The sequence below is a fragment of the Caenorhabditis elegans genome, chromosome X, assembly GCF_000002985.6.
Source record: "Caenorhabditis elegans chromosome X".
NCBI lineage: Eukaryota > Metazoa > Nematoda > Chromadorea > Rhabditida > Rhabditidae > Caenorhabditis > Caenorhabditis elegans.
The window spans coordinates 17,532,255-17,654,911 of NC_003284.9; the positions used below are offsets into that span (position 1 = coordinate 17,532,255).

General features: G+C 34.6%; 12 protein-coding genes, 12 non-coding genes and 1 pseudogene across 29 annotated transcripts; 12 read left to right on the forward strand and 13 right to left on the reverse strand.

Moving 5' to 3' along the window:
* Positions 1 to 695: 695 nt before the first annotated feature.
* On the reverse strand, positions 696 to 1,810 carry F31A3.3 (uncharacterized protein; the record flags this gene model as incomplete). Its single annotated transcript, NM_078435.5, has 4 exons — positions 696 to 1,196; positions 1,409 to 1,492; positions 1,542 to 1,670; positions 1,718 to 1,810. 4 exons carry the CDS (start codon positions 1,808 to 1,810, stop codon positions 990 to 992), a joined length of 513 nt encoding a protein of 170 aa, NP_510836.2. The 3' UTR covers positions 696 to 989.
* A 740-nt stretch (positions 1,811 to 2,550) lies between these two features.
* On the reverse strand, positions 2,551 to 2,627 carry F31A3.6. Its single transcript, NR_072964.1, has one exon. It is a non-coding gene; the product is annotated as an Unclassified non-coding RNA F31A3.6 (non-coding RNA).
* Positions 2,551 to 2,627, forward strand: F31A3.7. Its single transcript, NR_072963.1, has one exon. It is a non-coding gene; the product is annotated as an Unclassified non-coding RNA F31A3.7 (non-coding RNA).
* A 12,610-nt stretch (positions 2,628 to 15,237) lies between these two features.
* Positions 15,238 to 16,385, reverse strand: hlh-29 (BHLH domain-containing protein). The gene is made up of 3 exons (NM_078436.2): positions 16,214 to 16,385; positions 15,937 to 16,161; positions 15,238 to 15,887 (listed from the first exon to the last, which is right to left on the reverse strand). The coding sequence occupies exons 1-3, from the start codon at positions 16,381 to 16,383 to the stop codon at positions 15,563 to 15,565; spliced, it is 720 nt and encodes a 239-aa protein (NP_510837.1). The 5' UTR covers positions 16,384 to 16,385; the 3' UTR covers positions 15,238 to 15,562.
* Positions 16,386 to 18,800: 2,415 nt separating this feature from the next.
* hlh-28 (BHLH domain-containing protein) lies at positions 18,801 to 19,948 on the forward strand. Its single transcript, NM_078437.3, has 3 exons — positions 18,801 to 18,972; positions 19,025 to 19,249; positions 19,299 to 19,948. The coding sequence occupies exons 1-3, from the start codon at positions 18,803 to 18,805 to the stop codon at positions 19,621 to 19,623; spliced, it is 720 nt and encodes a 239-aa protein (NP_510838.2). The 5' UTR covers positions 18,801 to 18,802; the 3' UTR covers positions 19,624 to 19,948.
* A 1,216-nt stretch (positions 19,949 to 21,164) lies between these two features.
* Positions 21,165 to 22,195, forward strand: abu-3 (annotated as a pseudogene). The gene is made up of 2 exons: positions 21,165 to 21,218; positions 21,269 to 22,195. Coding segments are annotated over exons 1-2 (981 nt in total).
* Positions 22,196 to 22,690: 495 nt separating this feature from the next.
* Positions 22,691 to 31,356, reverse strand: F31A3.5 (Serine/arginine repetitive matrix protein 1). The gene is made up of 12 exons (NM_001375210.2): positions 31,294 to 31,356; positions 29,030 to 29,223; positions 27,858 to 28,011; positions 27,594 to 27,812; positions 27,035 to 27,186; positions 26,813 to 26,987; positions 26,019 to 26,191; positions 25,534 to 25,636; positions 24,737 to 25,055; positions 24,562 to 24,688; positions 23,906 to 24,176; positions 22,691 to 23,405 (listed from the first exon to the last, which is right to left on the reverse strand). The coding sequence occupies exons 2-12, from the start codon at positions 29,170 to 29,172 to the stop codon at positions 23,178 to 23,180; spliced, it is 2,064 nt and encodes a 687-aa protein (NP_001362015.1). The 5' UTR covers positions 29,173 to 29,223; positions 31,294 to 31,356; the 3' UTR covers positions 22,691 to 23,177.
* Positions 31,357 to 33,556: 2,200 nt separating this feature from the next.
* Positions 33,557 to 33,768, forward strand: F39B3.6. Its single transcript, NR_072965.1, has one exon. It is a non-coding gene; the product is annotated as an Unclassified non-coding RNA F39B3.6 (non-coding RNA).
* Positions 33,573 to 33,712, reverse strand: F39B3.5. Its single transcript, NR_072966.1, has one exon. It is a non-coding gene; the product is annotated as an Unclassified non-coding RNA F39B3.5 (non-coding RNA).
* A 625-nt stretch (positions 33,769 to 34,393) lies between the features above and the next one.
* Positions 34,394 to 35,224, reverse strand: F39B3.7 (Activin_recp domain-containing protein; the record flags this gene model as incomplete). Its single annotated transcript, NM_001368567.2, has 3 exons — positions 34,394 to 34,567; positions 34,731 to 34,919; positions 35,170 to 35,224. 3 exons carry the CDS (start codon positions 35,222 to 35,224, stop codon positions 34,413 to 34,415), a joined length of 399 nt encoding a protein of 132 aa, NP_001355542.1. The 3' UTR covers positions 34,394 to 34,412.
* Positions 35,225 to 35,310: 86 nt separating this feature from the next.
* On the reverse strand, positions 35,311 to 47,625 carry frpr-7 (G-protein coupled receptors family 1 profile domain-containing protein). Its single transcript, NM_078441.6, has 11 exons — positions 47,542 to 47,625; positions 39,524 to 39,687; positions 39,136 to 39,215; positions 38,353 to 38,591; positions 38,142 to 38,286; positions 37,087 to 37,189; positions 36,931 to 37,033; positions 36,776 to 36,869; positions 36,516 to 36,722; positions 36,356 to 36,468; positions 35,311 to 35,760 (listed from the first exon to the last, which is right to left on the reverse strand). Exons 2-11 carry the CDS (start codon positions 39,651 to 39,653, stop codon positions 35,730 to 35,732), a joined length of 1,245 nt encoding a protein of 414 aa, NP_510842.2. The 5' UTR covers positions 39,654 to 39,687; positions 47,542 to 47,625; the 3' UTR covers positions 35,311 to 35,729.
* Positions 39,666 to 39,805, forward strand: F39B3.4. The gene has a single exon (NR_072967.1). It is a non-coding gene; the product is annotated as an Unclassified non-coding RNA F39B3.4 (non-coding RNA).
* F39B3.3 (Serine/arginine repetitive matrix protein 2-like) lies at positions 46,438 to 46,857 on the reverse strand (the record flags this gene model as incomplete). The annotated part of the gene is made up of 1 exon (NM_078442.1): positions 46,438 to 46,857. One exon carries the CDS (start codon positions 46,855 to 46,857, stop codon positions 46,438 to 46,440), a length of 420 nt encoding a protein of 139 aa, NP_510843.1.
* An 18,885-nt stretch (positions 47,626 to 66,510) lies between the features above and the next one.
* Positions 66,511 to 66,614, reverse strand: mir-63. Its single transcript, NR_001262.2, has one exon. It is a non-coding gene; the product is annotated as a pre-microRNA mir-63 (primary transcript).
* Positions 66,615 to 68,232: 1,618 nt separating this feature from the next.
* Positions 68,233 to 69,249, forward strand: lec-9 (Galectin). The gene is made up of 4 exons (NM_078443.9): positions 68,233 to 68,292; positions 68,351 to 68,433; positions 68,482 to 68,599; positions 68,972 to 69,249. The coding sequence occupies exons 1-4, from the start codon at positions 68,269 to 68,271 to the stop codon at positions 69,167 to 69,169; spliced, it is 423 nt and encodes a 140-aa protein (NP_510844.1). The 5' UTR covers positions 68,233 to 68,268; the 3' UTR covers positions 69,170 to 69,249.
* A 107-nt stretch (positions 69,250 to 69,356) lies between these two features.
* C16H3.3 lies at positions 69,357 to 77,794 on the reverse strand. Of its 2 annotated transcripts, NM_001029238.6 has the most exons (4): positions 77,715 to 77,794; positions 77,378 to 77,643; positions 70,368 to 72,356; positions 69,357 to 69,767 (listed from the first exon to the last, which is right to left on the reverse strand). In NM_001029238.6, exons 1-4 carry the CDS (start codon positions 77,788 to 77,790, stop codon positions 69,723 to 69,725), a joined length of 2,376 nt encoding a protein of 791 aa, NP_001024409.1. In that variant the 5' UTR covers positions 77,791 to 77,794; the 3' UTR covers positions 69,357 to 69,722. The 2 variants fall into 2 exon arrangements, with proteins under 2 accessions (NP_001024409.1, NP_001370444.1); NM_001383704.2 differs by lacking the exons at positions 77,378 to 77,643; positions 77,715 to 77,794 and having other exon boundaries at positions 70,368 to 72,358.
* mir-2217.2 lies at positions 75,973 to 76,034 on the forward strand. Its single transcript, NR_131746.1, has one exon. It is a non-coding gene; the product is annotated as a pre-microRNA mir-2217.2 (primary transcript).
* Positions 77,795 to 79,034: 1,240 nt separating the features above from the next.
* C16H3.t1 lies at positions 79,035 to 79,107 on the forward strand. Its single transcript has one exon. It is a non-coding gene; the product is annotated as a tRNA-Val (tRNA).
* C16H3.7 lies at positions 79,035 to 79,107 on the reverse strand. Its single transcript, NR_072969.1, has one exon. It is a non-coding gene; the product is annotated as an Unclassified non-coding RNA C16H3.7 (non-coding RNA).
* A 139-nt stretch (positions 79,108 to 79,246) lies between these two features.
* C16H3.6 lies at positions 79,247 to 79,321 on the forward strand. Its single transcript, NR_072970.1, has one exon. It is a non-coding gene; the product is annotated as an Unclassified non-coding RNA C16H3.6 (non-coding RNA).
* C16H3.t2 lies at positions 79,249 to 79,321 on the reverse strand. The gene has a single exon. It is a non-coding gene; the product is annotated as a tRNA-Val (tRNA).
* A 2,969-nt stretch (positions 79,322 to 82,290) lies between these two features.
* Positions 82,291 to 87,368, forward strand: ncs-7 (EF-hand domain-containing protein; the record flags this gene model as incomplete). 2 transcript variants are annotated; one of them, NM_001373632.3, is made up of 6 exons in its annotated part: positions 82,291 to 82,336; positions 85,746 to 85,870; positions 86,300 to 86,440; positions 86,513 to 86,640; positions 86,696 to 86,780; positions 87,076 to 87,368. In NM_001373632.3, the coding sequence occupies 6 exons, from the start codon at positions 82,291 to 82,293 to the stop codon at positions 87,202 to 87,204; spliced, it is 654 nt and encodes a 217-aa protein (NP_001360661.1). In that variant the 3' UTR covers positions 87,205 to 87,368. The 2 variants fall into 2 exon arrangements, with proteins under 2 accessions (NP_001360661.1, NP_001360662.1); NM_001373633.4 differs by lacking the exon at positions 82,291 to 82,336 and adding an exon at positions 84,089 to 84,543 and having other exon boundaries at positions 87,076 to 87,367.
* Positions 87,369 to 90,455: 3,087 nt separating this feature from the next.
* Positions 90,456 to 108,617, reverse strand: H18N23.2 (Protein phosphatase 1 regulatory subunit; the record flags this gene model as incomplete). 3 transcript variants are annotated; one of them, NM_001373634.3, is made up of 7 exons in its annotated part: positions 90,457 to 91,664; positions 92,102 to 92,247; positions 92,296 to 92,517; positions 93,013 to 93,353; positions 94,276 to 94,381; positions 95,598 to 95,721; positions 108,467 to 108,617. In NM_001373634.3, 7 exons carry the CDS (start codon positions 108,487 to 108,489, stop codon positions 91,562 to 91,564), a joined length of 1,065 nt encoding a protein of 354 aa, NP_001359869.1. The 3 variants fall into 3 exon arrangements, with proteins under 3 accessions (NP_001359868.1, NP_001359869.1, NP_741955.2); NM_171822.6 differs by lacking the exon at positions 108,467 to 108,617 and adding an exon at positions 95,928 to 95,992 and having other exon boundaries at positions 91,562 to 91,664; NM_001373635.2 differs by lacking the exon at positions 108,467 to 108,617 and having other exon boundaries at positions 90,456 to 91,664.
* Positions 108,618 to 111,139: 2,522 nt separating this feature from the next.
* Positions 111,140 to 111,160, forward strand: 21ur-13675. The gene has a single exon (NR_072971.1).
* A 6,265-nt stretch (positions 111,161 to 117,425) lies between these two features.
* tmem-218 (uncharacterized protein) lies at positions 117,426 to 119,823 on the forward strand. Its single transcript, NM_001047826.3, has 3 exons — positions 117,426 to 117,471; positions 117,731 to 118,024; positions 119,061 to 119,823. The coding sequence occupies exons 2-3, from the start codon at positions 117,924 to 117,926 to the stop codon at positions 119,338 to 119,340; spliced, it is 381 nt and encodes a 126-aa protein (NP_001041291.1). The 5' UTR covers positions 117,426 to 117,471; positions 117,731 to 117,923; the 3' UTR covers positions 119,341 to 119,823.
* Positions 119,824 to 122,657: the final 2,834 nt, after the last annotated feature.

A 122,657-nucleotide genomic window follows, 5' to 3' on the forward strand; every position in this document is an offset into this window, starting at 1 on the left:
AACACTAAGGAGACGTGAGTGCGCCGCATTATTGAATATGCCTAAATATTTGCGAACAGGTGAAAACGTCTTCTGAAAATCTGCAAAATGTGGTAGCTTCACTTTATAATGTTGCGCGGCAACAACTTTATAAACTTCTGCAACCTAGAAATAGCATTTGCCACGCTTAAATGAATGCTCTATTTAATTTGCAAGAGTTTGAAAGAAATGCTGTTTCAAACCGTACTTGAATTTTCTATTGAGTTTGACTGTTTAAAAAAATACATTTGAAAAATTAATATAACCGACAAGAAGAAAATCCTGTAAAATAAGTAAATAAGTGAGATTAAATTACAGAAAACTGCTACAGTTTCCAAATTTCCAAATTTCCCGCTAGTACGAGAGCAAGCAAGGTCTTTGAAAAAAACCTCAGCAGCGCGTTTTTTAAAGTTATAATTACCAGTGACACATATTTTGTGCTCATATCTGTGATTTCATGCTTCTTCAACCAATTTCTTACGGAGAAGTTTCCGTCATACCACCCTGAATATATTAAAGACAATTTCAGCTGCAAGTTTTTTTTTTCATTTATGTGTAATCTCTCACAATTTACAAAGCTTGGAAATTCCAAGCAAATGAACGATGAATAGTTTTTTTTAGTTCAAAATTATTTTGCCGTTATTATATTTTGCTTACTTTTGAGACTATTTTTAAAAATTTAATTGAACTTTTTTCATTTTTGCGGGGGGAGAGAAACAAATAGTGAAGTCTTTCAAATGTACATCAAAAACAAGCAAAGTAAAATCTCAAATAAAGACACATAAAAAGCTCATAAATGAATAAGTTGGTATTCAAAATCGGACAAGAAATCAAGTTGTGGGCATTGCGACAGGAATGTTGGGTAATAGTAAATTCCCAGATATTAATAAAAGACACGGCAAAAATAATAATATGGAAAAAACACAATTTGTACAGAAAATGTTCATTTACACAGGTGACGTTCATCACGTTCAATTTCTCTTTCTACGACGCCGAGCTTCTTGCATCAAAACTGAAGGCGGTGTGCGGAAGCGGATCACTTCTTTTACGGCGTGGTCGTGAGCAGCAATCCAGACGTCCTCATCGAATTTGTAGATTGGGTAGTAGGAGAAGTGTTCGAAGAGCCGGCAGTAGATTTGAATTTCATATCGGTCGGATAGGTCAGCCTTTACGATGCCCTGCAAAGTTGATAATTTGGAGCTGATAGTGTTTTTTTTTTTTGCAAAAGCAGACAGAAAATGTTCTTTGCGGTTTGAGCTCAATGAGCTCTTTTATCAGTTCAATAGTTCAAAAGGAACAGTGAATATTTGGAACATTTGTGAAAAAAATTTCTAATGCGTGATTTCTGGCAAAAATCAGCACTAAAAATGATACAAAACTAAGAACTCACTGCAAATTTCTCTCTGGCCAAGTTTCCCAGTTCAAAGTCTTTTGGCAAACGGCTATAGTCTGGATCCATCGGTATATCAATTCCCTTTAAAATTTTTAGATTACGAAGTCAACACCATCAATTTCTAAATTACCATTGTTGAAGCTGATGGGGTTGGTTTAGGCGGAGACGGCTGCTCGACAACTACAACTTCTTTGAACTTTTTTGCGGGAACTTGCAATGGCAAGGCGGTTTTTCTCTTGATAGGTTTTTTCACTACCATCTGGAATTAAGGGTTTTATTTTTACAAAAAAAAGTTTAAAATATTACCTGATTAACAGCATTTTCCTGGTTGTTATTGCTAGATTTACGATTATTGAAATTTGCAATAGATGAATTTTCCATATTTTCCATTGAGTTCATCTGAAATTTGAAAATTTTTAAATCTTGATTACATCGGAAAGCATTAAAAAAAAAAAAAGAAAAGAAAAGAGAAAAGAAACAAAAATGATCTGAAAATGAGAATTCTTGCACGACGTGCTACTCGTCAGCTTATCAACTTCACAAAACGTGCAAACCACCATGTGCGGCTTGCAAATGTTCTTCTCTGCCGCATTTTATCTCTGAAATGGAAGAGGGTGGGGGAGAAGCCGAGAACTTGAAAGATAACAAGCGACCAACCAACAGACGGGGTGGTGGTAAACTTTGAGCAGTAGTGAGTGAGAGCAGACACAAAGCAAGTGGAAAATAGGCAAAAAATAGAAGCGGGCGAAAAAAAAAGAAATGCAATGGAGAAGGAAGAAAATGGCGAGGCTTCAAGGCGCCTGCAGCCGCAATGAGTAACAAAAGTTCACGCCCTTGCAAAAAGTGGAAGAGTGATCAGAAAACGTGGTCTCAGTACAACTAAAGAACATGACATTGCAAAGGAGAATCGAACTTTAAGAAAACAGCTGGAAAATGTTAGCTGCTCTTTATAGCGACAAGACGTTGGGGCTTTTGCAAACCAGGAACTTGGAAGTTCAGCTAAAATTTTAGCGCATAACCCTCAAAAAACAGCCTCCCACACAATGTTTAAATCAGAAACCTAAGCCTAAGTCGAAGGTTATACATATCTAGTTATAATCGCCAATATCTTAAACCTGAGCCTAAGCCAAAACATGAGCATATTATATATATAATATATATATATATATATATATATATATATATATATATATATATATATATATATATATATCCTAAGCATAAGCCTGAGCCAGCTTCCAGGTAAAAACTAAATCTTAGATAAAGTCTAACCAAAACACTAAACTGTATATCTACTACACTGTAATTATGATTTAATTGATCATTACCGATTGGCTAGCAGAAAACAGAAAACAAAACAAAATTGGTGCGAAAAAGCTGGTCACATGAGGAAGCATTTAATCTTTTTGCCGGTCTCTAGCAAAACGAAAAGATAGATGAATGAGATGAGATTATATATGTTTTCTTGTGTAAAATAAAGTGTGATCACAAAGTGTCTAGCGTGTTTCTATCAAAACAATCAGCCGAGCTTTGGGGTTCAACCTATTGGAAGTGAGTTGGAAAACAAAACAATAGACATGTTTGCAAGTTGTTTGCTCTAATGTTCCGCGTGGTGCCTTAGTAATTGATAACGTAACACGCCAATAATCAACTTTTGAGATGCTTTGGCTAGAAAACGGGGAATTTTTGTTTGTAAATTTGTCAAGGAATCTTAATCTGTGAAGTTGTCAATAGAAGTCAAGAAAAAATCGAATTGCACGAAAAAAGATAAATTCTAAATTTTCAATTTGCCTGAAAAGCTTAGTGAAACCGTTGAAGCAGCTGATTTTTTAAATATTTTTTTTCAGTTTCACAAGGTAAAATTGGTTTGCAAAAACGCTAGCTAACAATTTTTTCACAAAAAATTCTTCAAGAGCTAAGCAAACTGCATCAAAACAAGTTCTGCTAAACACCACGAATCTTTGAATCTTTTTGCTGATCAAAAGATTTGGAGCATCTTATGATGCATTTTGTTTGTTCCGCTACTAGTAGAGGATGGTCCATGGTGTGCTAAGCTATTGATGACCACGGTTAAATCCAGGGATGAATTGGTCAGGAGCTCAGCGATAAAAATTGTACCGAAGGTAAATCGAAGCACGTTGGATGGGAATTTTGAAGATATAAAAATCGAGAATTTTTAAATTTCTAGCAGAAGTTCATAAATTTTGGAATTATAACAGGACATTTTAAGCTATCTTTTAAAAACAATGTTAAGCCAAAAGCTTGAAAGTTTCCGGAATGCAAAACTGCAGACCACTTTAGTAATACGAAAATATCTGCAAGTTATTGCAAATGCAGACAGGGAAGGAAAATGCATTGATGCAAATGCAAAAAGTGGTGAAAATATGCAGCGAGCCGCGCCTTATCTTCTTGCTTTTTGCTCTCTCTCTCCCTCCTTCTCATATGTACAACTTTGTTATGATTTTTTTTTGCAGAAGCCATGTTTTTTAGTCATATGAACATAATTCTAGCGTATTAGTATTATGAAAAGGCTACAAAAACGCATGACAATTATGAGTAATCGGAGAAAAAAAAGAGCACTTGAAAAAACATACAAAAGAAAAGCACAAAAAAAAGAGAAAGAGCACGAGCTTTTTGCTCATCTACCCCTTCCAGACGACACATTCATATGTAATGCGGGTATGTTACAAGAGAATTGAGCGGAATGTGCTTTCTGCAGCCATGTCCTGAAATAGTGCAGACAGTGATGTAACGAATATGCTCTAGTTGACTTAGAGTTCAAGAAACTATCCAATGTGAAAAAAAAATATACACAGCACGGTAAATTATTAATAATAAGAAGAAGTTCCGAGAAATTAGTCAAACCTTGGTTTGTTGCATATCATTGCATATAGTTTGTAAAAATTGAAAGTGAAAAATCAGGAACAGTTAAAAAAGGATGCTCAACTTTTTTATGCTGCTTTTCATATAAACATGTTAGAATCTTAAATTGAATTGGTCAAACTCAAATGATGCTTAATATCTTTGAAATTACTTTGAAATTTAAAAGTTGAAAAAAGTAAACTTTTTGATCATAAACTAAGTTCGTTTTAATTTCAAATTTTCACACGTTTTTTTAATGAGCAATAACTTTTGCATCATTATTGAGCAAACAAAACATTTTTGATTGAAGTTTGAAATTTCTCAAGAAGAGTTTTTGACGTTGAATATAATAATTAAAAGTTTCATTGCATTTTTATGAAACGAAAACTTGCTTATCAAACTCATACAAGTAAAAAAGGCAAAAATGTTATTTCTTTGAAATGAAAGCTTGATCCAGGTGATTCGACCAACAGTGTTGGGGTTCAAACATACTTCAATGCTTTAGATTTTTCGAACTATTTCGCAAACTCAGCACCATTCTTTTACTCGAAATAACAAATTTTCATAGTTTTTTTAAAAAGTTTAACACCATATGCGAATTTATTCCTTTTATAATCAGACATTAGTGTAGTTTTTAAATGACAAATGGGTGTTTTCTACATTATAAAATAGTGCAGACAATGTAGTAACAAGTTTGCTCTAGTTTTTCGTAGTTCACAAAAACATGAAATTGTGAAAAAATTGAAATAGAAAGAAAAAAATTAGCATGTTGTTAAGCACGAATCGTTGAAATATGAATGTAAAAATTGATTTTGATATGGCTCAAATGTCAAGCTATGAGAAAAGGAGCAATACACACTACGCATTTTGTTACGCGTAGCAGGCTTTGAGAAATTATTCTATGGATATGAAGGCTGAAGTAAAAAAATTATTGGTGGCCAAATCAAGGATGGCGGTTTTTCTTGTTGAAAATCGAGCTTGGGAAAGCACACTTTCACTTTTTCCAAAAAAAAACTGTTCAAAATTGAGAAGTTTATGCTAGAGTGCAAAATCCCCCTACGATTCCCTTCTATGGCGGTCACACGCTCTCTACCTGTTCTACAAAGGACGCATTTTCTTTTCGCACCAAACAAAAAACTGTTCAAAAATTAGATCGCGTCAACTGATAGCACGTTTAGTCTCAAGAAGAGTTATCGGTGCAGAAAAAATGACTGGAAAAACGATGAAAGTTTTCAGTTTTATCAGCGAGAGAGCGAGGAAAAAGGAAGTGAGAAGAAAATGTAAACAATTGTACGTTGGCGTGCAAACCAAATGTATTGCCATGACATGGCGGCTGCAAAACGGGAAACAACAACTATGGGAAAATAGAATACAAAAGACTTACTGTGTTCCTAGACGTGTATTGAAAAGATTTAAAAGGAGGAGGAATAACTTTTAGAAACATATAATTTCAAAGACCACAAGTTTTTTAAACATTTTTATATGTAGAAAACAGTTTGGGAACGCACTCGAAAAATACTTTTATGACTGACTACAAAATGTTTAATACAGTGCGTCCAACTTCTATAGCACCCCCCTCCAATTCGGCCGTTTGGAGCTTTTCAAAATATTTTTCGGAAAAGTGTTAGTGCAGTTCGATAGCAAATGTTGAAAAACCTATGCTCCCCAATTTTTATCATGATATCTCAAAAATCACGGAAATTAGGTCAAAATATCTGAAAAATGGCCGTCCAACTTCTATAGCACCCCCTCTGATTCTTGACAAATTTCTGTAAATTCGGGGTTTTCTTCGTAGTTAATGAATTTATTTTGTAAATAACTTCACACCAAAATAATCAGGTGGTTTCATTTTCACATTTAAAAATAAATATAACACTTGAAAACACGTGGAATGCCTGGGATTGTCCTGGAACGTTCTTATTTGCTTCAGAGGCCATATCTCGGCTCTCAATGATTTTCGCAGCACCAAAATTGGTCAAAACCTTCAGCTCTGCGCCTCCGAACGCTCGTTTTCATGGTTAAATCGAACCTTTTAAAAACCACTGAAGTTGCTCCCTTTACCATTTGGTTCATATGAATAAATGCTTTCTACAACTAATTACATAGTAATGAATAGACGGAGAAGAACATTTTGACCAATTTTGGTGCTGCGAAAATCATTGAGAGCCGAGATATGGCCTCTGAAGCAAATAAGAACGTTCCAGGACAATCCCAGGCATTCCACGTGTTTTCAAGTGTTATATTTATTTTTTAAATGTAAAATTGAAACCACCTGATTATTTTGGTGTGAAGTTATTTACAAAATAAATTCATTAACTACGAAGAAAACCCCGAATTTACAGAAATTTGTCAAGAATCAGAGGGGGTGCTATAGAAGTTGGACGGCCATTTTTCAGATATTTTGACCTAATTTCCGTGATTTTTGAGATATCATGATAAAAATTGAGGAGCATAGGTTTTTCAACATTTGCTATCGAACTGCACTAACACTTTTCCGAAAAATATTTTGAAAAGCTCCAAACGGCCGAATTGGAGGGGGGTGCTATTGAAGTTGGACGCACTGTATAAAAATTCATAGGCAAAAGCAGGCAGTCGATATCTATGCGGTGATTTGTAAACTTTTAGTTTTTGATTGACTGCTGCGCAATAAAAGAGGGAAGAGACTATTTTTGTAAAAAATTTCCATGATAGTATAATATTCTTATTCTGCTAAGGAACACATGCTTTTAAATTGAATTTTTGATTTAAAATCAACTGAATAAATTTTAATACATTTTGTTGTTAGATTCACACTATACTTAATTTCAAAGACCACAGTTCTCCTCGAAATGGTTTCCTTTTTCAGTTTGATAGAACTAAGGAAACGCATCAAGTAGAAAAACGCATATTTTTGATAAAATTAAATTTAAAAAAACAAAGTAAGCTTGGATATTGGCGTAGCTGAACGGTAATTATTTCGAAAGCCATATAAAGCAGTAATGCATTTTACATAAGTTTCTTTATTTTTTTACACGAAGAATACAGTTTCAAAAAAAATCCGTGTTGTTAAAAAACCCCTATTTTTTCAACTTTTTTTTTGAAAACGGTTATACAAATCTATTCCGATCATAATAATTCTGGTGAATTATCCTCGAAAATGTTGTTGTCAAAAACTGCTTTGAGTTACTTATCGAAACGAAAATAACGTTGTTCAAAAAAATTTTAAAAACAAAACTGAACAACATTACCTTTCTGCAAAAAAAAGCAAAAACAATGCGGAACAAAATTTTGAAAACCAGGTGACGAAGTACATCATGGGGCAGGCATGTTTTGCGCACAAAATATAGTAAGATTATTTTTATTTTCATTTTCAGCAACAAGTAAGAAAAAAAAAGAAAAAAGAAGCGACGTAACAAAAAAGAAGACTAATTAGTCCAAGCCGTTATTGCCATTATTTATGACAATTTTCTTCTCTTTTTATTTCCATTTTCCTTCTCCTTAATTTTTGCAAAGGAAATGGAAGAGAATTAAAAGGAAACGGCGGGGACAAATGTGTAGGTATTCTTATTTCTTTCTCCATCTCCATCTCTCCAACATTCTCCTAGAACTGTGTCCTGCGCGTCGCTCCCTACAAAAACAGTCGACAGCAGGGCAGCAGCAAAGATGTACGGGAGGCGTCACACACACTCCGCGTGACTACTGTTTTGTCCTTTTGCAAGAGAGGCGCCCTTGTTCTTCTTGCAAGTTTTATACTTGGTCTCTCCCCTAAAACAACACGATTTAGGCAGCGCCTAGACGCGGCGTCATCAATAATTTGGAAGATATAGTGCAAAACGGTTTTGGTTCGACAAACACTAGTTTTTATAAAAAATAAAATATTGCGATATACGTTTATTTTTGCAATTTTCACTATTTGTATACAAAAGATCCTTTTATATGATCCTATAGAAGCAGTTCAACGACAAGTGTTTTAAGAATGTATGTTATGGAGATGATTCTGAATTAATATAATTAAAGATCGAAGCTATTTCAAATAGAATGTTTACAAATGATGCTCTTGTAACACTTCTTCTTGTACATAGACTTTCTCGGGTCATCATACTATTGGAAAAAAAAGTTGGGAACGGATAAGTATCAAAAGTACAGGAGCAGAGATAAACACGTTGACAGAAAATGTAATGCGTAAGGAAATGTAAGGTAATACGTGAGTGAGTGTCCTATCAGGGACCTAGATCGATGTCGGCTGCGCATTTACCAACATTTTTCTTCACATTTATTTTTTCAGAGTTCAGTGTGTTCAGAGATTCGACAAAATAAAAAAAGGAATTGATGTGACAAAACAAAAAGCATTTAAATAATCTCTTGCTTTTTGAAATTGGCTGAAAACTGCCAAGTCATGAGATTTTCACAATTCTAAAACTGGACCGTATCCGTTGTGTAACATGGTTTGAAAACGGTCTAGAACAGTTTATCTTGCAAAAAATTCATGTTATAACATTTTTCTGCGTTTTCAAACTGTATATTCTGTAATCCGGATTAAACTTTTTAGTCGCATATTTACACAAAAAAATAGTGATCTGTGAAATCGAAACGTTTAACTTTTGCAATTTTATTTTTGATCACTGGTTTGTCGCTAGAAACTTTCTGTTCTCGTTCTCCTGGTTGTCCGTTCAATGCCTGTCGAAACAAGGAAGTTATGGGTTATCATCACTAGACATTAGTTTTGTGATAAAACGACGAAAGTACAGTCTGGGCAAAAATGGAAATTGCAAAAAATGAAAAAAGGGTCGTGTAAAGGGGTTAAAACTGAATTGAATTCAGGTTAAAATTCTCTACGGTTTTCATCACAACGGGACCCCCCCCCCCCCTTTTTCATCTGGAAAATTAAAATTGCACTCTCTAATAGTCTTGAACTATTTTTTTAAACTGTAAACTGTATGTATAATTTTCAAAACTATGCAGCTTTGCAAGTGTAGAGTAATTGAGTAATTTTTAGTTGAATTTATTCAAAAGTGGACCAAGAGAATTTTATAAAGTTTTCATATTTCTGGTAGCTTACATCTACGATTAAATTGCAGTGATTTTTTTGTCCAGCTATCCAGGTTTATTAATAAAAATGTTACATGATAATTTTATTCTCATCGTCATGAAGTCAAGAAACCTTTGTTAACAAATAATTAATGACCAACACATTCAATTTTTGAATGACCAATGACATGTATAACTAGTAAACAAGGAATGAGGAAGGAATTCTCTTGCATAAAGAATCAAAGATGAATTCCTACGGATTGACAGGTGGTCGTTGTTGTTGTGGATTACTCGGGTCAAAACACATTTGCAAAAAAAATGGGACATTTCCTGAACAAGTGGTTGGTTTTTGAAATTGTGTCTCAAGTAGTGTAGAAAGGATTCGTTCAAATTACTGGGATTCTTTAAAGATACAACATACAAAATAGAAAACTTGATTTGTAGACATATTTGCATTACAAAAAATTTTGCAAAATTTAATAGAACCAAATATTTCATCTGTAAAAGAATTAATTTTTCCTAATCTTGGAATATTTTATGGAAAAATAAAACAGTGGTTAATATCTTCGTTATATTTCAAGAAGTCTTACAGCCTTGCGGACATGTAAAGAGTTTTTTAGGATCAATATCACTTTAAAATAAGGTACATAAATACAACAGTCTGACTAAGGAACCCCGTAAATATATGGTAGAAATATGGAACAAAAAGGTGACCCATCGAAAGATAATATTACTGTCTACTCAAAACCAACATAAAATTCTGACATCTATATCTCAATATCTGTCTCAATTTCTAAAAAATTGCGTCTGAAATGTTAAAGTTAAATCCTGTTGATTTTGCATTTATCGAGCCTTTTTCGACTCACTTTCCAATGCTGAACCCTCGACGATTTGCAATAGAAAACGTTGATTTGGTGGTCCAGTGGTTAGCAGTGAGCACACTGGTTAACAAGTTTTTAATTCAATCCCCCTAATCTTAATTTTTTTGTAATTTGTTAGAAGCGTAACAAACTATGTTCTAAACATTTTCTACTTACCAAAACTGATTTTTTAACTTTGAAACTGCTTCCCGAACTCACCAAAAAATCTCTTCCGAATAATGGTCAGATTTTTTTTTGCAATTTTTTTTGCAATTTTTATCTAATATTGTAGAGCATAGTGAATTTGGTACTTTCCATATTTTTTAGTATCTACTAATGAGTTTCTGGTGAGAAATTGAAGTTTTCAGAGACGGATTATTGGTAAAGAGCATTATTTTTCTGTTGTTTCAGTGTTCTATCGAGTGAACTGCTCGTAGATATACGACATAAAAATTTCTTTCAGTGATTTTTGATTTTCATTTTAAATATTTGAATTACAAAGCAGAATAGATGATTTTTGTTGTAAGACCAAAATTATACTCATCGACGATTTTAACAATTTTTTTGGCAATTTTTACAACAAAAAACCATAGCATTTTGTTTATAGAAAAATATACTAAACTTTGTGAAAATAGTTCACTTCGGACAATGTTTTATATACTTCAAAAATTGTTTTTTTTGACAAATACAGCTTTGGTTTAAACTTATGGTGAGCATTGTGAATTACACACCCTTCTTCTTATGCATACGATTTTTTTGCTGACAGGTGGGTAGAGTTTTTTTTGAAGAAGAGTATCGCCAGTGAGAGTTTTTTAAACCATTTTTATAGTCAGTACAACAGCGTGGAATAAAAAAACGGCTCCTCAAATGTTTTAGATTATTCAAAAACTGAAAGTATTATCATTAATTTCTGTAGTAAATAAAAATGTACTACAGGGTGAATCATAATTTTCCGGACTCGTTTTCAACTCTGCAACGCCGTAGGCGACCGATATTGATGAATATAAACATCCTAATCTTATTCACCATAAAAATTTGTTTATGATTCCATTTTGAAGTTTTAAAATATCTCCATCCACATTGCTTCAGACCGATCGAAGTTCCAAGAGCTGATTTGTGGCGGCGAAGTGGTAGGTGTTTTTTGGCGCTTTCCAGATTTTTTGTAGATTTTGACAGTTACCTAGGCTGTTGAGTAGTGTAAAGAATACGGTACTTGTATATTATATCCCCTCATTTTTTGAAACTAAATTTTTTAAATATAAACGTATGGAGTTTTTGTATGATTAAGCTTAGGAAATAACTATTTCTAAGCCTAACGAGGGAAAAATGGTCATCGCGTTTGATTAAAATGGATCAATAAAGGGAGTTTGATTCATTTAAAAAATTAGGGGTATAATACGCAAATACCAAGAATACTCTTTATGTTGAAATAGTCGGTTTGCAAAATTTAGTATATTGGTAATGTGGAACACATGTGGTGGTTAAAGTAAATAGAAGTTAAAATGGATAGTTCAGATTTTGTACGTTTCGCTCAACATGGTTGTTATGAAAATAAGATATGTTTTGATAATAGTGGCATTCTATTTCACCAAATGTTGCTTGAAAAAATTATGCCTTTTGCAAACATTCGTTCGGCAGAAGCTGGAGTCGAGTGGAAGAGAATATATTTTCAGCTGCTAAAATGTATAAAAACTGAGCAAATATTAAATCTGACGTCCTCCAGAATAGAAAAACCCTCAAAAATACAGTTTGCCAAAGGATTGGCTGTTAGGACTCCATAATTCAACACATATATACGTTTTTGTGTTTAAAAAAAGCAATTACTGTTAGTTATCCATTATATACAAATGTAAAGATTGAAAACGTGTCAATCGCATGAAAATAGCCAGCGAATGAGCCCAACGCTAGTCCGAACAATTGTGACTTCCACTGTATTAAAAAATAATTAAAATTAAAAAAAATAAGCATCTCTCTGGATGTTTCAAAATTACAAAGTTTAATTTCAGTTCGATATTTTCTTTATTTGAAAAGATACCTAAGTATTAGGTTCCAAAAAATTCACCCGCCTCCCTTCAAAATAGGCGAGCGGTGACTGCCCTTACCACCCTTTTTCATTTTTTATTGCGAAGGGAGAATAACAATCCTGCGCGAAGAGGGAATGTTTAGTCCAGGTGCAGTGTATCAGCACACATGGAATAGTAATTAAGAGACATGCTTGAAAACGTGGTGAAAAGAACCGCACAGTTCCTCACTGGGTTGCACTATCGAACATCAAAATTCTGGAGAGAGGAGTTTTTTTGAATATCTGAAAAAGTCAAATTTCATGTGACAGTTTTTATACTTTGACAATATTTCATATGAAAAATTGCACAATCAATTATGAGGTCGAACAAAATTTCAATTTCAATGTAAAGAAGGCACATTCCAAAATGGGAGCGGAAGTGTACATGTTTAATAGTTTTAAAGCACCGGGGAAATTGACGCAATTGGGAAAACACTGGATTATTTTAATAACTGATACGGAGGTTTTGAAACTCAAACAAAAGATTTTGAAGACAAAAAAAAACAAATCAACATTTCAATTGAAAGTTTTTTTCAAACACCGTATGTTTTGTAACAAGTTAGTAGTAAAACATGATACAAATTTTTAGAAGGGACATTTCGAAAATGGACTTTGAAGCACCAGGACCAGGGATAGCTTCACCCGTGACCCGTTTCACCGTTTCACTCGTTTTTAGTTGTTTTCACGGGTGACGGGTGGCTCGCTCACCTGTTTTTCATTTGTTTTTCATCCGTTTTTGGGAATTTTCACTGGTGACGGGTGACCCGCTCACCCGTTTTTTTTTAATTTTACGGGTGAAATCCATCCTTGACCAGGACTATATTGACAATTGGAACACAATTTTAATGACCGGAATCTTGAAATTAGTATTTATAACACACAAAATTGGAAAATAAAACGGAACATTCAAAATGGTTATTGAATATTTTTCAGATATTCAAAAAAACTCCTCTCTCCAGAGTTTTGATGTTCGATAGTGCAACCCAGTGAGGAACTGTGCGGTTCTTTTCACCACAGTGAGCAAATGCTTCCGTTCATTTTTTTTCCTTTTTTTTTAAAGTTCTTGCTCGCCATTTCTCAATATTTCTATAATGAATTGTTGTCGAAACGTCGAATTTAATCATATTTTGGTTTGCAGCCCGCCCCTGTTAAAAAGTAACAATGATGTTTTCTTCAAAGTTACACGTTTTCAAGCATGTCTCTTAATTACTATTTCATGTGTGCTGATACACTGCACCTGGACTAAACATTCCCTCTTCGCGCAGGATTGTTATTCTCCCTTCGCAATAAAAATGAAAAAGGGTGGTAAGGGCAGTCACCGCTCGCCTATTTTGAAGGGAGGCGGGTGGATTTTTTGGAACCTAATACTTAAATATCTTTTCAAATAAAGAAAATATCGAACTGAAATTAAACTTTGTAATTTTGAAACAGCCAGAGAGATGCTTATTTTTTTAATTTTAATTATTTTTAATACAGTGTCAGTCACAATTGTTCGGACTAGTGTTGGGCTCATTCGCTGGCTGTTTTCATGCGATTGACACGTTTTCAATCTTTACATTTGTATATAGTGGATAACTAACAGTAATTGCTTTTTAAACACAAAAACGTATATATGTGTTGAACTATGGAATCCTAACAGCCAATCCTTTGGCAAACTGTATTTTTGAGGGTTTTTCTATTCTGGAGGACTTCAGACTTAATATTTGCTCAGTTTTTATACATTTTAGCAGCTGAAAATATATTCTCTTCCACTCGACTCCCGCTTCTGCCGAACGAATGTTTGCCAAAGGCATAATTTTTTCAAGCAACATTTGGTGAAATAGAATGCCACTATTATCAAAACATATTTTATTTTCATAACAACCATGTTGAGCGAAACGTACACAGCGATCCAGCATTTCAGCATTATTCTTCAACCTAAATGGTTATGCCAGTTTGACTAATCTTTCCGTTGCTACCTTAGAAATGTTACTTGCCTTATGAACTTTTGGATAGAATTAATGAATAGATAGTGTGGATATCATCTTTCTATTCAAAGATCTTGCGCGAAACACAATCCAAATGCTTTTTTTAACTTTTCAAGTACGTTTGCAGTTAACTGAGTTTTAGAGTTGTTCTTCTTACAATATATCGATTTTCTTATCCAGTTGTTTTCATACTCTTGTTCCTTTGAAGTTATGTGGTATTTTTTATTTAACTAGCAAATGCACCATTTTGCGGTGTTTGCTTTAAAAATACAGAGCTCTGAGTCAAAAAAAAAGATTTCATTTCAAAACCAGACTTTGAATATCCGTTCGTTATGAGGTTATTCAAGTAGTGTCGTGAAATTAAAAAGTGTATTTCAATACACGTTTTGCCTTATTCAAGTAACATCAAAAACATGTATTTCAATACAGTTTGTGACGTAATTTCGCGACATTTCTCGACATTTCTCGTCATTATTCGACAGCCAAAAAGCGAGCAATTGAGTGGAATTTAATTTTTCAAAATTAAATTTTAAACCTATACAGAAACTCTGGTGACAATGTTGGTAATACTTTCGATAACTTTCTTATTGTTAGGTTCTATTTCTGAATCAGTAAAGTACTTTGAACTTAATTCATCCAGGGCAAAATAATCCGTCATTTGTATAACACCCATTAAATCATAATAAAAAATTACGCGAAATTACGTCACAAACTGTATTGAAATACATGTTTTTGAAGTTACTTGAATAAGGTAAAATGTGTATTGAAATACTTTTTTTAATTTCACGACACTACTTGAATAACCCCATTATCTTCTCACGATAGTCAGCAGTTTAAGTGATATCTTTGATCAAAACTCTATTGCAAACTTTCTGCTTGATGTTAGTGATTTATGAACATTGAGTGTGCAAACTTTTTTTTTCGTGCAATGTAGCCGCGATGCATTCTGATTGTTCAATTTTTAAACTATTATATGTGAAATATTTATCTTTTAACGTAATCCTTTAATCCTTAATTATGCATTTACCTAGTTTTATTTTTATAAGGAGATTAGCATTTTTGCAACTGTTTGAAATATTTTTAACATGAATTTATCTCGTGACAAAGACATTAACAATATGAAAATATAATTCAAGAAAAGAACTTCATATTTAAGATGGTGAAAAAACAATTTGATAAGAAAATACCATTTGTACGATTGGCATTGTTTGGTGAAACTCCACAAGAAGACAGATCTGAGGGAATACCGTTTCAAAAACAAAACAAAAATGTGAACATAACGAGAAAACTGGAGAAAATTGTATAGATCAGTGGGGTTAAAATTATTGCTATAATTCAAACCGGTAAAAAAAGAAATGAAATTATATTCCGTCGGTCACAGTACGCTCTGTATTCAGCCAATAATATCGATATCTTCCTCTTCATTAGTTTGCTCTTTCATGTGGGCTTCTGGTGTTTGAACTGGCGTCGGTGGGAGCATAGCTTGAAGTTTCGCGATAAAATGGAGCTGTGCAACCTGATTGAAGAATGCCAACGTGTTTGAAAGAAGGAAAGGGCTGGGAGAAGCGACGGATTGTTCTGGAGAAATACATTTAGTTGGTTCTAGATACACTTGGTACATCGGTGAGTTTTCCTTTTCTATTGCTTCTGATTGTTCTGGCATTTGACAGATGTATTCGAGAATTATTTGCAAAACTGTTACGCGTTCCAATTTGTTCCTAAAAACACGGCAGGAATGATATTTATGCAAATTAACAAAATTATTACCTTTGCTCAGTATTGCCAAGTCGGTTTTTGTGAACGAAATTTCCAAGTTCGGTGTAACAGATATCTTGCTTACTTCTTCTGATTTGTTCTCTTTTTGTCTTCACTTTCTGCTTCTCCTCTTTTGTATTTCCCTCAGCTTTAGGGATATCAACGGTTGAGTTGAATTTTGTTTCCAAATCAACTCCAGAAACCCGTTCAAACACACGGAATAGAATAGTTTCGTGTCTGAAAATCAATATTACACAACTGTTCATGTTTTTTAGAGTATGAAACTTACGAAATCTTCTCATTGCTGTCAGAAGGATTTTGCACAATTGTTTTGAGATTTTCCAGTAATTCATTGATTTCATCTCTTCTTTTCCGTTCGGAAACTGATTTTCGAGTTTGGTTGTATGGAACTGAATGGACACTGGCTTTTGGAAATGTTGCTTGATGTACTTTTGGCATCTGAAAAATTTTAAAGTAATCAAAACATACGAGGAAATAAACAAAAAACACATAGCAAAATTGTAAACTAAAAAAGAAATATTACAGAACTTTGTTTGAAAACTAATTTCAAGACAGTATTTGTAATGTAGAAACTATGAGATCTGTGAGTGTACAAAAATTAAACATTAAAAATTAATGATGACAGTGAATAGAATTGGAGTATACTTTTGAAACAAAATACCGTCCAAGTATACTAATAAGTATACTACTAACGGAGCACCACGTTTCATGTACATAAAACTAAATCTCTCGTAAAAAAGCTGGCATTGTGGTTAATTAAATATATACTTTTATTACGGAAGACATTTCTAAATTATAATTTTTTAACAGTCAAATTTAGACTCGAGTTCTATGCATTTTATAAGATTAACGGTAGATTCTTGGCATTCTACTCCAAACACAAAAAACAATCAAGATCAGGTTACTCTCGAATAAAAAGTTGTTAAAAAACGAGTGTGGCAAAAAATATAAGCATAAAAAGTTACAAAAAAGTTACTGTAACCGAAACAAGTTTAATAAATTTTGAGATTCTTTGCAGTCTAGTAGTAAATATTTTTTACAGTTTATCTGCATCTAAAAGTTTAGTGTTTTCAAACGAGTTTTTTTTAAATTTTTTTAATTTTGAACCATAATCTTAAACTTATGGAAACAGTGGCAAATTGTGGAAAAAGTTGTTTCTACTCTATAACAAAATTCCAAAATAGCACAAACGAAAGTTCTGCCAGCTAGAGTGAAAGAAGATAGCCATTAAAACTCTGGAGAACTTAAATTGAAAATCAACCTAATATTTTAAAAGTGAATAAAACTGAAAAGGGAAAGTGAAAAATTACAATTTGGGAAAAAAAACCTCAAACACAAGAAAACTCAACTATTTCTTGGAATGAATGAAAACTGAATGAATACCTTTTTGTGATCCTATGCCACGCTTAATAGGCGGAGTTAAATAGACGCGAGCCTTGTCATGGGAATCTTCATATTTTCAGGGAACCTCTAAATTCCCATGGTCCTATGCGGTTCTCAGGCGTGTACACCTCCACATTCTCCATGCGGGCCATTGCATTCTCCATGCGGGCCATGCGGGCCAAAAACAATTTTATTGATTGGGCAGACTTTGTGAGAAACTGTCTTATAACGATAAAGAAGAACCAATTATTGATTGGTGGAATAGTGACAGGTTGAATCAACATTTGATAAAGTTCTAAAACTTGAATATTGATCTGGAAAAAGTATATTGGTAAATTTTTCAATGAATATTTTAACTTGTTACGAGATTCTTAAAGTTGCTCCAAAATACGATTTTTGTACATTTCAAAGCATTTTCAAGGGTGACGTTTGCACGAAATGGACTGGAGCACTGTTTTTTGACTACCAATTTCAAAATGTGTCATTTGAAAAAAAAACACCTTTTAAATAATTGAAAATTCTGAAAAATTTGCACAACTGTTCAAAATGTTACTTACACCTTGTCACCCTTGAAAATGCTTTGAAATGTACAAAAATCGTATATTTAGGTTGATTTGCAATTTAAGTTCTATATTAGGTTATATATATTAGGTTGATTTGCAATTTAAGTTCTCCGGAGTTTTAATGGCCATCTTCTTTCACTCTAGCTGGCAGAACTTTCGTTTGTGCTATTTTGGAATTTTGTTATAGAGTAGAAACAACTTTTTCCACAATTTGCCACTGTTTCCATAAGTTTAAGATTATGGTTCAAAATTAAAAAAATTAAAAAAAAACTCGTTTGAAAACACTAAACTTTTAGATGCAGATAAACTGTAAAAAATATTTACTACTAGACTGCAAAGAATCTCAAAATTTATTAAACTTGTTTCGGTTACAGTAACTTTTTTGTAACTTTTTATGCTTATATTTTTTGCCACACTCGTTTTTTAACAACTTTTTATTCGAGAGTAACCTGATCTTGATTGTTTTTTGTGTTTGGAGTAGAATGCCAAGAATCTACCGTTAATCTTATAAAATGCATAGAACTCGAGTCTAAATTTGACTGTTAAAAAATTATAATTTAGAAATGTCTTCCGTAATAAAAGTATATATTTAATTAACCACAATGCCAGCTTTTTTACGAGAGATTTAGTTTTATGTACATGAAACGTGGTGCTCCGTTAGTAGTATACTTATTAGTATACTTGGACGGTATTTTGTTTCAAAAGTATACTCCAATTCTATTCACTGTCATCATTAATTTTTAATGTTTAATTTTTGTACACTCACAGATCTCATAGTTTCTACATTACAAATACTGTCTTAAAATTAGTTTTCAAACAAAGTTCTGTAATATTTCTTTTTTAGTTTACAATTTTGCTATGTGTTTTTTGTTTATTTCCTCATATGTTTTGATTACTTTAAAATTTTTCAGATGCCAAAAGTACATCAAGCAACATTTCCAAAAGCCAGTGTCCATTCAGTTCCATACAACCAAACTCGAAAATCAGTTTCCGAACGGAAAAGAAGAGATGAAATCAATGAATTACTGGAAAATCTCAAAACAATTGTGCAAAATCCTTCTGACAGCAATGAGAAGATTTCGTAAGTTTCATACTCTAAAAAACATGAACAGTTGTGTAATATTGATTTTCAGACACGAAACTATTCTATTCCGTGTGTTTGAACGGGTTTCTGGAGTTGATTTGGAAACAAAATTCAACTCAACCGTTGATATCCCTAAAGCTGAGGGAAATACAAAAGAGGAGAAGCAGAAAGTGAAGACAAAAAGAGAACAAATCAGAAGAAGTAAGCAAGATATCTGTTACACCGAACTTGGAAATTTCGTTCACAAAAACCGACTTGGCAATACTGAGCAAAGGTAATAATTTTGTTAATTTGCATAAATATCATTCCTGCCGTGTTTTTAGGAACAAATTGGAACGCGTAACAGTTTTGCAAATAATTCTCGAATACATCTGTCAAATGCCAGAACAATCAGAAGCAATAGAAAAGGAAAACTCACCGATGTACCCAGTGTATCTAGAACCAACTAAATGTATTTCTCCAGAACAATCCGTCGCTTCTCCCAGCCCGTTCCTTTTTTCAAACACGTTGGCATTCTTCAATCAGGTTGCACAGCTCCATTTTATCGCGAAACTTCAAGCTATGCTCCCACCGACGCCAGTTCAAACACCAGAAGCCCACATGAAAGAGCAAACTAATGAAGAGGAAGATATCGATATTATTGGCTGAATACAGAGCGTACTGTGACCGACAGAATATAATTTCATTTCTTTTTTTACCGGTTTGAATTATAGCAATAATTTTAACCCCACTGATCTATACAATTTTCTCCAGTTTTCTCGTTATGTTCACATTTTTGTTTTGTTTTTGAAACGGTATTCCCTCAGATCTGTCTTCTTGTGGAGTTTCACCAAACAATGCCAATCGTACAAATGGTATTTTCTTATCAAATTGTTTTTTCACCATCTTAAATATGAAGTTCTTTTCTTGAATTATATTTTCATATTGTTAATGTCTTTGTCACGAGATAAATTCATGTTAAAAATATTTCAAACAGTTGCAAAAATGCTAATCTCCTTATAAAAATAAAACTAGGTAAATGCATAATTAAGGATTAAAGGATTACGTTAAAAGATAAATATTTCACATATAATAGTTTAAAAATTGAACAATCAGAATGCATCGCGGCTACATTGCACGAAAAAAAAGTTTGCACACTCAATGTTCATAAATCACTAACATCAAGCAGAAAGTTTGCAATAGAGTTTTGATCAAAGATATCACTTAAACTGCTGACTATCGTGAGAAGATAATGGGGTTATTCAAGTAGTGTCGTGAAATTAAAAAAAAGTATTTCAATACACATTTTACCTTATTCAAGTAACTTCAAAAACATGTATTTCAATACAGTTTGTGACGTAATTTCGCGTAATTTTTTATTATGATTTAATGGGTGTTATACAAATGACGGATTATTTTGCCCTGGATGAATTAAGTTCAAAGTACTTTACTGATTCAGAAATAGAACCTAACAATAAGAAAGTTATCGAAAGTATTACCAACATTGTCACCAGAGTTTCTGTATAGGCTTAAAATTTAATTTTGAAAAATTAAATTTCAGGTTTCTACAAATAAAAGTTATTGTAGTGGAAAATGGATGGTTTGATGATGCAATCAAATTCGTCGTCGTTGTCGTCGGTGTTAAAATGCACAATCTTCTTGTTTGCAACCAAAGAACTAGTACATCACAAATATTTGTAAGAACGAAAATCTCAGAAAACTACACCATATTTTCAATAACGTCGTGAACAAACTATACACAAATTTGCATTTTTCATATTGAATATCGCAACTCCTTCCGGCTTACGTCTCTTTGTCAAAACTCTTATCGGAATGCGGAGGAACACGTAAAAACAAAATGATAAGCGTTCCAACAATTATAAACTTGTTTTATTGCTGAGCGGAAAACTTCAAATCCCACTACTTTTTAACATCGTTTAGAAATCAAATTGAAACGTTTCCTATACTCTCTTGAGAAATTAAAGGATTAAAGGACGATCCGTTCTTCAAGTGCTATGCACTGCGGATCTGGGATTCAGGTACACTGCCTGGTGGTGATCCCTCTGGGCTGTAATTTAAGCCACGTCCTAGCCGGGGACTGTGGCCGATAATCCAGTCGTGGATTGCTCCGCTTCCCAATAGAGGCTGGGTGAACCTAGGGGAACTTATTTGGAGACCTAATACCTAGCAGTTCTTCGAATATTTCAACCATGCGTTTCTTTGCATTTGCAGTTTTTATTGTTTCTAGCATTCTACTTGTAGAGGTATGTCTAGAATTGCTTGGATCACAATTTTAATCTCTCTTGCACATCAGGCATCATCCATTTGCCAAAAACGTCAATCATGTGGGTGTGCTCCTAGAGTTCAACCAAGCTGCTCGTGCCAACAAACCACTTATTCTCAACCACAACAGTTTAGTTGTTCCTGTCAAAACACTGCTCCAGTTCAAAAATCATGCTCATGTTCCTAACCAGCTCAGCAACAAATTTACCAAGTGCAAACTTCTCAGTGTGCTCCAGCGTGTCAGCAGTCTTGCCAAAATCAATGTAAATCTGCTCCATTTGTTAATCAATGCCAATCCTCATGCCAGCAAAATTGTCAGACTTCTTCCTGTAGTGCTTCAGCTACGTTGGCTCCAGTTCAACATGTACCACAATGCCAACAGCAGTGTGCTCCTCAATGCCAACAGCCAGCAGCTCCACAGTGCCAACAGTGTCAGAATACTTGCCAACAATCTGCTCCAGTTTGCCAGCAACAGTGCGCCCCGCAATGTCAGCAACAATTCGCCCCAGCCTGTCAACAATGCCAGAATTCGTGCCAACAAACTCAACAGTGCCAGCAGCAATGCACTCCGCAGTGCCAACAACCATCCACACCACAGTGCCAACAATGCCAATCAGCCTGCCAAGCTCCAGCCACTGCTGCTCCACAAATTGTGGAAGCTTCAGTCTCTCAATCTTGAAGCTTCAGTCTCTCAATCTTGAAGCTTCAGTCTCTCAATCTTGAAGCTTCAGTCTCTCAATCTGCTCAATGTGAGCCACAATGTCAGCAATCATGCCAACAGCAATGTGTACAGCAACAACAATCAATGCAACAATGTGCATCAGCTTGCACCAAATCGTGCTCTCAATCGTGCTCTCAGCCAGCTCAAATGCCATGCCAGACCCAAACATTAAACTCCTGCTCCTGTCAGCAAAACTATTCCCCATATGGAAATGGACAATGTTGCAAAAGAAAGTAGACATCAAATTGATAATTTTGACACTTGTTTCTGTATATATGAAACACCATTAACCCTTTTTATGTGCCAAGAAACAATAAATACATTATCAACAGAACTTGAAAAGCTTATGGGTATTTCAGAGACCATTAAAAACTAAAATACAGACAGGATTTCCAAAAATAACGTTCTGAAAACTGATAATAACCACTTGATACTTAATTCATATTCTTCCAAATTCTGAAGATTGCAATAAATAAAATCGGAAATTTATTTTTATAAAATTTCCTTTCAGTTTATCTCTTGTTCCTGACTGTTTTAGGTAAACTTTTTTAAAAATCTAAAATTAAAACAATGTTCCAATTGTTTCTTCAAATATCTATTTGCCATTGAAGCGTTCTGAGAATTTTTGAAAGTCACATTATCAAATATCACATTTTTGGGTAATTTTGGGTTTGTGAAACTAGAAAGTTGCAGGCTACTTCTCATTTAAAAATTGCATCAATGCCCATTGTATAAGTCTTTCAAAAATTCATTGTAGGATACAGTTAAAAATGAGACATTTGCAAGTACATATACATATAATAAATAACAATAATACACGGTAAGTAAAAATCTGTTGTAGAAATGAAAAGTGAACATTTTGGTATCACCGTCAATTGCTGAAAGAGTGAGGACACAGCGCATAAAATGGAAAGAATACGTATTAGTATTGTGCATAGAGGGAGTTGAAATTAGAGTATGACTAGTTGCTGATTAAAAATTAGGTGAGGGATGGGGAGGAGGTTGAAAACTGTGAAAGGGAAAAAATTACAGGAAAATAAAAAACAGGAACATAATAAAAAGTTTGAAAAATCTATTAACAGCTTAATGTAAAGCAATGGAGACAAGGTGCAAATGTACTGTACTCATTACATTTTTCAAAAAGTCCACTTGCACCAAAAAAAGCTCATAAGACAAAACCCGAAGATATAAAACTTTGAAAAAAGCATCACAAAACTATCTAATTTTTCTGTTTAGAACTATTGGAACTTCCATTCATCGGCCATGGCTTCTGGTCCGTCATGTCCATTTGGCTGACGTAGTCATTTGCAGTGTAGATGGTGCCAAGGCGCTTTATTCTCTCCTCTTCAGTTTCTTCTTTCCAGCCTTTCTTATTTCTGGACATTCGACTGGATCGACCCATCTCTGCTTCGTCTTCACTGCAGCTTTTTGTGCGATCTCGGCGTTTCTGAGAAAAATTATTATGCTTTCGCTTCCACGGTTAATTTGCGATGATCCCTCAGCAGAATGAACCCATTGCGATCGAGGAAAAATTTATTAAGATTCCAGTTAGTAACCAATATTTTATATACATATTTATTATTTATTCCAAGACAGCCCTGTGGTTGGAATTACTAAAATAAATAACTGTATCAAGACAGTGAGCACTTAACCAAAAAACACGGCATACTGGTTTACAATTTACAGGATGACCCATAATTATGGGCCACCCTGTACATAAAACATAAAATATAAAAAATATTTAAAATTATTTTTAAGGCTGGTAAAAAACAAGCAGCCCACGGCAAACTTTTCACGATTACACTATTCATGAACGATACATTTTTTATGCTATTGAGACTATTGTATTTGTGGTATTTTGGATAGCCGAACATTTTCTCATCCCCGATTTTCACACTAACGTACAACATTTGTAGAAATTTTAAACATTCAAAAACACCTGCTCACCTCAGAACTACTCTCCACACCTTCCCGGTCACTATCGGCCCTGCAATCATGCACATAGCTGGAGCTCATTGGATCTTCTGTTACTCCCTGTCCACTTCGATATCGTCTTCCAGAAATGATCACGTCTACACTTGGACCACCTCCCTCATAGTTTCGATCAACTCTCCGAATCGGTACTTCGTGGACGGCACGACTAGGTGAGGTTCCCCAAGAGTCCATGCTCCGGCTCATTGCATCAGACGCTGTGGCGTGAGGGATGGGGACCCCAGTGCTGAAAATCACAGTTTTGTGCCGTTCTTTAATATCTGCTCTGTTAGAATACTTTTAAAATTTAAATACTTTCTAAAAACTTTTGAACGAATGAAATAAGAAAATTCAGCATTTTTCGTTACAAATTTTCAAATTCAAAAGTTCACGGTAATGGACAATTTTTGATTTTAAAAAAAGTCGTAAAATTTGAATTTTGACACATTCAAGCTGAAAAAAAAATCATTCAATGTTCAACCTTCATGTTCCACTCCAAGTTCTAAGCCAAAGCTACAAACTTCTGTGAAGGATATCCAACCGTTACAATTTTTAGTTTGAGATGACCAACGTTTTTATGGCAATTTTTTAAATGCCTTAATTTTAGCATCATTTTGGAAAAAAAAACCTACGCAAAAGTCGACCTCTTTTCTACAATTGTCTCCTTTTCCTCAACAGTCCTTTTCCCTAACAGTGTCTCCATACTTCTGAACGACGATGTCGGTCGATTGGTCGTTGGCAAGGTATACGCATCATTGGCTAAAATTTTCATGTGTATTTCCTTTTCAAAATGCAATTTAAACTAACCATCAATAGAATAGGTCACTCGTTGAGGCGCCATTGAGGATGAGGAAGCATGCGAGATGGAGAACACGTGTGGCTGAAGGTCGTCTCCTGGAGGACGCGGTGGAACCGGAGAGCATCGAAGATCCGGTGGTGGCGGAATGGCAACACCGGATCCGTTAGTTTCAATGTAAGAGACAGGACGACTACGTCCAGGAATTGGAGAAGTTGGTGGTGGTGGAGCATCGTGAATTGAGCTTGTGGAAATGTTCGCAAGTGGGGCTCTCTGCGTGTCAATGGAAATTGGATTTCTAGCATTGTTGGGTAGGCTTCCGTTGGCGATCTAGAAAAATTATAAAGAGGTTTTTAAACCTGAGGTATGTTTTCATTCAGATGTTTTGAAGTTTTGAGAAAAAATGGGAGCTACTAGAATACTTGCATTGTCTTTTTGAGAATTTTAAGTTTAAACCTGTGATTTTAATGATAGATACTAAATAAAGTTATAGAATATAAAAAAACAACTCTCTGAACGGATTTCGTTCTTATAACAGGAGTGTTTCAACATGTTCTGTTTTCCAAAGGTCTACCAGTTCCTCGATTGAGATGGGCCGATTATGTTTACTGATCGCTCATCACAATGTAACAGTGTCAGTATTTTGGCAGTTTTCGATCCATTTTTAAATAGTAATATAAAAATTAATTAATAATTAAATAGTAATACCTCATAGTAATATACTGACACGATGGTTCTCGGCATGACACGGCTGATTTCTCTTCTTGTATATTATAAATTTAAAAAAAGTAAAAAAAGTATATCTCACCGTTTCATATTCATTTCCAATCGTCGAATAATAATGTTCCCTTCTCGGCTGATCAAGTTGTCCCTGTTGCCGCAAGCGTTCTCGAACCACATCGGCGTTTTCTCTACAACAAAAACCGTGTAACAGTTGTTAATTTTACTATGCGCAGCAAATGAACCATGACAAGTTTGTGAACCACAGGAAAAAGCCAACGCACAGAAGATAAATCTAAAATGTGTAAAATTCAACTCAATATTGTCAAAAACACTGTTCTTTTTTTGGAAATTGTTAGTTATCGGTCCCAAAAAAGAGGGAAAAGTTGAGTATTAAAACTGGAAAAATTGCTTTATTTTTTAATATTCATACTACTGAACTTTTGCAACATTAAGCAATATGCGCATTGTGCCAATTTCTCGATCGAGATGGGCCGACTATGTTCCCTGAAAAACACTGCCAAGTAGCAGTGTTTTTGACAGTTTTTGGGCCGTTTTTTAAACATTCCTCACCTCATGGTAATATACCGGTACGATGGTTCCCGGCTTGACACGGCTGACTGCTCATCAAATGGCACCGGCGGTGGGATTGGATCCACAATTGGGTAGGTCGGGAGAATAGGCTCTGGTCTGTTGGACGGACCAGGCTGTGAGTCATCGCCATAGTGGGAAACGTTACGGCGAATCTGAATTATAGAGTTGTGATAGATGACTGTGAGAATTGGTGAACCATCAGTTAGTTGTCCGATATCTAAGATCTGGAACAACATTTCATCAAAACAAGACTAATTTTTAAATACAATAATTTAGAACCATTTTAGTTGAAATAACAAAGTTAATTTCCCTGCTTATATTCAAGCTTCGTACTGTAAATTATTCTCAAAATCTTGTGTTGAATTCTTGATATCATTATTTTTGCAGGGTTCTTAGGGTACTTGTGTATTATTTCCCGTCATTTTTTAAAATTAATAAACTTCCATTTATTTATCCATTTTAATAAAACGTGATGTCCATTTTCCATTTTTGGGCTTAGTAATGGATATTTCCTAAGCCTAAAAATACAAAAAACTCCACACGTTTTTATTTAAAAATTTATTTTAAAAAATGAGGGGCAGTAATACACAAATACCGTTCTCAGTTTACAGTATTTTTGCATTGCATAACATCTAGCCATTATTTTCGTTGTTTGATATGACAATCAGTAAATGTTTAACTTATTCAATATGAAACAAAATTGAAATATGTTGTCAGTTTGCAAAATTATTGTTATACTTGTGATTATTGTGATTATATGTCCTGCATCTCACCTTGGAGTACAACAAATCCAGCTCTCTCTCAGTCTTCTCAATTTTTGCTTTCTTCTTATCCTCTCCTGTCTTGGGCTGCACATTCAAGTTGACTTTTGCATAACCTGGATCATACGCACTGCTGTTATCACCATCATTCTCATTTGTATTTCTTCCACGTTCCGATGTTATAGAACTGTAAATTAGTTTTTTTAATTGTAGACCGGAAATGCAAACAAAAACCTGTACGGATCTTCAGAGTTGGGTGCATAAATCTGAGAAGCACTCTGATAGACAGTCTCGTCTGGTCGAGTTCGATTTTGTGGGCGGCCAGAGAAAATTGGGTAATCGTATTTGCGATCACGGTTTGCAGAAGTTCCTTGCACTTCACCGACCTAAAAAATTGCAGAGATATACAATTAGAAGCGTGTTGTGAATATTTTTGGCTATAGAATAGAAATTTCAATGGTTCAAAAAGATGTAGTTGTTTCCTTTTTGAAATATCAATTAGGAACAAACCTCCGTGAAGTTTTTTTTTATTTCCAGTTAAACAATATCAATTAAAAAGGTTAATGAGCCAAATTTAATATGTTTCCAGAGGGGTGCCATAAGAATTGATTTCGATGTTTTACGTTAAATATTAACATCTGAAAATATATGCGACGACGTTCAAACCTTATTATTGTTCTTTTCATAAATAATATAAAATTTGTTCTAAATTCTGAATTACATAAAACGCGGAAATTTCGGGTCAATTTTTTTGTTCTATGGGTATTTCAACTGCAATCACAAAAAAACTCACTTTGGAATAAAGCGGGTCGACAAATGAATCGGTTTCAGCGTCGATGCATTCATACATGGGATTCACAGTTTCATCAACAAATCGGATATCGTCCACTTCTCCAGCGGTCACCCCTCCTTGCTTGCTTTTTTTGTCGATTGCCGTATACAAGTCAGCCGGCAATTTGGGAAGCGCTCGTCCTGGCGCCGATTGTCGATTGAAGGTCAACATATTCTGCAGCTGAAATCACGCCAATTATGATTGAGATTTATCGCATGTACTTACCATATTGGTGACCGGCTGCGAATGCCTTTCATGAGCAGCCTTGGCGGGGTTCGGTCGAAAATTGATGTTGTTGATGGCGGCTGGTTTGGATGCCGGATTTGGTGGGTTGCCCGTGACAGCCACGACGCCATAGACTGTTTCATCTTGTTTATCCCTGAAAGATATAGAAAGTTATTCAAAAGTTGAATTGAAGAAGTTGTTGAAGTTGAAGACGTTATATGCAACTTATACTCAGTGCGGCATGGTTTTGGTAACATAAGCATAAGCATAAGCATCTTCAGCATAAGCATAAGCATCTTCAGTACCACAACATACAATTTTGTTTCAGATTTCGGTAGTCAATTAAGAAAACGATTTAAAAAGAATGAAATATTAATTATTCGTGTTTTTGACCCAAAATCTGTGTATTCTACTCGTTGTAGAAACTCTAAGGTTAGTCCAAACTTTCAGGCGTTCCTCGTACAATATGATTTTTTTAACAGCTTACACCAAACTGTCTTGAACTGTAAATGTATTCCATTTTTCAATATTCTACATTGCAATTAATTTTCAAAAAATATAGAAAAAAGAGTGATTGGAAGATACATTTTGGCGTGATTAGATAGAAATTGGAAAGTATTTTTAAAAAATGCATAAAAGTTGTCAACTGTCGAAAAAACTGTTTCGAAAATATTAAAGTTGTTTAACAACTTTAATTCAATTTTCGAGCTTTTATTAAAATCGTAATCTAACATCACAAAACCAAATAAATCAGCACATTTTTTTACATTTTGATATTGAATTTCAATAAAAAATAGTGTAATTGCCAAAAATGATTGCGTTCCAAAATTTGAGCAAGCACGCTCCACTGGACTGTATTGTTTTTTTTTTGATATTTGTGATGGTTGTTGATTCGCCAACTTATTTTTGTTTTTTTGATTTAGAAATTACAAATTTGATTGGTTTTTGATATCAAACATTGATAGGAAAGATTGAAATTTGGTTTTTTTTTCGAAAAAGGCAACAAATAGTTTTGGAGATGAAGAATTAAAACAGAAAAACTCTTCACATTTTTGAACTTGAAAAATTACGTTTACATCATTTTGAATCTTATTTTAGACTTTTGATGTTTTTCAAACAATTATTTCAGAGCAAAACTTGAAAACCAAACTTTCAAAGGTAAAATACCTCACCTATTACTCTTATCATTCCCGCAACACGTACACAACGTGAACACCGAGACCATCACGACGAACACGGCAATAGTGAGCAGAAACTCGATTGGATCGATTGCAGAGACGGCCGACAGTGACGTGTTGATGTCAGCTAAAGGCATTTCTGCCACACTTTTTCTCGCTACTTTTTCGCGGCTCCAGAATTTTTGATTCTAAAGAGATAAAAATAATTTTTGTAATTTCGGAAAGAGCTGTGTGAGGAGGCGAGAAAAGTGTAAAGTCGTTAACTTGACGGAACATTTGTTGGGAGGAGATGCGGAAATAATAGCGTTGAACTCTATTTGTGGTGCACTAAACGGATTCGGGCCGGCACTTCTCGTGAAAAAAGTTTTGTAGATTTTCAAAATAGAAACTGCGATTTTAAACAAAGGGGGAGGAGTACAGTTGAAATATAGAAAAAGAGGCTATCTGAAAACATTTAGATGTCTGAGATTTTTTTTGTTGTCTTTTTGATTAAAAAACGGTCTTATTGGGTATTTATTCAGAAACCATCAGTTCATGAGAATGCCTACTTTCTGGCGCGAAACGAGCGGCAGCTTATTCAATAATACATAATGTATAAGTTCCAAAGAAAGTGCGATTATGGATTTCCAATGTTTAATTCAAATATATTTCAAAAATAGTATATATTACATGTGAAAAGTTAGCAACAAAAAAATTCCAGTTCGAAATCGGCCTATATTCAGTTAAACCAAAATTTGAAGAAAACTAAAAAAAATTGTAATGATTATTACAAATTTTTAAACTATTTTGAAATAGGTTAAAAAAGGAGTTTCTTTTCAAATTTCGTTTGTTTCAAATAGTAATAAAAATATATATATATATAAATATGTGTGCAAAAGTAAAGTTTATATTCTGAGGAATTCTCTTACAATTGATTTAAAAAGTCAAAAATACAACAAAAAAAGCCTAAAATAACCCGTGGGAAAAACGAACAGAGAAAAGCCTTAAAAAGATGAGAGGGGACAAACTTTAATGAGTGTGAACGGGAGGAAAAGAGAGAAGAAAATAAATAGAGAAAAAGAACGGCAAGACGCAGATAACGTAAGAGCGGAGAGCGGAGGCTGTACGCTGGCTGCGCACGTCAGCCCCCTAACACACTTTGAGAGGGCCGATTGTTGGCTGTTTGCCAAGTGGATGACCATTCTTTTTCTACCAAGAGAGGCCTTTGCATAATGTGACGGTTTTGGGAAGGGGATTGACCTTTATCTACGGGTTTTTGTGAATCGGCAGAAGGAAATTTGAGAAATGGTTTTGAATTGTTTTTCGTCTTTTAGTGGTTATCACAGGAAGACTAAAATTTTGATCAGAGCATGCAACTGCAAAATCTTTTAAAAAAACTTCTATGGCTTTAAAGGGAGGCGATTTTATGCGGAATGGTCTTGTCGCGCGTTTAGTCATCATTTTCAGCAGTTTCTGTGTGAAGTTCGCGTGAATCACGCGTAGATCACAGTTTATTTTTTTCTTAAATCGTATTTATGTTGCTTTTTATGGTGATCTACAAATTCATTTTGATCTACACAAGTTTTACTCAAAAAACTGCTAAAATGATGACTGAACGCGTGGCAAGACCATTCCGCATAAATGCGCATCATTTTAAAGTCGTAGAAGTGGAAAAACAGATGCACTGTAATTTCCGGTCAGTGTTTTGGCAAATTGCCAACATTTTGAAAAATATGAGCTTTTGAGGAAATCCAAAGCAATGCCGCATGTTCCGACCTTCCACATGTTTCAATACAAATAAATAAAACAAAGCTAAAGTATAAAAATGTAGAAAAACAATTTTTTGACGACTTCCAAAAATATGAGTGGCAAAAACTGAGTAATTGTCACTTTTTGAGAGTAAATAACAAATTTTCAAAAATTGTTGAAAAGTTTTATTATGATGTTTGGTCATTTTGGAATCAAAGGAGTGGTTTTTAACAACATCCCTATCGAAAATGGTGTAAAGAACAGATAAACTGAAGTACCATCTAAAACTAAAGTAGCATCCTGTTTGCAGGTTGGAAAATCATAAATCAACTAAAAGAACTTGAACATTTCATTTTATCAAACAGCATTAAGTGAGTTTGAGAATTCTGATGCAAATATACAATATGATCAGCGAAAAACATAATTCGAAATTACTTTTGTTTAATTTTAAAAAAACAACTTTAATTTACTGAAAACAACTAATCAAACCGAAAGTGAAAACAAAAGTACAGTTTTTCTACTATCCTCACCTTTCTTACCTTCCCCTCTAACAGTCTAACGACCTTCTGTCTTGTCAATGCGTCGACGGAAATGAGCACTTGGATGTATTGGTGTATGTGTCTCCGCCTGTCGTGTCACTTGTAATTGATAGATGATTCAATTGATGGGGGAAATTAGTGGGATACAAAGTGAATTGCCAAAAATAGTGTTTAGAAATCTGTAAAACTGATGAATTGGTGAAACATTTGGAAAATGTCGAATTGATTATTGACGCAAACTTTTGCAAAGTTTTAGCCCTGAAACGTGCATAAAAGGCCTTTGTTGATAGTTCACAATACTGAAAAGGAGCAATCGAAACACACATTAATTTTTAAATCTTCGACAAAAAGCCTTTCAAATAAATTGCAGTTTAGTGAAACCATGAAATAAAGTGAGATGTATTGGAAAAAAAATTGAAACTTACGGGAGATGAACATAGCTCAAAGTTTAACTTTGAAATTTTGGAGAAGCAATAAACGGACTTGGCAGGAACCAAATAAATACGATTTCAACATTGAGACTAAATAAGCTCAATATAAGCCTTTATTTAATTTTTGGAGTACCTCTACAATAAATGAGCCAAAATAGATCTTGAACCGTTGTAATACTGCATTTTCTCTATTAGTATTGCAAGTAATACAATTTTTCGGACACCTTTGCGACACAATACTTATAAAGACTGTAAGACTACTGGATACTACAATACGGATTTTTGATTGCACATTTTGAAATTGAGAGCATTACTCCTATTTTGAGATTATGAAAATTGTGAAATATTGGTACAGAAATACATTTTAACTCAACATTTTTTTGTAATTAATTGAAAAGTAATTGAAAATTGCAAAAAAAAGCAATTGTTTTCTAATTGAGTGACTTTCTAGGAAACCTAAACACTTACTCTAAGAAAGCTTCAAAAATATTAAAATTATCTGCTTTTAACTTATTTACGTTGCACATTCTCCGGCGGCACGGAACACAAGATTCGGCAGACAAAGTGTCCGGTTTTCATCATGGAGTTCACGGATAATCGTTGGTGCAAACATTAACTACCACTTACTTTTGGCGCGTCCTAGAACATGCTTATAGTCAGCGACAATTTGGCAGTACGTCATGAAAGTTTGAAAAGGAGTGTGAAGTACACAGGAAACGCTTTACAATTAGCTTCAAATGCTTTGAAAAATGGAAACGTCGATGGGAGGGGAGACAAAACGTTTGAAGTGCTCTTGGCTTATTTTTGAGATTCTTAAGACTTTTGAATAAGGACAGGAGGAAACCAAATCTTAACGCATGAAAGTTTTTGTAAGTAGTACAACTATTTAAAATAGTTTTTCCATGTAAACATTTTTTTGAAAAATATTCTTGGAAAACTCTGTAAATTTTTTCAAAGGATCATATCTGCAAAATTAGAACGTTGAACATTTTCTGTAGAAGTTTTCAATATTCAAAATAATGCAACAGAATTATACCCAGACATGTGTCGATATCTCGCGAGTCCTCTGTTGGCAATTTAATGAAACTCCTGGTAACTTTAAGAAAAACGTGTAGTCATGAAACAGTTTGCATATTTCTATTATTTTGATGTCAATTACTTTGTTTTTAAAGGTGGAGCATCGTCAGTGGGAAAATTGCTTCAAAACATGCCTATGATACCACAATGACCAAATATCATAGTATAAAAATTTGAAGTGCTCTTGGCTTATTTTTGAGATTCTTAAGACTTTTGAAAATTTTTCCTAAATTTTATATGATTTTTTGAGTTGAAAAAAATCATATACATTTTATTGGAAATTTAGTGAAAAATTCAAGATGAATGCAAATTGTTCACTAAAAATAAGTGAAAAACAGAGAACGAACGTTTTCCAACGACATTGAGCCTGAAATGTTCGATTGGACAAATTTACGCCATCATCTCCGCTTTTTAAAGAATTGACGTTTATCTTGAATTTTTCACTGAATTTCCAGAACTTTTCACTGAATTTCCAATTTTTTTTAAATGGAAAAAATGCGTAATAATTTGTTAATTCAATGTTTTTTCTAGTTTTATTGTATTTGTTTATATTGTACAATAAAAAATATAAAAAATCACTAGAAATCCTTCCGATCAAATTTTGTGTAGGTCGAAAGTAGGAAAACACAAAGCTGCAATATTTAATTTTGAAGATAATTTCGCTCTGTAATGAGCTGAGCGGAAGCGAAGACAGATCACAAGAAAACGTTAGGAAAAAAGGTAAGAAACCGAGTTGGTCAACGCGGTGACAGTTTAGTTTTGAGTGACGTGTAAACATCTCTAATAAGAAAAGTCAGGACTTTTAGAGGGGGACTGGGGATACTAAAGAAATCGCCGAACGTGTCTGTGTGCCCCTCTTTGATCTCACAAAGATGAATAGACAGAGAGTATCGTCGCGAAAAGGGTTGTTTCCTTTGACACACACACATATATACCGGCGCAAACACACAAAAATGAAACCAACTGTCATTTTTGTGAAGCGGCTAGCTCAGCTTTATGGTGTTCGAAAGGGTGTTGAACGGTTGCTCTTTTCTTATGTTTTCTTTTTTAGAATTGAATTTTATGATTGAATACTAAATTGGTAATGAGGTATACATTCACTTGCAGCACCAAACTTAAACATTAGAAAAAATTGAAGTGCATTTTTGATTGCTCATAGGATCCAATTCTAAAATATTTTTAGTTATGGAAGCCGCATTAGACTTATAGTCAGGCTTAGACTAGGGCTTATGCTTTGGATCAGGCTGAGATCTGGGCTGATGGTTTGGATCTGGCTTGGGCTCTGGATAAGTCTTCAGGCCTGAGGTCAAAGTTTCAGCCCCTGAAGCTTCTCAGTTGCATAACTGATTTCTTATCTGACTTTTAATTTGAAAATTTATCAAGGTTTCTGTAATACACATTGCTAATTGTTTGATACCAAATAGAAGAAAACCGTATTGTCAAAACCGCGCAATTTTACAAATATTTGGAAATCAACTTTTTATTTTTATTCGAGACGTTTAATTTTCCCGTAACTGTAAAATGATTTTTGTTAGCATTTTCTGTTGCACTCCAAAAGTTTTTTAAAACTAGAAAAGCACCTATTAACAGATTCACTTTGCTTTATTGTGAGAAAATGTAGAAAAAGGTCAGGATGATGAGCACAAAGATGAGTAATAGGTGACTCTCACGGGCTGCTGGTGTCTCGTTGCAAAAGTCGATGTTCTTGCAGAAGCAATTGGAGTGAGTGCCCAGGGAGTTTGTGACAACTTTGCAGGCTGAAGAAGCAAAATATTTGGAGTTTTAGTGAAATAAATAATGGAGTATCTGTCAATTTTATTAGAACTCTAGATAATATTTCTTCTAGTTTTTTAAAAATTTTTAATAAACCTCAAAGTTTCATAGCTCCCAATTTTACTTAATCTTCGAACAAAATCTTACTAGCTCCAGCTGTATCAATTGGCGGGTTGTCCATGCATCCGTGGTAGATTCCGTTTGACAAGGCGTCCGGTCCTTTGGTGCAGTACATCCCTTTGCAGTACAAGCTGGCATTACAGAACTCGGTCGCATCGTCCACTCCAAGTGGAGTCACACAGTCATAGCACTTGATTTGTACTTGTTGGTACGTACCTGTAAGGAATATCTGTTTTGATTGGTGAAATGACTGCACCACTTTGAAAAAAGTTTGTCAATTTTTTTATCGTATTTTTCAAAGTACTCTAACTTAAGTAATCATCTAAATAATCAAATAATAAATAACATGTGCCAAAATGTCAGGTTTCAAGAAATTCAATATTAGTAAGTGTGATTTATAAAAAAAATGTTCCGAATCGGTGCAGAATCGTCTATTAATTTATTTAATTCAAAAAAATAAACGTACCAATGATTGTTAAGGAGACCAGTACACTTTTCAAGAGGCCACGAAAGCGGCTCATTTCCACTAGGACTACAAAAATACGAAAAATATTTTCTGCCAAAAACTGCTTTTGGGATGCGGTTGCTATGTAGAACGTTTTATGTTTTTTATTTATTTCCTCAAATCCAGTCGTATTTCCATGGTGAATGAACGTCTTTGAGAAACGCACTTTAGAAAAAATCTTCATAAAAAAGCAGAGAATTTATGAAAAATGAAACATGTAAGCAAATCAAATCGTTGGCAATTTTGAGTTTTTCAGTGGAAAGAGTGGTTCATAGAATGGCAAAATGTGAAAATAAAGTTGTTGAATACAAATGAAAAAGTATGGAACACGTGTTGTATTTTGTGGGGAAATGCAAATCTATAAAGCAATCGTAATTACAGGTAAAAATTGGCTAGAACAATGAAATATCTAGCCCATACTACACCTTTGAAACCTTTTGTTGTGGTGAAAAACAGTTAACAGAAAAAAGAAGGCATTTGAAATATAAAAGTTATGAAAATAAAAAGATCATCATGTCATGTCAAGTTCTACTTACAGACGTTTCATCGGTTCTGAAAATATATAGCTTTAGAAATTGTTGCATTTTTTCTTATTAGTTTACTGTGCACTATTATTTTGTTTGCACCATAAGAGATTAAGAATGGATGAACATTCTGGAAGTTATTATCATAATTAAAAACAAATTAATTGAGTGTAAAATTACAGACATTCCTTCAATCAGGCGAAAATACTAGACGATTTTTAGACAATTTTACAAAGGGTACATGCGGAAATTATTTTACATTAACTGTAACTTGATGAAATTAAAAAAGTTTGTTGTATCCTAAATATTTTGAAAAAAAATTAAATTTTTTCACACAAAACATTAAATAAAATTTCAGAAAAAAGTTATCGATTTGCGATAAAATACACTTCGGATTCTTAGTAGGTAGGAAGTTATATTTTCTGTCAATTTTTTGTTGTTGATAACTCAAGTTTCTAAACAAGTCCACTTTTAATATGATTGAGAAACTGTCCCCATTTCTCCCTGAAAAATATCGTTGCACCCTGTTTCCAACTTTAAAATTCACAGTATATTCTTTTACTACATAGATTATCATTATTTTATGTTCCCCCGTCACCAATACATGCACTTTTTGCACTCACCTAGATACGATTAATTCCATGTTCCGTTTATAACGAAACGACCTTTCCGTGCTACCATAGACCTTTGTGGCATTGCCAGTTGTGAATGATGATGGTGCACAGAGGGATACTTCCTGAAAACATTTTGTTCGTTGGTTAGATGAGCCGCACATCTACATACCGAGTCATTATTCCATTGAGCCATATCATATATACATGCTCCAATTAGCGTCGACTTTATGCACTTTCGGCACGACCTTCGAAACCGCTTGCCCCACACGAAAAACACCCAAAAGTTCGATGAGCAATTGAGCACAATTAGGAAATTGGAGATGTCGACAAACAAGGAAGCCAGCGGTGATCTCATGAACGCCGACTGGCCGACAACCTGACAATTTATTAACAGGTGATGTGTCTGGGGAGTGCACTACGATCACTTACATGCTCCAAAACATCAATGACCGTGGGTAAAATGTCGGAGACCAAAAATTTTGCGATCACCAAAACCAACATTATATTCGATTTATGGTCCTTCCTGGAATATCTGATAAAAACATTTTTAGACATGAGTTGATGCGGTGCAATAAAAAACCAACCTTGAAGAATTATATCGCGATGATTTTATTGATTTACACCGTGTATCGATATCCGAGTTCGGTGCGCATAAAGATTTCCGTTTTGCGATAGCGGAACGCAGGGCTGAAAAAAGGTTACGTAGTTTACTACCGTATCGGTATTTAGGAAAAACATACCAATTGTGATTCTTAGAGTCAGTGCAAACAAAATAAGGCAAGGGAGAAGGGTCACAAAGACCATTGCAAGGATAACATGATAGATTGTCCAGTAGAGACGGTTCTGAAAAATAAACAATTACAAAACGTTTTGTTGCAGCGCAGCAAAAATTATGAGTATACTATGTATAAGTCTAATAATTTGCTTCAAAACTTTACATACTTGTACTCTTTTTTTGTGGAAAATATACATTTTGTTTTGTTTCTACTGAAAAATATAATATTATTTATAGGTGGGTCTCCCCACGGCTTTCAACATTAACGGTTCTGATCTATAGAACTTTGTAAATTCGAAAAGGTTATAGAATTTTATACACCTTGCTTAGAAAAAAACCAAGCTTATGACACCTGAGATTTTTTACTCTAACAAAGTTTAAAACCACGTTTCACTTTAAAAACATTTCGAGTAATGAAACGTAAACTGGTATCACCTTTTATTCACATTCTAAAAGCGTGAATGCCATTTTCCTATGCCCTTCTCTTCTTTAAAACGATAGGTTCGAACGTTGGAAAATTATTTTGTAAATTTAAACTTTCTAATACACATTTCTCGAATTCGAATACTTTGATTGCTTTTGCGTTATAAAAAAAATGTTTTTCTATAGTTTTGAAGCTGAACATTTTCTCAAAATTTCCTAAAAAATTTATTCGATATACGCAAAGGCAAAAAAATGAGTTTCACTGAATCAATTTTAAGATGAAATTTCTTTGTTCTTGTGCTCATTCCCGCTGCTTTCAATTTTTGTTATGATTTTCAGTTTTTGCTATGAAACCAATTAATTCCAAACTCTAGACATAATTCCTTGACCACTAATTTTGTACTTGTTATTTATTCATCAAACTTTGTGACGTTAGGACTTTCCCACCCGAAATTCGGAGAAGCTCCATTCAAAAGAATCTCCTTCCGCCTACATTATTGCCTAGGTTTGATTAATTCCGTCAATTCTCAAGACCTTTTCTAGCAAACAAAGCAAGCCGAGAACTTGGAATAAATTATGGGGCTACTTGCGACTCACGTCAAAAAGTTCAGTCCTATCAATTGTGGCGACACATGATAATTGATCTTCGTCACATATTAAGATCACGTGAACTTCGAAAAACCTTGGAATTGAGAACATCACTGCCATCGCTGACACGACTATCATCAGCCTTCGCACTCTTCTGAAAAATAGTGAAATTAGATAAATAGATTTGGGCTTGCCGAGCAAGTAACTTCATTTCACGCACCGTTTCTTGCCAATCGCCCGATGTTTGAGTGGCTGGCACAGAGCCAAGTATCGGTCGATCGTCAGTGTCAAAACAATCCAGACGGATCCGGTGTGAGTGGTGTTGGCGAAAGTGTACACATAGGGGTATAGGTACACGTAAGTGCCTTGTGAAACAAGATGACCCCACCAGAGATTGGGGAATGAATATAGTAGAAAAGCATTGGCAAGTAGTGCCGTCTGCCATAATGTTAGTGTCACCTGGAAATTAGATTGGAAATGGAGATAAAACATTTTGAATGTCGTTGGCCATACATTTTTAAGCAAAAACTGTATGGCTAAAAAATCAATAAATGTGTGGGACATTTTGGTATTACATCTTTGAAAGCTTACTAGCAAATAAATCATTGCAAAAAAATCTATAGCCAATTTTTTTCAACTTTGTTTCCAAACTTTGCTGAATTTTCAATTTTCTGTTTTCAAAAAGAATACTGCTTTGTCTCAACTTTTGATTTGCGAACATTGTTGATTGCAAAAGTTTTTTTTTCAATTTTTGTGAAGAAGTTTTTTTTTCATTTTCTGCACAATTTCCATAGACTTAAAAAAATCTCAAAAATATCCAATTAGTATAACAGCTCATATTTCTAACTTTCTGCCAAGTCATAATTTCTTCAGACGATCAGATCGAAAATTGATATGGTTTTTCGTGTGACTCAAGCCATAGTGAATGAATATGTATAAACCTAGATGCAAACACAAATTTGCACGTGAAAAACAGCAAAAAAAAATCATAAAGAAAACGTACCAAATAATATTGTATTGCAGGTGTTCCGGCTCGCTCTTTTCGCAGAAATATGGACACCGATAGCAAATTGAGAATAATTCCTAAAAAGTAAAAGATGAATAAAATGTGGGAAGAGGCAATACTATTTGTAAATAGAAAATTAACATTGCAGATTGTAAATCCCAAAACAGATAATGTTTCAAACAAAAAAAAACACCCGCAAAATGTTTTGAAAAATAAAATTTCAAAAAAAAAATGATAAAAACATGGTTTGAAATTTTTGAGATTTTTTAAAAAATCTTTAAAAAGAAGATGCACATGTTTTTTCTAGATTTTTTTTCGATTATTTTCTTAGTTAGAAAAAATAGTACATCTCTCCGAAAATGCGTAGAAGTTGTCCAAATCTTACCAGTAAATACAAAGAAAGCCGTGAAATATCCGTTCAACAAATGCGACAACATTTGGATGAAGTATAGGGCCCAGTCAAAGATGAAGGCAATGAAGGTGGTCGACGGCGAGGCGGTGGTGGCATCCGCCATTACTGGAGGCATGAGAAGACACGGAGAACAAGGACTGAAACAATTTCTTTTTTAGGAGAGCAAGTGTGTAGACGTATCATGTTTCGGCGGAGTCCGCGACATGAACAGTCCGTTTCCACCCCTACACGTATTTGATGAGTGCATAAGGAAGAAGATGTTGGGAAATGTCCGTTACAACCGGATGTGATGTAACAGGTTTGCACAGAAAATTGGAATTCATGAAGAGTTTTGTTCGGAAAATTTTAATTTGAGAGATGAATTGTGTTTTGGACTCGCAAAAATTCTCAGATTTTTGAGCAAGTCTTACGCTTTCTCGTCATTAGTGATAATTTAGAACTCGCAAAAAAAAGTAAATTTTCGAAAATGTATACTTGAGTTTTCGAAAAATTTCCGTTGCTTTTTCTACAATTTTCGACTTACTATTAGTAATAGTGTTTTTTCAAACATAGAAATGGAACTAAATTTCACTTCTCAATTCACCTCTTTTTCAAATATAAATTACATAGTAGAAAATCTATTTTAGAAAATACGATTTCTTTATTAGCACCTAAACATTATAAGAGAAAAAATTATGATTTCGCTCTAGTAATTCTAAATTCATGGGATATCATAGTGAAACTAATCAAAAAATTAGATTTTTTTACAGTCAATTAGAGGTACTAGAGGTATTGCTGGAAGTTTACATTAGAATCTAAATTAGAACTACGGAAAAAATCGAAATTTCCTGTGAACAAATTGACAAAACTTTTTGTTCACTTTTGCCTTGTATTTCCGAAGTTTTCAATGCTCGAAATTAGTTATCAAAAATATTGAAAATATTTTAAATTGAAAAGTGTAAAAAAAAAGATATCGAGTTCTTTTTTTGAAGTAATTTTTCAAAAGTTAACCTGAAATTAACTTTTTGAAAATGGGAAAAAAAACCGAAAAAATAGCACGAAAATACCCTTTAAGAAATCCAAATTGGAAAAAAGGTCGCAGCACTTTTTTTGAAATTTGGAAAAAAGTTTTGAACATTTTTTGTACAAATTTCAATGAAATTTCTAATGAACTTAACCACACATATTTCATTAACATTTTTTACGAAATCTGGAATAAGAATTCCTAAGAAAAATAAAATCAAAAATCAGATAATTCTAAGAGCAAAAGTTGATGAAACATCTTCTTAATAAAAACTGATCTTTCCTTAGAAGAGAAGCCTTGTATACTCAAAGGACAAATAATTTTTTTTGAGAAAACGCTCAGAAGAAAAATAACTCTTTCAGAATATTGAAAAGATGAGCTAAAACCTGTCAAAAACACGTGGAACTGCAGTGTTTTGCCTCCGCACCTTTTCAATGACATCGTCTTCGGATGCTTGAGACACTTTTTTTACTTTTTTCCTCCCTTTGCGTTTCAGCAATTCTTGGAAAATAGATGGACAAATGAAAAAGTGGTCAGAGCCTATATATTGGTGCAATTATTTCGAATTAGAATCTATTGAAATGTTGTTATTTGCAAGCAGAGAGGTAATTTAAATTTGAAGAGTTTGCACTCGTTCCAAGAACTTTTTCGTATGACTGGTTGTGGTCCTTAGAACAGAATAACAAATTCTTGTTATTTTGGAACATAGTTCTTCTATTATTTTGGAAAATAGTTCAAAAATAGGATGACAACCAAAAAAAAGAAAAATAAAATACATGAGCAAAACCTGATACTTGAACATAACTCGAAGCTTCATTTGGAGGAGCAGTAGCAAAAGACTAAGCCGAAGCCTAAGCCTGAGCCTAAACCTATGCCTAGGCCTAAGCCACAGCCTAAGCGAAAGCCTTCTCCCAAACCTAGGCAATAATTTTTTTTTTTTTTTTGATTTCAAATTTACGCTTACTATATGAGCAACGTGGTTGTTCTGATTTTCATTGAAGTCACGTTCTCCGTCACCAGTCTGAGTGACACTGAAAATTATTAGGCTCGTGACGGAAATCTGAGGCTTTTGCCTAACAAGAGCTAATTGCTACACTTATCAAACGGAAGTGATCATTTGAATAATTTTTAGAGATTAGAATTTGGGATATGGGGAGAAGCGGAAGTTACTGCGAGACTCTAAATTTTAGCATTTTAACATGCCGGAGAATTTTTGGAAGCTGTAAAGTCAAATTAACAAAATATATAATTGTTGAACTATCTGATGAGAGAAAAAATATTACGGACGGAAGTGGCAGTAGACACGCAAAAAATGCCATTTTGTTTTAAAAAAAAGATATTTTGAAATATTTTTGAGAGCTTAGACAAGATTAATCTCGTAACTCACTAAAATTTTGATTCTAAATGATGGTATAGGTGTGCAATTGATTTTCTAGATTTGAAACGTAGGAAGTAAGTATCAGATTTTAGCTTAAGCTTAAGTTTCAAGTTCCTGGTTCAAGTTTAGGCTTGGACTTAGGATCAGGCTTAAGATCAAGCGAAAGCCTGGGCTTAGGGTCCGGCTTAGGTTTAGGCTTTGGGTTAGATTAAGGCTTGAGTGTGAAGATTGCATTTGAAAGGAGCCTAGACTTGAACTCAAATTATACCTGAATAAAACAAACAATTCAAAAACAAGACAATTTTAAGATAACAATTACTTTCCGTCTCACCTGTAACCGAACTTATATTTTTTTTGATAAATTCAGTAATCTTTCCTGGTCAGAATGTCTACTACATATCCCTAAGAGAGTTTAAAGACTGAAAAAACATTGACTATTTACTTTTCACCTAGTACACCCACAAAGGTGCCAGCCAAACAACGCAAGGTGTCAATCAAAATGCAAAATTAAACGCCCACCAAAAAGTCCGACCAGATTTTACCAAAACACACAATTTAAATAAAGAATCAAACATTAAAATTTGAATTTAGAGTTTGGAGTTTTCTTAAACAATTAAGCAGCTGATTTCTAATTTTGAAACACTTTTTAAAAGATTGGCTGAAAAAGTAATGAAACATAGAAACCCTTGAGAACATTATTAAAGAACATATGAGGAAGCAAATGGCGAATTAGGATTTGAAATATTAATGGAATGTGCAAGTTGCTCTATGCATTTCAATCTGATTAATCTAGACACTCTCGACATGAAGAATGAGTTGTTTGGAATGCTAGCAGAAAAAATATGAGACCTACACATGAGGTTCAGGCAATTAGATATTTTGCGTAGGAGATTTTTCTTGCAAAAGGTCCTCTCAAATTCATATACCTTGCGTGAGCTTTTTGGGTATGATTTTTAGGATTTTAGCTTCTTGTTTCAAGTTTCGAGAGTTGCTGGTATAATTTTTATGTTCAAAACACATCACACTTTGCAAAATATTAAAAACACTGGCTTCGTTTTTTTGTCAAAGAAATTACTGATAATTTTTTATACATTAAAAAAAAATTCAGAGAAATTTAATGTGCCTTTATAATATCTAGTGAACGTTGTTTTTCCAGAGTCATTTTTGCATTTTTACCGATTTTTTATAAATACCGAGTTATGTTTGAATAATGACCTGAAGACTCTAAAATCCACCAAAAATCTTCTCTAAATAATGCACACACGTTGATAACAAATTCACATTTCATAAAACAGAAATCATATACACAATTGTATAGTAATGTTTGTACTGGGTGCCTCCTCCCTATACTCTTTTTTAGAAACGAAACTATTGGCAATTAAGTGGGACAGGACAAAACTGAAAAAAGACGAAAAAAAGAAAAAAAAAGAAGCTTAAATAAATATATATGAAAATATCCGAATAAATAGCACACGTCAAAAAAAGAATGCTCATTAGTTCTCCGAGCTTTGAGCATTGAAGAGTTGTTCCAACAAAGCTAATTTCTACTAATGATTCATAATTCTAATCAAGTTTCGATTGACGCTTCAATTTTTTTTTCAAAGTATTCCCAGTTGGGAGGTTTGGAAGAAAATTGATTTTCGCTTTTAGCTTTTCAAAGTGCACAAAACGGAGAGAAACGAAAATCGAAAATGGAACAGTTTTCAGCAGGAAAACAAAACTTTGAGACCACTCAATTAACTACTTGTTAATAATAAATGTGCACGAATAAGTGTAAAACAACACAGCACTTAATAAGTTATAGCGGAAGTCAACAAAAACAGATGCAGAAATTTCAGGCTCAGCTGGGCAGAGATCACCGGCGAATGTGTACTATAAATGTCTATGACGTCATCATGGTGTCAGGATGTCCCATTACGGTTTAATCTACAAAAAATGCGGGAATTTTTTCCTTCAAAAAATGTGACGTCAGTGCATTCTTAACCATGCGAAATCAGTTGGGAAGTCTGCGTCTAGATTTTCGTAAATCTACGTGGATCAAACCAATAAGGAACACTCTGACAACACGTGGAAAAGTAATGTTAGAAGAAAAATATGCAGAACCGTAAAAATGTAATATTTTGAAAACTAAAATTTTAGGCATGTTGCATTTCTATTATTATAAATAAGTAATGAAACGAACAAAATTCTCGATGTTTTTTCACGTTTCTCATTGTTTTTTCTCAAAATATAAAAATCGAAGAAATCACAGAATAACTTGTTACTAGGTTATAATTAAAGTAGCCGAAAGTAGTCGCAGACATTATTCCTAGGTTAGCAAGAAAATTGAAAAGAGTTTATGAGAAAATAAATTTCTCTGAACTTCTCGAAATGGCAGTAAACAACAGATTTTGTTCTTATTCTCACTTATTTCTAGTAACTCGTATTTAGATATAGCTAATTCGATCAAGCGGTTAAGGTGAAAAAATTGGTCTGAATGTTCAACTGTCTTAATCTTTATTTTAAAATCTTATACAATTCAACAACAAAAAGATAGGGGACCCTACTATACTAAATTCGCTTTTCGTATTTGGTCCACCAAGCAATTACTAAAGATTAATGACAGGTGTGGGTGTAATAGAATTGTTGATGATTTTTGTTGACAATTTTAAACGGAGCAGAGCAATTGAAATTATTGGAAAATTTGGACATTGGTCAGTTTGTCAAAGTTTCATCTTTAAATGAGTTTTAGTGACCAATACTATATAACTTCATATTGCAATTTTGTTGGCGAACTTCAGCATGTTGATTAAAATTTTATTTACTTGCTTTTTGAAAGTAAAATGTTTTGAACGTGAAAAACTATTGTCTAAACATAATTAAGAATCAGAACTTAAGCACAAAATTGGACCTGATTTAAAATCCGAGTGTAACTTTGATTCGAAGCTTTTGTTTACTAATCTCAGCCGAACCTTTTGCATAAGTCTAAACTGTAGTTTAGGCTTTTGACTTAAGCTCTGAATTTTAGCGTTTTTGCACAAAACACAAGCAATAAGAATACAACTAAGGAAATAGAAAATCTAGACGCGTCAAAAAGCAATAGCAGCATGCTTCCTCCCCAAAATACATTGTACATGCAAACCGCATGTGAGATGAATTATTATTATTTTCATGCTTAATGTAATTCGGTGACTTTCTGTGCAACAAAAGAAGAGATCCTAGATTTCTAGACCCCCGCGCCATTCAGATAAGGGCTTGTCACTAACAAACAACACACATAGCCGCCTGTGGCGGCTTCGTCAAAAAATAAACGACGATGTGAAAAAGAAGGAAACAGCAAAAGTGAGATGAAGGAAAAAAGATAGTTTACTAAAAGGTCTAATGACATGTGTAGAGCCCCCTCCCTCATTTCACCCTCAAGTTCACCGTGTCATTAAAAACTTAAACTCAAGCGCAACTCTATATCCGGGATGCGGAGCCCTATGGGACTTGCTAGCAAATTAAAATGACGGGGGAGCCGGCGAAAAGGGGTAAGCAAATGCTATATATTTGCTTCTGAACAACTACCTAAATATTTTCGCGTTCATGTTGATCTATGATCGTGAGAAGAGGGGTTCCATGAGTGGAGGGCAAAAATACTTGTAATAGACGGGGTCTCTGATCAAAGTCATTTGTCATGACACATTTTTCATTGACACTATTTTGCGCATTTTTTCAACAAAAACTAGTATTTTTGACGTAACGAAATGTGAATAACAAAAAAAAAAACAAAATTGAACATTAATTTCCGTTTAATTTCCAATTCATTTGCTTTTTTACTGCCCTAGAGTATAACAACAACTTTAATTTCCAGACGTTAGGCTTACCCTTAGGCTTAGGATTAGATTTAGGCTTAAGCTTAGGTTTAAGCTTAGGCTTGGTCTTAGGCTTACACTTAGGCTCAGACTCAGGTTTAGACTTAGTACTAGATTTAGGCGTAGGCTTAGGCTCATGCTCAGGCTCAGGCTCAGGCTTAGGCTGAGGCATAAGCTTAGGCTTTGACTCAACTCAAGCCAAAGCAAAAATACCTGTTCAATTCAATTTTTGAATAATTTCTCTCAAATAACGAAAAAGTGCAATGAAATTTTTCAGACAGACCCTTTTTGGTTTCTATAAATTACTAAATTTTTGCCTCAAAATTATTTTTAAAAACCTGGTCATGAGATTTTTATTAGGTGACATAGGTTGAATTTGAACAACCAGTAGTGAGCTCAGTCATTTTTCTTTTAATGCATAAGTTTCCAAGAATTAAAGCTTGCTCGAAGAAGGAATATGTTATATATCCAATTTGTAATAATAATAGAAGAGCTTTATTAGAAAGCAGAAGAGTGCAGTATGATAGAGTAGTGAGGAATGATCGAATATGATAGATTCGATCAAGGAATGTACATGTGGATAATACATGAAATAATGATAAGAGAGTTCGAGAGTTCACGTGCTTCTTATTGTCGAGTTGTTATCGCCAAGTAGTGCGAACACGTTCACGTCTCACCGTAACACCTTCCCCCTTATTGACGAATAGCGATTCCCTTGGCAAGAGGGGTTTCGACCAGAAGCTGTATATCGATTTCCGTTGCGAGTGGAGGCTTGACCGAGCTGTGTGGATGTCGATCCTCGCGGAGTTCCGGTGGAGGTTGAAAGGTGCTCCACAGATGAACCATATCTGTCCGGTACTCGTCGAATTCGCGAACTTCGTCTTACGGAATGGCTTGGGTCGGTGGTCGGGTGAGAACGTGAGGCGTATCCGGGCGCCGAAACGTCGTTGTTGGTTGGAGAACAGGATCCACGTGGCTGTCCTCTGACTGCATTGCTTTCTTTCATCTTTAGTTCACTTGTGATTCGGCTTCCACGATTGACATCAGTACTGGAACCATTCGAAGTAACAACTGGATCATCATTGCGGGACATCTCATCCTGATCGCCAATGTTATATATCCAATTTGTAATAATAATAGAAGAGCTTTATTAGAAAGCAGAAGAGTGCAGTATGATAGAATAGTGAGGAATGATCGAATATGATAGATTCGATCAAGGAATGTACATGTGGATAATACGTGAAATAATAATAAGAGAGTTCGAGAGTTCACGTGCTTCTTATTGTCGAGTTGTTATCGCCAAGTAGTGCGAACACGTTCACGTCTCGCCGTAACAGAATAGTAATAGTATTCATAATTAGAAAAAAGTAGCATAACTTAGGGGATGCATCTCTTTAACGAAAAATCAAGACTCTAGTCTTCTTCTGAACACACTCTTGAATTAACAAGAGATACTGTTTAAAAAAATGGGGAAAGTTTAACGGAAATTGAGAGTTTCTCACACGATAGGCCTGTTGTAAGTATTCTAAAAAAATTAATTTGTATCCAGAATACCTAAAAATGAAACAAAAAAATGCTTTCAATGAGATAAATGGAACAGACGCCACAAAAAGACATATTGACGACAGCTTCATCTTTGCACTTTGCTTACTAAATGTACCCACTTATATTTAATTTCTAATACTTATTTACCATATTCTAGAATACGGGGAAAAACTCTATTTTCGCGCTCTTTGTTGGAAAGAACATTGAAGCAAAAATCAATTCAAACACGTACTTCCATCATTGCACTTGTGTAGCGCCTCAAAGGGCGGAGAGTATTACAGTAGTAGTTGAAGTCTTCGGAGAATTGGAGTGATCTGTAAGTCATAAAGTGTTACGAAAATGGAGTAAGCAATATGAGAATGAAAAATTTGAAGGAAAACACAGACAATATCATTTGAGAATGAGCTATTACTCAGACATTTCTAGATCAGATTTCTCAAACTGAAAAGTAGGTTTTTCTGACACGTCATCTGATGAAGTCGAGAAAAATTGATAATTTTGCTGAATGTATGAGTTTCAAATATATATATATATATATATATATATATATATATATATATATATATATATATATATATATATATATATATGTGTGTGGCTATACAATTCAAAATGAGGAACTACATTTTTAACAGAGGTATTATCAGGTAAAAGCGGTTGATTTCAAGATTTTCTAGAAAAGGTAGTACGCAGTTTCCCGCTTCATTTTTGCATAGTGAAATTGAACAACTATTTGAAAAGTAGTTGTTTTTAAATTTTTTTTTGTATTTGTATATTGTATTTATATTTGAAAGAAATATCACATCATGATTTTGTAGGCTTAAAAGTTTTGAGATCCGGCCACTGCCACTTTTATTTAAAAAACAAACTCAACCCTAGAATAAAAAATAAACATCACACGACTCTGAAAAGTTTGTTCAAAAAGTATTAAAAAACTTAATAACTTGTTTCTGAATCCCGGAAAAGTGCGTGTCTAGAGTTTTCGAAAATTATAATATTTTCAAACTTTTTTTACAAAGATCACTTCTGGGAAATTTATAAATGTTTTGATTGATTTTTTGAACTAAATTATTGAATTTTCTTGTTACTTTCTTGTTAGGTGTCCAATACTTGCAATTTTTATTCAAATTCGACATATTTTCTAAAGAGTTTTTTATTTTGTCTGTACTGCTTGCAAATTCCTAGAAATACTAAAATTTGATATAGTAATGTTTTTGGCCCGCACGATCAAAAGAAATTTCCAGTTGTTAGTGGAAACATTGTCTGCAAAACAGACTACGCCCATGTTTTCTGTGATGGCTCCTCTGTGATGTGAAATTGAAATTTCTTACACATTCCTACATATAATACTGTCACTAGTATGACTGAACAAAATAAAAATACTAACACTAAAATCTTCAAATGTGAAAATTGCAACATAATCCGCCGTCGATAAATTCGCAGAAAGCTAGAGAAAATTCCTTTTCCAAATTTGCTCTTTTGGTCCGGAAGTCTAGAACCAGGAAAAGTGTCATCCGATTAACTTTGCACTTGTTGCTTATTTCTACGTGATATAAGCTTACGTAAAACTGCATTTTAGTTTACTTCATAAATCGTCTCATTCATATTGTAGTTGACAGAATCCAAAGATAGCGTGGGAGTTTCGGGCGTGTGACGTTGCCACTCTAGAAGAAACAAATTGCTGGCGAGCTTTGTGTTTCGTGTTCTTTTCAATTTAGTTTTTACATGTACGGAAATTTAAAATCATGGGAAAATAAAAACTAATAAGGTTCAAGGAGGAAACTTTTAGTTTTTAGCCGATTTTATACACTAGGGAAAACGTCCGTGAGAATGGGTAAAAATAATGAGCAAACAAATTTCTAAGATCAAAACTTCATCTACGTGCGGTTCCTCTGGTCCAATAAATTTTATTTGAAGGTTTAGGAGGGAACTATTTCAAACTGAGTGGAAAAAAACGAGTTTGTGTTCTGTAGTTGAAGAATTCGCACATTTGAAATATTCATCGCACACTCATGTTCATTTTTTTTCCGAAGATAAAAAAAAACGTTTTTTTCAATTTTTTTGGAGATAAAATAATAAGATACATACTACTAATGAAAAATAATCAGAAAAAGTTGGCATTCAAGCCAAAATATAAGCGGAACTAAAATCTTGCAAACTAATTTTGAAAAGTGAAACAATGGAAAATGTATATATGAATATAAAATCAACTAAATCGAGATCAACCTCACTTTTTGCTCCTTTTTATTAAACACATTATGAAAACTATCAAGTGAGCAGTTAGTGTTGTCAATTCCCGCTAAAATTGTAAAAATAAATCAGACATTGATATTTTAAAATTAAACAGTTTCTCAGATTGTAAATAAATTTCTTGAGTGTTCAATTCAAAAAATACTCACTATTTCCACCGTGTTTTTACGGGATTCCCTAGTCAGAAAAAGAAGAAAACTGGTGTTTACCCAATTTTCCCATCAGAAAACCATCAAGGAAGAAGGTGACGGAAACGAGAAGATGTGAGGAACTATTTGATTCCAATTTCAGATATCTCCACGCCAATCTTTTGTCTCGCCGTTTCTCTGTTTTTTATGGTTTTCATTCAAAAAAATTTAACTCAACTTCTTAAAAGTTTACGAGTGAGAAACTAAAAAAACTAGTGGGGGGGGGGCGCATGCAAAATATATTTTTCTAAAATTTTTGTAGTAAAACAGACGATTTTGAAATTGGAGAACGGCGCACAATAAAAAGTTGAGATGAAAAAAAAAAGAAATGAATGTTGCAAGGGAGACAAGGATAAATCGGAAGTTTCGGATGAATATGTTAGAAAAATAGGAGAGAAGAAAAAAATCCCCTCATCTTTTCGGATAACGTGCATTTGGCTTTCCAACCAAATTTAGAAATAAATTATGAGGGATAAAATATAATCTGCTTAAAAATCTTTGGAAGTTAATCTCAAAGTTACTCGTCACTTCTAGGTCCATACTAAGTATGTATGTTTGAGGATTTGAATTATCGAGATAAGGAAGTGGAGCTTCCCACGAAAACAAACGCTCGATGAGGTGTGAACGCATGAATAACATGTCTACAAATATTATTGAAGCCTAGTATTTCTACGAGTTTTGGAACGCTGTTGAGTACTTAGAAAAGCTACATAGAAAGTTCATAAACTTGCAAGTTTCTAGGAAGTGTGATGGAAAATGTCGATGACCACAAATAACTCAGAGTTGAACATTGGAATGCCATTGTTTCACCTTTCATGCTACATGTGAAATTGGTAGTTTGAAGTCAAAAAAAAAAGTGCGGCGGACATCGAATTAGGTCCATGAGAAAACTATCCGTGATTTTAAAAATGAGTACTGAGACAGTGATTTCTGATGTCCTCATAATGGCTCAGTCAGCACAACGGGCTCATCGCGGTCGAGAAATTTGCAACTTAACGATACTGTAGATGACTGGAAAGCGACGTGCAGGCAGTAAACCTTAAAGCTTGATAAAATGATAATATAATTCAATCCGTCTGATCACTGCAAAAAGCGTAAATCTACAAAAACTGCTGATTTCAAAAGCTATGTTTTACTATCTTACAAATTTTGCAGTTTTCATTAAAAGTAGTGGCAAATTCAAAATTTTTGTGGAATTTAAAGAATTTTTGTGAGTCTGTAGTTATAAACTAAGATTAAAAATATTTCAAACATAGTTAAAATTTACTTTTGTGATAGTCAGCAACGAATGAAACGGGTTAAAAAATACGATAACTCTTACGATATACGCTTTTAGAACAGTTATTTTCTCGTGGCGGATTACATTTTTGAAAAATGTTTATTTGTAACTTTTGTGAAAATGTATGTGTGTGTTTTTTGTTATTTAATGTCACATTATCAGTGATTAGAGAAACATTAAAAAAAATGTTTTTGAAAAGTGTTCATTCATTCAAAAAAGTACATCACTTTTTTCATTCATGATTTTCTAATCAACTGATCATTAGACGAGTAGACGTTTTAGTGATCATGTGACAACAAGTATCACTTTCAAAAATAAAATGCGGATATTCGAAATAGTAGTCTGACATTAGCGGTCATAGATTTTTTGCTCAACTTCTTTGATTGAAAATAAACAGGTAAAATATATGTATATTTTGTAGTACTGAAAATAATCTGTAAATGACGATTTTTAAGTAAAAAATGATGATAGAATTTGAAAATAGTCCCAGTGGGAGCCACAATCGAGTTGGAAAATCTTCAAATTGATTCTCGGCTTTATTTTCTGTTTCTCGGACTTTGATTTTTCTTTTTATTTGAAAAATGAAAATTTCACAGGTTTTATTCGGAAGTCATTGTTAATCTGATTATATATGAGTGTTCATTTTTTTGTAATTTAAATAACGAAATAAATAAACTAGTGCTTTGTTTTAAAATGCGGCCTACAGTTTGAATTGCAAACTTTCATTGTAACTCTCAGTTGCTTTTACGTAAGAAATTACCAGGTTCTTTTTAGGAAATAGTAACTAATTCAAAAATTCAAATGTTTGGGCTGAATTTTTTTTTGAAGCAGACAGCATTTAACACGCACGAAGTCAGATAATGTTTGTCAAGCAAGTATCTTAACACATATAGGTTATGATGCGTATTATGACCAGCTAATTATTTCATAGAATTCCACATTGTCGTTATAATCCGTCTAGTTGAGATCTAAATAAAATTGGTGATGACAAATGCATCAGGTACAAGGTTTTCAACACATTTTTATTTCTATTATTAACATGGTACATCTTAAAATGTGATATGAAATTTATGTTGTAGATCCGAATCAAAAGTTTTTGAAAACTGATATTTACAACAATGTAAGGAATACTATAAGTGTACCGGGATACTGCTGTGATTATTTTGTGGTCTCATCAAATAGACCAAAGGGTGTAAAATTATCTAGTTAAATTTACACTTGAAAAACTGATTTGTTTTTTTTAGAAAAAAAAAACTTGCAGAGGAAATTAAGTAATCATCTATGGTATGCTGAATGCGGGTATTTTTTCGTTTGCCAGTAAAAATAATAAATAATTTTGAAATGGATGACAGGGTGGTAACAAAAGTACAGTGCAAAAATGCCAATATTAAGGCGGTGTTTTTTAGTCTCTGCTCATTTTTCTGCTGAAATGATAATATGTTCCCTCAAGTTATAATTTTTTTAAAGACGATGACGGAATAAGATTAGGAAAAATAATATTATTTATATTTGTTATTAAGGAAAACATTTGATAAAGTTTTGCCCAAGATTTTGATATCGGAGCTGAAAATTTAAAAAAAAAATTACAAAATATACAGGATTTTTTTATCCCAATTCATAATGGTATTCATGGTATTTTCACGAGCAAGTTTTGGAATAAGGGAAAATTTTTAAACAATATAAAGAAAAAAACTGAAACAATTATATTTTAGTGAGCACACGTTCAGAATCGAATTAGAAAAAAAAAATTACAATTGAATGAATTGTGGGCAAATTTAATATAACCCAAGTTTCTCATGAAAGTTTTCTAAAACTTTTGATAACTGAACAACAATGCTTTCTAAAACCAAGGCTCCGATTTTTTAATATTTTCGTGCGAACACACCCAAGTTGTGAGAAAGTCAAGATTTTCCTCTGACGCATTTTTCATCACATCATTCGACGCGCACGCTAAAAGGGTTGAGAGTTTTGCACGAAAAGAGGATTATAACGACCACCAACTTTATTTCATCCGAGCTTGATTTTACAATTTTTTTGATCACTATTCTGAATTCTGTGCACAGATTAAAAATGCGGATTGAGTATAGGTTTTGTGTAGTAATGAATTTTGCATGCTTCTCAGAACAAAAGTGCAGAGAAAATCTAGCTTAATGGGATATAACAAAGCATAAATTTGGAATTTTATTTTTGTACCGACAAGCCGACAGTGAAAAATCAACTAGAGCCATTTCTATAATTCCAAAACGACCATTGGAATTTTTTCGAAACAAAGGGGACGATAACTCAGTTTTAGCGGATATCCTCCCTTTTGACGGTAAACTAGAAAATTCTCAGAAAAAATAGCAACAAATTTCTCCAACTGTTTTTAACAATTAAAGTTCCAATTTTTGCAAAATTACGGTATTAATAAATTTGTTCAATTCTAAACTAGATACAATCTAAAAAATACCCAGCACAATTAGCAATATTACAACAGAAGGAAAGAAACGTGATGCTACTAACATATTCTAACTTCTTCTTGCTCAGTAGGGCCAAATGAGATGGGGAAGACGAACACATCGTCAAATTTCCTCATCACCTTTTTTCACGAGTGTCACATAAAAAGCATAAGTATGAATCAGAAAGAGCCTTCGGCGGATGGGAGTAGAATTATCGGGGGGAGCAGAAAACTTCTCAAGTGTCATCTTTTAACCTTTCTCGGAAATTTTCCGCACCATTGAAGTTTCATCTTATTGATGAACTTCTTTATTGTTGAGATTCTCCAAGTTTCCATTACTTAAAATGTATTGGAAAGTTTAAGTTTTAGTTGAGTTCAAAAAGAAAGAGGAAGAGTGAAAGTTCTGGTTGCAAACAACTGATGAAAGCTAGTGCTTCTCGATATTAATTTTTGAGGTACGCCAATTTTGCAAGTACAATTTAGTAGGAAATCATAATTCCTCAAATATACAATTGTATAAAAACTTTTCAAAAAATACTTTTGTAGTGACCTCTCAAAAAGCAATCATGGAACCAGCAAACCAATCTATTTGAATTTCCGAAAACCAATGGTAGACAGATTAACAATAAAAAGAAGTTGCGAATAAAACATATTATAAGAATTGGCATGTGAATTTTCGCAAAAACACCCCAACCTTTTCACCGGAGAGTTCAGATAGTGTCGGTTTAATTTTTCTTATGAATTTAAATATGAACATTAATCTTTCAATCACTGCCTCAGAAATTTTGATTGTGAGAAATACCATTCTGCAGGATGAGTTGAACAATATTATCCATACACTTTTGTTAAAACTTCTCACCTTTAGATAGTTATACAAAACCATTGATTTGATTAAACATTGTGGAAAATAAGCTGCGCCAATATCTTGGATGCGAGTTTTCCGACATTTGAAATTTTAAAATGCAAAAAATATTTTCCTACTTTAAACATTATAGACTGATATACGTTTCCAAGACAGGGCAGTAGGAGAGAAAATAACTCAGAAGTCTACATTTACGTTGTGTGAAAATGTGCCGTGTCAGAGAAATGAAAGAGCAAAAAATAAATCTTTTCGCTTCTGAATAAGGTGGTTTCGGAGAATTATGAAGTCACTTGAAAGAAGGAGGGGGAGCAAGTTTTCTATTCTTTGTTTGACAAGAACGCCCCAGCGATTTTTAGAAGAAAAAAGAAAACGAAAAAAAAAACTTTCAAGGGTCATGTAGTCGAAAAACATTGGAGCACGGGGCGGGTAGGTTGTTTCCAACCAGAGACGGAGGAACGACATTTAAGAAAAATGAAGAGAAAAAACTTCATATGTGACATTTTTGTCTTCTGGGGAAGAGGAGGAAAACACATGGAATCTCTTTGGGAGGAGCGGAAGTCAAGCATGCAAAAGTGATTTAGACGAGGAGGCATTCACAGACACACTAACTTTCGGCAACAGGACCCCCTTGTCTGCCGCCCAGAAACCTTGTTTTAGAAACACATTTATCTTTCTGGAAGCGACTTTCATTTTTTGCTACACTGATTCGGGATCAACTTTTAAAGATGTTCTTCCGAAGTTGTTCTGTTCAGCCAAAAAAAAAAATTAAAAATGCAACGTGGCAAGACATGGGTGGAGCCTGGCATTTTTTTGAAGAGTGTTAGACTTTTGGGTAAGAGTTCGCATGAGAGATTTACGAATCATGTATCTGAAAATGCGCCGCATATATTTTTTGCGCATTTTCTGTATCACATGCCGGCTAAATTCTGCAACGTTCAGGTCATTTTCAAACTATTAAACCTACCATCAACATTACTAAAAACGCAAATAAAAAATCCATTTAGGTATCTATCTATAGAGGTATCTATTTTTTATTTTGTCTAACCGATTTTAAGTTTGATTTATTTTCAAAAATATAATTCTAGGAAATGAGGGTTTTAAAAAAGTCGTTCCAAACTGTATTCAAAGTTAATCTTAAATTTTAGAACATGACAAAATAAATAAATAGGCTCCGCCCACAGATAAGCTTTATGAAAATCTTCATCGAATTTTCATGGGCATCAAATTTTTACGGTAAATTACGGTCGAAAGTGATATAAAATCTAAAAATGTTTAGAAGTAAATGAACAGAACTATGCCTAAATTGTTAATTTTATAATCAAATTTTATTATAACAATTGAAAAAAATAACTATATTTTTTATTCCGGTTAATTTGACAATTTTAAACGTTGTTGAGATTTTTCTTGAATGCAAAAATTATTGCTCTATCAATTTAGTAAAAACATGTTCCTCAAATTTAGAAAATTTGAAAAATATATTTACGGAACTAGAGAACAAGGAATGTTTGTTAAATTATTCAACAAAACAAACCTCAGATAAGATGAAGTTTCTAGCAAAATGCACAAAAATATCTCATTTCAGAAACACATTTCCAATGGTGTCTTGCTCTACTGATGCAGAAAACAAGGCAATTCTTAATCTTAGAATTCAGAACATGATGCACTCGGTAACAGTTGCACTGGAAAGCTGTAGTGAGTAAGTGACGAGTTGCGAGTAAACTAGATGATGAAGTAGAAAAAAAAGGAGAAGTATCGTTTCGCAGAAAAATGAGACAATTAATGGCGGTCGATTATAAAACGTGCACGTTTGAAAGATGAGTTGATGCATAGTTTAGTCTGTGCCGAGTATTACTCAAAGTTCGAAGCATTGAAATTATTATGATGGCGTAACGTTTCAGTTAGACATAAAGTAACATTTCAGAGAGTGACAAAAACAAAAAATCTTTGGAACTTATTTTTTCGTTGTTTAAAAATGCGGAAACATTGTATTAACACTTTTCTTCAAAAATGTAGCTTTCTCATCCAAAATATTCTAGTGTGGATAGAACCGATATGCCCCGCTTTTTGCAATTCCATGTATTTAAATATTATAGAAAAATACGTTGCAAACCTCCCGATGTTCCGAAGTTAAATTGTCGCTGGCGCGCTAGTGCCTAGCAGTGTGGGTGCTTTAGTTTCTAATGATGTCTTTAGCGACTCCTACCAGTTTAAAAAGTTTACTATTACTTTTTTAAAATGATATTGATTGTAGAATACGTTTTTTAGAAAAATTCGTCAGTTTTATGATTTGATGTGTACGTGGCTACTGATTGAAGGAAGATACAGCGAAAATCTCAAAAAGCGCACATTCGACTCGGTTTGAAAGTCAGACGAAGGCGGATTTTTGTCATAATAATATAATTATGTTCTATGTTACTCTCACGACGCTGCCAAACTCCCGTTGTTCGACTAATCGAAAAGTTTTTTATGTTAGTTAATAGAAAAACATGGTAGTTATCAATAAATAAATCCTTATTTTTTTAGTTTTTGAGACGTGAGATTTTCGTGCGAAACTAGAGTCCTCAGGATTATGGGCAGCCCTGTATATATAAATGTTTCTCTTTTACAACCTAACGTTCCTAAATCTTATAAAACATTTAAGAATGCGTAAAGTGAATTAATATTGCGAAATGAACACTTTGTTGAGAACATGACAAAAGTTTCTCCCAAAAAACTTTTAATTTAAATAATTTGCATTATATAAATCTAGAATTCATCGAACAAATGTTTAAAACTTGTTTACTGCCAAAAAAAATGGAAATCAAAAAATAAGTAAAGTAATCTTTTTTATGTTCTGATCCAAAAATTTTTAAAAAATTCACGGAATGAATGTCACATATAAGTTTAAGAAGCCCTCACTCCAACCGCCTTTACTCTTTAAAATACATCAAATAAAAATAAAAAAATGCTGATGAATGATTTAACAGCTCTATGAATATGGATCACGTGGTGTGAATAACAAGCATAGGTACAATTTTAACAAAGATTATTCTTTTATTGTCTAGGTGGGTTGGCTGGGACACTAAAAAGAACAAAAATAAGCTGACATAAAAGAAAAGTTCAAAGGCAATATTGAATTTTGGAACTATGGAAGCACAACACCGTCGAAAAATGGTTTGGTTTTTAATTCAGCGTATAGAAGTAATAACAAAATGTTTTGAAAAACCGTGAAATGGGCGAGACTATGTATAAATTCCAAATTTCTAGGACAGTGAAAATGAAGTGTTCTAAAAATTTCTTAATAGGAACTGCCGTAACTTCGATTTTATTGTATTTTTGCATAAAATTGTCGTGTATAATCTTATCAGATTAAAAAGTTACTACTTAAATACCGTACATATTGAGAAACTTTTAAACTTTAAGTACTCTATGATACTAACTTTGTAGTTTTTCGTAGTTTTTTGAAGAAGCTTTTTGATGACAATGTGGTTGATTTGATTATGAAAATTGCTTTATTCAGCAATACATTTATATCAGGGGTGGGCGGCAAACCGGCAAATTGCCGGTTTGCCGCCTTGCCGGAAATTTTCAATTCCGGCAAATTACCGGTTTGCCGATTTGCCGGAAAAGTTTAGAGGGATATTTTATAAGACGGAAGCACTTAAAACAGTACATTTTTGAATTTTTTCCCTTTTTCTACATATTTTCATAGAATGCTCACTTTTCAAAATAGATGTAGGAACATTCATAGGATGCGTTTAATTTTTCTATTTGAAATTGAAATTCTGAAATTTCCAAAAAATAAGTGCAAAACCACACAATTTACGGCAAATTGCCGGAAAAATTGTTTGCCGCCCACCCCGATTTATATTACATGAAATGTGAAAAAAAATCCGTAAAATTAAAACAACAACAGTGCTAAAAAGGCAAAAAGTGGCGGAGTGTGACATTTATTTTTTCATACATATGATTAGAGGCATGATTAATTTTTATTAATTCAATTTTAATTTGTTTTTAACTCCCATTTTTCCGGCAAACTGAAATTTCCTAAATCCCGCTGAAGTTACCGAACTTTGAAGCTTTTCGGCATCCGGAAACAACTCGGCATTCAAAGGCAACTTCCTGCCACACTTTGGCAACTTATTTAGTGCCACTAAAATAAGTTGCCGAATTGCTGGCAGGAAGTTACCGAGTTGTTGGCAGGAAGTTGCCACGTAGTGGCAGCAAGTGGGAAAAAACGCTCAGCAGCATCTAAATGTTGGCAGGAATGTGCAAAAGTTTGGCAGGAAGTTGCAAGTAAGCAAAGTTTGGCAGAAAGTTGCCATAAAATGGCAGGAAGTTGCCTCTGAATGCCGTGGAGTGTTTTTTCCCACTTGCTGTCACTACGCGACAACTTCCTGCCAACAACTCGGCAACTTCCTGCCAGCAATTCGGCAACTTATTTTAGTGGCACTAAATAAGTTGCCAAAGTGTGGCAGGAAATTGCCTCTGAATGCCGAGAAGTTGCTTTGTTGTCATATTTTGTCCGGTACATTTTTCATTGGAAATTTTAGTTCATAGCAACATTTGTTAACAACTCTCATTTTTACACGTGTTTTTCGACAACAAAATAATTTTTTTAAAGTTTTTGACAATTTTAATTTTGAAAAAAATGGGTCGGGGACGCGACCCCGACCCAAAAAAAGGTAGGGGTTGGGGCCGTGACCCCAACCTGGTCGACCCACACTACCAAACCCCGTATAAGTGAAGTTTTTTTTATGAGGTAAAGGCATGTTCTGAAAAAAATGAACCAAAAGTTCTGAGCATTAGAAATGTTGTAATTTTTCAAATAACAAGATCACAGGTAAAAATAAGAGAAATTTTAATAGTCGATGTGTGTGTGCCAGTCAAAGCTTAAGGCTGACGACGTCTATTATTGGATGATGGCGGAACCAAGAAAAGAAGAAAAAAAATCATTTTTTTTGCAAGGAGGAGGAGATTGAATGAGACAAGAAAAAACTGATATGTCTGGAGGAAGTAGAGCACTGAGCACATTGCGACAAGGCGACTTCAATCAAAAATGTCAATGTTCGGAATGTCTTGTCACTAAGACATACACCACCGATCTTTTTTCTGTGGTTTGTTTCTTCTTGTGTTACCGCTAAAAAGCAAGCCTAGACAATTGATGTCACAAGGATCATGTGGTGCCCTAGAACAACCGTAGGTCGGAAAGCATTGAGGGCAGAGTATGAAAATATAATTGGCTGTAGTGTAGTTAAGAGAGCGTTATAGAAAAATTATTGGGTCATTCAAAGTTCGATTATTGTGCTCAAAAAGTGAAAAAAATAGATGGCGAAGGTAGTTTCGTATAGACTCAAAAATGGTTCAGCAAGTCTTTTGGAAAAGTCTGAGAATTCATTTCAGGAGTTAATCAGAGTTTTATATTCCACATCACATTATGAAACGACCGTAGACAGGTAATAAGCCTAAATCTAAGCTGAGTCCAACCCTTTGTCTAAGTCTGAGCCTAAGCCAATGTTTATGCCTAATTGTAAGCCTGAAGATAAATCTAATCTTGGTCCGAAGCTTGAAAAATATAGCCTGAGAATAAACCTAACCATAAAATTTTCTATGAAAGAACGTTACAAAAAATACATTGTGTACCTTTAAAAAAGTGATTTTGTTGTTTATGATTAATTCGCACTTACCCTCATCAAAAATATGGATGTCTTTTTAAAAAACAAGACAATAATTTTGACCATAAACTATCGTTCTTTTTTTTTTGAATCAGCTTTTCGAATGTTTTTGTTGTTAAAAACAGAATTTCTAGAGCACTATCAAATCTTAATCCTTTTTAGAGTTTGGCGTTTTTGCAAGGACATCGGATTAGATTTAGTAACAGACGAATAACAGATATTAAAAATTTTAGATCAAAATTGTTGTTCGTCTCTGAACTAATCTTGTCTGCAAACAGACATACTATAAACTTTTTTCATCATAGGTCAATTACTATTGACATTTTCTAAATAAGGAAAAACCTTTTTTGAATATAATTGCAGGGTATAAAAACTTGAAATTAGATAATATGCAAGATGAAGTCTTGTGACATTTAAAAATTATTATGAGCTTTCATTTTTTGTCGAGAATGAGATCTTAATGAGTTTTCATTCTGTTTTCATACTCTTTTGAGTACTGGTCTGAAAGCAAACATTTGAAAATTTCACATCATCGCACAAATTGTCTGAAAAATGGGCAAAAACTGAGAATCAAGAGATGAGGTTTTCCGTGAAAATTCAAGAAGTACATACGTTGAATGTTTCGATTTTTCTGGACAAACTACTGGTCTGGGAATGTTTTTATATTATGCGTGAGCACCGAGTTTTGGTTATTTTCAGTTTGACTCGAAACAGTTTGTGTTTCTTGAGGCGTTTATGCGTGACTGGTGCCGATCGAGATCAGCATGTAATAAATTTTTATACTTTTTTTTTTGAAATTCGGAAAATAATATTATTTCGGTGCTTGTATATTTTAACCCCACAGAAACTTGAAGTTTAAAAATGTGAGATTTATCAGAAATTTTCAAGTGTGCGGTTAGGCTTCACAAGGGTTTGTTAATTATGAAATAGTTGCCCCAAAAGTTATGTTTTTGAATTTTTCAAGAACCAACTGAATCGGCACATTGCTCTTTTCTAAAAAAAATTAAATGATTTGAGCCTTGTCATTGAAATTTTTTTCAATTACACATTTATTATAATTAGAATGAAACTAATCTTTATGTTAGAACACTCCAAAAATTGCCCAATTTTCGGATTTTGGCCGAGTTTCCGAGAAACGTTGAACTTTTAAAAAATTAATCCAAAATTGAATCCTCGAAATGTAGCTACAAATATTTGTAACAAAACTAAATTATAAAGGTAGTTTTAGCACTTACTAGTGCTACTTCAAGTCTGAGGAGTGTTTACAAACGCAATGAAAGTAACAAGTTGGCATTTCATTGAATTCCAATTCCAAGTAAAAAGAAAGCAATCAAATAGAAAAAGCAACACTACGAATCACAAACTTCAATGAACCGAGACGTCTGAAAAAATTAGCTTACTGGTATAACCTGCCAAGCATTGAGTTGATGCAGAAAAAAGAGCAATTGGAAAACTGGCTTCTTTTGATAAGGACACTCTTTTCTCATTTCATTTTTCTCCTATGTTCTCCCATTTTTCCATTCTTTTCGAAATGCTCAAAGATCCATGATGGAAGATGATTGATCAGACTAATGCTCTTTTAGGGTCTCTTTAGAAGAGAAAATTTAAACAAAAAAAATTAAAATGAACTTCAAACATCAAACATTGAGAGAAACCGAGTGAGACGTTGGTCGCACTAATAAATTATTGCATTTGGAACAAGAAGCTTACGCATAAGTATCCGGAGTTTCAAATGATGGTTCCCTAGAGAAACAACGTTGAGTCAATGATGAAAAGAAACAGAAGAAGTGGAGAATATAATAAAGAAATGAATGTAGCTTGATGTATTTGGAACAGATTTTGGTATCTGTTTGATAAGAATAGCCTTAAACAAAAAAAACGGGAGCTTCAAGATTGAAAATCCTAGTTCTCAAAAACTTGATCAAAGTTTAATTTTATTCGAAGGTTGTTTTTCATTACATTACAGACGGAAAAGCGGTAGTGGGAAATTTTCTAAAATGATTGAGTAACCAGAAATTCCAAGTCAAGGAAAAAAATTACATTTTGAATTTTAGAATATGCTGTTACTGATACTGACCTTTCCTAATACGATTTAACACGAAAATAAAAATTCTAGAAGTTTTTCTCTCAAAATTTTGTGTAATTTTGCGTTTCACAGCTTCCATTAAAAACTTTAAAAATTCTAAAACTTGGCTTAAGCAGTGTTTATGAATGTTTGCTAAATCATTGAGCGGTTTAGTCGAAAAACCATATATCACACTACTGTATAGCATTTACATATCTAATTAACCAATTATGATTCTTGTATCCACAGAGTCGCTTCAAATATTATTAATGCATTACTTTTTCATATTCAATTAATCTGCAACAAACACGAAATTCGAGAAAATGCGCTATTTGAGACTTTTGAAAACATGTGAAAACGTTCAAAGATCTACGATAGGAAAGGTGTCATTAGGCCTTGTTTTGATATTTTATTTCAATTCGGAGAAACATGGGGAAACGCATATATATAAGATATTTAAATCTGAAAATAGAATTGAATGAAACGAAAGTGATGAATTGAAGTTTTGAGTGTTTCAAGATAACAAAAAGAAAACCTTGGCTTGTTAGTCATAGATAAAAAACGTTGTTTTTAAAAATGACTTACAATTCATTTCCTAGATACCTAGAGATTGCTAAGTTTGAGTGCCCCATCGCTAACCTTATTTCATGGCGGCTGCGCTCATTGTGCTATCAAATACTTTTTGAACAGTAATAATAGTTAATTTACATAGTCGTGCATTATGGCTTCTGTGTCTGTGGCAAATCAACTGTGGTTTTAAAAATTCAAAGAATTGATATCTGAACACTACTATGCCACCATAATAACTCACGACAAGCTGCACAAACTGCAAATTCAGCGTGATATGTATATGAAACATTGTGAAAAACATATAAAACGAATGATCAAAATTTAGTCTGGCTAGCTTTGTCATCACTTTTCTGACTTCTCAACTAGCTAATTATATTTATGGTGACAGGCGAGGCGTCATTTTCCAAATAAACCAAAAAAGTTGAAATAAAAGATATTCAAAAAAATTGTTTTCTGTGCTCACACTGAAAATATATGAAAAGTTAAAGGTGGAGTAGCGCCAGTGGGAATTTTGTCTGAATGCACTTATAATGATCCAGAACAATTGAATATACAACATTCCAAAAATTTCAGATTTGTCATAATTTCCGGTCAACGTTTTGGCAAATTGTCAAAATTTTGAAAAATACGAGCTTTTGAGGAAATTTAAACAAATGTCGCATGTTTCGACCCCTACAATGTTTGAATACAATTAATTCAAACAAAACTAAAACATTAAAAAGGCGAAAAAACAATTTTTTTTTTGATCGACTTTCAAAATTATGAGTGGCAAAATTGAGTAATTACCACTTTTTGACAGTAAATAAAAAATTTTCAAAAAATGTTTGAAAAGTTTTATCATGATATTTGGTCATTTTGGGACCAAAGGGGTGGTTTTCAACAATTTCACCACTGGCGCTACTCCACTTTTAAGTTATTTCAAAAAGTGTACCTGAAACTTTTTCGCAATGACTTTTTTCCGGTCGCCAAAATAAACAAATCAAGTGATTAAAAAGATTGAAAAAATGAAGCTCAATAACGTCTGAAGTGAGGAGGCAGGCAGGTTATAAGCATAAACAAAGGAATTTGAGTCATTTAAACAGAATGATGAATTCAAGGGGAAAAAATAGACTTTGAGTGGTATCAAGAGAGGGAACTGGATGTAACTTTTTTAATGGATGGTGATTCTCGAGAGCAACAATCATCTTTCTGCTCAACTTTCAACAAAAAAAGTTTTATTTAAAGAAACCTAACAATTACAGTTCTTTAGTTTTTGATAATTTTGAATTTGTAATAATTTTTTTAAAAGCACGTTTTAAAAGTCTCTAATTTTGATAAATTAAAAAAATAAATACTTCACTACGGTTTGATAAGTTTGGTTTTTTTTTAATTTTAAGAACTTTATAAAAGCTCAGATCGTTATTGATTTTTATTTTTCAAACCTTTAAGGAATATTTCTGAGTTTTCACTTCTAGAAATCACAACCAACTGAACATTTGTAATTTATAAAATTGTCGTTCGGAATTACCCTATACACCAGCCTCCTCCCCCTTCTCAAATACACAAAAAAAATCGAAAACAAAAATGAGGTCACCTCTTCAATTACCAAAAAAAGGCTCCAGTTTTTCTTTTTCTTTTTTTTCTTTTTCCTCCATTTTTTCTAGAAGTGATTGATATAGGCACCTCTTTGATTGATTTAAAGACTAAGCCTGGAACGATTGGAAACTAGAACCAAAACCAGTATTCAAAATGAAAAATGAGGAGGAATTATAGGAATGAGAAAGGGGGTGGGACTCCCTGGAACCACCAGTTCATTTCGGAACCACTCCGCCTCATTGGGGTCGAAATGAGTAAAAACAGAAAAATGAAAAAAAAAATAGTGAAAAACAAACATCGTAGCTAGGGGCTATAGACAAAAGAGCAAACTTAATAAGTATTCTGCGTAAGGGATGGAAAAGATGTTCAACAACTTATTTAGTCCTATGAAATTAGCATTAGAAGGGACCGCTGAAAAAATATTGAACAGCGTTGATTTTAAAACCGTTTTTCGAGAAAAATTCGAAATACTTGCAGAAAAATCAATGTTTAATTGCAAAACAGTTAACAGGATAATTTTTAATTGACGTAACATTTTTGCAATTTTTGCGCAGTCAAACTGTTTGGATATTGGTTATTACAAAACGTTGCCAAAGTCAAAATTTTTATCTGATTTGGAATTTATGCAATTGTAAAGTTTTTTACTGTTGATTTAAAATTTCGAAGTTTTTTTAATAGAAACATTGAGAAATGTTCAAAATTTCCCCTTGACATAATTTTTTAGTATTCCGTAGGTCTGTTGAAATTCCGATAACCAAAACAAATTTGTAGACATCTTATTCTAAAGTTAAGTCTTTTGTTACAATCGTGTACAAAAAAACTGGATGGAAAAATTTCATATTATCTTTCTCATAGTTCTCTTCCACAGCTTATTTTTTTAAGGTTTTAAAATAAAAAAATATCATTCAAAATCATAATTCTCCTGTCCAGACGTCGGGTCCGTTATAAACAACTTTAAGTACGTCTTATCCGAAAAACATAGATGCCATTAAAACACAACGTGTATGCTGTGCGACAACACTTATTTTTGGAAATTTGAGATTTTAGAACTATATAAGTACATCGGAACAGTTTGAAAATACGTTTTCCGATTTGAAAATTGTCCATTTTTCTCTAAACCAAACACATGCCTCAGTTTTCTCAGAACTTGCATTAACAAACATTTTCTGAACCTTAGACAAAAAACAAAGAGTTTGAAATAATGTACCAAAAAATGAAGACGGGGAGACACTGAGATAATCGGTTTCTTTGTTGTCTACTGGGACCTAGTTTATCAAAGTCTAGGTATATAATTACACTTTTTGGGAGTTGGCGGTTAACTCAAAATGTTTTTTGCATGTGTGTCTTTTTCTATTCATATGAAATCTTTTCGAAAACTAGTTTTTCTTTTGACAAACCAACACACATGTTCAGAAAAAGAAATGGAGCAAAAAAGGGCCCCACGGATGGCATACAATCGTCTTATTTCCTGAGTTTTGCATACTGCCAACTTGCGAATAAATCATTTTGTAGTTTAATTAATAATCTGAAAGTTCGAATCAAAACATGGACATTTTTGTTGGCATAAAAAAGCGTAGTGAGCCTTGCAGGCAACCGGTTTGACCTCATGTTAATACTGCTCAAAAAATCAGAAAGTGGACCTGCTTACAGAAAAAAATCATGCCACTTGAACTTGCAATTCAGAAAATGCTTTTTAGGACAACTACCTGCAATGAAAATATTTCCAATTGCCCTCCTCTCGCCTCAATATCTCGATTGGCAATCCAATATTGCGAATTGAGAAAACAACTTTTATTGTGTGCTTTATAAGTTTTATTAGATTTTCGTGTGAAATAAGAAATTGGTGGAGACTGGAAAATGAGATACTTGTATGAAATGGGAAAAGGGGGATGAAAATGATTTCGTTAAATTTTTTGCTCCCGGAGAAAAAAAGATGCGATTTTTTTCTTCGGCTCAGCTAGGTTGATTGAACACATTTATTTTTACAATACAGTACTTGTACTGTAATCAGAAATACCAGGAAAACACATTTTTTTGCGCTCTGTGTCATGTTTTAGATCTGAAAATTTAGTTTTTCTTTTAGATGAAGTAGCGTTAGTAAAATGAGAAAATATCACACAAATTTTCAATTTTTCTTTTAAATTAATTCAATTACGGTAAGACTTTGAAGTTTTTGCAGTGTTACTTGCTCATATTGAACGAAATGAAGCGTAATTAACAAAATTCAAACTGGCCCTACTTCTTCTTCAAGTTCAGTGGACCCTGTGACTTGAAGCAGTGTAAAACTTAGTTATAATCTCTGTAATCCAATTTCAACAGTTTTGCTCAAGTAGAACCACTATTTCCAACTCGCTTCAGTGTCATAGTGTCCTTTTCAGCTAGAACGATGACTACCGACGAGTTAGAAATTGTGTCTGCTTGTTGAATGAATAAAGTTGCTCCAGGAGCATGGTTGGGAATGAATGATAAGAACTGATGGCTATCAGGAATTGTGTAGCATTAAACCTTGTGGCACGCCCTACACAATGATGACGTCATTGAGGTGAAGAGTGGGAGGGGACCATTGGAATGCATTGTGCCAACAAGAATAAGTTTAAGCCTGCTCGACACGATGAAAATTATTTTAATGTTCTCAGAAAACCCGAAAAAAACTGTGAAAATAATCATAACTATTGAAAAATCTTACAATTTTTCACAAAACGGAAGTTAAGAGTTTCCACCGATTTAAATTAAAATAAAATATCGCGACTGGAACTCATTATAGTTAGTCGATTGCTCTACATTTAGGCAAGCAGAAAGAAAACTAGACATGGCGTGCAACAAGGAAACAGAAAAAGGTACTTAATTCTTTCAATGTTGCAGTGCCTTCGATTACAACTTAATTGAATTCGAGAAACTTGCAAGATAGCGAGGAAATTGAAATTTTGGAGTTTACTTGCTGACACTATGTCCGTGGAAAAACTGGCACAACAAATGAAATTTTTTAAAAATTTGATATAGGGTTTCTGTAATACAGGTATGTAAAAACAGTGTTTGAGAAAACTTGATGTGGTGCTTATTATTCAGTTTACTACTTCCTACAATTTTTTTTAATTTTACAGCGGCAGACTTTTTATGGGAAAATTTTTATAAGCCAATCTGGGATTTCAACAGATTTGTTTGAGAGAACTAAGAGCCGACAGAAATCGATGACAGCCATTGGCTACTGATGAGCATCATTGGATAAGAATAATTGTTTTTTTTTTAATTTTGTTTGAAAGATACATTTTTACGACTGCAAAACCAGCGGATTCATGGCATTTAATCCTAATCAGAATAATTTCATCTGAGAATCACAAATCAACAAATGCCAATGTTCAAGTTTTGTCTTCGGGAAAATTTCAGCTTTTAGCTTTAATTTCTGTACCGTTTCCGAAACTCTAAAAAACAAACATTTTGTTGTCACGTGAAGTTTTCGTTTTTCCTGTTTTGAAAAATCTTAATTGTTCAAATTTTCAGGACAGTTTTTAAAGAATAATTTCTGATCATTAGGTATTAAAAAAATTTATTTTTCTCAATAAAACCAACCCCTTATTATTATTTTTAAAATTCTAGATTTTTTCATATGTCCATTTTTCTCAAATAACACTGAAAAAACCAATAATTTTCCTGATATCTACAATTTAGTTGAATCAGAAGTTAGACGATTGTCTTCTCGGCTTGTAAACTGTCACTTAAAATAATCGTCCTAATTCCCGTTTTACGCTATCAAAAAGTATTTTAAATGTCAACTAACACATCATGCACTTTGCGACAATCAAACAAACTCTTCATAGTACTCCCCAGGAAAACGATGACTATTTGGCAGAGAAACGCATAAAATTCCATTTTCAATCCATATTGTAAACATTTTTGTATTAGGCAGGCAAAACGTGACACGTCATTCCAGTGATATCGAAAGTTTACACGGCCAAACTTCATCGCAGCTGAGAGGAAGAAGGCATAGATAAGAAAGTGAGAATAAATAGGCCACAACCGAGAATCGAAACACTTGAAATTCATATCTTGAAGTTTCATTTCATTTCATTTTTTTTCTGAAAATGGCCGCTCCAATTCTCAATCCAGTAAGTCAACCCTCCCCTCCTCTTTCCAAAACAAAACTAATTCAAAAAGCGTTTTCAGTCAGTCCCAGGAACCTTTGCTCTCCCCTTCGGAGTTCGCAGCGGACTTCAAATTGCTGTCAATGGATTGGTTAAGCACAAAAAGTGGGTTTTAAAAGATATCAACATAAAAATGATGACATCGGTTTTCAGGGACTTTGTCGTCAACCTGATCTCCGGTGGAAACATCGCTCTTCACGTCAACTTCCGATTCGAGAAGCAGAAGATTGTGGCAATCAACGCTAAAATTGATAATGCATGGGGAAACGAGGTACGTTGTTTTGAAATCAGACTGTTTAGCGGGAAGAGTTGGATTGAATTTGTATGCATAAGTTCATAAAAAATCGTGTGTGGGAAACTCTGAATGTTTTGAGTCGCTCGGTAGTTAGGTTGTTTTCCAACATAGGTTGCACTGTTAGTGAAACTAAATTATAAACATACAATGAATTCCTGTAAGCTATGTAGTTTGCAGATAGCATGGCAACCTAGGCCAAAAAGCTACATTACGCTTCAGTCACAGAGTGCCATTGGCGAACACTTGCATGCTCTTAACAACCTGTAACAGAAGGGTGGGCACCATTAAAAACAAAATTCCCTCCAAATTTCCAGTCCCATTTTCGTGGACCAAAATTGAAAATTTCAGATCTCCCACGCCAACCCACTTCACCACGACCAGGCCTTCGACCTGCAAATCCGTGTCTACCCAGGATACTTCCACATCACCACCAACGGAGTTCTTCTCGGAGACTTCCCACATCGTCTTCCCTTTGAAAGCATTCAGGCTATCAATCTCGAAGGAAAAGTTCACATTAACAATGTTCAATATTCTCAATTCCATTAAATTAGTCGTTACCACATTTTTTCAATTTCTTTTTTATTGGACACTTTTGTAATAAACATGTGCAAAACTGCCGTCTTTTGACTGCTCTTATCAGTTTAGCATTGCTGGCAAATAGCTATAATTTCGAGAAACACTGGACAGTTTCGAAACTTGAGTGTTTGAATTCTTGGCATACTAGTTTTTGCGATTGTGTTTCACAAATATTTATCAGGAAATTAAATATTAATTTAGAAAATGATAGTACAGGTGGGATAGGGAAACATTGACAAATTGCGAGTTTCAGAGGAGGTTTTTGGCAGAATTGAAAAGTAGAGATTAACTGAGAGAGGTGGAGAAAATTGCAAGAATAAAGCCATGGACAGGAAAACAGGAAAAATAAAAACATTCAATATAATACAAACTTTAAAAATTCCAAAATATATATAGAGAGTACAACTTTTTGTTTGGGCTGATAGTTTTTTGATACATAAATCGACAAGTAAATTTTTAGTGACTTTGATTAATTTTTATTCATACAAATTGTTGATTAGTTGATGCTACTAGAGTAGAAGTTTCAGATTGCACGGTTGTGAGCAGGATAACGGTATGGGTATGTCGGCTGAAAAAGTACATTCGAACTCATTTCTTTTTTATTTTTTGGATTTCAGTTGTCTCATATCATTTTCATAAAACCCCCGATTTTTTTTTGCAAACAAATTTAATTTGTTCACCTTGAAAGTGTTTTGGACCAGTGTTTATTCAAACCATGAGATTTGTAATTTGTCAACGTGAAAAAACTGAATCCAAAGAGGATAATTGTGGAATTTTAAGGAGGCCCTATATAGTTACGAGAATTTTTCCAACAATTGTTTAATTTTTAAGATTTTTCGTTTTGAGTTACAGTAATTTGAATAACTTAAAGTGACAAAATTGTCAAAGATTTTTGCTCAAGATCAAGGCACCAAAAACTTCTAACGGAAAAATTGCGGAAAGTTTCAAATTTTTATTTTTGCTGAATTTGAACTTTTTTAGTCAAAAGTTGAAACGCAAACTGATTTTTAAATGATCCTTAGAGCATCACAACTGAAGGTGTGATAAAATTGAGAATTTGACAAAATTTCATTTTCTATGAGAATTCGATAGCAATTGAGACTAGTCAAGTAATTTTGTCTCAAATTGAAGTAGTCTGAAGGTCTTTCTGTAATCATATAACACCTACCAAATCGGCCAGGTCACGAATCACAACTGTATCCACCACATCTTTCAAACATCTGTCGGCTGCTTTCATAATTTCCGAATCAGTAGGCCGACGCTCGTCTTTTGCCCGCGGAAGTGGAATTACTGGGTTCTCCCGAGCAAACTGTTTTTTGTACAATGATATAAGCGCCGTTAGTTCTTCTTCAGCTTCATCCATAACGTTTCCATTTTCAAACGGGATCGGTCTGAGTTTTTTCCAGATTTCACGACATGCGGGATCTGTCATATGAACCCTTTCGAAGTCTTCATACTGGTACATGCGGGCAAGTTTTTCACGGAACTGGATCATTCTTTCTCGGAGAAGAGGAGGTTGTTTGTGCAAATCGTAGACCAGTGGAAGTTGAAAATTTTTTATTTTTTCTTCGGCAGCTTCATCTTCAACTTGTTTCGTTTTCTCTAGCATTTCCTTTTGAAAATTCAGAACTGTGGGATCAGTTGTTTCCTGGAATTGATCCAAAAAATCTTGTTGGGTAACTTGGCCTCGATTACGGGAAGACTTGTCGAACCAAACTCGACTGCTAGTGTACCACGTGGGTTTGAACCGATAGTAACGTTCAATACTCTGGTTTTGTGTTGGAATTGCTGGCATGGGACTCTGGGGAAGACACAAAACTTTCAACCGGAGAACTGCATCCTTTTCTAGGACTTCTTCAAGTTGTTTTTCATAGCATTCCAATTGCTTAACATTTGCCTCTCTGTCCCGATCGCTCATTCTCGAATCCAGCAGCTTCATTTCGAGATACGGAATTTGCAGCTCCAACATTCTTTTTATAATCAAATCTCCCCGGTCTTGATCCAAAATTGACAAGAATTCAGGACAAAGCGACAGGTCAAGTGTTTCGAGTTCTGTTAAAGGACCGATGTCAACCACCTGTTCACATGTTGCTTGACATTGGCCTCTTGGTGGGCACCATACGCGTCCAGGCAGATCGTCTTCGGGTGGCAGAAGATCCAGCGGGTAGAGTTCAACTTCTTCACCAAGCCATGGTTTCCAAGTCTTCGATTGCAACAAGATATCTTGATTTTGCTCCAATGGAATGTTTTCAGTAGATATTCCTTCTTTCTCATTTCGAGATTTTTCTTCAAAAACTTGAATTTCCATTCCATCACTTGATGAAGCTTCAGCATGTTTTTCATAGTTAATTTCTTGTTCTTCAGAAATGTGGCCACGACCAGACGCAATTTGAGTTTCAGGATTTGGCGGTGTAGGTTCTTGCAACTTCTCGGCGACTTCTTGCTCAAATCGTGGCTTCTTAGCCTCAGGTTCTTCGCAGACAACTTCTTTAGTTGGAATTTTCTCTGACAAAGATCCTTGTGGTTTTTCTGCGGATTGTTCATTGGGATGTAGGTCTTGCCCAGAAGTTACTTCAGGGCTTGTCGGATTTTCAGCAACTGTGCTTTGAGTTTCTGTGATAAGTTCCTCTGTCGTTATAGGTGTTTCTATCTCATTGACTGGGTTTGTATTTTTAGTTAATTCTGTTGGTTTGAAGAGTGGTTCCGCGATTTCATTGTTAAATGATATATTTTCAATCACCGGTTCCTTAATCGTCAGTTCTTCAATTTTTGGGGACTCCTCGTAAATTTCTTCCGTGTTGCTTTCCGACATAGGTTCTTCAATAACTGGAGGAGCCTGGCCACTAGTTTCTTCAATACTTGGAGCCACCGTTGTGAGATCTTCCATCTCAAGTTCAGCAGCTGGGATCGTAGATTCTTCAATTTCTTCTTTTGGAGCTTCTCCCGGTGTATCCACTGAACTCTCCAATATCGGCATTGCAAAACTGTCATCGGGGTCTTCATCATCTTCCTCTTGCTTTTCTCCCAGTGCTTCCAACTTTTTCGCTTCCCGTTGAGCCTTCCGCCTTGCGGCATCAGCTTTTTTCTTCATAGCCGCTAATTTTGCTTTAGACGGTGTGTTCTTTTTTTCGGGTGTTGGTTTTGGAGTTTTGATGGGCTGAAAAAATTTGTTTCAGTTATTAAAATTTGTCTATTATTTATGTTTGTCTTGTGTAGCCGTTACTATTTCGCTTTCCACTCAAACATCAAACAGAACTTGAAAATTTCAGTAAGGAATTTCCTACCTACAATGTCCTTAGTTAAATAAGTATCAATGACAAAAAAAAAAGTTGTTTTTATTTATTTATAATTTTGATCTTCAACTCACTATTTGGTACCGACCCTGAGTTTCAGCAAAAAAATATGTTTAGAGTAGGAGCTTTAAACACTTTTCTGTTGATGATTAGTTCTGACATTACCTAAATTTCATAACCTGTCACAGCAAAATTACTTTTTAGAAATTTGTATTAAGCTAATGTAAATTAACGGGAAAATTTGCGTCCTTACTAAAAAGCGAATCAAAACATATTGAATACTCACATTTCAGAACGTGTAATTTCTTTTCTCACATCTCAGTTGTGATTAATTTTCTGGCAACTTTTTTTAAAAATAATATTTGTCTTCTAACCCAAATCCCTTTCCCTTTCGACAAATGGACAAAACTGATTTTTTCAAACTTATAATCCCCTGTTTTGAATAAAAAACGATTGTAGAAGTTTTAGAAAATGTATGTTCACTCCAAAAATGATGAAGTTGTTGTTGAAACTTTAAAAAAAAGCCGTAAAAATGGTCCCTGAAATTCGTGATTTGAAATTGAAAGTGTTGCTGACAAACTATTTGGCAAACACCGATTTTAAGACAAAATGAAGAAATTTTTTCGGACATTCTATAATTATATGTTTTCCCCGAGAAAGCGGAGCGAGTATCGTAGCGCCAGCTTAAAGGCGCATCGCCTTTAGTGTTCGAAGGGTCTCGACGCGATGAAATCTTGCCTTGGCCGCAGCGGCGTTTTGTCACCATTCTACGTGTTGGTAACGAAAAAGGACGTGATTTTATCGATTCGCATCGATTTTTTTGGATTTTTCTTTGATTTTATTGTATTTTTATCAATTTTTTAGTAGTTGTTAGGTTATTTATCGATTTTTCTCGATTCTGTCGCGTTTCAAGCGTTTTTCTCGTTTCGTAATGATAAAAATGTGGTAATTTTTACGTTTTTCAAGAGTAATCTGAGCAGATGCAGGATTCGCAGGAGGAATTCATTTAAATTCTCAGTTTTTACTTGTAACGCTCAGGAAGTGTACTTTCGGAAGCTCAAAGGCTGATTTTCCCCTGCAATTTGGGCACTTCATTAAGTTTTCTGTCCATTTCGAAATGGTCAGTGGTTCTCTCTCATCTTGGAGAATATATGTTCGTTTCTGTCTCTTCTCTATCTCTCTGTCATACGCGCTCTTTTCGGTATTGTTATTTTATCCAAGCTTTTTTACTATATAATTTTTCGTTTATCGCTCTCTCCCTCTTATCGCTCTTTAACTTTTCTCTTTCCGTTTTTCGTGCACTCGCGCACTCGCTCTCCCTATCTATTCATCTATTTATCTCTAACAAGCTACTTTGGTAATTTTCGCGTTAAAAAATATCATGATCTGATGGACCAGGTCCCAAGAAAGACTTTCTATCGAGTGAAAGGCATACGTTTTTATGTGAAAGTGACTCCATGAGTCTTGTGAATATTCCGATAACAATTATCGAGAGATTTTTGTGGATGATTTGTGGTTACCAGGTAACCACATCGCAGAAAGAGCAATTCTTTATCGCGAAATTACGAGTTCAGGTCACGGCAGGGCTGTTATCAAGTCCAATTCGGCTACATTAGTTGAATGAGAAATATTATCGTGCATTTATGTCGCTTTTAAATTGACTGGTTGAACCAGATCGTGTATAGGAGTACAAGTCGACTCCGTGAGTCTCGAGTATATTCTGATTTCAGTTATGGAGATAATCCGTCAGCTGGTTTGTGTGTGTACGATTAGATTACCGGTAGATTTCGCAATTTACTTTTCCGTTATCTATCGTTTTTCAAGGTATCTCGTGTTCTCTTTTTTCCGGTGTATCAACTTCTCTTGATTACGTAGGATTTCTACAAGTCTATGAAGGACTAGCGCAAGATTACTAAGGAGAAACGCGAGTCTACGTAAGAGTGGCGCAGGTCTCCGCAAGAGTGGCTCAGGGCTACGTAAGAGTGGCGCAGGCCTATGTAAGAGTGGCGCAGACCTACGTAGGAGTGATGAAAAGCCAGACTGGAAGTTCGATTTTGAATTGGCTCTTTGAAAAGCATCGAACGTATACGGATAGTCAGACGATATGGAATAGCTACATTTCGGGCCCCAGGGGCTCCAAGCCGAACAGTTGTCATTTATATCATGTTTTATTTTTTAAGAGGTGATATTTTTTCAGTGTTGCTGCGTGTTTCGAGATCACGTATTTATTTACTCCCTCTAGATGTTATCCTTTGCTTTCCCGCGAATTTCATGATTGCCGTTTTTCAACTAACCCCGTTCCCGCTATAATCACGACGCAGACTACGTAGGAGTAGAGCAAGTTTACGTAGCAGGCATCCAAGTTTATGTAGGAAGTTGGCAGGGGCGGAGCTGGAAAAGTGAGATTCCGGTACTTGACTCTTTCTATCAGTTTTTATCCTATACTGTTAAGCGGTCGATCTAGGCAGTTATCATATCGAGTCGCGCGTATATTCTCTTTTGTCGTCTGCTAAATCAGGATTAACGAGAGGCCGTGTTCTGGTATACGTAAACTAGCTGTATACTTTTTTGGTTTTTTTGCCTACTCGTTTTTCATGGATTTAGTTTCAAACTATTTTCCGTTCCCTACTATTATTGACGACGAGGCTTCGTTAGTTTTGAGAAAGATATGTAGAAGTACCGCAAGTAGACGTAGGAATTACACACGTCTGCGCAACAGCCCCACAAGACTGGACAAGAAATTCGCAGACCGTGAAGTAATTTGTATTTCATTTTTCATTTTATCTTGCTATAATTGGTTCAGAGTTAAGCCACGGTTATCCGAGAGGTTTGATCCTGATATGGATATGACGTGGCAGTTACAGGCAGAGGGACCCGTCCTCCCTGAGTTTAAAGTCACACAGATGAGTGTAATCGGATATTTCTATGCAGTGTTTTTATCTCAATTAATTGGGTATTGAAGGGTTGGTATCCTGTCAAGATTTTATGTACGTAACTTTTTCCGTCATACTTTCGGTCGAGACACACTAAGACTTGACCTCTATAGCCCCAGGCTCTGCTTGTTCTACCCTATACCACACTATAACCCAAAAAATAAACCCATAATACCATAAATTTCGTGTTGACAAGAGCGCAGCTTGAACTGGGAAAACTATTTCTCGGAGAGCGAAGCGAACCGAGAATTATATGTTTTCACCGAGAAAGCGGAGCGAGTATCGTAGCGCCAGCTTAAAGGCGCATCGCCTTTAGTGTTCGAAGGGTCTCGACGCGATGAAATCTTGCCTTGGCCGCAGCGGCGTTTTGTCACCATTCTACGTGTTGGTTCCCAGCCGCCCGCCCCACACATCTGTTATTCCAAAGTGCCATGCACCTACACTATATTCCAATCCTCCGTGAGGACATTAGGAACTATCCATAAAATGTGATTACACCGTAAGTTGATTGGCATCAGGTGAGCCTTCATTTTCCTTCAGATTCCGTCAGAGCGGGCAGTCGGTGTCAATCTGCAACAATAGCAGGTTGACCCTTGTGCTTGTTTCGGCGGTAGCCGGGAAGCTTAATTTTTGCAGTTCTGTAGAGTAAAATATTTTCGGATTTGGGCTCGTGGAGCCAGTTTCGAAGTTTGAATAATGATCTATTTTGCAGAGACTTATGTTTTCATCTATAGAGACCACAGAAACATCGACGTTCTTCGAGATTTCGAGTTTCGCACGACTTCTTTCCCGGCGCCGGATGCCGCAAGGAAACACGAATTATCATATGCAGGTTCAAATTTTGGACAAATATTGAAAAAATCAGGTGTTTTTCGAAAAATTTATGAACCTAGATACGATAGATAGATAGCTTTTGACTTATTTCCCATTAAAAATTTCGAACAAAAACCGGTAAAGGACGCCGATCCCAGCACTTCAAACATCGGAATTGAAGACAAACCATCGAATTTACTAAATATTCAGTTTCAGATAATACTAATTGGACTAGCGCCCATTCTTCAGATTTCATATTTGCATCGCTCAGCCGTCGGTCATCGTGACACATTTGGGAAGGCGGCTCCGAAATTCGGGTCCAGGATCGTCAGCCTTCGTCTATGCAGTGCTGTATTCGGTCGGAGAAAGGAGAGAAGAAAGAAGATGAGAAAAATAGGGAGGAACGTCGATCTCCATTCTGGACCGTTTTCCTCAGGCCGCATTGCTCTTCAGGGATGCAGTATTGCAAGGCGATTAGCTACTACTTAGGATTAACAGAGAAGTTTTTGTATTATTGATTTAAGGAAATACGTGTTTTATATGATTGTTTTAAGGAAACACGCCTATATGGCTCAGTAACCCATAATTCTGCACAAGTTTTTCAGTTTTCCCACGACAGACAGCAGTCTTCGACGTCACTCTCCGCTCAGCCACCAGTGTATCGACGACGATCAGAACCGAGGAAAAACGACTGCGAGGGAAACGATTGGACCACCCACCAGGATACTAATTACCCGTAATCAAAATTTCGAGGCCCTTATCTCATCGAATTCAAATTTGGGCGCCACGCGCCCAAATCCCCAATTATTATCAATTATCACGTACCTATACCACACTATAACCCAAAAAATAAACCCATAATACCATAAATTTCGTGTTGACAAGAGCGCAGCTTGAACTGGGAAAACTATTTCTCGGAGAGCGAAGCGAACCGAGAAATATTATTTTCAAATAGAAAATTTTTTTTTCTAGATTTCAATATCAAAAAAAGTTTTTTATTCAAAAAATAGGACTATCCAAAAATAATTAGCCTCATAGCTCTGTTCACAAAGAAACCGCAAAAATTGGTCTTATTTGGGCCGTTTTTCAGGGAATTCTGGTTTTTCCATTTTCAAATATATGAGATTTGTAATATTTACCTTGGAAGAGGTGCTTGGAAGTTCATCTTCTTCTTCTTCTTCTTCCTCTTCCTCCTCTTCATAACTTTTCTTTTTTTTTGCACTGCTTCCCATGGGAAACTCCTTTTTCGCCTTCGAAGCATGTTCATGCCACCTCGATTCTGCCATCACCTGAGCCATCGTTTTATCGCTCTCTCCTCGGTGCACAGCGGCAATATCACGCCGTGTTTGGTCGAATCTGGTAATTACGTCCACTGTGTAAAGGATGCGGTCCAATGTGCTGCGCACTGCAAAGAGGTCAGTTATGCCAAGTGGGCGAGGGAGAGAAATTTTTGGAGAAAGAAGAAGAAGAACGTACCGATTGTAGCGTCATCCTCGACTGGTGGAGCTGGAGTAAGGTTGCGTACATTTCTTTTCGGACGAGTAGTTGTCATACCCCTGAAATATGTTGTGTTGTGTAGAATTAAATTTAGCTCCGGTAAGTATTGCAATAAAATAAACGTATCATATCATTGAACATTTCAAGTCTCTTTTAAGGTAAATTGACAGTTTTTTGAAATAGATATGTAGCCTCTACGAAAAATGTAAAATAATACAAACACTGAAAAACAACTAAAATAAATATTTTATAAAATGTTTTATCTGCTGACTTATACAATTTTAAGTGGTAATTTTTTGTCATTTTAACACTAGTAGTATTAAAAGGCTTGGAAAAAATCCTGAATTGAAGTGTGTGATGTGTACAAAAAATTAGAATTTTATATTCACAATAATTTGAAAAAAAGTTTCCAAGTTATGCTTGCGACAGATTAGTTAGAAAAAGTAGGAAAACACTCGAAAAAAATTGATTTAAAAATCATTTTCCCAACGTTACAATAAGCAAACGTTCTATTCAAAAAAAGCACCTAATGGTTCCTGGGAAGAGGGCAGTCGGATCGATGAGGTGTCATATGTTGTTTGCGCGTTCTATGTGCGGGCCAACCTCCCCCTCTTGCGCATTTTCCCCCTTTCCGAATCAGCGGGAAAAGGCAAAAATAATATATTTGGAAGGGTTTTTCAGTTTGATAGTTAAAAATCTAGCTGGTAAAATTTGGTATCAAAATGATTCGATGAAAAAAAAAGAAAATAGGTTTCTCACAAAACAAATATGACTACTTGTTGATAAGAGCCTGCGAATGTAGAACGTGAAGAGAGTACGAGAAAGTGAGCAAATAGGAAGAGTGTAATAGAGAAAAAAAGAAGGAAAACAACCAGCGATGACCAAGTTGTTGTCAAAATTATGGGCTACGCAAAGAAAATTAAATGTGGAGTGCCGTGATTTTTATAAATGCTCATATAATAAAGTAGCATTACTAATTCTGCTAATTGAATTTTTTAAATTTTTTAAATTAAAATGGTAAATTGCCAAAATTTTTGAAATTCATTGTTTTATTACATTTTGATCAATTCTGCAGGTTGGATCCCAATAGTATTCGAATAAATACATTCAACACATTATAAAGATATCAAATGGGCGAATAACATTTTTTAACCTCTAGCATTATCGGAATAGTTTAAATGTGTAATAGGAATTCCTATAGTACATAGTTGGCTTCCGACGTTAAAAAAGTGTTCTTCAACAGAGAAACACTGGGGAGAGCTATGGATATGACGGAAGGCACACCCGGACGGATTTTGTGGTTTCGTGGTGTAGTGGTTATCACATCTGTCTAACACACAGAAGGTCGGTGGTTCGAGCCCGCCCGAGATCTTGTAATTTTTTGAAGATTTTAATAAAGTAATAGTTTTGGAATTCAATCAGTTTGAAACAAATAAATACATCAAAAATTACAAATTTTAGGTACACGCACAAAACACGTAACACAAGTTGAAAATATTACTAAAAAACTACATGATCTCGGGCGGGCTCGAACCACCGACCTTCTGTGTGTTAGACAGATGTGATAACCACTACACCACGAAACCACAAGATAGGAGTTTCAAAAAAAAAATTACGAAAGATGTCGTAAAAATTTAATGGAGTTGTACATACACATAGACAACTAATATTTAAGACATGTATTTACTAAATTAAAGTATTAAACAATTTAATTAAAATACAACAATTTAATTAAAATTTAATATAATATCTATAGCCAAGGACCGAAAAGAATGGCTTGCTGTGATCCGCAGGAATACCACGAATTCCTGAAGAACGGATCGTCTAATAGTAAGTAACTAAGTAAGTAAGTAAGTAAGTATTAAACAATTTAATTAAAATACAACAATTTAATTAAAATTTAATATAATATCGAGGAAGTAAAGAAAGAAAAACGACAAAAAATATATTCATTTAACCGGAAAACAATATACCTTTGTTATTCCTTTAACAAAAAAAAAAGAAGAAAAAAAGAATGCATATTTTCAATATATCGTGATAAGATATTTCAGCCGATTTATCTCTAATCCTTTGGTCTATGGAACAAAAAGAAAAAAAAATAAACGTATTTTTCCCGTTTTATTTGTCCAAAATGAAATCACGTTTGTCCAAAATGAAATCATTTTCTAATTAGATAATATTTTTGACATCCAACAAGTTCGGTCTGATTTACCAAATTTTATTCCTTCCGTTTCCAATTCGATGTAATTTTCTCTAATTCTGGGGCTCAGTCGCACCAGCGGTACATAAAATAGAGCGAAATTGAAATTCCACTTCACCCACCACATTGCAAGTTTCGCATCTATGCTTCTCGTTCCCATAGTACCCATCAGCAGGCTATAATTTGAATTTGTCATGCTTATTCAATTTTTTGATGAGCTGATCTTTCGAGTTTTGAAAAATGCACGATACTTTTGCGCTCAAACAAGATTTCCACTCAAACAAGATTTCAAAAATTTTGTTTAATCCGTTTTTTTTGTTCTCCAATTTTTGTGAAAAAGAAAGGTGGAGTTACCATTTTTGAAAAAATTGAACTTGGCAAATCAGCTGTTTTTCTTATTGTTGTCATACGAAATTAATGTGTAAGCTTGTATGTAAGTCAAACTAGTTTTTTTTATAAGCGTTTATATATTTTTAAAAAAGATTTTTGACTTCCCTTTTTTGCTACCTGTGTAGATTTTAAATTCTAAACCTTTTCAGTGTTTTTAGAACATTAACAAGATTTTCACATTCTTTTATAAAAATAAAAATTATTGTCAGTATTAGTATAATACATATAAAATTTTGTAAATGTTTGTATACATTTTTTGTAATTTCGCGTTTTCCGACAAAAGTCAGTGTTTTTTCTCGGATTTTTTCATGTGATTGTATTTAAGACGTCACAAAACTGAACCGAGAAAAACCTGTTGAGTACAATTTTAATTTTAAAAAAAGGTACTTGCATAATACAACAGCTTCTATGGAATTGATAATAGAAATATTTCGTTTAACTAAAATGCAGAAATTGAGATTTGAATTATTTTTTAGATGCGGGGGTTTAAAACTTGAGTAGCAAAAAACTGATTCCACGCAGCCCGTAATACAAACTTTTTAATGAAAAACAATGTGTTTAAATTTCATTACCGCTTTCCAAAATGAATCGCGCTTTTCCTCGTGTCCCCACACATCCGGCGTAGACGGAAAAGCATTTTTCGTTATAAATAGACAAGCAAAGTTTCTTGGTATCAAATTCTTCTCGTTTTCTGCTATTTTCTCGTTTCCGGTGCTATGTCTGATTCTAGTTTTTTTTCCTCGTGGGCAGTTGGCGTTGCTGTTTTTTTTAAATTGAATTCTAGTTTTGTAATAATTTAATTTATTTTAAATATGCAAGATTATTTTTTCAAAAATCTTTCACGTTTTTACAACAGTTCAAAAACTTAAGGTATGTTTCACTTTAATTTTAAATTTGTAATTTCCATTTTTGTGAATCAATAATTTTGATAATGGGTCTGCAAGTACGCACTCGGCATTAATTGGATCCTTAATTTCTAGAATCTTGAAGTCATATTTACAGTGACGTAGGAAGAAGGGGAATATAGTACAATATTGCGGATGAAATACAAATTATCCAAGTGAACACTAATAAAGTCTTGTAGTAGCCCAAAACTACCTCCAGACCATTTACTATTCGTTTGTACATAATATTCTGATTAACACTTGTAGAAAGCCTTTTGATGTCGGTTTGAAAAAAGTTCAGTGCGCTTTTTTCACATGTTTTGAATCACGGAGAGTTTTTTCCGCAGGTGTCTGATGATGTTCCAATTGTCTAAAAGTAGTTGAAACTTATGGAAAACGAATATTTTACCAAAAATTTTTCACCAAACTCGATCAACAAAAAGGGTATTTCTAATGACCCGCGCAGATCAGAAAATATCGTAAATATCAAAATTACAGTTGGAAATATGCTTTCTGGAACATTTTTTCAATTTTGATGAATTAGGTTTTATGTGATCATTAAAAAGTGAGTTCAAACATTTTTTTATTGCGAGAAAATTACAATTTCTATTACTAAATTTTTAGAAATCCCGTGATATTTTTGGGGCACGACATCTACGGCTATATAAAAGTATGGTGCCCGCCTAAATTTGTTTGCAGCTTGTTGTCAGCTATTCCAACAATTTTTCAAACTTATCACATCCAACTCTTCTCGCATCATTCATCACATTTATGACCAATTCTTGTTCTTCCATTTCCTTTCAACCATTAGCGTTCCGCTTTCATCGAAACAAAACACGATGCTCCTCTGATATGCATGGCTGCAACGTAGTGGGGTCAGTCCCTCAACCATCAAAATATTTGTAGAAAACGAGAGCTTGAGGTGGTCCCGCCGCCGCCCCCGACTATGACATGGGCATCTTTATTACTTTATTGGGGGGGCATAGTCACCTTGAATGGCATTTCTTTGAGTCATTTTTGAAAGCTTCTTGTTGATTTTTTATTTATTCTTTGCACAATGACGTGTATATTGTTGCAGACAATGGTCATAAAAGCACCAGAAGATCCGTTTGAATACTTCAGTTTGGGTGAGTTGTTTTTCCAAAGTTTTCAGAGAACAAGTTAAATAAAAGTTAGACATCACCATGGAAATATGCACGGATAGCAATTTAATTTCTTTTTTGGCTGGGAAAACGAACGAATACTCACTTTTTCCTTAGTATTGGCAGAACTTTTTTCAAGAGAACATTTAATCTTGTTTAAATCCCCTGATTCCGTATATCTATGTGAAATAATTCAAAAAAAAAATTTCTTTGACTTTATTATATTTGAGCTTGAAATCGCGATTTTTATTTGTGCACACACGAGATTTTTCAAATGCGCGCCGAAATAAATTATCCTTGGAGCGCGTTTGCCTCATTTGATTTTCTTCATATATTTTTACTTCTTTCAGTTTGTCAGCTATTTTCATTCATTTTTATGCGAATAAAATGTTCAAATGGCACGAAACAATATATTTTTAAAAAAGTAAATCCGATAATATACGACAAAAATGATTTAAAATAGCTGAAAAACTGCAATACGTAAAAATATATGGAGACAACTAAATGAGGCAAACGCGCTCCAAGGATAATTTATTTCGGCGCGGATTTAAAAAAGCTCATGGGGACGCAAATGAAAATCGCGATTTCAAGCTCAAATATAAAATCAGGGAATTTTTTTGAATTTTTCACATAGATATTCGGAATCAGGGAAAAACTTGGAGTCATTTAAAAATATTTCCCAGATTTCGCTAGTCCGCCTTTAAAGACTACATTAAAAAACAATTTTTTCATTTCTACCTCATCTCAGGAGTTTGTACCTGTGATCAAATATTTCAAAAATTGAGAAATGTACTTCCACCCTATAACTACAAATATGAATGCTGGATCTTGTATTCCTCAAATATATTTTTCAAAATAAAAACCTCCGCCCATTTGTTGGTTCATTTTTTAAAGACTTATTTTTAAATGGAAATGTGAGAAATGTATAAAACTCAAAATTTAAACCGTTTCTTAGCAAATTAGGCTGAAATAGAGAAGTGACCATGCTAAAATTTTTGAAAATCGCCGAATATGCCGGAATTGAATACATTATGCACTCGGCAAATTTTCGGCAACTTTTATTTTTGGCTTATTCCATTTAGTTGAAATCGAAAATGTTTTTTTTACAAAAGTAAGAAGTTTTCTGACGGTCCGAATCACTTTTTTATAGGATATAGTAAATAGAGTAGTACTCTTTGTACACAAATTGAATGTATCAAATTTATTGTATAGAAAGTATTGGTACACAATTAATTACGTCGAACCAAGTATTTCAAAATATTTTTTATTATACGTGAAATGTCCCGTTAATAATTCAGACAAACACGTAGATTTCCGCAAAATACTGATGTGTGATTGATAAGCATGGGCCGACAAGTTCCAGGCTCCGCGTCGTACCACATAAGTTCGACCATGAAGTGGGCGTGGCGCCCGTCCACCTCAAGGCTAAGCATTATAATACGAAACCCAGTTGTTGACGGACAATACTTATTCGCAACACCTTTAATATTGAGATTTCAGGCCACATTTTTACTATTGTCAGTGTATCTCAGTATTTAAGTTTTAACAAAATTTGTTCGAAGACACATTCAATTTTTCCGATTTCAATTTTCTTCTTTTTCCAAAAAAGTCATTTTCCACCACTAGAAAACCACTACGATTCCGTTTCCAACATAATGAAGGGGTGAGAGAGCGAAGCTCTGGAACAATAGTCGGCGACACAATGACATGGTGTAGTGGTGATTCAGTTGAGCAAGGGGGTCCCCCCGCTGCTACGACATCTCATTCAAGTCACTGAGATGAATTTCCAATGTCTATGAAATGTGAAGAGTGACGATGGCGTTTACTCCCTCCCCGACCATCGCCACTAGGCACCAGACTTAGTCTTCTTCTCGTTCGACAGCTTCCTTCCCCTCCATCCCCTTCATTTTTTGTGTTAACTTAGACTCTAGACTCCACTCAACATTTTCGTTTTATTGTTCTTCTCTTCTTCTCTCGAACCAAACCCATAAGCTTTTCAAATTTCGTTAGTCTTACATCTCTACTCTCTACTCCACTTATTCTTCATCCTGTCGTTCATTTATCAAGTAAAGTTTCGATTATGATCGGCACCGCCTCATGTACCAGACCACTGCATCAAGCGTTGATCCCGTTAGCGATCAGTGTTCCACCTGCTGCACTTTTTATAAGCGGGAAGACGGGACGGGCTGAGAGTAAGTTTCGGCCTCTTTAAAAAACATTTTTTTTTGGTAAGCGTAATTAAATAATGCTTGCTAAAATCTTTCCTTGGTTTTTTGTGTTACGGTTGTCTTTGACTTTAGGGTTGTTAACAACAGTTAGTGATGGCGAGAAATCAACCAAAAACGTTACTACTAAAATTTGGCAATCGATCCTTCAACGGCGTTTTTTGGCAGAAAATGACGGGGCTGTGAGCCTTTTTGCTGATTCTTTTTGCATTTAGCATTCGGAATGTTCATCTATGTTTCATTTATAAAGCTTTAAACATTTAAAAGTGGAACAACGTCGTACGCTTGTAAACTCCGCCAGCCTCTGCGGAACAAAAAAGTCCAAGGATCGATTGATAAATTTCGAGAGTATGCTTCATCTTGAGCCGCCATAAGCAAGACTTGAAAAATAAATGCGACCTAGAGTTAGTTCACACTTTTGCCAGTTTTACAAATAAAATGGGTTTACCAGTCCATTATTCTGTTAAGCAATTAATTTATTCATATGTTCATTATGAAGAAAGATATGCGTGATCAAAAGATTTATTGGCTAAATATGGCAAAAACCCTGATTTTCAACCGCTTGTATGTATATACTACAGCGACCGGGAATTGGTTTAAACATAAGAACTTCTTTAATGTTTGTATTCTGGTAGGTTACGTTGTATGTATATTTAAATGCATTGTTGTTTTGTTGGTTACCTACCGACTAAAGATGTACATACAAATATTGAAAAAATAAGCACAAATACAATCGAAACGAGCTGAATGAGTTGTTAAATGAATAAAATTATGTTCCCGCCAATGAACCAATTGGAATCACCATGAAATTTTTATTTTGAAAAATCTAGTTAAGAAATTCTGTCTTTATAAGTATGTATATAAAGACATTACATCTAATCTAAACCTTTAGAATTTGCACATTTGAAGTATGTGAAAAAAATCAGCTTCAATTGACTAAATGTATATATTTACGCACGGTTTCTTTTATAACAAAAAATAATACTTAAACTGACAATGGGTGCATTTTTCACAAATCACATCGGTTAAAAAGTTGTCTAAATTGGAAAGTTTATTGACGAATGGTTTTTAATTCGGCTTTTTTTCAGACAGGAACATAAGAATATAGTCTCACTGTTCCATAATTTACTACTGAATGAAATAAAGAAAACAAAACAAATGTTTTGCAGTGGAAGAAGAATTGGACACACAGCCTGCAATAGAAAGGCAAACACCGCCAAGCATCGATTACTTGATTGAAATCACTAATTTTTCCAAACGGGAGATTCAACAATTGTATAGATCGTTCAAGGAGGTGAGTATGAAAATAGGATCGAATTTGTCAATTTGTATAAAATCAACTATTCACTTCTGATGTAGAGCAAAAAATATTTGTTTTGAGAAAACAGCGTATTGGCCAATTTTAAACATCCGTTTTCAATAGTTTCACTTTCTTTGTATTTTCCCAGTTTTCCATATGCGCACTTTCGATTTCAAAGTTTCATGTCATAATGCTCAAAAATTCATAGCTGTACTAAAAGCTTTTACTGCTCGCGTCACAATGACCATACATTAAAGTTTGATAGTCCTTCGAAGTTTACTTCGAATTGTAGTTTTGGTGTGAATAATATCGGGAAATTTTTTTTTTACTAAATATGGGTTCAAAAAATATTGAATACACCTAGTTTCTGAAACTGATAATTTGAAAAGTTGTGACTGAGATTTTTATTTCCATTTTTTGCAGTTATGGCCAATTGGAACTGTCGACTTAGAGCAATTTCAGTTAATTTATGCGAGTATATTTCCAAATGGAGACTCAAAAGGTTACGCGGAACTTGTCTTCAAAAATATTGATCAAAACCGAGTGGGTACTGTGACTTTTTTGGTATGTTTGTTTCGGAGTCTTATTCACAGTTTTAACAAGTACTTTTAAAAAAAGCGAACATATACTTTAAAGGATTTCATCACAAACTACTCCAAAATTGCAAAAGGGACACTTGACGAACGACTCGACTGGATATTCACTCTCTATGACACCAATCGATGCGGTTTCCTAGCTTACAACGAGATTTTCCATGTTGTGAAGTGGGTTTTTATTTCCTTTCTCTTATTTGTGTGCAAAAGTGCATTGTTTCCTCAGATCGATGTATCAGATGATGGACTCGTCACTGAAGCCAGCTGTTCTTGCGACCATATGTCGGCAACATGTTAAAATTGTGTTCAAGGTAATGTTTATGACGGAACTTGAAATGTTTCTGATCAACATGAATGAGAGAGAAAATGGGATGTTAAGAATTTTTATTATAGATACATTAGGCTTATAGTTACTTCTTGAAAGTTGAAAATTGATATACATTGAAAAAAAACGAAACACTTTGTTGTGTGTACTGGGTTGGGCTTGAAATGGGCAATTCGGAATTCCACGGTGAAAAGGATGTGTTTCTACACTTGCTGTTTTTTCAAAAACTTAGGAACATGCTAAAAAATTGTAATACCTAACAAACTTTTGACTTTTTTTAGAACCTCAACATTGCAAATAACGGAAAAGTTTCCAAAGCCGAATTTCTTCAACGATGCCGTTCCGATTCAGACATTTTAGCATCGATGGAGTTGTTTGGCTCATTCTCAAGCGGATTATTAAATATCTAGCCTTTCCTGATATTTTGTTTGTATTTTTTTGTTATCACCCACGTTTCCTTATTATCTATCAGCAACATTACCAAACCTCTTTCCTTCTCCTTCGTTGTGAATCTCATAATCATTTCTATGAAATTGTGAATATTGCCTATCGAAAAGTAAAAGTTCAAAAGTTAGTGTATGTAGCCGGAAAACATCAAAATTTTAACATCACTGTTATCGAAATTTTTCTACTCCCAAAGTTAAACTTCCCTATTGGAAATGGTGGGCTTATATTTAAAAAAAAACAAATTTCAATTCAATATCTATTTTGGATACTATTATACACGAAAAATGTATTGGAAATAGCTTTTTGGCTACGTTTACAAAAGGATAACTTTTTGTGAAACTGAAAATCATTCTAGTGGGATTTATTTTTAGATTAAGTTAATAAGAAATAGAAGTGGATCTGGAAAATGGCAGGAAATGTTTGTAAGCATAAAATTCTTAACCTTTCAAGCCGGCAACGACCAGATTAATTTTTTGGCAATCATGTATTTTGCAGTGAAAAAAAAACAAGTTTGTGGTTTAGTTGAGAAAAGTGGCGAACTGAAAAAAATATAATTTCTTGTTCCCATTTTTTTGTTTTATTTATTAGACCGTTCAATAAGTTTTGTCGTTTTTTTTTTGTTTTGATTTTTTCTTGGATATTTTTTTGCGGTTGTATAGAAGACTGTTAGTAATGACAAGCCCAACGATATCAGCCATATCGGTCAACTTCCAGGTTATTTAATACTGCGAACTATGACAACGAAAAAAAAAATTTTTTTCGATTTTTTTTATTTCCTCATGAAATCAAAAACTTTGTATGCGTAGATGTATTAGATAGTTAGTTAAATAAAACTGAAAATTTTCAGACTCAGGCATGGCTTATTGGTAGCGCTACATCTGTTGAAAGTGCCTAAAACGCTTGCAAAATTGCCTTTTTAATTTTTGAGCGGTGCTAACTTTAAATCCATAAGAGATATACAAAAGTAATGTATTACAACAATAATGTGCACATTATAAGCTACAATTGGTCAGTTTAGTGCAACGTTGGATCTCCTCACGTTTCTGAATTACAGTCGATAGAAGTGAGCTGGGTCCAATTTGGTAAAAATCTAATTTTTCATGTTATTGCCTGTAACTCCAAAACCAGGTGTCTGATCAAAAATCTTTAAATCAAAAAATAAGTGCTTTTCAATTATTAACAAGTTATTAGTTGACCGTTTTGTTATATCTCATGTGTGCGCAAAGATATGAATCGTAAAACAAAAGTTGCGGAAATTTCGGAAAAATTTCAAAAACATCGAGAAAAAATATTCAAAAATATTTTTTGAAAGATAACTTCTAATGGTTTTTTGATTATAATAGCCTAATTGATAATCAAAATATTACATGTGTTTTTAGACGCCCATGTTGATTTCGAGAAGAATAAAATTGCTTTTGGCAATATTTTTCAAAATTTTCTGATCATGCATTTTTTTGCTCTTTTACTTTTCATATCTTTGTGCACATATGAGATATAACAACGGTCAACTGAATACCTGTAAATAATTAAAAAACACTTATTTTTTAATTTAAAGATTTTTGATCAGACACCTGGTTTTGGAGTTACATGCAAAAACATGAAAAATTAGATTTTTACCAACTTGGACCCAGCTCACTTCTATCGGCTGTAACTCAGAAACGTGAGGGATCCAACGTTGCACTAAACTGACAAATTATAGCTTATAATGTGCACATTATTGTTGTAATACATTACTTTTGTATATGTTTCATGGTTTCAAAGTTAGCACCGCTCAAAAATTAAAAAGGCAATTTTGCAAGCGTTTTAGGCACTTTCAACAGATGTAGCGCTACCAATAAGCTAAGCCTGAGTCTGAAAATTTTCAGTTTTATCTAACTAACTATCTAATACATCTACGCATACAAAGTTTTTGATTTCATGAGGAAATAAAAAAATCGAAAAAAAAAAAAAATGTCCAAGAAAAAATCAAAACAGAAAAAAAACGACAAAACTTATTGAACGGCCTATTACTTTATTTAAAAGTCCAGAATTTAATGAATTAATTAACTGCAGATTTTTCTTGGGAAATATCCATTAAGGTGACAATGTTTTCAAAAATATTAATACTCAACATTTGGCAAGAGATAAAAAATTGAAATCTTCATTAATAAAATGATTAAGATAAAAACAACTTTAAAATTTTTATTCCACTTTCTGGCCGCAAGCTTCACAGCATAAGAAAAGGCGGGTAAATCTAAAAAATAAAAATGTTTATAATCTAGGCATTTTCGTGGATTGCAAGCTAAACTTCCAAAAACATATCGAATATGTATCAAATTCTGCTCTCCTCAAGTGTAGACAGCTTCTTCGATGCTTTCGCTCTACCAATGTCAGTTTGTACTTCAAGTTATACAACGTTTACGTTCAACCGCTGCTGAATTACGGATGTGAAATCTACAACCCTAGCTCCAAACGTATGATAAAACTACTTGAAATGCCGCTGAAATTCCATTCAAGAAAAGTGTATCAACGATGCAATGTCTCATACACGTCATACGATGATCGACTGGCTCAGTCAAATCAAAAATCCGTTCAACACCAGCGAATTCTCCAAATATTAAAGACCTACCACAACATCTTATCTGGCGAATACCACTTTCCGGATGTCTCAGCACTAAAGAAGTCCCGCTCTCCACGGTGTCCATACATGATGCGTGCCTGTGTACCAATCAACAATAGTTTTCTACTAATGAACCTGCCACTCTGGAACCGACTGGCTCAACATCTACTGAAACCACTCAGCCGTCAAGCGTTTTCGACACGTCTTAATTCTATTCCCCTTGAGTTATTTCTTCCCCCAACTTGATCACCCTAACTATGTCTGGTTTATGTGATCATTTTATTATTCAATCCTTCTCACCGGTGATTACCTCTATGTCATGTGCTATCTTTTTTTGTTTGAATAAATATATAATATATATATTATTTGTATTTGAAATGGTAAATCGACTGAAAGGTAAATACAACATGCATTTTTGGGTTGATATTTTAAGCCGGAATGTGTACGAAAAAATACGGCAGTTCTTTGAAATGGTTGTAACTCGTTGTAGCTCTGACGAATACCAGTAAATTATGTTCTAAAAGTTTATATCATTCTTCCATTTTTTTTGAAAATTTTCTGATCTACAACTTTACTGAAAATTTGAAAAAATCAATATTTAAAACAAAAAAACAATATTCTATTTAGAATTTTTATTTGGCATGATAAGGTACCATTCTACAGTAACTGTAACATATTAAGCCCGCACGTTGGTGGGGAGTGGGAAGGAAGGGGAAGGGGGACGTGGAGAAGTGTGTGTCGATGGTTCATCAATTACACCGATGGCGCAACAATTTGGAACAAAAATAGATGGAACTGTGGTAATTAATAATCTCAATCAATTAAACAATACAAGTTATTTGTTCTTAATACATATTACTACTGACAAGGTGTATATATAGAAGGGTGGGAAATGATTTTGAATCCAAGTAGTTCAAAAATCAATATTTTAAACAATTAGAAATAATAATCTCAAGATTCACATGAACAAATATTTGATATTCATCACATTGGGTTGGGCGGGGGCGGGGCGGGTGTTTTTTGTTTTGTGTAATTTTTTCGACCGTTTTTCTTTTACCGATTGCAAATAATGGGAGGAGGAGGGGCGAAGTTTTTGCACCTTTTGGATGTTGTGATAGGCGCTTTGAAATGATTAGGACATGGTAACAAAGACAACGATCTCAGAGAGAAAAAGTGTGGCGGGAAGTGGTGATGAGGGCGAGGTGTCTATACCGGATTATTTGTACCCTATGCGGAGGTGAACCAAACAATAATGGCAAGCTGGGGAAGGCGAAATGCTCTTTCAAATGAGGGGGCTTATAGACATAAGGGTAAGCTTCCCTATCTACCCTATTTAAGAGAAAAAAAAACGTTTTGAGCTACTACGATGGCGGAAAATCTCTATATGGCAATTAGCACACACACGAGGAGGCACACGCATTTTTGAAGATGAATCAAATGAAAAGATTAAGTCGTGAAGGGGGTTTCTAATTCAAATTTTTAAGAAATCTGGCTAAGCGAGATGATGAAATAGAGAAGAGAAATAGCAAGAAAGAAACCGAAGAAGAAAAAGAAGAAGAGAGTAATAAAATGAACTGATCTCCTATACCCGGGCACTTTGAAATCGTACCAGTAGTAGTAGTAGAAACAAAAGTGGGTATATGTGTTGGGAGGTGGGGATGTGGGATAATGAAGGAGGATGAAAAAGGCAAATATTGATATATGTATATGGGGGAGCAAAACTACCAGTACGGACCATCGGTGCTAAGCGCCTTCCAAGAGGCGAATTTTCCCCAATCGTTGTAGTCGAGCTTGTAGGCGTCATCTCGGTCGAGATATTTTGAACTGGAAAATCAATGTTCATATATTTTTATTTTCGAAATAGAAATCAACTTTTTTGCACTTTGGGTGTCTTTCAGCTTATCAAAAAAAATTCAGTTTACAAAATCTTCATACTTATTTTTGTTACGTTTTAATTTTAAGTAAAACGTTAAAAATTGATCAAGATAGAAGCAGTCTTCTGATATCAGGAGCTAAAATTGAGAAGTAAACAGACAACACTTTTTGCTCACTTTGTAATTTGAGTAGCACCAGTTAATTCGGTTGGAATACAACTACAGAATATGCGGTCTGAAAGGCTTTTAATAGGCTTTTGATTGATGATCTTTTGTACCAAAGGTAAGCTACTTATGCAATGAAAGTTGCTAACAGGGCCTCACAAACAATTTTAAACTCAATGCAAATTTAGAAAATCAATAATTTTTCAATTATACAATTCTCACCTGCCGAACAACGACGCGCGACGTTGTTGTGGAACGGCAGGATGCTGTTGCTGCTCGCAGTGCAACACGTAGTTTGTACCCGAGTTAGAGTCCCAGTATTCGGTGCCGTTCGCTTTGAAACAAATGCAAAACTCAATTTGGTGGATCTGTAACTGCAAGTTTCGAAACTAAAATACTTAAGAAAATGAGCACACCTTCTCCACAGAAGAGGGCAGGTCAAGGTCGAATTTGAAAGTGTCCTGAATTTTGCTGGTGGATGGTTGGTATATCGCCGCTTTATCCATATACGAAATCCAGCCATTCATTGTGTATCGCACAAAAACGCTCTTCTCAAATGCAATATTGCCCACTTTGATTGTTCCCATCACTTTGTATGCTTCATTGTTTAAGATCACATTTTCCAGCGACACTTTGTTCTGTAAGGAAAAATTCAAGTTTGAATATAAGTAAAAATAATATATAAGTGGTTTATTAAAAAGTTTTGAGTCAAAAGGTTTATACAAATCAAAGAAAATTAACATTTCAGATATAACAAATGTTTTGGCACCAGTGTATTCAGCATTAAGATCAATGATTGTCTAAAATAGTAAGATCATTCTCGAAATACGGTGATCAAATTCACAAAATTCAAAAAACTTACTTGTTTGCCAAAGAATTCACTAACTTTTGATATACGAGTTTTCGACAATTTTTGCTACCTCCCGTTGAGCTTTGATCACACTAATATTTTTCTGAACATGACAGCAAGCTGTCTCTCTTCAACTATATTTTTTAATGTAGAAAATCAGAATGTTTTTGAATTTTATCTATGGTGCCCCTACATTTTTTAAATCGATTTTAGTGCTACTTTGAAAAACAATTCCTATTTACTATCATAACGCGAATTCCAAAAAATTAAAAATAAAACTAACAGTTTCCATGTTTTCCCGAAAACGAACATAATCCGCTGCAGGCTGTTTAAACATCAGATTCCAGACAGGAGCCGGCTCGCGAGTAGTCATCTCCTCTTCTTCGAACGATTCTCCCCGATAGCGACGGAGCACAGAAGGACTCAGCTTCGGTGGGCAATTGCTGGGCTCCGTCGCCACGCGGACCATGTAGAGCTCATGTCCGCAGTCGTCGGCAAATCGTACCGATTTGCGCAACTTCTCTTCCTCTTTCAATTCGAGAGGCCCCGCACAGAAGAGCTCCAAATCGTCGACCTCGCATTCGCTGCTCGATGAACTGTGCGATTGGTAGTCGCTTCCTTCATCTGGAACTATGAAACATTATCAAAAAAAAAGTAATAAAACGGATCTTTTAAATCTTTTAAATTCCTCATGGAAGCTTACTCGTAGGCTGACGCATAATCAATGAGCCTATTTTAAGAAACTAGAAATATGTATGTCTGTGAATCTAAAGAAGGCCAACAATATCCGGACTCCACCTTTTTCATACCCCACTGTCTAGAAAAAGATGATAAACTAGGAAGCAAGTTTCTTCAGTTCCGTACAGTGTCAGGTATACGGTAGGCAAATGCAATAAGTACATTTGCAAGTTGATTTTGTTATCAAAATCAATTTGTCTTTTTGTTGCAAACAGAGCGTTCACAAACCATAAAATTGACTATGTGTCTGTAAACAAGTCGATAAATACTATTCTTTTGTAGAGTTACGTGCAAGGGTAACGATTTGGGCTGAAAGTCTACAAGCTCAAAAGCTTATATGTCTAGATGTCTAGAGACCTAGAATCGTAGAAGGCCCGAAGATTCAAAGTCTCGGCAGTTTGGCTTCAAGTATGCGGCTAAGCCTAAGCTCTAGTTAGCGGGAGCCTAGTGGGAGCCTTTAGCATAAGCCTAACTCTAAACCTAAGCCTAAGCTAAAGCCTCAACTAAAGCCAAAACCTGAGCCTACGTCTAAGCCTAGTACCCAAAGCTTAAAGATCAGGATCAAAATTGAGTTATCGTACACACTATATACAATGCAAAAGCAATGTAACAAATTTTGATCTGTGCGTTCTTCGTCTGCCTGACAAAATCTATTTGGGTGTACTGTAGACTACATCATAGTCCACTCCGGCAAACTTCTTACAATAGCTGTTGCAGGACAAATATAAAATCTATTTATAGCGAATTAAGAGTGATTTGGAACGACATGAAATTAACAAAAAGTTCCAATTACACAATCAAATTATACCTTTCTCCTTAATTGTCGATTCGGACAGACGTTTGCGAACCGTTTCCAAGTTCATCTGTGTCAATCGCATCTTGTTTAAGGCTTCCGACTCGCTCTTGGAGCGGACCTGAAAAAAAGAAAATTGATAGATTTTCTTGTCTTTTTTGTTTTTTTTTGCTGCATGGAAATGTAAAATCAAAGGGTGAAAGAGAGTCATTGTTTATGGCAAGTTAAATGAAGACTAGTGCATGGCTATCTCTGACGATAAAAGCTACCGTAAACCAGTCTCCAATCACGATAAACATTCTCGCATTGGGCACGTTGAAAGTTCAATTTCAAAAGCAAAATGTGATGTCGATAGTGATCTTTTGAACTTTGACTAGTGAAAATGCTGGGAGTTGTTGATTATTGCAGGGAGGATGGGGAATGAAAGTATAGAAAAAAGTAACAAGAAGGCGATTTTTTCACAATTTTTGAACTTTGTTGAATAAAATCATTTTAAAACTTTTTATTGTTAAAAATAAACATTTTTCGCTCTGCTTAATCAAAACGTTTTCAATTAAATGAAAATTCACAAACATCTGTTTCTGGACCACATTTTACAAAATTGGAAAATAACTGAAGTGGGCAGTTAAAAAAAAAGTGAGAAAAAACAACATCTATGAAGTTCAATCTTGTCCAATTCGTTATCAAATTAAAACTTCGTTCCAGAATCAAAGTAAATTTCAAATTGAAAATGACAACTGCGTATTTAAAGCTCTAAGACTTGAAAGAAGTATATCTTTAAAGAACTTCCGTTTTACACAGAGGCCAAAAGTTCAAGATTAGACGAATCCGTATCGAAAACAATAATTTTGATCATTTGAACTTTGATTTTCAAAAATGGCGAAAAGACTAAACTTTTCTTCATCTTATTTCTTACATTTTCGCAGTGTGTGTTGTGCCTTGTTTTTTTTCTCTTCACCCGAAGCCCTCAGGCTTCATCTTTACTCTGCGTCTCTGATCATCTATGTTTTTGATGCGCTCTCCCCGCACCCATCACATCGTCACGGCTCCCCACTTACATTTCTCGCCCATCTAACTCTGGCCCGTATTCGGTTTTTGCACGTCGCCAGCTTAAAAAGTGCATTTTAGTTCGGCACGGCGATATTCAAGGAACCAGGGGGACTCGGACAACATTTTCTGGCTTTTTTTAATGGAAAAACCAATTCTGGCAGAGAGAAAAGTGTTTTCAATTAACATGCTTGCTTTTTTCAGAAAATCAATGTTCATAAGCTTGAATTTGTTTACTTTTCGAGAGAAAACCACTCAATTCTAGAAGTTCTTTTAGCAATTAAACACACCTTCAAACTGGATGCCTGTATTATTGAGGAGTCGCCGACAAAGGGGAAGCTTGCGGCTCGGCGGCAGCCCGGCGATGTGGAGAGGACGCAGCATTCTCGTTCGCGCCCCATTTCCATCGGCGCCCTGGAAATAATTTCAGGTGATTCAGTGTCACTTCAACTATTACTAGGAGCAGCAATGCTTTGAAATAGAAAAGTATAAAGCAGAAAACCTTCTGGAAGAGCAAAAAAATAATGTTGACAGAAAATAAGAAGAACTAGGTAAAGCATTAAAGATCGCTCACACAATAACAAACAATAGTCGGAGAGGGGGGCCCACTGCAAACGAACCTAGTCAATCGAAACTTGATCTCCTGAATCACACCGTCTAAATCTTCAAAACTGTCGATGAGCATGGAAAGTGAGAAGCCCATTTTCTACATACGGCGACCGCAGTGTGAGGAGATGGGGGACCCTCGTAAAAAAGTTTTGTCTACTCGGGAGAAAAGGAGGGGGGGGGGGGGGCCTAGAAGGACTTATCAAGAGGAGCAGCAACGTGCAGTTAAAATAGGAAAAAAGGGAAAAAGATGGACAGACTCTGAATCAATCTGTTGGCGCGACGACACATGGGGAGCAGGGCGGCTGCGGGGGCCTTTGGGCTCTTGGCTCCGTCGTTGCTTCTTCTTTCTGCTCATGCTCACGTACACACATTCACTCCGACTCTCTATATCTCTCTCACTTGGTAGAGGAGTAGGAGCACGCAGCGAGCAAAAGGGAAAAGTCTTTATCTTATTTCTTTCTTCTCGATTTCTTTTCTTGTTTTTTATTCTTCTCATCGGTACTTTTCTGACAAGTCTGGAAAATATTGGGTAGTGGGAGCAACTGTTCCAAGAGAAGTGAAATGTGTACTTGGTTTTGAGACTTTTTTAAAGGTATCACGTTCTTTCTCGACTACACGTCACTTTCCGTCATGAGCAAAAAAGTCAATTAACGTCATGAGCGTTCCAACAGAACGCGTTTGCATAAATTGCCTAACCTACCTCACATCTAAAATGCCTTCAGAGTTCCAAAGCTTAACTATTGAATAAAAAGTTACCGATTTAGAGTGAAACTAAAAATTGCTACCAAAAAAATAACCTATTTATCAGAGATACAAGGCTAGGCCTCAAGATACGCCCTCTCAATCAAAAAGATGGAGATTTATAACGAACCCGGACCACGTGGAAAATTTTTCTCATCATATTCACTTTCAAAAAAACGACTTTCAGAAACAAAACATTTTCCACAGAAAAATAATCAAAAAATGGGAATTTTCAGCAAGTGCAGACTATTTGGAATATGGTTCTTCTTCACTATATTTTTAGTTTGATGCTTTGCAAACACAATGTCTATGTATGCCCTCAGTGCAAAATCTCGTTAAAATAGGAAAACAATGAATTGGGCCAAATTCCAAAAGTCAACGATCTGCCAAGTGCACTGACCAACAATCGTTACCCGAAAAAAATTGTGAGAAAAGTCACATACGCAGAAAACTTATCAAAAAAAATATAATCAGCATGAAACTTTCTTCGAATAACAGTTATTACTAGAGGACTGGGATTGACAGAAAACATCAAGTTCAAGTTGGAAATTGAAAAGTTGAACAGATTTCGTATAGGGTGAAAGACAACAAAAAATTTAGGTACTTTTCCTTTTCTACCCCGCAATTTTTAGAGTATTGGAAGCATTGAATTATTCAAATTTAATTCACGTGAATGTTTATTTAAATATTTTTTTATTTATTTTTAGACTTAGAAAGCAACATTACTAAGCCTAAACTACAGAAAAAGGTCACGTTTTTATTAAAGAAAATGTTGCAGAAGAAATTCGGGGTAGAAAAAGAATAGTACCAAAATTTAGTTTGTATTTCGCAACAACTCACAATTTATAGGTGGACTACACCCTGTGAGAAAATTGCTTTAAAACACGCCTATGGGATCACAATGACCGAATATCTTGATAAAAAAATTTTAAAAAAATTTCTAGATTTTATATGATTTTTTGAAAATTGAAAAAATCTCAGTTTTCCCCTAATTATATTTGAATTTCTGCCAATTGAATTCGTTCGTTGGAGCGCGCTTGCATTAGTTTCATTAATTATTTTTATTTATTTTCATTATTTCACTGATTTTCTCCTTTTTTTGGGGGTTTTTCATCGGAAAATGAAAAAAATAAACAAGAAAAATGGAAAATGTTTATTAAAAAGTAACTGAAAATGCCTAAAACTCTGAATAATGCCAATTTCAGTATCGTCGTCGTCGGATCGCATATTTCTAGAGTTTTAGGCATTTTCAGTTACTTTTTAATAAACATTTTCCATTTTTCTTGTTTATGTCTTTTATTTTTCAATGAAAAACCCCCAAAAAATGGAGAAAATCAGTGAAATAATGAAAATAAATAAAAATAATTAACGAAAATAATGCAAGCGCGCTCCAACGAACGAATTCAATTGGCGGAATTTCAAATATAATTAGGGGAAAACTGAGATTTTTTCAATTTTCAAAAAATCATATAAAATCTAGAAAATTTTTTAAAAATTTTTTTATCAAGATATTCGGTCATTGTGACCCCTTTGGCGTGTTTTAAAGCAATTTTCCCACAGGGTGTAGTCCACCTTTAAGTGAAATAAAAATATGTGATTATTTTAAAAGTATGGGACATTTCAAAATATAGAAATTTAAGTTTGAACGTCGACGTTGGTGTTTATTTCTCAATTGTCAATAGTTTGAATATTAATATTATGAACTCACATTTCCTGTAATTAGCTAGACTAGAATGGCTGCCAAAGAGACTTGGTTCTATGTGAACCTTAGTCAGTTAGTTAGCTCAGTAGTTTAAAAAACAAGTACCTAAATCCAAATCATAAAAAATTGAACACCAGAACGCAGATTAAATCTCTACTAATTGGATGAACTTTAAGTATTAGACCACCATACTTTGCAAGAATTTTTCGGTTTCTCCCAAGTGAAAGATTATAAGATGACCGCCAAAAAACCAGAGGCGAAAGGAATTTGAATGTGTTTACCGTATCGGGTTTGTGTGTTTACAATTTTTCATTTTATACCCTTACACCCCAGAAAACGGCCAGGTAACCAAAAAGCGCAACAATGGCTGATAAAAATTATCAATCATACGGTTTCGGTTTTCCTCCTGTCGCCGCCGTCGCCGCCAATCCAATCAGACAGAGGACTGTGATAATCTGAGAAAACACTGTGTGTCGACCCACCCCAACGGGGGCTACGTGACAAAACGAAAAAGGGTGAAAGGGGGCATAGACGACGGCCGGACGGAGGGCGAACGAAGAATCGAAGAATCGTCTAGTCTGTCACGTGGTCACACGCGGTTCAGTGTATTTTTGATTTGCGAAGCGCAAGTCAGAGAATACGGAGAAAACTGATAAACATAAATTTGTGGCGCCCCCCCTTCCTGTGCCGCAGATGTCGGTAATTGCTAAATCCTCAAAATTTTATATCTCCAAAATTTAAAAAGGCGAAAATTTTACGATCAAGATTTTTTGTTTTGAAGTTTTTCTTAAGTTTCAGTTAGGTTTTTTTTGAAACTTGCCAACTTTCTAATTCGGAAACATTTTTTCACTTCTAGTGACTGTTCTTATTTTAAAATGCTAGACATCCCAAAACTAAAAATATTGGGATTTTATAACTTCATGTTTGATTTTTTCAAATTTTGATTTATTTAGTCAAAAACCGACCATAAAATATAAAAATCGAAAAAGTTAACATAAAGTTAATTTGCTTAACCAATGATTGTAAAATTAAAAACGCGATAAACACTAAAATTGAAAATTTTCGACATTTTCAAGAATGGGTGAATCAATGGAAGTTTTATATAAAGTGATATTGATAACCTTTAAAAAATCTAAAAATTGTACAAAAAATCTAGAGAGAAAAAAGAAAAAAGATCGGATGACGAACACATGAACGCGCGGTGCAAGATGGCCAAAAAGTAGCTGTCGATGTGTCTGCGTCCCTGCACCCGCTCACCATCCATCACTTGTTGTAATGTACACTGCGCATATTATGATCAGTAGGTCTCTCGCATAGCACAACAAAATGACGCAAACAGTGAATTGGTTTTGGGGGTTTTTTTTAATGTTGTTGGGGAGTTATGAAGTAAAAGAGCTCACGGGACCTAACTCATGTTTTTGTTTTTATCTCTAAAAATATAAAAAGGTTGCTTTATGCGAGTGACTGATCTTAAAAAGTTCGACCAGCTGAGTGATGAGCGTAGGAGGTAAGACGGTTATCCTCCACTTGTCAAAAAAAAATTTCGCGGAAAGGGAGTGGGGCAAGTTTTCAAAACTACGAACACTTTACACACGCACATATAAACAAAAATTGTGCTCAGGGAGCAAAGAATGGCCGCTTTTTTAGACTGAAAGCTGTCAAGTTGGTTGGATATAAAAATGAATAAAGTTTGTGAGAGGAGGCAGAGAACAAAAAAACGAGACATTAGTTTGAAAAGTGTAGTTTTTGTAGGAAAATATTATTGTTGAGAAGAAAGGGAAATCAGTGGTGTTTAAAATAATAAAAGACGTGAACAAAAAACTGATTAAAGGGGTTAGACACTAAGAGAATTAGGATTAAAACAGTTTTTCTGATGATGTCTATGATGCTTCAGACAAGAACTATGTACTTTAGATGCAATTTGAATACTGGGGTCTGTTGATGTGAAGTCAAGCTTTAAGGATGCTACTTTTAATAGGCATGCAGTTTGTAATGTTGTAACCCCGGCTTAGCCGAGGCATTCATTAATCGAATATTTTAGGCGTTTAAGCTTCTAGGCTTCAAGGTGTCTAAGCGTCTTGGCTGGTAGGTTTCTAGTGTTATGAAGTGATAGGTTTCTTTAATTGTGGATTTCTAGGTTTTTAATAAGATTTATAGCATCTAAGTTGTTTCGCTTCTCGGCTTCTAAATTTTTTGAATTCTTGGCGTCTAGGCTAAAAAACGTGAACTTAAGCTGGGCCGATTTCAAGCTTAGGTAGGCTTATGCTTAAACTTAGAATTGGGCTTAGGCTTAGGCTTAGGCTTAAGTTAAGGCTTAGGCTCAGGCCTAGACTTTTATTGCTAGCTTTTTAAGTTTGAAGATATATAGGCTTCCAGATATCAAAGCGTCCAGACTGCTAGTTTTCAAGTATGTTTTTGTGAAGTCAAATTAAAACTATAAAATGAAATGCGAAGATCACTATTCATCAATCCTTCTCGCACGCACACAAAATCCTATTCTCAATCTATTTTCGCAAACTTTTAACAAAAACGCGAATCGGAACATTTATCAAGCATGTATCGGTTCAAATAATGGGGCCATCGAGGCAATGAAGAACAACTTCTTCTCCTCTCCCCATAGTGTCGGTGTGGCAAACTCCTCCCTCGCCCGTCCATTGCGCTATCATCGAAGAACGACAACCCCTGATCCGTCTCCGCGTGTCGAGACCGCCAACACACACGTGCACTATTTTGCAGGCGGCTGGAGGGTATGCCCCCATGGTAAACGTGAACGTGAAGCGGCAACGTGTTGCACGTGAATACTCACACACAATCGGCCCTCTTCACCCAACACCAGCCGCCAACTGTCGTTGATGCAATACGGTATAGCAGAGATACAATATACATACACAATAAGGTAGAGAATGTTGGGGCCAAGGGATTCAGAATTGTTAAATTGCTTCGTACATTTTAAACAAAAGCATAGCGGAGACTATGAAAAAAATTCAATCGAGTTTGTACCTCGAAGTCGAAGTCGAAGTCGAGAAGTACCTTTGTTAGATGTTATTTTCAAATTTTCAACTTTCTGGAAAAATCTCTGGAAGTGTACCTTTTTTTCTGAAGTTATTTGGAAAATTCCAGAACCTCCTAAACATCATACGAATCTTGTTATTTTTCCGGACATTTTTAAACGGAGCTAATTCTTTCCAAATAAATTTTAGAATTTTTCAAATAAACATTAAGTTCTTTACACAGTTCTTAGAAGTTTTTTGAAGATTTTCAAAGGGGTTTTGATGATTCAATAATTAAACTTTCTGCAATTTTTCATAGATTTTTGGATTAATAAAAACTCAATGAAAAGTTTATTGAGCATTACTTTTAAAAAAATTTCTAGAAACTTATGGAATTAAAAAAATTGCGAAAGATATCTCGAACCATCTAACAGTTTCTAATGTCATTCAAAGTTAAAAAAAAAATCTTGATGTTTTTATAAACTTTTAGGAGTTCCTAAAATATCTTAAATGTTCTTAATTAAATTTAAAGCTTGAAACCTTTGGTAGCTTACATATGTTTTCATATAAATCTATTAATTTTTAAAAGTTTCGAGAGATTCTATTTTAATATTTACTGGTTTGAATCCTATTTTTTTAAATTTCAACTCCAAGTAAAATAATCCCTAATGCTACCAGAGGGGTTGGCCTGATTACGGTATCATTACGTATTGAAATGAAACAGAGGAAATCAGAAACCAATTAAGAATCTTTGCAATATCAAAGGCCCCATAGTGTCATGTTGAATAAATCATTCATTGATACCGAGAAAACGTTGCAGATGTTGATATCAGTGAAGCGGCAAGGTATTCCCTCGGCCGTCCATTTTAGTCTATTTTTCTCTAATTTCTGTCAGACCAAATTTCACATTTGCAATTAAAAAAATACATTAATTGACCGTACGAATCTTGCGGTGTCAAGTATTTTATCGAGACTTTCCCAAAGAAAAGAATGTGAGACAATTTTTGAAAAAGGATCAAAAACCGAATGGAATTACGGAAAATCCATGCGAACACTTTTTAAAAATGTTTCGTCGCTGTGTGAAGGTTAAAGTGAAAGGCGAAGGAAAAGATTTTCAGAGAAATAACTAGTGTAAAGTATTCTCTGTTCGTTTTTTACTTGCTCTTTTCCCACATTTTCCACATTTCCTCCATTTTCAACGGCTCGAATTTCTTTTCGAACTAAGTTGCCAGAAGTCTTTTGGATAAGGATAACTTAAAGAACAGTTGACAAGTGATGGATGCATATCAGTACTAGCAATCCGTTTTGATGTGTGACGATCAGGTGCTTGATAAGTCTACCTTACTCACTGTCAAGTAACCAATAAAAATTTGTGACGAATAAAATTGTGAAGAAAAGGGCAAAGTAAAAACAAGATGGTTATTGTTATGGTATACTATGATATTATGCATTTTTTGATGAAAATAGGAATATGAAACAATATTGACAAGTATGTAGAGATTTCTAGATAATCAGATAATATATAGTTTTTCCCGGGGTTGCTTGAGCAGAATTACTATGATCAAAATGAGTTTTATGAGCCAAACGAGGTAACTTCAATTGTAAAATTTAACAAAACTAGGTTGCTATGCAATCAGTCTTTGGGAATTCAAAAACTGGATAAGCGAGAGGTTTGTCAGTTTACCTACCTGAAGAAGTGTTCCAATTAAATGTTTAACACCGGAACATCCGGCAAAAACTAGACTTGTATTATGAAAACACATTAGAGCAAGAATATGGTCATGCAAAAAAAAAAAAACAGACTTTCATTTTAAAAGTTTAGGAAGAGCAAACTTCGAACTGCCAGTAACTTATAATATAGAAAAATCCCTAAGTTTCATTAAAATCATATTTTATTCACTAATTGAAAAGCTAACTCAATGCGACTTACAACACTTCCATGGAAATACTATATTTATTAAACGTCAAGACAATAGAATTGATTGAAACTAACAAACAAGTGTATGTTTTTCTTAAAAAATCTTAAGAGGTGACATCCGTCTGGTTACATGCAAAATTAAAAGTCAGCGGCGTTATGTTCTAGTTGAGCGATAAACACAAATGAGGTGACTTTGCAGGACACCTACTACTGCTGGTGGTCTTAGGTTCAGGTGGAGTACTCGGAACGGTTTAATGGCTTCATGGCTAGTTGGTTAGGAATTTGTCAGGCCAAACAATCGTCACATCTTTTTACTTTTTAGATTCATAGATCACTTCAAAACTTTACTGCAGCGGTCGATAGATCTGTACATTTTTAAAATATAATCTACGAGAATTTTAATACTTTAATTTTAATACCCTTATAGCCATTATTGAAAATGTTTGGTTCGTTTTAGATACTAGTTTAAATACATTTATTGATCTGAACGCCAGATTCAATTTTTAAAAGAGAAATATTGAAAATCGGAACACTCACGTTACTTACAATTTTTGTTCGTTACTGATAGTGAGTGAGCAAAATCAGTTGTCCATATCAAATTTGGTAAATCTCGCGCCAAAGATACGTTAATTTTGAAATAGTAAGAATATTCAAATAAAAATATTCATTAATAAAAAGCGTTGTAGGTGTTGTCAATTTACGAAAAATAATTTGCCAATAAAACTGTTTCAAATTTCTTCCCATCCCCATTTTCCCCACAAATTTCCAGTATGTAGTTACCCAATCGAAAAATTACTTTGATTGCATCACGAATCACACAAAATTTGCAGAAGCAAAGTGCGAGCAACTGTGCGTGTGGAAAGTTCACATGTTTCACGTGAGTCTCATTGCACTCCGGTGCTAGAGTGGTAGTGCCAGGGGGTTTCCCGGGCTTGCATCAGCATGATCGTTTTGCAGTGACACAAGATGTGATTGATACAATTTGAAACCAAAAAAAAAAAGATTCCATCGACAAATCGGAAACCAGCGGTGAGCCTTTTATATGATGGGGTTGCCCTTTTGCACCAAACGAAATGCATTTCACATGATTAAAAATGTAAAATAGAAATTGAGCGTTCTTTGAGGATTCTATTTCTATTTGACAGCCAGGATCACGTGATCTTCAAATTGTTTATCGGGACACCCTGTTTGAGTTTTTGACGGTCTGTGAAAGCCAGACGTATAAAGACAGAAAAGTTTCAAAAGACAAAAAAATGCTCTGCAGATGAGAATCATTTTGCAGACGACTTTTGAAGAGACGAACGATCAGAATGGAAATAGTTTAGGAAAATCCGGAGAGTAAGAACACAAAAAGCGCGCTGTTTGCATCAATGGTTTTTACAACGTGGCAGTTGCATGGTGATACCAAACAAATTAATCACTACGTCTTGTTTATCCCGTAACAACATTTTTGAGCAAAGCGCAATCTAAAGCTCGAGCGCTGGAAAGAAAGCGTTAAAAGTTCCTAGATTTCTGGGGACTTGAATTAATGTTGACTGCGCATTTTTTCAAACTTTGTTTTCTTGACAAAAATACTGAAAAATACTGAAATCTTAAAAATGTTTAGTTTAAATTAGAGGACCCCTAATTTGGTTGATAGAGGGGTTTTTAAATCATTGATAAAGTTCTAATTTTTTTAGAAAATTTAAAAGTTCTTCGGAAACTTCTAAATTTTTAAAACTTTTTAGGATAAGTTGGTTCTGAAAAATGTTTCAAAGTTTCTAAAGTTGTTTGGAAAATTAAAGAATTCTCCAAAAAATCCAATTTTTTTTGGAAATTTCCAGAATTGCCTAAATCCGAAAATGACTAAAAAAGTTGCCAAAATTATTTAGAAAACTTAGAAGCTTTTTGAATATTCCAGGATTTTTTGAAAAAGCTCTTGAAAATTTAAAATAATAAAATATAATAATTTCTAGATGACTTCAACAAAATATTATTAAACTGAAAAATAATGATCTGGTTAATTGTTTGTTTAAAAAACACTATTAGGAGTGACTTTTAGCATAAAAATCAGTTCCAACTAGATTAGCTTTGTTTATAATTTGTGAAATTTTGATAATTAAACTGAAGATTTCAGACAAATTGGTTAACTTTCTTATCAAAAAATAGAAATCAAGGAGCTCGGTGAGCACACCAACTTTTATTATGGTGTACCACCGACAGTTTGCAAAGTAAATATTTACAATTGTTATCAAAAAAGAAGCAACTGAACACATTATTTTAGGAAGCGCCAGACTGGCGGTGTAAACGTTTCCAAACAATTACTAGAGGGTCAACTAAGCTACCAGAGGTTTTGGGACATTCATTTTCGTATAAACTATGTAGAGAAAACATGGGATCATGGGGTAAAAACGTATTTTTGTTTCCGATTGATCAATCGTAGTATTGTGACTCACAATTTTGAGTCTTGCCACAATGCATAAAATGCGGAACATTTGACAATATAGTTTTTAATTTAGGCTGCTTGAAAACGAAATGTTTGTTATCAAGGTCAAGCTTGACAGTTTCAATAATTAACTGATAAAACCTGATTGTATGTTTGTTTCAAAGAGTTTAGGACAATTGTCTCATTAATGATAATACAAAACGTTTTGGGGTTTTATTTTCAATTTGATAGGTATATTGGAAATATTATTAGAAACATGCCCACTAACAAAACCTCAAAAAAAAAGGAAGTTTTTAATAAGAAGCAAATGTGCCCTTAATGACTGAAGAAATTAAATTTCAATCTATTTTAATTTTGACAAGCTTTTAGTACACTTAACATACTGGTTTCAGTGTAAATTTAATAATTTCTGTAACATATTCTGCCAAAAAACCAATAACCTTCCCAATAAAATCTATTTTTCACAAGAACGTCACAAATTTGATGGCATCATTGATGAACAAACTACTGAGAATCACTGATAACACAACCTTTAAATTTGCACTTGCTTCTCTCGAAACTACCGATTTCTTTTCTGTTGTTTTCCATCATCCAACTTTCAAGACAAACAGATACATTAAACACTGCTTATCATTCATCTTCAAACTAGATCATCACCAATCTATAAAGAAATGGTGTGTTCCACTTTGTTTAAGCAAACACGTGCAAATAGTACTACGGTTCTAGAATCAAGCCACCACCCCCCTCTTTATCAATTATCACCAAGCATCAGTCTTTTATAAAAACAAGTAGTTGATCGTGTTGATCAAAAATTCTACTCCTTTTCTTCTTTTATTATTCTATTTGATTTATGAAAAAGGATGGGAAAATAATAAAGGAAGAAGATGACTTCAGTTCAAGTTACTTGGAATAATAATAAGAATAGTAACGAAAACATAACTGGTTCTCCAAAAATATGGCGAGAGACGGAATTGGGATGATTAATGAAGGCACTAAATGGGATAAAGGTAGTTGGAAAACATAAACTATTCGAATTTTCAACGACACTGAATGTTCTTCAATCGCGATGAATTGAGAATATATATATATTTTTGGAAACTGCTGGTGGTGGGTTTGAACTTTGAGTTAAAAAAAAGAATAAATTGCGGTCATTTGGTACTATCTTTACTATTCGAACATTCGACGCGAAATGCTATTAACATTATCAGTATGCAGGTTAAGCACGCTGATAATATGTAAATAATGATAGACAGGAGGAGACGTGGGCTTTTGCACGGGGGAACGCTTTTTATGGGGGAAAATAATGGGAATGGAGAATTGGGAGCATTTGCAATAAAAGCCTATCGGGTGGAAAAATAATAGATTAACTCTTGGAAGTCGATCAAAGTTATTTGCAAATTAAGAGAATCTTTTTCGTATTTTTTAAATCCAGTTTTTTTTTGGATTTGTTATAATATTTGTTGTGTATTGAGCGAGTGACAAGGAGAGAAGAAGTTTATTACAAGAGAGTGTAAGAAGTCATCAATTATAAAGAGAGGTCGCTTACGCGATAAGTTCATGATGACCCAAAGGTCACGTCTGTATAAAGTTCAGGTTTACGTTCCGTCCACAACATCTCCCCTCTTATATGACAAAAAGCCAGACATTATGCCTGGGCTAGGGGCATCACGACCAGAGGCGGTATCTCGACCTCTGCGGCGAGTGGAGGCATGATCAGTGTTTGGGGCTGATCCTCGCACGACTTGTCGTGGGTGGCTCTGTCGAAGAGAATGACACAGGAGGATGCCGGGTTGGAAACGCTCGCCGTCACTCGCAACATCGGATTCCAGCAGGGGGTCCAGATGGGTTTCTTTGATTGGCGAACTTCCAGCAGTATATGATTGACGACTCTTAGCCACACGGCTGATCGCCACTGTTGTGTATTGAGCGAGTGACAAGGAGAGAAGAAGTTTATTACAAGAGAGTGTAAGAAGTCATCAATTATAAAGAGAGGTCGCTTACGCGATAAGTTCATGATGACCCAAAGGTCACGTCTGTATAAAGTTCAGGTTTACGTTCCGTCCACAACAATATTGTAATAGTAAAAGCATAACGGCATTTCCCATGAAAAATGTAAAAATTTACATTTTTTATTGGTACTTATGTATAGAATTTTGCTTGATAGAATTACAAAAAAACATACTTTAATCTTGAAAAAAATTAGCGTGTGTGGTTTTTAAGCTATCAAGTTATGAAGCATAACCTGAAAAATAAATATCAAATTAAAATGCGTTTGACCAATGAATGAAAGTTTAACTTACTTAAAGATGCGTCCCGGTAACACCCAAGTACGATTTTTTGTACGTATACAAAACAACTGAGTACATCAAAAATATTGTGTTTTAGCCTTTAGGTTTCTAATAGATATTAATGCTCATTTTTTAATTTTCCTTGAGTTTTTGGTTTTCACATCAACTGAAATGATGAGAAGACAGAAAACGAACTTAAATTTTTTTAGAAGTAACTTTTGCTTATCCAAAACAAAAAGAAGGTTTGTAGCATTTGCACAACTTAGAAAACCAGTGTTATATATCACGCTTCAAGCATCAGGGGCATTACTAACTTTTGAGGAAAAGTTCACGGGGATCAAATATCGCAAGACTCTATTAATAGAGTTATCACAATAAAAATCTAGACAAAGCTCGTCCAGTGATTTCTGGAAATTATTCCTAAAAATTGAATAAAAAAACACTCATTCGGTAGGAAAATTTGTACTGGAGGCAAATGCAACTTACGTGAAGTTAATTTTCCAGCTCATTGCTCCCGGGGGTACTTATGCGGACTCCATTTGAAACCGGGTTACAGTAGGCTTGAACCAGACTTTCGTCACACAATCAGACAGAGGTTCCGCAGAGGGATAGTGATGTTCTCCAGCTACTCACTGGATCGTCCCATTTCCCTATCACTTCTCTTCTCCCTCTCAGTGTCTCTGACACTGTTGTTTGTCGAAAATGAGTGTGCAACTACCGCTGGAGGAAAGAAGAAAGGGGGGAGGGGGACTTCACGTGTGTCGCCACGTGTGCTTCACGTATCAGACGTATGAGACTATTTTCTGCAAGCCTAACCGGATGGGATGATTTGAAAATAAATATCTTCTCTTTCTTTTCTCACACTTTTCTTGTCGTTCAGTTTTTCTGCTTAGAACCTCCCCCCCCCTTTGAAAAAATCTCCCCAAAGGTACAATAAGTGAACTTCATCAGCAAAAAAATGATCATTGGTGTAATAATTGTTGTTTTACAACTATCACTATCAAAACAAGCATGGTGATATCGGGTTACAAAAGATAAGATAAAATAGAAAACGAACATTTGGAGAGAAAGGGAATTGGTGCTGAATTTGCAGGAAAATTGACTGAAAAGCACATTTTCTGGTGGTCACGAGGGAAAACGGAAAAAAAAGCAATGTTTTCCAAATTCCGGGATGTTGAATTTAGAAACTAACTAAGAATTTAAAACGTAATTTTTTTGATAAGTAAATTAACACAAGATGTATTTTTGAGTTCCACATAAGTTTGTTTTTAACGGAAAATAACTTTTTCAGCAGCCTGCCACTTTACTAGTTTAAGAATTATATCACTCTTAATATGAACAAAATTGAAAACATTTAAAATTGTACTGTTGTACGTGCTTAAAACTTATGCCTGAATTCTTTAGTATTAGAGAGTATAATAATTTTAAGAACAGACGTAAAATATGGTTTATGTAGAATCCGTACCTTGAAAGTTTGTTTTTTAAAAGATATTTTTACAAATTACAGTGACCTTTTTCAAAAATAAATAAGCACTGGAATAGTGATGTTCCTTATCTGAAAAAAATTTCCAAAAAATTTTAGAAAAGTCTAGAAGTTTCCAAATTTTTCTAGAATTTTCCAGATTGTTTTCAAAGTCTCCAGATTATTTTAGGAAATTCTAGTAGTCTCCAGATTATTATTTATTTTTTCTCAGAAAATTTGAATTTCTCGCCAAAATTTTTTTTCTCAGAAAATTTGAATTTCCCGCCAAAATTTTTTCTCGAAAAATTTGAATTTCCCGCCAAAATGTTTTCTCAGAAAATTTGAATTTCCCGCCAAATTGTTTTCTCAGAAAATTTGAATTTCCTGCCACAAATTTTTTTCTCAGAAAATTTGAATTTCCCGCCAAAATTTTTTTCTCAGAAAATTTGAATTTCCCGCCAAAAGTTTTTTCTCAGAAAATTTGAATTTCCCGCCAAAACTTTTTGGGTCTCGTCACGATGGGTCTCACCACGATGGCTCTCACCACGATGGGAGAGTCTCCGCCCATTGATGACGTAGTCAACAGACGTACACTATTTTTTTATATATAGTTAATGATTTTTTTATTCTGTTGAATTCATTTTATTTTTATCTCTGAGCTGTAAAAAACAACTGGTAGAGAAAATATATATTGCACATTTGTTTTTCGTACCACTCGGTCTCATTTTAGAAAAACTATATTTTCAGCTGACATTCGGCAATTTTGTTTCAAATAACAATTTTTCTGTTCAAAAACGATTACAGATTTAATTTTTATAATGTGCATATTTCTGAAATTTATAATTTTTAAGTTTCGCAAGTACAAATTTTCACAGCTGGCCTTGTTCTAATTTTTTGCAAAAATAAAAATGAGTTGACCGCAGTATTGTATGTACATACATCTGTTTTTCGTATACGTATACCACTCGATGTCATTTTTAGAATAACTATATTTCCAACTGACATTCGGTAATTTTGCAAAAAATTATAAACAAAAATTTATAACAAATAGAACAAGTTAGTGTAGCTTTTGTTTTACATTGACGTTTAAATTAAAAAAAAATGCTAGTGTTTTCGAGTGTGAGAAAGCTTCCAAAACTAGAACAAAAAAATATAATACAAAAATATTAAAAACTTTATCAGTGTTTTAAATTTGAAAAAAAGTAGGATTTTAGAAAACTATGTATGATTGCTGTCGACGAAAACTTGAAAATTCAAAAATAAATTGTTTCGTTCAATTGTCTTTCATCTCAATTATCTTCAAAAAAGTAAACACACGTGACATGTTAAATCGGGTCATATGACTTTATTTTATAGCAGTTTTGTTTTTTCTCACGCACCCAAAAAGTGGCTTTAATCGGAAGTCACGTTTTAACTAATGTAGTGGTATAATTGGAATTGAAACGTTTGCAGATTTTGAAAATATTAAAAATAAACTGTTATTTTTAACCCTGAGATTTCTTTTAGTTGAGAAATTGTTTCCATTATTTTCAACTTTTTTTTTTGATTTTTCATCAAAGTTGAATTAGGACTCGTTTTTATGTTGCTCAAATAACTAATTTTTATATAGAGCTGTATTATTTAAAAAAAAAAACAAGACTACCTAGTAAATACTGTAACAACACTTTTTTTTAAATTTGACAACTTTTCATTTCGAGTAAAAAAACTGATACTGAGGCACTTTTTTTTAATTTCAAGATCTGTCGCATGTTCGAAATTCTACTATACTTTTTGTAGATTTAGGAGCCTAAACAGGCATTTCAATGAACAATTTTTTCTTTTCAAGCTCGAAATGTTTTAATCCTTCAAGGATTAACCATTTTTTTTCAAGAAAATGACTGACCGAATACTATAAAACAATGTAAAAATGTTCACTTTCCAAAATATAATCAGGTTTGAAAATTGTCGAAAATGTCCGGCAGTTTCGGCAATTTCGGCAATTTTCATTTTCGGCAACTGCCGAAATTGCCGATTGCCGGAAATTTCCGATTGCCTCGCAGCCCTGGGTCGTGCCCCGTACCCCGTCAAAACCCTGGGTCGTGCCCCGTACCCCGTAAAAATCGAAAAAATTTAAAATTTTTCGACGACACTCTTGATTGACATTTTCATATTTTCACTCTTGTTTTTCTTCCAATATCATGCACCCAACCAAAATCACTAGTCACGTGAGGATTGTTAAAGTCGCATACCCATAAAATCTTTTACTGATCCCCTCAACAACCTTGAAAATGAGAAAACACACTTTTTTGTTCTTCAAATAAACAGAAAAACAATCGGAAACGAACTTGAATCGAAATCCAAAGCCAAACCAGCAAAGCAATAATTCATTTAATCTCCAGAAGGCCGAGGCCAAGGTCGATACAGTCCTTGGGTTATCAGCCGGAAAAATTGGAAAGTAATAAGAAATGATGTCACGAGAGACGAATTATTAAGAAAGATTTATGACTTTTATGCGGCCATCTCCCAGACTTCCTTTTATATGAATTTAAATGTTTTCGCATTTTTTGCAATAGAAAATATTGCGGGGTTTTTTTCCAGTTTCGGAATATTCAAGTGCACGAAGGCTCTATATGTAATTAGGCAATTTCAGCGGTCTCTGAATGAAAGTGCAATTTCTACAAAACAATTTTTCTGTGTTTGATTTGCACTTTTCCCAAAAAGTGCATATGTTGTTTGCTCAAATTACCTAAATTTTGAAAAGTATTAGGCCAGATAGAACCATTAAACTTTTTTTTTATATGATAGGTTTGGCATTTACACTTTTTTCATTATTAAAAAAGGTTTGAAATTATTGTGTCCTTTAGCCAACCAAAGAACCAGAGCTTTATTGTAAAGATTGGTAAAGTAGCGAATAAACAATAATACTACACAGAGTTCTATTTATAGTAGTTTCCACGTAGCTTCTAATAGTTCACGGTTTCCAACGAGGCTGACCATACTTCACGTCCCTAACACGTCCCCCTCCTTGATGACGAGTTGTCACCCTGTTGCCTGGACCAGAGACAAGACGATTGCCTGCAGAAGCGTTATATCGACTCCCGTTGTGTGTGGCTGCTGAATCTAGTGGAATATGTCTAGATCCTCGCACATGACCGGTTCCCGTTGTGAAGGTGTTGTCGGAGCAGGGATCATACCGGTTTGGCACGTATCGTATGCGGTGACTTCGTCGCGGAGACTGGCTTGGGACAATGCTCGGTTGGTTGATATGACCTTTCCCGTTTTCGGCATTGACCATCTGATTTCCCATAGTTGAAGCTTTCGGCGACTCTGGCGTAGTTGAGCTCTCAGGTTCTGGTTCAAGTTCACTTAGATCTAATCTTCCACGAGTATCAGTTCCATCATACAATTGTTTATCACTCAAACCACCAGACGAAAACCGAGAAGAGCTAACCACATTCTGTGTTCCTGGACCGGCTGAATCTGACAAACTACGAAAAGCTGAATCTGCAATTTCCAAATCATTAGCTTCCCCCCTACGACCCCCCGGTAACAACTGAGAATCGATGTGGAATCGAGAGTGGAAACATCCGAGCCAGTGGAGAAGGGATGATCAACAGGGAAATGTTCGATATGTGAGGAAGGTAGCGCCCTCTGGTGATAGAAGCAATACGACTTCGCCCGGTAAGCCCGCAATCGAAAAAACACGGATACACAGTATCCAACAATACATCCTCCGAATCACCTACAAACTTTTTTCGCAGCTGATTAACGTGAGTTCGTTGAACTCGAGACCCCACTTGGACCTCATAAAGCACCTCCCCTAGTCTTTTAATAACCTCTCCATGCTCCCAACTCCACACGTTCCCCTTTTGTACCCTGACATAAACGTACTGACCCAGCTCAAATGTTTTTGCACGCGCCGCGTTTCGAGAGTCGTATTGGAACTTCATCCGGTTTTGACAATCCGACAAAGGACCCTCGACGATCTCTCGGCTTGGTACTAGCAATGACATTTTAGTACGAATTTTCCGTCCAAAGTGACATTCGGCTGGTGTAGCACCTGCCAATGCAGAATGAGGCGTATTACGGTAACAAATTAAAAATTTGTTTAGAGCTTGTTGAGTGACTACGCCTGATCTGGTGATCTTGGCTAGCCCTCTCTTGAGACTATCCACAAACCGCTCCGCGGCTCCATTTGAACGAGGATAGTAGACGGCTGACGTTTTGTGCTCCATTCCATATTCCTGGCACATCAGTTTAAACTGATTACTTGTGAACTGCGTTCCATTATCCGAAACAAGCAGCTCTGGATAGCCGTGTGTCGCAAACACTTCTTCTAGCAACGATACTGTTGCGCTGGCCGAAATGGTTTTCGTCATCTTCACTTCAGCATATTTGCTTTTTGCGTCAACGATCACCAAAAACCAGTGTCCATTAACTGGACCCGCAAAGTCTATATGTACACGAGACCATGCTTTTTGAGGCTCCGGCCACGGACGCAACGGTGCAACGCGTGGCATTTTGGCGGATTCCTGACAATTTTCACAACCTCTAACCAGCTTTTCGACATCCTTATCAATTCCTGTCCAGAACACAAATGAGCAAGCTTTCTGCTTCATGCGCACCACACCTGGATGGCCTTCATGCAGTTGACGTAAAACCTTCATCTGTAAACTTTTTGGCACAACCACTCTGTCGTCCAAAAGGAGACATCCCCTGAGCACTTTCAGTCTTTGTCTCAGTCTGCCCCAGTACTTTTCCACATCAGTCAGTGGCCTTGCCCTCCATCCATCTGTTTCTACATACTGTGTCACCTCGGCAAGTTCTCGATCCAGTGCTGATTTTTCGCGGACATCTTTCTCCAAAACTGGGCTCAATCTCGAATCATCACCTAACTCTTCATTTTCAAAATCCTCCAGAATCTCAGCGATAACCACATCATCTTCATTTCGTGGGTAATCTTGAATCATTCTGGAGAGCCAGTCAGCTTTTGCGAATTTTTCCGTGGCCACATACGACAGCTCGAAATCGTACGACATCAACGTCGTCGCCCAACGTACAATTCTGTTTTGCGAGTGCACAGGGAGATCCCTGTTGTCTCCAAACAGAGCCAGCAACGGTCTATGATCCGTTTGCAACTTGAATCTTCGACCAAACACAAATTTATGCGACTTCTTGACAGTATAGATCAAAGCTAATGCTTCTTTTTCTATTTGACTGTATCTTTTCTCAGTCTCCGTCAACGATCTTGCGAAATGAGCAATCGGTACCTCAACTCCATCTGGATTCACGTGAAGAATCACTCCGCCTATCCCGTACTTGCTGGCATCAGCTGCTACGATGATCGGCCAACTCGAGTTGAAATGTGACAACATAGTACTGTCCGCCACAGCCTTTCGCAGTTCCTCGAATGCTTTCTGTTCCACGTCCGTCCAGATCCAATCCGCATCCTTCTTCAGTAGTTTGTCCAGAGGACCTCGTAACTCGCTCATCTTCGGCACAAACCGTCCATAAAAGCAAATGGCACCCAGGAACGACATCAGTTGTTTCTGGTCTGTTGGAGCTTTCATCGAACGAATAACACTTGTTTTCTTCGGGTCTGGTCGACGTCCTCTCTTGTCAATAATAAATCCAAGAAATGTGATTTCAGACTGTGCAAAATTGCACTTTTCTGGGCTAATACGGAATCCGTAATCCTTGATTCGCTTCAACAATTCATGCAGAACCTTCTCATGTTCTTCCAAGGAATTCGCTGATACTATCACATCATCCAAATATGCGGCTACTCCCGGCAGACCTGCAATCATCTTATCGATGATTTTCTGAAACTTCGCAGGCGCAGGCTTCAATCCAAACGTCATTCTTCTGTACTTGAACAAGCCCTTATGTGTGTTGATCACAGCCAGCTTCTGAGATTCTGAATCTAATGCAATTTGTAAGTAGGCGTCCTTTAAATCAATTTTTGAGAAAATACATCCTTGCAATGTCCCGAACAAGTCGTCACTCGTCGGTAGTGGATGGATCTCCTCAATCAATGAGTTATTCAGCCCCGAACATTTGAAATCCGCACAGACTCTAACCTTTCCAGTATCCTTCTTTCGAATGACCACGATTGGGGCCGCCCAATCCGAATGTGTGATAGGCTCCAGCACCTCTAGATCCAACAATCTATTTAACTCTTGTTCCACTGCCTGCAATGATCCATACGGCACTGGCCTAGCCCGTTTGAAGACCGGAACAGCGGTTTCGTTAACCCTGAACTTTGCGTCTTCCTTGCAACATAACCCTAATCCTTCAGTGAAGACTTCCGGATAGGCCTGCTTCAGAGCCAATTCCACTCTAGAAGCTTCTTCTTGATTTACCTCGACCACCTCGGTGACGAGCACATCCAGCGCATCTCTCATTTCTGGAGAGTGGCTAACCCAACTCATTCCCAACAAGTTGTTTTCCCGGTTGCTGACGTATGCGTAATCCACATACTCAACGCCCTTTAATTCGAACGAAACCTTCGTTCTTCCCAAGACATCTAACGCTGAACCATTTGCACATACAATTTTGTGCGGGACTGGTTCCAGTTTTGGACTACCCAGCTTAACCCAACTACCCTTTGATAATAATGTTATATCGCTAACTGTATCTAATTGGCACGCTACCGACCGACCTCCCACCTTAACGCTCAAGCTGCGCTTTTTACTACCGCCTGACTCCACCGCGACTCCTTCCACTGAAATGCATTTGACTTCTCTCGTAGGTGCTTTGTAGTTCTTCTTCTGTGGACGTTTCTCCGGACAGTCATATTGCATGTGACCTGCCGCTCCACATCGATAACAGGTGATCACATTTTTTGAAGTCTTGGGAGGGTCTGACTTAGCATCGGCTGCAATGTAGGCTGGCTTTTTCGGCGGATACTTGACACTGATCTTGTTCACATCTGCAGACGTCTTCGGTGACGAATGCGAGACGATTTTCGTTTGGGACTTGGTTTGTAGAAAACGAACCCATTCATCGTGCATATTCGACAGCGTCAATTTCTCACCTTTCCGGTCGCTGGTCTCGTAGAACTGCATTAAATATGCCTTCGCTTGGGCATCACCTGGTGCATCCAAGCCCTTCAGGAACAGGAAAATGCCCCAATCACTCGTTGACATCTTTGCCAACTCTGCATCGAGAACGGCTTCACTAATCTGATTTGTCCATTTCAATGGATCTAGGGACGTACAATTAGTGCGGCTTAGGTGCAGGCACGTCTGCCGCCGAATCATCAAACTTCTATGCGACCCTAAGGCCTTCTCCAGGGCTTCCACGGTGGTCACGAATGGAACCTCGTATATATCTTTCACAAATATTCCGCTGTGTATCCACAAACCTCCGGAACGTACCCTCCTCGAGGCACGACAGCAACAGCCGCGTGCGTTCACGCTCTGACAATTCCGCTGCGTCCTCACTAAAAATTAGATGATGTCGGTCCCACCAACGACGAAACGAATCAGGCTCTTCCAACGAAAACTGGTATTTCGTAACTGCCTTTTTTAGATCGTTTATCAAGTGGACATTATTTCGACGTGTTCTCCCCTCGCCCCCAGCCACCGCTCGCGCTTCCGTTTCCCTACCGCTCATATGCTCAACTAGTTGCCTATTTAACACCTGCTGCTCTGCTAGCTGCTGCTGCATTAGCGCCAGCGTTTGGACTATTTCCTTCGCTGCTTGGGACTTATCTGTCTTGTCTTCTTCTATTGTGAGTTCCAACTTTGATCCTGATCGCCACTATTGTGTCCTTTAGCCAACCAAAGAACCAGAGCTTTATTGTAAAGATTGGTAAAGTAGCGAATAAACAATAATACTACACAGAGTTCTATTTATAGTAGTTTCCACGTAGCTTCTAATAGTTCACGGTTTCCAACGAGGCTGATCATACTTCACGTCCCTAACAGAAATGAATGTAGTTCCAACTTATTAAAAAACCACATTTATTTTTGCAGAGCTGTGCATTTTCACATGGTTACTCCATCTTCAAATAAAGTTCAACTTCCAATAGCTGTGAAAAAGAGAAGTTGGTGAACCTTGAGATTTTAACAAAAACTGGTCATAATTCTCAAATTTTTGAGCTGTCATAAAAGTTTGTAAGCGATGGTGAGAGAAACTGGTACGATATTAGGTGTTTTGAGGTTATACTAAGTATAATGAAGTTGACAATTTTTATATGTTTGTCTTTTTTAAGTCAGATTTCACCTTTCCAAAGAAGATATTAAATGTTTTCCTAACACTATTGGAATGCACAAATTTACAAAAATATATAGCTTTGCATTCAGATGTTAATTATTCGCATTTTGAGCATTTTGATATTTTTCGAGCCGGCACCGCTTTTCCTCACTGACCACCTCCCGGTTTCCATGTCAACGCAGTGTACGTCACGGAGTATTGAATTTCCCTCTTTCATCTGTCTTTTGCTCTCTGTCTTTCCTGCTCTCCCTTAAACACGCACGCACACACATACACTACAAAATGGCATACATATTTGGATTTGGAGACGGTATTCTGATTAGTTTTGGGATTATCCTTGTTTCAATAGTGCTTTGTATTCTGAATGGACGTTCAAAGGGATTGTGAGTGCCATTTGTGGTCTGAGACATTTGAAATCGAAAAATGTAGTCGTATGTTATAGGCAGAAAATATATTCACTTTAAAATTGAATTCTTCGCTTTATTTCTTATTATTTTTTCTAATGGTATTGCTATTCCCAAAAAGAAGAGTTAAATGGCTTAAACACGCGTTTTTCTATAGGTATTTGATACTTTGAGCAATTAAAAATAAAAGTTTTTGTTTTTTTTAATTATTAGGAAAAATAATTGAAGATCATAGAAAGAAAATGAAATCCTAATATCAACTTTAACGTAGATTTCAATATTTCCGTTTAGAAATTTTTTGGTTATTAAAAATTGAGCAATATATATTATATTATACTTTCGGTACAAAATTCACAAATCTTTAAATCAAATGTGGGAACGGAAACTTTATATATTATAGTTACGATTTTGAATAATGGTTTTTTTATAATTTCCAGAAGGCAAAAAATCAGAAATATTAAATATTTAAATTTTTCAATCAGAAATGTTTTCAAATTTTCAGATTTGACTTTCGTAAAGATCCTCCAACTTCAATTTTTGTTTTTGGGACTTTATATTATACATTTTCAGATATTTTCAAAATGAGAAAGCAAGCCAAGAAAGCATTCTCATTGAAGAATAAATAAATTTTAAAAATATTGTGATACACAGCAAACACATTTTTCTACCAGAAATTTTCAAGTAAATTTCATAAAACCCACCATTTTTCAAAAAATTAGAATTTGATACTGTTTATTTCCACCCTTCTTTTTTCACATAATCACTAATTAATTGAACTTTTAAGTTTTTTTAGATCATCAAATGCCGTTTTTGTGTAAGACAATTTTTGACGTTTTCTTTTAAAGTACATTTTCAATATTGTCATTTCCAATTAAAATACCAAATTATAGAAATAATAACAATCAAAAAGGATGTTAATTTACAGATTTTCAAAATGACGCAGCTAGGCTCAAACAGCTAGTTTTCACTCTAGACCAAAACTATATATTTATCAATTTAAACTTATCTTTTTCAGATCCTCCGTAATAACCTATGTCATAATAGCAGCCCTCTTCCTTGCAACATTATTCCTTTGGCCAATCAAAAGTGCTGACGAGCCGACCCCAATCGAACAACAAAAAACCGACATAGTCCTCATTCCACGAGTAGTTTATCTAATTTTTCTTCCGTTTTTCATGATCTACCTTATTAATTTGTTTGTTAGACATAATTTATTCAATGTTGTGAGAACGAAATCAACGGTTAACAGACATGGGAAACCATGGCTCGCTGAGGCAAAAGTGAAGAATTCTTGATAAATGTGTGTTTTTATGTGTCAACTACAACCATTAATCTAGATTTGCCCGGAAATTGGTTCTGTTTGATCAGGAAGATTTTGATAATTGCACATTTTGCCAGAACACTCTAGTATTTTTGTATTGGTTTTCTGCAAGTTTCGACTAACTTAAAAAATGACTGTTTTACTAAATACACGTAAACATTTTTTCAGTTACCCATTTTTGATTCAACCCAAAAATCACGGTACTTTTCCAATTTCAGCCCCACCCGCCAAAATGTTTTCGATATTTTCATTACTGAAACGTGAACTTTTTTGCGAATTCAGGCTTAGTATTGTTGTTTTAGAAATCGAAAAAGTGCCAAAATCACTTTAGTACAGGCTGTGTCCCAAAAGCTATTCCAGTTATATTATTTATTTGTCTGTTCACAAAATAATAACACTTATAATTAGAACGTGACCTTTTGAATTCATTTTTTAGGTTTTTTGACAATTTCCGTTGAATGTTTATATGTATGTACTTCAAACACTAAAAAAAACCTTTTGTCCCTGTAATAAAAATTTCAAAATATATCAGTAAAAGTATTAAGTCAAAGTGAAAAAGGTGTCTGAAATGTTCGAAAAAATCTAAAATTAGAATTTTTTGAATTTACAAATTTGTTTTGCAGTAAATTCATCATTAAAAATGTTTAAATCAATTTGTAACTACGTATTTCAACTTTACTGTTTTTATCAACTTATACATGAAATTCAAGTTACAACTTTCTTAAAGCGAACTAATTCAAAAACAAACTTTTTTTTAGAAATAAGTCTAGACAAAAAATTGCCGGAATTCAACCCTGCCGAATATCGCTGTTTTCAGAAATCCCGAAATTTCCGATAGCCGCAATACTCATCTGATTTTTTTGTGAAAATAATTGATTGCAGTATTCATGCGATGTTTTACGTAAACACTACGTGTTGTATTTAAAAAAAAATTATTTTTGTTTGAATTGTTTGTTGATGATCTCTTTCAAAAACGCTTGCAAAACTTATCAAAAACATGTAAAACTTTGTACTCCGAGTGATCTCAACGTTGGGGGTACTTTGTTTTTCGAAACTTCAAATAGTGCAAGAACGTTTACAGAACTTGAACAAAACATCACAAAAAACAATTTTATAAAAAATGCTCTTCAAAAACATTGGTTAAAGTTGGCAATTGTAGTTCATGAATCAATGATTTTTGCAACGTTTTTAATCATATTTTTTCAAACCAGTTCAATCAGAAAAATCTTGGACAATGTTCGAACAAGCTGACAAGGTCGGGTTCCTAAACCTGAAAATGCAACCTCACGTTTTCATTTAATTATCATTTCACATGAAAGATACTAAGTATCTTAATTATTACATACAATACTTTTTGAAAAATGTTTGAAGAATCAACTGTTTCTGAAAGTAGCTGAAACAAATTTCCCCAAAAAACTTTATTTTTTCCCCGTAATACACATAATCTTAGATTTGGTTTGTAACCGATTTATAACCTAGCTTATAAAATTGAATGCGTCACCTTTGTCAAACGTTCTCTTTCACATTTTTCAAGATTCTCCGGTAAAAACTGACAAGTTCCCTTTAAATGTGCATAAATAATAGCAACCCATCCTTCTTTTTTTGTTCGATTTGCACACTCCTCTCCATTTTTCCTCCAATTTCGTGAGGTTTTATGAACTCAATTTGATGAATTGAATGACAGACAGCGGTACGAATTGCAATTTTAAAAGTAGAATTTATCTTATGACGACGTTTGAAGAAATGAAGAATAGTTTTTAGTAGAGGAAATTAAAGGAGGCCTTCAAGTCAGAAAAAAAATTAAGCGACTACAACAATTACTAAGCCCAAATAAGTCAATTCTTTTTTTTGTAGTTGAACAAAACTGATAATAGAGTAATTTTGAGTGTTGGACGTCGCTGATTAGTTCAAAGATTGGAGTGACAAATTGCTGATTAGTTAAAATACACGCGTGGCTATGCGACAAATGGTTGGATGGCAAGCCACTAAAGTAGTGGAACACATTTTCAAAGCGACTTTTTTCCGGTTAACAGTGTGTTTCTGTCGATTAAATTTTGTAGGAACCTATTTGAACGAAACTTTTTCAGATAAGTTAAATTACATCTAAGATAAAAAACTTGGTTAACAGGTTCCAAGTGCTCATTGGAAGTTTTAAACTAGTTGACTGTTTATTTTTCACTTTTGTGTAGTTTGAAGAAATGGCTTTTGATCACATTTCAAAAATGAGAATGTCGAAAAACAAAAATGTCTTGAAAATAATTCCACACTTCTTACACATCTGTGACCTGCTTTTCTAAAAATTGAAAAAAAAACAGGAAAGTTTTCCTTTGAATTATAAGAAATATATGAACATTCTCAAGAAAAACTTTCAAATCCTGGAAAATTCTCAAATATTGAAGGTTTCTTGAAAAGATCTGAATAAATTTCAGCCAGCAGATGGAGCCAAGAAAAACAAGTTTGATAATTGGTTTTTTTGTCTCCTCCAAAAATTAATTGTTAGTTTTTTTGAAAAAAAATTTGGAGACGTTTGGGAAATTTTTAAACATAAACCATGAAAACATTTTAGTAAAATGTTTTTTATTTGTTATTAAAAACTAGAAATTTTTTTTGAGTGTCGTCTAATATCTTTTTCTGCATAAGTTTGTTATTTTATGAAGTGAATATTTTTGTTGTTCAATTTCTGATAGCTTTATTTAAACTTTCAGAATAAAACGTGTTACTTTCAATTTTTAGCCCTTTTTTTGAGAATTTAATTAAAAAATGAAGTCAATAAATTCTAAAATCTCAAACACACAAGCAGTTTGGTTTTTTTGTTATTACGTTTTTTCTTGAAAAAGCCTTCACTAAACAATAGGCGTCGTTCAATTTTTAATTTTTTCCTCACATCTAAGATTTCATCTTCAGATTCGCTTTGCCCTTTGGGCTGAAAATTAGGTTTCTACGCTGTTTAAGAAGTGGAATTTCCCATGTAAATTCTCTAAAAAAAATTTTCACCAAAATAATATAGCGTCCAGTTCAATACTCGAAAGTTGTTTTTCTACTAAAAAATCGTAGTCTAATTTTTTCTTCGCCTACTAGTTTTTTACTTTTTTCCAATGAAATTATATTTATTTTTATAACTTGCACAATAGTACTAAAGTTAGACGCGTAGAAGGTGGTAAAATCGAAAAATAAATAATTGAACAGAAATTAAATATAAATTGTTAGAAAAACTTGAGATTTCGCAAACAAATTCTCCCAGTTTTTAATGATTGAATTTTGTTTTTTGCTTTTTGTTCAAGTGAAAATATT

What these genes read in the sequence shown, in the direction of transcription:
- hlh-29 (NM_078436.2), bottom strand. Translation starts at nt 16,383, where the DNA reads ATGCCAAAAGTACATCAAGCAACATTTCCAAAAGCCAGTGTCCATTCA. An exon ending in GACAGCAATGAGAAGATTTC is followed by an intron (nt 16,162 to 16,213) that starts GTAAGTTTCATA and finishes ATTGATTTTCAG; the next exon opens with ACACGAAACTATTCTATTCC. An exon ending in CTTGGCAATACTGAGCAAAG is followed by an intron (nt 15,888 to 15,936) that starts GTAATAATTTTG and finishes CCGTGTTTTTAG; the next exon opens with GAACAAATTGGAACGCGTAA.
- hlh-28 (NM_078437.3), top strand. Translation starts at nt 18,803, where the DNA reads ATGCCAAAAGTACATCAAGCAACATTTCCAAAAGCCAGTGTCCATTCA. An exon ending in GACAGCAATGAGAAGATTTC is followed by an intron (nt 18,973 to 19,024) that starts GTAAGTTTCATA and finishes ATTGATTTTCAG; the next exon opens with ACACGAAACTATTCTATTCC. An exon ending in CTTGGCAATACTGAGCAAAG is followed by an intron (nt 19,250 to 19,298) that starts GTAATAATTTTG and finishes CCGTGTTTTTAG; the next exon opens with GAACAAATTGGAACGCGTAA.
- F31A3.5 (NM_001375210.2), bottom strand. Translation starts at nt 29,172, where the DNA reads ATGCCTTTAGCTGACATCAACACGTCACTGTCGGCCGTCTCTGCAATC. An exon ending in AGTGACCTATTCTATTGATG is followed by an intron (nt 24,689 to 24,736) that starts GTTAGTTTAAAT and finishes TGAAAATTTTAG; the next exon opens with CCAATGATGCGTATACCTTG. An exon ending in GAAAAGAGGTCGACTTTTGC is followed by an intron (nt 24,177 to 24,561) that starts GTAGGTTTTTTT and finishes TGTGATTTTCAG; the next exon opens with CACTGGGGTCCCCATCCCTC.
- frpr-7 (NM_078441.6), bottom strand. Translation starts at nt 39,653, where the DNA reads ATGGCGGATGCCACCACCGCCTCGCCGTCGACCACCTTCATTGCCTTC. An exon ending in GGCTTTCTTTGTATTTACTG is followed by an intron (nt 39,216 to 39,523) that starts GTAAGATTTGGA and finishes TTTACTTTTTAG; the next exon opens with GAATTATTCTCAATTTGCTA. An exon ending in TCATTGATGTTTTGGAGCAT is followed by an intron (nt 36,723 to 36,775) that starts GTAAGTGATCGT and finishes ATAAATTGTCAG; the next exon opens with GTTGTCGGCCAGTCGGCGTT.
- lec-9 (NM_078443.9), top strand. Translation starts at nt 68,269, where the DNA reads ATGGCCGCTCCAATTCTCAATCCA. An exon ending in GGATTGGTTAAGCACAAAAA is followed by an intron (nt 68,434 to 68,481) that starts GTGGGTTTTAAA and finishes ATCGGTTTTCAG; the next exon opens with GGACTTTGTCGTCAACCTGA. An exon ending in ATAATGCATGGGGAAACGAG is followed by an intron (nt 68,600 to 68,971) that starts GTACGTTGTTTT and finishes TGAAAATTTCAG; the next exon opens with ATCTCCCACGCCAACCCACT.
- C16H3.3 (NM_001029238.6), bottom strand. Translation starts at nt 77,790, where the DNA reads ATGACAACTACTCGTCCGAAAAGAAATGTACGCAACCTTACTCCAGCT. An exon ending in TTCCAAGCACCTCTTCCAAG is followed by an intron (nt 72,357 to 77,377) that starts GTAAATATTACA and finishes AAATTTTTTCAG; the next exon opens with CCCATCAAAACTCCAAAACC. An exon ending in TTCGTGACCTGGCCGATTTG is followed by an intron (nt 69,768 to 70,367) that starts GTAGGTGTTATA and finishes GTACTTTTTCAG; the next exon opens with CCGACATACCCATACCGTTA.
- tmem-218 (NM_001047826.3), top strand. Translation starts at nt 117,924, where the DNA reads ATGGCATACATATTTGGATTTGGAGACGGTATTCTGATTAGTTTTGGG. An exon ending in AATGGACGTTCAAAGGGATT is followed by an intron (nt 118,025 to 119,060) that starts GTGAGTGCCATT and finishes TATCTTTTTCAG; the next exon opens with ATCCTCCGTAATAACCTATG.